Raw genomic sequence first — 144179 nt, forward strand, 5'->3', positions numbered from 1 at the left:
GAATAAATTTTCAATGAAGGAAAATATTTCGTACACAACCTTTTAACTTACATTACCAACAAACTGCAGTGAAATCAAAACAAACTAGAGAACTGTCAGACTTAAGTTCACATTGCGTTCCACGTGTACTTTTTCTGAACTTGAAAGTTCAGAAAAAGTTCCGCGTCAGCCTTTTCTGAACTTCCTAGTTCGCATGAGGATCTGAACTGTACTTTATCTGAACTTTCAAGCTGAAAGAGAGACCCGGTATGTTCCTAGCCATGAACGTGTAGGTAACGAAGAGAAATCAGCACATCGAGTAAAATCGATGCTGATCTCATATAGCGGAAACGGAGCAGTGGTATGAATCTAGGCTTCAAAGAGGGAGGTTTCGAGTTCGAAGCTTGGTGTAGTAAGTTGCAAAAAAAATGAAATTTAATAATAATAAATGGAGCCAGGCAATTATTCTTCTGATCTAGATTTCTTCAGTAAATGATTAACATGGGATTATACCAACACGAATATAATGAGTGAAGGAATTGAAAAATTGCAAATTGATTTTTATTTTAAGTTTTTTGAAGTTTTCTTTTCAAGCTGAATAGCGCTCTGTTCAGTGACCTATCCGAACTTGACGTGAACTTTCTAGTTCGGTTTAGAAGCTGCTTTGCATGCTACTCGTAGTTTATTCAACAAATGCGAACTTGAAAGTACGGTTAATTACTTAAAAATTGAGCTGAATAGAATTCTATTCATGATCGTTGGATTGGCTGATTAGTCTATGAATTCTACTTTTATCCGAACTTTTGGTTACTTGGGGTTATAACTTAATTTATTCTACGCGTTTACATTTTTGGTTTTACTTGCGGTTTGTGGGTTGTGGGTGGGTGCTTCGTAGCAGCAGCACGATAGCCGATTAGCGCGATGGCGGTCGGTTGATCCAATCACAGACCAACATGAAGACTGACAAGGACAATGGCCGATCCTGTGCGTCGCCAACAATATCGGCGTCTATTGGCAGCCCATGATTAGCCGCTCACGGGAGACTGCACGCATGAACCAGCGGTCTTCACTGGTAGCGTACGGTTAGCTGGAAGCTGGATGCCGTAGATCCACCCTTGGTTACGTGTAAGCAGCTTGGCGGTACTATCTAAGCCTTTTCGGGCACTTATCAACTTCCCAAGAACTGCTTGGCAGTGCATACTGCTTCAAAAATGCTCGTAATATAAACTTCAAAATGATGAGCGGGGGGCATCAAATCAGTTTGTGCCTGCAATTTAAATCACGTTTCGCCCGCCTCGTTTCGTGTAAGTAAAGTTCTAACGTTCCAAGTACCGAGTTTCCAATCATAGTCTCTTTCCGTTCGCCTGGGTCGATATCGATTGTTACGATTCGTATTAATTTCTAGATTGGTTGTTGTAGGGTACTTTCGGCATGCTGCTTTACTAGAGTCGCGATGCCTAGTTTTGCGTTGGGCCACCGTCTCGGGATTTAACTGGTGAGGCACCGCATTTCATAGTTTAGCCGCCCGCTTTAGCTCAGACGATATTATGCACCGCCCAATATGGGAGAACAGATGGGTACGAAAACCTTTCTCAGTTAACGTACGACTAAAGCTCGCACCGGCGTCCGATCATCACTAAGGTAACTTGTATCCCAGTTAGCATCACGGGAAGGTTGGGATAGGGACGTTCTCTGTATAAGTGATGAGTCGGACGTTGAATTGCACTTACCAAAATTTGATAACCTTCTTACTAGTTTATAAATTTTATTAATTGGTTCGCTCATACACTTTACATGAACCGATAAGCTGTAGCATGTGAAAAACGGTAAGAATTGATTATTTGCCTATATTCAGTATTTTCGGCTAAAAAAACTCCGGGCAGTAACTGTTTTGTCTGGTCAACCCCCAGTCTTATGGTACCAGGTTATAGTTACAGCTCTCCAGTTTAAAACAAATCTTGGTCAACCAGGGATGTTACGGATGTGATTTTTAGATATCTGCAGATGCGGATGTGGATTATTTTCGCTATATGCGGTCGCTTCGCCTTGATTTAAATATATAATCAACATAGATACAATAATATTATTTATTGATTGTTTACGTGTTTAAGGTTCTAGTTGATCTCGAGGTTGGTCTAACGAGACAGTTGTCGTCAGTTTTAAACACTCGGCTGAAAGAGACTGTCAAAGTTCGTAGCCTCGCAATTGTCTTGTTCACTGACGGTTGGCTGCAGAGTCTGTGTCGGATAAACGGTCAAGTTCCAAAGGAATGTAGCATCTGAGCTTTGCTTATCATGTTCAAGGTAGACGATGAATATTATGCCTTGTGAATCCCAAAATATTCTGCCCAAGATTTTACCGACTGATTTTTGAGTTTTTCGGCAGTTGTACTCTTACCACGCGAAAGCCAGATAGGACTTACGAGTATAATGGTGGATCCTTGTTTTATCCTTTGTCAGCGTCACAAATAGCCCCAAAAATTCCCTCCTGTTGCGCGAGACTCTTCAATTCTTGGAATTTGAAGGGACACTGAATCACCAATTCAAAAGCCACAGGTATTTGGACCATTTTTACTCATGCATCATTTTTCTATAAGGATACTCATAATTGTAAATTAAATTTGCAAAGAAACTTTTTGGTTTTTTTTTGTCATAAATCATTTGTGATAGGTTACGTTCGAGATGCTCTTCAAAATACAAAATACATAAGCTTCAAAAATCCTGAATTTTCTTAAGTAGTCCGATATTCAAGCTGTTTTCACGACTTAGAACTGGTTTGTCTGTACACTGGAGAGCTTGTTATCAAATTCAGATATTTTTCGGGTGAAACTGTTTTTGATGAGCTTGGAAAACCAATCCGTTATATTTCGCCAGTTGGTTACATAGTATGTTTTCATATAAAATTTTACTTAGATAAATCGCCTAGCTACAAATCGATGTATGGGTATGAGGTGAGACCATCATCATCATCGTAGCACGCATTAGCGCTTGGCTAGAAACAAGTTCGTTTCAAAACAGCAAACAAAGAAAGTTTAATCATCTTAAGCACAACATCGGGTGCGAAATCCCATTGCTCGTTTTTACTTCGTGTCAACCAGGGTTGATATTTGTTGACACTCTTGAGTGAAAGTGAAAAAAAGCATCCATAAACGTTATTTTTTTACAATCCTTTCAGAGTTCTCCCTTCCCGCTTTTTGCATGGAAGTGAACTGTCAAAACACCTCATTATATTTCATGCGATGAAAGCAAGACAACAAAATCAGTTTATCAGTTAACGAAGATTGTCAAGGCATCGGTCAGTGTCAGTGAAAAAGTGTTTCGGTGAGGTTCACTTTGGTTGAGTGGTCTGTTTGTTTTTCTTTTTCGCTTTGAAGTGAAGATCATTTGGTTGGATTTGTCGTCAAATTTTATTTCTTAACCGTAAACGATGCGCGCGATCTATTTCATCTGAGTATAACTGCACTTTTTTAGGACGAAAATCTAGTGTATCTGAAAGACTGCTGCGATCATTGGAAGTGAAAATTGAAAATGACTGGCTGTAATTTTCAAAGAATTTTGCTGGGGAAAATGACTTTTATCAGCACTGGTGTCGACACGAACAAATGGAGACGCGATATATTTTTCATCCCGTGTCAAGATAATCTCACGCACGGCACTACACGATTAGCTTTTCGTCATAAAGTCTCAAGCAAAATCGGAGCGCCACAAAATCGCTCTGACCATAACATAACGGTTCCGATCTTCAAAGTCATTCGTTCTGTTTTTTTTTCTCTTGTTTCGTTTCGTTTCGTTTCCTCTCACGTGCAGCTTTCAATGATGATCGCCAAAACAAGCTTTTCGGTCATCCGGCGTTCGCGCATACACCGGTCACAGCCCTCTCTCCGACCGACGACGGGCCTCCAACCGAATTGTTGGCTTTGTTCGACGTAAACACAAACGGCTTTATCCCAGTTTTTCACTCTCTCTCCCTCTTAGTTAGAGGTTCGTCGGTTGCATGCCATTCCTGTGCAGCGATCGCCGTTCGAAGGTATTTTCATGATCGAGCGGAGCACCCTCAGCATGACCCCACCTTTCTTACCGGACAATACAAATCGACAAACCGTCAGAAGTGGCGCACTGCAGTGCGCACTGTTGCGTTTAAGCCGTCGTTGACCGTCCGTTGGTTCGAGGCGCGAGTTTCTTCCAGGGCTTCCAGCACTTAGTTGCGAAAAAACAGAAATCAATACGAGGCGAGAATAAATCCAGCAAACCGCCATCTCGCCTCCGCAGCCGGATCGATCGATTGTTGTTGTCACAGCCAGCAGCCGCAGCCAAAAAACCAGTTTTGCGCCCCAAACACATCCCAAACGGCCAGGGCTTGCTGCGCAACAACGAACGGCATGCTGCTGCTGCCTTGCATGTTAGAAGAGGTGAGAGACCGTAACAACACAAGAAGCACTGCGGCCTACTGCGAGAGAATTGACGGGTTTTTTCTTTTATATTTTCTGTCGGTTTGGACCAAGCTTTCCAGCCGAAGAGGGCAAGGTGTGTTAGAAGAGTGTAGAATACCTACGGAACTGGTGGTCAGCGACATCTGGCTCCGTCAAAGTGGCTTACTTTTGGGTGGTTTCCGGAGTGCAAAGTGCGTAAAGTGTATCCCAGGGGTGTGTGCGGCTGTTAGAGGTAAAATTGGCCCCGTCGGAAGTGGAAATTGCAGGAAATTTGGTGATAGAATTTCGACTTTTTTTGGCCCCAACATTCTTCGTTTGGCCTGCCAGAGAGAGCGTACAACTTTCGGGGAGCTCAGCCGAGAGATGAGAAAAATCTTTGCACATATTTTTGCGCAACGGTGTGTTAGTGGGTGCTGCTGCCTGAAGAACATCTATCTTGCTCGGTTCGGTGTGTTGTTTGCGGGCTCTGGCCTAGCCTGTAAAGCAGCGTGTGGGCTTTCGCGCTCTCGCCGTTCTGTGTTGCTGTGTGATGCTATGCTGTGCCTGCGGGTCGTGGTTCGTGAGCTTTTGGCGACGGTGTGAAGAGCGGCGTTCTCTTCTGCCCATCGCTGTGTGGGCTTTAAATTGGATATATGTTGAGGAATGAGAGAGAGGGAGAGGAAAATCGATAGCCCAGCACTCCAGTCCAGTAGCGTGAGCAGAGAGTGCCGTGTGTGATGGATGGATGCGACGCAGTGCTGCCAGCAGCGGTCGACCAGTCGACTAGAGGCTAGAGAGGAAGGGATGATAAGAAATGCATCGGTGTGCGGTAAACATAAACATGAATTCTTTATGCGGTGGCGAAAAGCTTTGACGAATTTTCGGTTTTATCGGAAGAAAGTAGTGCAGGCAAAAATGTTCTCGGTTTGAGTTATTTCTGTGAAGCATAGAGTAATTGAAATGGAACGCTGACTATCAGTTGAAATATATTTGTTCATGTATGAGTGTCGTGTAAAGTGGATTGTTTGTCAGGAGAACTGCAGCTAGTGAATAATCAGAATTTAGAATATTCCTGAGTCAGTATGGAAATTTAAAAAGTGGATAAAATTGCATCATGAATTACAGGCGGTTGCACAGTTGCCTGGTTTTATCAATAGTCGTTTGAGTGAAAAATTAACAGTATGCAGACTACACTGATTCAAATGTTGTTCATAAATTTATTTAATATAAAGTTCAAACTCACCGAAAATACCACTAACTTTGAAATCGGAAGATGTTCTTTTTTATCAATAATTTTGAGGGTTCGGTGCAACCGAAAAGGATATTTTGCAAACCCGAGCTAAGATATTATTGAATCACTGGTCGACAAAATGAAAAAAAAAAATCCATTCCAAAAGCTCAAACCGAAAAAAATGAAAGATTATAGCTATTCAACCGTTCCTATGACTTTTGGTGCCCCTAGCCACTACTAAAACGCGTCAACTTACGTGAGATTGTCGTTTAGAAATTGCTCGCTGGGTTCGTCGCTTTAACGTTATGTTTACGAGGAAACTCATTTAAGTCTCTGGAAAAAAAAAACGGTAATGGTTATAGGTACGCCGAAAATTCACAGGATAGGTTGAATAACTACAATCTTCCTTTTTTCCGGTTTGAGCTTTCAGAGTGCACCTGTGTTGACCAGTGCTTAAGCAATCACGATAGAAAAAGAAATTTTGCTTTTTTTTTTGGTTAAGGAATTACATGAAAAAAATTGAAAACAACCATTGTTCGCTTAGAATTACTCACTTTTAAGAATATTTGAGCCGAATTCGACAGTCCATTAATTCAATAATAGTTTCGTTTAATTTTCGAAATGTTGACGAGTACTTTTTATCAGGAAAGGGTTGAGTCAGGCCAGTTGAACTCCCCATTGAAAGTATTGTTTTTCCTCAAAAAACATTCATTTTTGGATTTTCTAAATCGCAATTAAAATTATCCCGAATACGTAGGCTACCAGAAAGTTGATTCATATGAGTTTAATGATTTGAAATGCCTACTAGAGTCATATAACATTTCTTAAACACGATTATTCTTGGAAAAGTTGAAATTGAAAATATGCCTCAAAATTTAATCTTCAAGATAGTTTTTGGTATCCCATTATCGTAATACGATTATTCTTATAATTTGAAATAATATTGGGTAGTTTTTATTCATTTTTACTATGAACGTTTATGTACTATGAGCTAATTTTGGTAATGACGAAAGTGACGCTTATAAAATAATTCAATTTGTATACGTTAGCTGTTTTCTATAGATAGTTGTTCCCACAATTGATAATATTCCGTCTGTATGTTTCATCTGTGGCTGCAAGATGCTTTCAAAGACCAAAAACAAAAGATGCTTCTAAAGTCAAAAATAGGCCAAGAATGATCCCAAGTTGAGATCATAATAGCGAAGAAACGTTCCTAAAGGCCAGAAAAAACTTAAACAAAGAATTTCCCCAAATTAAGCTCAGAATGGCGGAATCAGAATAATCCCAAACTAAGATCAGAACAGTCAAAATTAAATGATCTAAAATTTTGGTTAGATTGACGTAAACGCGCTTGTGAAAGCCAGCAAAGGCCAAAACAGAAGATGTTTTTGAATCAAGCTAATGACGAGACTAAAGAAGTTATTCCAAATAAAGTTTAGAATGCAATAGTTTTTTCTTTGATTCCGAATTGGGGTCGAAAGATGAAATATGCTTTCCTTTTTTTATGGGAGAAGATGTTTTGTGATGAAGTAATTATTCACTAATATTTATTTAGAATTTATGTTGTTTTTTCTGCCACAAACGGTGACATATCAACACTAGTACATATATTTTAATTTTTCATTTCATTAATAAATTGTAATTGCTTCCGCAGTTAAGTGAATATAATTGTAGCAGAATTGTAAACCTACTTGTCAAGAAAAAAAAAACGAATTGAAAATTAAACTTTAGCCTAATCTTACACCCATCTTACTGACTATAAAGTGAGCTAATCGTTGTAATTGAGAAACTTATTGATAATTTGGTTTGACATATTTTCCTATGTTTCCACATTAGTGAGCCTGTGTAGTTCATTCGTGCTAAACTAGCGAGGACGCTTCAATATCATTTTCAGAAGTTTGTTCTGAATCCGTTGAAGCATCTTCTTTCTGGTTGTACAATAACTTGTCCAGATGGGGACTGCATATAACATTGCTGGTCTAAATATTTGTTTGTAAATTAACAGTTTATTCTTGAGACAAAGTCTACGATGTCTGTTGATAAGAGGATACAAACATTTTATATATTTATTGCACTTTGTTTGGATATTCTCAGTGTGCTCCTTGAAGGTAAGATTTTTATCATAATTTTTTTTCCCTTGTAGAAGACTGAACCACTGCGACCATTGTTTGATCTATTGTGGTATGCTTCACCTTACTCTAAGTGCGTACGAGCAGGTACATTACTATTTGGCGATTGATGTCCTTGCTACATTGCACATTTATCCCAGTTGAGCAACGCACTTGTATGAAGTTTATTACCTCACCAGAACTTTCTCTCCAAATTTCGGTAGGTTCTATGTGTCCCTTACCGAGGATACGCAATCTGCGTTGTATTAATACTCGGCATTCGCAGAGTAGATGTTCTGAAGTTTCGCTTTCGATGCCACACAGGCGACATTTATCATCATCAAGTTTGCCTATCTTCATGAGATGATACTTACTCGGACAGTGCCCTGTAATAGGACCTGTGAATGTCCTCAAGTCTTTCTTATTTAATCTGAGCAGCACGAGGCTCTTTTCGCGATTTGGCTCTATGAATCTTTTCGATTCTCGTAATCCACTTATGACATCCCAGTTTGCTTTGATGGTCGCTTTTTCCCATTCACCGAGTTCAGCTTTTAGAGCGCTCGGGGAGATTCCACAGAAAGGTTCTGGGCCAACAAAGTTAGTAGATGACCCTTGTCTGGCTAGTAAGTCGGCCTTCTCGTTTCCTTCGATTCCACAATGACCAAGAACCCAGTATAAGTTCACTTGGTTTTTCATAGCTAACTTTCGGAGCGACAGGATGCATTCCCACACTAGTTTAGAGTGGCAGAAAAGAGAATTCAGGGCTTTAAGAGCTGCCTGACTATCACAGATAATGCGAATATATTGGGTGTCGATAATTTCTTTCCAGACACGTATTCGTGCATTCTATTATCGCGTATATTTCCGCCTGGAATACTGTTGGCCAGTGTCCCATGGGAAAAAAATTATTAATGCTAATCTTCTCTGTATCGTTCCAATTTTAGTATATGTCCAGCCGAAGCTAGGACAAGATTTTTATCATAAATTAGCCCTAAATATTTAACTTGGTCCGACCAAGTTAAGATTGCACCGTTCATCTTAACAACATGCTTATTGGTGGGTTCGAGAAAAGAAACTCTTGGTTTATGAGGAAAAATAATCAATTGTGTTTTTGATGCATTAGGAGAAATCTTCCATTTCTGCAAATATGAAGAAAATATATCTACACATTTTTGCAGCCTACTGCATATGACACGAAGGCTTTTTCCCTGTTACTGAAATGCTTGTGTAGCCACAAAACAGATATTTTTCACATCCTGGTGGTATATCAGGAAGATCAGAAGTAAAAATATTATATAAGACTGGGCCCAACATACTTCCTTGAGGTACACCAGCTCTAACAGGAAAAAAAACAGGCTTTCCTTTTACCTACTACCATTCTACTGTCGGAATTTGACTTCATCAAATTTGCCTAGCTTCTCGAAATGAAACCTACTCGGACCCTATGCGTAGACCTGGGAATGTCTTTAGGTCTTTCTTATTGATTGGCTCTATGAATCTTTTCGGTTGTCGCAATCCACTTATAACATCCCAGTTAGCATGAACGACGCCTTTTCACATTCACTGAGTTCAGCTTTTACAGCGCTTGGTGGTACTTCACAAAATGGTCTTGGATCAACAAAATTAGTGGATGATCCTCGCCTAACTAGTGAGCAAGTCCACGCTATTTCGCAAATCGATTCTGATCGACCATTTCCGCTTTTCGCTGAAACTTTGCACAGTTGTTTCCAGTTGATAAGAGGTCATTCTTTGCTGTCACTTCTTCATGTAGACTCACGACTGCTGTTTCAAAAGGGCCTATCCAAAAATGTGACTGATGAATGAAATATTTTGTATCAGAAAAACGACTTGTTTGATTGAAATGGTGTCTTTAGCAAAGTTGTAGGTAATAAAATTGCAATTCTAAAAAAATATATATACACCGTAAATTTTTTTTTAAATTGTCACAAAATCTACAATATCTCAAAAAGTACCTTTTTTAAAAATCTAATTTTTTTCACATTGAAAACGGTAATATTTATTACTATCTGACAAAATTTGATGATGGTAAAATAAAAAACAAAAAGTTATGGACGTTTAAATATTTTGTCATTTTCACTCAGAATTTTTTTTTTGGGTGTTTTTTCTGTTACTGTTATGAATTATCGCTAAGAGCATATTTGGTCTAGAAAAAAAAATTTTACGGTGTATATATTTTTTTAGAATTGCAATTTTATTACCTACAACTTTGCCGAAGACACCATTTCAATCAAACAAGTCGTTTTTCTGAAAGTCGTGAAGAAAGCATCCATGAGCGTTATTTTTTACAATCCTTTCAGAGTTCTCCTATCCCGCTTTTTGCATGGAAGTGAACTGTCAAAACACCTCATTATATTTCATGCGATGGAAGCAAGACAACAAAATCAGTTTATAAGTTAACGAAGATTGTCAAGGCATCGGTCAGTGTCAGTGAAAAAGTGTTTCGGTAAGGTTCATTTTGGTTGAGAGGACTGTTTGTTTTTTTTTCGCTTTGAAGTGAAGATCATTTGGTTAGATTTGTCGTCAAATTTTATTCCGTAACCGTGAAAAATGCGCGCGATCTATTTCATCTGAGCATAACAGCACGTTACTAGGACGAAAATCTAGTGTATCTGAAAGAGTGCTGCGATCATTGGAAGTGAAAATTGAAAATGATTGGCTGTAATTTTCGAAGAATTTTGCTGGGGAAAATGACTTTTATCAGCACTGGTCGTGAGTCTACATGAAGAACTCATTATCAACTGGGAACAACTGTGCAAAGTTTCAGCGAAATAGGAAAGGACATCCTAAAAAAAATATGTATTTTTATTTATTTTTTATGGAATGCCTCTAGTGTTTTAGTATTCTCATTTCCTTCGATTCCATAGAGACTAGGAACTCAGTATAAATAGGTTTCAGGGCGATAGGACGCATTTCCACATTAGATTGCCGAGCATGTACTCAGTAGTTTATGTTTCCAATTGGCTTAAACGACATTCTGTTGAGTGACCGGTCAATAGACCGGAAGTGAGATCCGGAATTTTCCTCCACTCGGTTTGGTAAATCTTTTGGCTTGTCTTAATGTACCCATGGCGTTCCAGCTTTATTCTACCATGACCGTTTCCCAAATTCTAAATTCAGTCCTCCAGAGCACATTCAGAGTCTCCATAAAATGGTTCCGGGCCAAATCGATTTTATGCTGATACTTCTCTTGCTGTAACTTCGTTCCTACTTGCATTGGCATTAAAGAAAGAACGCATTCCTACACTAGTCTTGATTTACATGTAAATGTTTGAAGTGCACTAAGAGCTGTTTAACTGTTAGATATGCAGATTTTTTCAAATCTTCTTTTCCTTGTTACAAATATTCAAACATCCAATAATGACAAATATTCACACATCCAATAATGACACGAACTTCTACTTGAAAAACCATTTTTTTATTCCTGAGAAACGTTGATCTTTTGTGATATCACCCGGGTGTTTGCTGTATTCCGCTATGATGATGATATGATTTTTCACCTGTCCTTTTTACGTTTCGACTCCGAGCCTCGCTGTCTTCAACCAATGTTAGCGCTAACCATGCTTGTCTTTTCTCCTCAGAAAACCTCTAGAGTGCAGGAGAACACCTTGCACTGCGGAAACAACTGCCGTCACACTAAAGAGCAAATCAACGCTCATGCTAGAAGAGAGCGACAAACGATTTTCATCTGTTGAGCTACCTGAACGCACTGCGGTGAAATCTGAAATCTCTCTCTTGCGAGACAATGAACTATGGTGTACTTTCTCACACGTGTGGACATCACGCACAATAATTACACTGCAGAGCTATCTGCAGTGCGTTTCACAGTGAGCATGGCAGAAGAGGAAAAGAGATTGGCAGAAAAAAAATAGTTTGCGTTGCTCGTGCCGGTCAAATTTACTCTGGTGGAATTCGTTTTCGCAGTGTAGCTACACGAGGACTATATTTTTGCCCGGTAGGTTTTTTTTCACCTTCCGGACTACTCGTCAGTGGACACTGTTGTGTACTTCTGCGTTTTCTCTGTATAGTGATTCACCCCTCTTGTTTCTAGCAGATGTGGGGTGAGCTGGAAGTGTGTTTGTCTCTCTGTAAGCTGGTTAAGACACTTTGGAGTGGAGAAAGAAACAGTGTGGTGAAAGCATTTGCTACACGCAGGCACATACTGGAAGGGAAGTGCGCGGTGAATTTTTTCTCCGCTCTTTCCACATACTCAGGAGAATGACAAGCATGCCCCTAAACCATGTCCGATTGAGCTGAAATTTGGCACAGATGATTTTTTGGACTAATAAACAAAATGTACATGGTCGGTTTAAGAAATTTGACATGACCCTTTTTGCTGCCACCCTACTGCATACCCATAGAACGTCTGTAGCTTGAGTATTTCAGTTTAGTTTCTGGTCAAGTATGATTTCGAAATATTCGGCTTCAGTGGATAGCTTTTTTTAAAAAAAAAAAACAAAAAAGCTGGATGTTCCCATACGGGATGTAGCACCAAGACATTGCTTTTGCAATGTAGTATTGGCAGTAGCAGAGTGAGCAGATTTTAGGTATTATCCAAACAAATTGAATTGCTTGCAGACTGTGAACCTGAAAGTGGACTTGTGTCCACTTGTGGACTTGGCTTTTCCAGGAGAAGGTCACAGAAGATCCGTGCCTTTTTTTCGAGGAAATTTGTTGGACGTAAGTCCTTTTAAGTTCTCGTTTTTTCTTGTAGTTTCGGATGTCATGACGCGTTTTAGTATTTCACACGGTTTCGATATTTATTTTCAAAGTTTTGTCTGCGCATAGGATGCGAAGCATTCGAATTTATTTCGATCTTCCGGCGTCGGGCTTTTGTTAAGTCCTCTAGAGAACTTGTTTGTCAAAATTTCTTCACGGTTATGAATACTGCAGACTTTGAACACTTCATGATTTTTACCAATACGTGCAATGATAACTAATCAGAGTACTATTTGGGTAGAATTACACTGGTAAACACAGGTTTTGCCCTAGAGCTCAAACTGAAAAGATGAAAGATTATAGTTTTTAACCATTTAGAATTTTAGTTTAGTATAGTATTGTCATTTCAATCATTTTTGTTAGTTTCGATAAATTCTTCTTCGATTCAAGCACACAATTTAAAATGCCCAGCCACGCAAATTGCATCTAACCGTTATCGCATGGTCGCAATTCTTTCGTCCATCGGTGTTTTGTCGGTTGGTGAAGCCAAACAACCATTGCAATTCTCTCACCTTTGACTGCGAACCGATACTACAAGGTGCAAACCTACATACTGCAATAACATCACATCACAACTTGCGAACGCTTTATCCAATCTTACGCTCAACATTTTCTCTCTCTCTCTCTGATTCTCTCATACACTCACACATCCCAAAATTATGTTGTGCTGCTTAACATAGACGGCCCGCTTGGTTGAAAGCATAAAGCATCACATCACCCAACGGCAACCCCCTGAGAACTCTGAGTTCAGTACTTACACACACACACAAACTCTCACGTACGCACAAGCATACCGCATACGATTGCAAACCGTCGGTCGGTCGAAGCAGCCTTTGAGCGGCCCTGCGGATGTTCTCTCGCCACAGTCGCTCGCCTACTTTTCCACTGGATTCTCGGTTTTTCGGTTCTGCTCCGTGGCTCACTTTGGCTGTGTTCCCCACATCAAAACGGGTGTGTTAGCATATTAACTGCTGACTTTGGTTCCTCTGCAGCAGCGAATGAAAATAGTGAAGAAAAAAGGTGTTATATTAGTAGCCAACGGGTGCCGCACACACCTTCTGGAGCAGCAGCAGTAGTGATAGCAGCAGTCCTCCACGGTGGGGCCCAATCTGGATCGATCCTGGAACGGGCGTGTGTTCTCTGGAGGGTTTTCGTGGTGCTGCTTCGCGAACTAGCAGGCTGAAACACTTCGGGGTGGTTTCCGTTTTTGACAATGCTAGAAAGAGGAGAGGAAAATCTAGATTTCAACTTTCTTTTCGTGTCCTTTGCAGCAGGTTCCAACGAATGAAATCCGCAGGATTGCAGCAGTGAAGAAGTTACATGTGGTGAAGATTGATTAGTTTGATCGTTAGTTTATCGGTGCACAGAAGTGGGGTGGAAAATTCAGACGTGAAAAATCGAAAATCAAGCGAATAAAAAAGAACATTATTGAGTTGGAAAAAAGTCTGAAGTGAAAATACACACATTCACACACACGTATACACGTACATACGGGAGTCCTGGCAGCAGTAGCAGCAATCGCTAGTGTGGAAGAGAAAAGGCCAACACACAGCACAGCACAGCGAGAGACGCAATCCGAGAAGTGCAGAAAAGGATTACACGTTTTTTTGTGCTCATTTTCATTCTCCCTTCTCACTCACTCACTCAATCTCTCTCTCGGTGGTCGGCCGCGGTTCGTCCCTATTTTCCATTGCGATATTGGCAATTTGTGGCAGCATCAGAGCAGGCAGTGTGGTAGTGTGTAGTGTGGTATAGTAGGCTGGTTTCAAGCAGCAGCAGCAGGATTACTCAACATAATACAAAAACCGCCTGGCGAAGAATCTCGTGGAGTGTGTCAAGTGCGAGCATCCTCCTGTCGGTTTCTCGGTAGCTCTCGTGTGCTCGCGTATTCTCTGTGGTTCCGTAGGGAGTGAAGAAACGAAAAACAGAAACGCAAGGATTTAAAATTCACACGGCAATCTCACGAGCACCAAATAGGCAACAAAATCGGTTCGGGCGTTACTACTGCAAAGGTAAGTGTGGAAGCATAATTTGAATTGACTTATTTTTCTGCCAGCAACTTGCAACCAACCTGGCGGCAGCCTGATCCAATCGGTGACGACAACGATGATGATGATGATGACGATGACTATTTGCGGAACCGTTTAGGGGTACACGCAAAATGGTCCCTGTTTTTTTTTGGGGGGCGGGGTGGGTGGTTGCGAGAGTGCCGCGGTTTCGAAGAACTCCGTTTACGTATTAAGTATTGATTGTTACGTAAAAATGGTAATTGGTTGTTAGAACTGTCAATAGTGAGGTACTAACGGGCGCGGGAGCAGCTCGGGTCGGATCGATTGCAGCAGAGCTCGCAGGTGTAATTGTAAATGCAGACCCCCTGAGAACTCTGGTCGCACCGTCATCGATTGCTGCCCGTATTATTCTTTGCAGTTGTGTAAAATGTGTCGAGTTGAATATTTAATGATGCTCTTTTATTTACTTTCTCATTCAAAACTGCGGCTCATTTTCGAGCATCTCGTGGGAACGGAAATTTAGCGCTTGATTGTTTCGATGGCGTAATGCGTTAATTGGATAGTATTCAAGCTCATTTTAGCGGTTGGTTGGGTTACAGTTTTCGCTAGGAATCACGTCATTTTTGGGATTAAATTACCGTTTTTTTCGTAACACTTATAAGCGGTTCAGTTCGTGACGGAATGACAATGATGTTAGGCTTATTTGTATTAATTTAATGCTTACTAGAAAACTATCGACTGAGCTTTTCTGTAATCACCAAAAAGACAATGGAAAAGATAAACCAGTTTTGAATGTTTAATCAACACTGTTTTGCTGCTTCTGCACTCCATCGCACTAATAAATTTCTCACATATCTCACTTTGACCAGTTACTGACATCAAGGTTGAAATCAAATCCTTTAAAAAAATTATTTCTTTTTTGTAGTCACTGAAACTATTGAATTTTCTTGCTGTGTACATTCTAAATGCTAGTTGGTTCAAAAGCCGTATAAAAAATAGTATACTTTAATGATTTAAAACAGATAAGACGACTAAAAAAACTCGACAAAATAATAATAAAGGTTTGCAATCAAAACCACATTTTAAATCGCTCAAATCTGATGAAAATATTTCAAAAATTTGTGCGCTTAAAATAACCTAATTTGTCAATGAAATATGACTTTTAATTGGCGCTAAATATATGAAAGATTTCAAGGATTTAAATCAAATTAGGCTCATGATGTATGATTGAAATTAAAAAATATCTGCAATTAATAATTGATCACTAATATTGAAATCAACAAATCACACTAAAGGCATGAAAAGAGTAAAAGGTAAAGTAATTTAAAATACAAAAATTTTTGCTAAAAGCCAGAAAATACCAAGCAATCATCCTAAATTCAGCTCGAGGACAGAAAAAATGACTCCACTTTGAGCTAGAAATAACGAATAAATGCCAAAAAGACCTAAAAATAAAATGGAACCAAATAACCTCAAATCGTGCTTAAAAACGAACGTTTCAAATAGAGTGAAAATATCCCCGTTAGTGCTTTTTTAGAATCCAGAAAGGAATGTAATATTATACAGTTCGAAATTGACCTCAGAATAGCAACTAAAACAAAGCCAGAAAAGACCAAAACAAAACAAAAGACCAAAGATTCCAAATTTAGTCTAGAGTGGGAAATCAGGCTTTTATATTCCAAATTAGGCTTAGAATGGCAATGAAATGACTTTGAAGACCAAAAAAAAATCATTCCCAATCTACCTCAAAATGGCGAACAAATGCTTCTGAAGGCCAGACACTTATCAAAAATATAAATGCAAATTGAGCTTTAAATAGCAAAAAAAGCTTCTAAATTGTGAGCTTCAAAAAGCTACAGAAGCTCTTCTAAAGGCCAAAAAATTCATTTCAAATTAAGCTTAAAATTGAAAAAAAAAATTACTCCTCAAGAGTGGGAAATATATGCCTTACAGAAAAGGTGAAACAAATTCCAAATTGTGCTCGGAATTGTGATAAAACGCTTTCTGCGGTCCAAGAAAATCGCAAAAATCATCCCAAATTTATCTTAGAATGGGGGAAAACATCTCTAAGCGCCAGAAAAATGACAAAAATATAATTCCAAAAAACGCTTATAAATTTTGAGCTCAAAAAGCAACAAAAACTCTCCTAAAGGCCAGAAAAGGCCAAATAATCATCCTGAATTCAGCGCAAAATGACAAAAAACACTCCTCATGACCAGAAAGGGTTGAAAAAGATCCCAAATTGAGTTCAGAATTGCGATAAAATACCTCAAATTGAGTCTAGAGTGGGATACAAATGCCTCTACAGAAAAGGTGAGAAAAATCCCAAATTGAGCACAAAATGGCGATAAAACGCCTTCAAAGGCTGAGGAAAACGGCAAAAAATTATACTAAATTAACCCCATTATGAGGGAAAACACTTTTGAACGCCAAATCATTATATTATATCGAAAATATAATTCCAAATTGAGCTTTAAAAAATGCAAAACGCTTCTAAATTCTAAGCTAGAAAAAGCAACGCAAAAATAAGGTCAAAAATATCAACCTTAATCAGAATGGCAAGAAACACTTTTCAAGACCAGAAAGGGTTGAAAAATCCCAAATTGAGTTTAGAATAGGGATGTTACGGATATTCGCATCCGCATTCGTAAATGCGGAGTATCCGCATTCGCAACCGCATCTGCATGTGGAGAAAAACCGCATCTGCATGTGGAGAAAAAATTAAGGCTTAAAAATATAATTCTAGGTTGAGTTCAGAATGGTGGAAATACATTGAAAATATCCAGAATTGAAAATATCCAGAGAACCAGGGAAAATCATCCAAAAATATCAAAATATAAATTCCAAGCTCGCAAAAGCAACAAGAACCCTCCTGATGGCCAAAAATATCATCTAAAATGTAGCTTAGAATGGCATAAAATATTCCTACGATTAAAAAAGATCCCGACTTAAGTTTAGAATGGCGAAAAATATACCAAATTGGATCTAGGATGAGAAATAAATGCCCCTACAGAAAAGCTGAAAAAATCCTAATTGAGCTTGAAATAAAACGCTTCTTAATTCTGAGCTCAAAAAAGCAGTAAGAACTTAACTAAAGTCCGGATAAGGCCAGATATAGCATCCCAAATTCAGCTCAGAATAACGAAAACACACCCCAAGACCACCCTTACTAACACGCAGAGAATCCTGAGTAAGAATCCCCAGGATACCTTTAACTCGGTGACGGAATCGTGAAAGGAATCGCAAACACGATCCGGAGGATTCCCACTCAGGATTCTTATTCAAGAATTCTAGAGCCATATACAGGGCATTCCTGAGGACTCTTTTTTCAGGAATCGTTTTCAAGGACGCTCACGAATCCAATGTGAGGAATCCTAGAGAATCTATGCGAATCGTATGTGTTCGTCCGGGTGGGAAATAAATGCCCCTACAGAAAAGCTGAAAAAAATCCTAATTGAGCTTGAAATAAAACGCTTGTTAATTCTGAGCTCAAAAAAGCAGTAAGAACTCTTCTAAAGTACGGATAAGGCTAGATATATCATCCCAAATTCAGCTCAGAATAGCGAAAACACACCCCAAGACCAGAAGAGGGCTGAAAAAGATCCAAATTGAGTCCAGAGTGGAAACAAATGCATCTACAGGAAGGGTAAAAAACATTCCAAAGTAAGCTCGAAATGGTGATCAAATTGAATTCAAAATGGTGATGAAAAACGCCACCAAGAAACAAGAAAAAGCTCCCACAATGGTGAAACAACGATTTAAAAGTATAGGAAAAATTACCCCAAATTGCGCTCAATTAGCTAAAAAAATACCGTGCTTCGCTTTTTTAAGACCTGATGAGTGCACAAAAAAGAAATGTAGTCCTAAACTGATTTCAGGATTGCAAAAAAGACGCTTTTAAAGGCTGACAATCTACACAAAACAAATTAACCCCAATTTAACTCACAATGGTTAAATCAAGTTTCTTAGTGGCCAGAGAAAAATGTTTCGAATATAGGTTCCAAATAGTAAAAACACTTATAATGGAAATAATTTAAGAAGTTCAAAATTTAAAAAAAAATTAATATTGCACAAAAGTTAAACGATTAATGGTCTGTTAAATGTTGAAAATCTTCTAAATTTGTAGAAGTTTGAAGCCATGTCAAAAACAGTTCTTCAACCGTGCTTAGAATTATTGTATTAAAAATCTGTAAATTCCCAATTAGGTCGTTACAAATTTTATTTTCATTTTATGTCACCCCCCCCCCCCCTTCAAAAATCTTGAATATTGGAAGGGGAAGGAAAAAAAAGCTCAAACTGTTTTGTTCAATTCATTGGTTTTCCGACATCATAAATGCTTAATTTAGCAACAAACGTGTCAGGTAACAGCGAGAGTGTCGCCGAAAGGCAAGCGGAATTAATAATAATAATAATAAAGTGTTATTTTTCAACATTTATTTAAGTGCAAGTTACAAACGTCATAACTTGCACACAATCTTTGATCAAAGATATTCTTTTTTTTTCGTCTCGGTGTTATTTATTTTTTGTCACCTCCTCTGCTAACTTTGATAACCTTGGACATAAAAAGAATTCGAAATTTGTATCAGCCTTATTAAAGAGAAAAAAAAGTCAGCAATAAGAAAAAAAAATATAAAAAAAAAATAAATAAAATAAAATAAAAATAAACAAGGAAAGAAAACAAGGACAGGAGAAGACAAGAAAAATAGCATAAAAAAGTAGACTTCTTTTTCTTGTAAATGAGAAAAATAAACAAGGAGATATTCTTGTAAAAAAAGAGAAATGAAGAAAAGAAGAGCAATAGAAATAAGGCGAACACGAGAGACAAACCAGAAAAGAAGCGACAAAGGGTAAAATGAGCAGAAATGATGTAAGAAGACATGAAAAAAAATGACATGGAAAAAGGAGCAGAAGACATAAAGTAGAGGAGACATGAAGAAAAGAATAAAAAACATGAAGAATAGAGGAAAAAGGACACGAAGAAAAAAAATAACAAAAAAACATGAAAAAAAGAAGAAACAAAGAAGAAACAAAGATATGAAGAAACGACGAAAAACAGACACGAAGAAGAGAAAAAAAAAACGAAAAAATATGAAGCATAAAAGAGAAAAAACTTGGAGAAAAGAAGAAGAAGAGAAGAGAAGAAAACATGAAGCAAAGAAGAGAAACAGACCTTAAGAAAAGAAGAGAAAACACATTAAGAAAAGAAGAGAAAAAGACATGAAAAAAAAAAGAAAAAAACATGGAAAAACTAAAAAAAGACACGAAACGAAGAAGAAAACGACATGAAGAAAAGAAAAGGAGAGCACAGAGAAAGACAAAAGAAGAGAAAAGGACATAAAGAAAGACGAGAAAAAAAGAGCAAAATTCATGTCTTTTGCTCTTTTTCTTCGTATTTTTTTCTCGTCTTTCTTTATGAAAAGAATAGAAAAATACATGAACAAAAGAGGAGAAAGACATGAAAAAACGAAGAAAAGAATAGAAAAGACATGAAGAAAACATTAGAAAAACACATGAAGGAGAGACGAGGAAAAGACATGAATAAAATAAGAGAGGAAGACATTAAGAAAAAAAGAGAAACAGACATAAAGAAAACAAGAGAAAAAGACAATAAAAAAGGAAAAAGACATTAAAAAAAGACATGAAGCAAAAAAAAAAAAAATGAAGAAAAAGAGACAAAGATATGAAGGAGAGTCGAAAAAAATACATGAAGAAAAGGAGATTAAAAGACATGAAAGAAGAAGCGATAAAGACATGAAAAAACAGTCATGAAGAAATGACAAGAGACAGACAAGAAGAAAAGAAGTGAAAAAGATATGAAGAAAAGAAGAGAAAAGACATGAAGAAGAGAAGAAGAAAAGAAGAAAAGAAGAAAAGAAGAGAAGAAGAAGAGAAGAGAAAAAGAGAAGAAGAGAAGAAGTGAAGAAGAGAAGAAGGGATGAGAAGCAGAAAAGAAGAAAAGAAGAGAAAAAGAGATGAAGAGAAGAAGAGAAGAAGAGAAGAAGAGAAGAAGAGAAGAAGAGAAGAAGAGAAGAACAGAAGAAGAGAAGAAGAGAAGAAGAGAAGAAGAGAAGAAGAGAAGAAGAGAAGAAGAGAAGAAGAGAAGAAGAGAAGAAGAGAAGAAGAGAAGAAGAGAAGAAGAGAAGAAGAGAAGAAGAGAAGAAGAGAAGAAGAGAAGAAGAGAAGAAGAGAAGAAGAGAAGAAGAGAAGAAGAGAAGAAGAGAAGAGGATAGAAAAAAAGAGAAGAAGAGAAGAAGAAAAGAAGAAAAGAAGAGAAGAAGAGAAGAAGAGAAGAAGAGAAGAAGAGAAGAAGAGAAGAAGAGAAGAAGAGAAAAGAGAAGAAGAGAAGAAGAGAAGAAGAGAAGAAGAGAAGAAGAGAAGAAGAGAAGAAGAGAAGAAGAGAAGAAGAGAAGAAGAGAAGAAGAGAAGAAGAGAAGAAGAGAAGAAGAGAAGAAGAGAAGAAGAGAAGAAGAGAAGAGGATAGAAAAAAAGAGAAGAAGAGAAGAAGAAAAGAAGAAAAGAAGAGAAGAAGAGAAGAAGAGAAGAAGAGAAGAAGAGAAGAAGAGGAGAAGAGAAAAATAGAAGAAGACAAGAAGAGAAGAGGAGAAGAAGTGAATAAGAGGACAAGAGAAGAAGGGAAGAGAAGAAGAAAAAAAGAGAAAAAGAGATGAAGAGAGGAAAAGAAGAAGAGGAGAAGAAAAGATGAGAAGAAGAGGAGAAGAGAAAAAGAGAAGAAGAGAAGAATCGAAGAAACGAAGAAAAGATGAAGAGAAGAAGAGAAGAAAAGGAGAAGAGAAGAAGAGAAGAAGAGAAGAAGAAGAAGAGAAGAAGAAGAAAAGAGAAGAAGAAGAGAAGAGGAAGAGAAGAACCGAAGAAAAGAAGAAGAAGTAAAAGAGAAGAAGGAAAAAAGATAATCAAAAGAAATAAGATATTTAAGACATCCAAAATATTCAAATAATTCAAAATAATAAAAAAAACAAAATAATCGAGGTAAAAAATTAAATTAACGAAATCCAGATGAACAAAATCATTAAGATAATAATCAAAATAGTCATCATATTCGAGATTATCAAGACAACCAATATAGTTAAAATAGTTAATACAGTGCTTTTTCGCTTTTACCAACAGTCGTTTTTATCATTACTCAAATATATCAAATAAATTGAGTTCATAAAACTATGTGTATAGTTTTATGAACTCAATTTATTTGATTAATTTTCTGTGGCAACCAAGTGTTATACCTGTTACAAATAATTTGTGTCATAATTCTGAGAAAAATGAACAGTGAAACATGTATTTCATTGACTTTAAAGCAAAAATTACGTATTATTCGAGCAGTTGAGAAAGAAGATCTGTTATCAACTCAAATAGCCCTACAGTTTGGTCTTCATAGAGCGTGGATTTAAAAATTATAAAATCTAGCGGCTCCACAATTTCACATAAATGAGCTTTAGACTCTGCTAGCTATGCTAAAGTATGAGCAGTACAAATCATATTGATATTGCATGTATAATAGCCGTGAGAAAGTCCGCGAAAATTCAATGGAGAAATATCATTTACTAACCTTTTCTTGTTTATTCATTTGTATCTTGAACTCATATTCCATTCAACTATAAAAGTGCATCATTTTACTCAAAATATCATGAATTTTAATTAAAACCAGTCAAACATTTCAAACATTTCTCCAAAAGGCAGTCAATGGGTAAACTTGATTTACCTATAAATGGGTATATTAAACAAACGTCAAAGAATGGGCACAATTCAATTCATTTTTAGAAACGAGCTTTCTCAAAAAATGGGCAAAATTCTAACCGTTTTCATATGAAACCTGCATCCATGCAAAATACAGTTTTTGTGATGATCATATTTTGCAAATAAATGGAATAGGATTCTCCGGCTCGTTTTCAATCTGTGATGATTTTCCCCGCGATGTTTTACTTAATCTAAAGACCTACGATGAATTTATTTCATTTCATCTTGAAATCTACGAAAATAAAACGTGTCGTAAAAGCAGCGCGTGCGAACTAGTCGACGGAGCAAACTAAAATGGCATCTGAAGTTATTATTTCATCCGTTAATGGGTAGAAAAAATACCCATTTTTATTTCTGGGTACAATTTTACCCATTTTTCATATCATCATTTTCTTATTTTTTAGACAGCCGTATATGATTATAAAAAATAAGTAAAAATTAAAAGCTATAATCTTTCTTTTTTATTTAGTTTCAGCTCAAAGCAATTTTTTTTTCACTTTGACTACCGTTTTTCAACAAAAGTTTAACCTAGTATTCAAGCTGCAAAAAATGAAAAGATTATAGCTTTCACCAGTTCCTGTGAATTTTGGTGCCTCTCGCCAAGTCGGATATGCGTGAAGTTTTCAGAGACCTCAGAGGAGGTTTTTCCGTTTTGGTGCTCGCTAGGAGCGCTAGGAGTTGTGACATTCCCGGGTCCGGTTGTAAGCCGGACTGAAGATATAATTTACCACAATCTTTCATATTTTTCTAGTTTGAGCTCTAGAGTAAAGCCTGTGTTGAGCAGTGTTATCTTATTTATAGATAAACAAAAAACCGAGATAATCAAAATAAAAAAATCAATAACAAAATTTTATTCTCGAAGAACTTTTCCGTAGCCACTCTAAAGCAAATCACTTCGGTTTGTAAGCCTGATTTTTTATTAATTCCAAAATTAATTTGACACCAAAATCTGCTCGGAACAAGCATAAATCACAGCACAAATCCCAAAATAGCGCGCTCTGCTGCAGAATCATTGAGACAGCAAATTCCGCCTTATTGAACTCACATTCTGGTCAGCATCAATTGCTACCGAAGCGGGGGAAGTGTGTAGTAGGTAGGTACCTACTATAAATAGGCCTTGCGCGTTGCGGCGTGTTGCGTCTGGTAAAATTTTGCGACGGCGATCTACGCTGACGCGCCCGGCCGTTAATTTGGTGGTCAATTCGCTATTGAAACTGCGGCGCTTCACTGCGTCGCGTAGCCATTTAATAACTTGCTACACCGGCTTGCTTCACCTTGCTTGCCACGCGTTTCTCGCTTTTACCTCGGACTGCAGTCCACGTTTCTTCTTTACACTCTTACGTGTACGCGTGGGAATCGAATAAATAGTCTAATTTGTGGGGCCGTTTTTTCTTCTGTCTGTTTTGGGGGGCGCCCGGGTGGTTTGCTGTTTGGGAGAAGTATAATTTCATCAAGGTGGCCATGTAATGGTAATAAAAAAAATCAGCCAATGTCGCAGTAGGCGCACTGTCGCGAAGTAGACACTGGAACAAATTTTGAAGAGGTTTGAGAATGCAGTGCCATTCTGTGCAATGCTGAGAAAGTCACTTTCCAAACTGCGCAGAGCTAATTTGCATTGTTCATTCATTCATCGATTTCGGTTTGCGAAACCGGTAGTTATTAAGTTTTCGCTGCAGTTTTTTCCCTCCATATTAATTACGGACGTTGCAGGCGCATAGTACGCGGATGTTTCCGAAACCTGTCAGAAAGGACAACGCGGCGCTCGGTTCAGAGCGTTCAGCAGAGGGCAGTCGAAGCATGAGAAACTTTATAATTGACCCCCCTTTTTTGCTTGCCTGCGAAAGCGTAATACAAAGCGTAAGCATACGCGCGCACTGCCGGAGGATGAGGTGCCGGGGCGACGGATGGAGGAAAGAATGAATGACCGAAAAACAACGGAAAACTGCAGACGAACGACCGTTTATTAGCATGTTGAAATTATGCAAGTCAACTTGCAACAATGAGAGCTGCTACTAGGGCTTTGGCTGTGTTGCCTTGCGACAACGGTTCGGTTACTGCGATGGGTTGGTGTCGGAATGGAATGGGATGCGATGGGATGAGAGTTGTTTGCTAGGATCTTAAATTTGTGAAACAATCTGTTTATCGCCGTAATAAATGTTTTCGATATTTTTTTTGTAGATATTTGATCCTCGAAGTCACATGAAACTAGAATTACAGCAATGACCCAAATCACCTTACATAACTTTTGTGAAGAACAGTCAGTTCCTGTGTAACGCCAGTGACACGTCACTGTATGTGTTTCCAAGTGAACCTCCAACTGACGGTTTATTTTTTCCATCTTTCATCGCTTACGACCCACCAGAACGAGAGTAAAAGAGAGCATGGAAGGGTGAGAGTGAGTGAGCGAGCGCGCGCAAGTGCTTTAGTTTAGTGCTTTTTCCCTTGCTCACCTGATTCGGCTCTTCTCCAGGTCGGGAGACTGACGATATTGCGGACGAACGGATGGACGAACACACCGTGGACAATTTACCTACTTTACACTGCTGTCATCGGGTTTTCATTTCATTCTTTGGGTCGTATTTCTTATGCTGCTGGCTGGTGCTGGGAGCCGAGAGGTTCGCATCTTGCAGGAGATGTGGGTAGTACTAGGAAAGAAAAAAAAACTTTTACAGGTTTGCCGTGGCGAAAGGGAAAAAAGCAGCAAAATAAACTTCTTCCAAGATGGGGTAACAAATTTGAGCGGAAGCAACGCTCAATGGATTTATAACAGGATTATCGGAACGAGAGAAAAATAAGAAAAATTAAATTAACGGCTACGCGGACTGTAGTTGAATGACAAGATTTATAAGGTTAAAACAATGGCTTGCGTTATGAATCCTGAATTTCAAGATGGCTGCTTTCGTGTGAAGAAGAAGTGTACATTTATAATATGTGAAAGATTATATTGAAAATAGATATTGACATATTGTCACGGTCGCCATGTGGAGTTATGATGTTTTGATACTTGCATTGTTTTTCTCGCTGAGATAAGTGACGTTTAGCTGTTATAATATCGTTGAAAAAAATGCGGAGTGCGGGACAGTAAATTTAGTGTACCAAATCTCAATTTAATGGTATGAATACTGAACCAAATTTACTCTAATAAAGTTTTTCTCAGTAACGAACTGGCAGTTTAACAAAATTAATTTAATTATTTTTTTTTACCAGAATCTTGAAGTTACAACACTTTTGGAAAAAAAATGAAAAATTTAACAAATAAATTCCTTTTCCGAAGCACGTAGAGTTTGAAACTGGATTGTTTTGTCACGGTCGCCATGTAAATTGATGGGTTAGTTTTATGCGCACCAATTTTGTTCAAAGAAATCTGTCATTTAGTCGTTGCCAAAAACATTTCCATAAACGTCTTTTATTTAACGTCTTCTCACGTAAAATTCTGCAATCTTTGCGAGGAATTCTTTTTTAGGTTTTCAAGTTTGCAATTAATTAAATTGTTATTCATTTAAGACTTTCTCAATGTTCCTTAGGATTTTGAGGATTTCCAGACTCTTAAAATGTTGAGTCCAATTGAGATTTCAATTCTCGTATATAAAACTCAATTCACCACCGACCGGTTCAGGTCATGACCCCAGCAACGTGCAATAAGCAGAGTAGTGCAGCATACTTCGGGAAGATAATTACCCCCAAAACGAGGTTCAAAACCCCTTAAATCTGAACCGCCTGAACTCGGAAAGGCAAACACTCTGGCTCTGGCTGCAAGTGAATAAATTTCCATAATCTGTGCAATTCGTTCTACCTCTCGGGGGCCCGCGGTCGAACTTGGAATCTAATAATAACATCTGGGTGCTCGAAAAATTGATTCTTTCCGCTCCCGATCGGTCGATGCTTTTCAATGATCGCCACTGGAATTTGCCCATTTCCTTCGCTCGAGGCGTTGCAATCGGGGGCCAATTATCGTACAGAAGCGAAAATGTTGCTGGATATCGCACACACAGTGGCGTGCTGTGCAAGTCAAGTGTGGATTTCTGATAGTGAAATTTAGGGAATCATTTCTAACGGCACTCTAGGGGGAGAGAGCGAACGAAAAGGAAACGAAATTGCCGGAAGATCAAGTGCCTCCCGAAAACGACGACAAGCGAGTGAAGAGCCAATAAACGTCAGAAAGATGATCGGTTGCGCACTATTTGCAGTGACAGCAGGGGCCAACGACAGCCAGGGCGACCTTCACCAAAAGCAAATTTTCCCATCATCCCTGCTGCGGCCCGAACCAGGCAGAATAAACAACCTTCGAGGAAATTAGTTCATCGCATCTCATCCGTAGTTCGTCAAGCAGCTTGAGAAAGATTATGGCTTGAGAGTTTGCACCGAAAGCAAGAGGAAAGTAAGAGCCGATCAATGAATAGATTCGTTCCGAAGAGGCAAGACTCTAATAAGCGAGATTCCCTCCTTCTTCCTCCTAAATTATATGCCAACCTGCAAGACGTCGATGGCGATGGCCAGTTAGAAGGGGCCACGGAGTAAAGAACCCTCGTATCTACCGATAGGACTATAAATTTCTATAAAACTTTCCTTCCGTGCTTCGTCCGCAGTCAGCTTAGGTCAGGTCGGAGCGGCGGCGGTGGTTTTCCTTTGAGAGTTGAAGAACAGAAAAAGTTCTGAACCGACTATTCTTTCCCCTCTCCACACTGAAGTGAGCCCATCTTATATAGAGAAAAGCGCAGCAGGGCAGAGGTAGAAAATAAAAAATCCCACAGCTCGTGAACTAGAGGCACTATGATTGTGTAAATGTATATTAATGTGTAAGCGAAAAAGTCAGCCGAATCGACTGACTTCCTGGCTGCTGCTGGTTGTTTTTGGGGGTAGGCAGGGAATCGAAAGACGATCAACGAAATTCATTCACCCAACTTTCGCTGCTATGGACAGGTTTTAGCATGGTGGAAGGTGGAAATCAACACCGGGCAGAGCAAGGTGCACACCGCGAACAGAAACAATGAATGATAAGCGAGAAGTGGAAAATCTACGGGTAAAGGGAGAGAACAAAAATAAGCCATCGTAATCCACCTACGAGAGATTGTTACCACTCTAACGTTTGCTCACATTCTTTTTTTGCAGAATATTGATGAAACAAATATAATGTTTACTTTCTCTAGGAGAATGAATTTGTAGATCCGTTGGTTATTGATTGGTGCGGAAATCTAAGAATAATATCCTTTTTCAAAGATTGTAATCTATTTTTCTGCAAATTCAAATCACCGCGAAACTTTATTCGGCAATAATTAGATGTTTGTTCGTCTAACAGAGTGGAAAGAGATGAATTCCGGTAAATTTCAAAAATATTACAGCCCACAAAAGGTTTTAGGTCTTAAAAGTCTCTCAATAATCCCAAAAATAAAAAGAGATTTTCATCATTTATTACTCAAACGAATATCAAAAGCTCAAAAGATTAAATTAAATCTTTTTAGAAGCTTTCTAAATCATGAAACGCTTTGAAATATATATGCAGGAGTCCCAAACAAAATCGCTTTAAATACTTAAGCAAGCCTAAAAAGTAAAAAAAAATCTAAATCCTAACCCTAAAGGGTAAATAATCCTGGAATAATCTCGAAAGCCTCAAGATCGCTTGAAAGCATTGAAAACCTGAGAAGTTCTCAAGAGTCTCAATAGTTTTAGACTGAGCTGGTAAAAGATTTAATATGATAAAATATGTCAGATATAATATTCAGCACCTCGCCATTCTGAGATTGTTGAAACATCACAAAAGTGTTGGAAACAGTTAAAAGTATCGTATGTCTTTGAATAACTACAAGGCTTGAAAACTGAAAATGTTCTTGTGACTTCGAAAAGCTTAACAGTCGATCATCATACGAGCTCCGTCTCCCAATCTGAATATTGAATTTTCATCCTAAATTTCTCAAGATCGAAAAAAGGAATCTGAAGGAGTCGGAATAATTTTTAAGACTTGATAGTTTCTAGAAAAGTTACCCAAAAACTCAGATAAATAAAAAAAGATTGAAAATTTCAGAAGCTCTGGAACGACATGAAATCTTGACATTTTTCCAAACGATTTTGTGATTGAGAGAAGTATCAAAAACCAGAAATCCTTCAATCGTTTAAAAAAAAAACTTTAAAATGTTAAAGCTTATCAATAGCTATGCTATAAAGTCTTACAAATAGACAAGAAAGCTCAATTTTAAAGAAACTCACAAAAAATGTAAGTCTATAACCTTCAAAAAATCACTGAAGTTTCACCCGCTCGGATACGTTAAGTCTTTTTGGTCCGAACCGAACATCTCGCATTGTCGCAAAATCTGAAAATAGCATGAAATTCTTACACTTTAAAAGACTCAAATATCTTCATTATCTTGAATTCTGTTTTAAAACTTACATACTCCACAAAGCTCAATGACCTTCTCAAACGATCTTTAACGCTGTGAAAAGACTGAAAACGTGTAAAATCTTGTATTAAAATCAATTCGAATGCGACAGCTAATTTTTTTTTTGAGAAAGGCCACCCAAAACGGCCGAAACGTCGGACAACTTGACCACATTGTCTTGTATTTCTCTTTAAAAAGATTGAGAAAGCCAAAAGAAAGCTAAATTCTAAGCAAGCTTCTTTTTTTCAATAGTCCTATGAATGATAGATGTTAAGATTATAATAAAATGCCTTGTTGTCATATGTTTATGTCAATAACTTTTATCCAACATTAATAACACCGGTCAACACAGGTTGTTCTCTAGGGGTTAAACTGAAAGAAATGGCAATTTTGGTGAACACGTTTCGTTGTTTTTGAATAAATAAAAAGAATTTTGTTTTCGATTAAGGGGTTATATCTACCAAATGCTCAAAAAAACAAGGCTTTTTTCATGAATTTTTTTACAGGACATTTGAGATGTAAGGTATATGAGTAATATATCAGTGGGTTGAGCAACTCTTGCAGAATTGAAAAAATATTTTTATTGCTATTTTTGTTTCAAAATGGCGGCTGTGCAGCGATTGCCGTGAACCTCTTTTTTTAAAAGTTGTTCCGCGGCGAGCAGTAGAAGTCGTGCCCATCTCCACCTATAACCAAAACAATTTTTTTTTCATTATCTACATTAGTGTCGCTAGTGAATTATATATGATTATATTTTTAGAATTTTTCTTCGCAAAATGACAACGGTTTGAAAAAAAAAAGTTCTGTTTCGACAAAAAAATCGACTATGATTGTTTATAACTTTAGTTGTTGTTACCTCTGTGCCGTAAAGTTGTCCTTTCTGGGCTTTATCTTCCTCTTCTTCCCTTTATTTTATCTGATCTAAGGCTGCGCCTACGCTCTTTCGTGGTATTAGACATGCGACGCTCAGTGACTTTGACGCAGTTGGCGTCCGATCCCACGCAAAACTCAAACTTGTCACTCATATTTGAGTACTTTTGAGTATAACTCACAGTTAAAAAGTAACAAAAACTCAAACAAAGAACGTACATAACGAAAACGGCTGATCTACTAAACAAATGGAAATTGTGAGTAAACACGTGCTGTAGAGACTTTGTAACGGTCGAAACTTGATGCAGCGACCTCTATACTACAAATTTGAAACACGATATCGATCATAGGTAACTTTTACTAGTTTACAAAACCTCGAAATTAAAAACAAAAACGAGCATCGCCAAAATAAACGAAAAATGTTTTTTTGGAGCATGAAAGTTGTTCGGTAAAAATAGATTAAAACGAATTTTGAGTTGAGATCAGTATTTGAGCGATGTAGATATTGATTCTAGGATAGATATAACCCGTTAATCCCATTTCTTATAGTTTTTAATCTATTTGGAGGATTAATCCTTCTTCTCAAGCGTTACGTATTTTATGTATATTATCCTATGACATTTCAGCTTAAGATAAATCATATTTGAAACATAAAAAACCCTTTAAATAATTATGTCTAAATTTATATAAAATCGAATCATATACAATCGAGTCCGACCTATATAGCTGTTTAGAAACAACGTAGTGGCCCTAAAACATGAAAATTACATTTAGGGTAAATCAACGGCCTCTGGACATCATTCCGGCTACAAAGTACCGACTGGATAGAATTTCGATCACTTCAGGTATGATGTAACTTCTTGCACTAAAAAATCAACGAAAAATGAATTCTATCGTCGATCTTGAACGTTTAACATGTTGATTATTCTATTTTTATTGCAATTAAGTGTTATTTATATAGATTCAAACATGTTTTGTTTATGAAATTAACGACAATTCAGAACTCGGCTTTGATTCGAGCTCCAAACTTTTCAATGTACTAAGAGAAAATAGGCAAACCGTCTCAACACTGACTGTCACTTTTTTTCGACGCCTGTTGGTTCCCTGGAAGTGGTCCTACGACAAAGAGCTATACATCACTGGGTAAAAGACATTTCAAGGAACGAAATGGTAGGGGTAAGCGGGGTAAGCTTGCCCCCTTAAGCAATTCTGTTTATAGAAAAAAAAAGTTGCGGCTGCAATTACATTTTTACTTCGCTAAGAGGTTCTTCTATTCAATACTCGCATTTAAAAAATAAGAACTGAAATATTTTTGTTTATTTTCCAGCGTTTTTTCAATTATAAAAATTCATTGAAAATGCGCATACTTTTTCATGCGGGGTAAGCCCGCCCACCAGCGGGGTAAGTTCCTGGTAATCCTGGAATAATCTCGAAAGCCTCAAGATCGCTTGAAAGCATTGAAAACCTGAGAAGTTCTCAAGAGTCTCAATAGTTTTAGACTGAGCTGGTAAAAGATTTAATATGATAAAATATGTCAGATATAATATTCAGCACCTCGCCATTCTGAGATTGTTGAAACATCACAAAAGTGTTGGAAACAGTTAAAAGTATCGTATGTCTTTGAATAACTACAAGGCTTGAAAACTGAAAATGTTCTTGTGACTTCGAAAAGCTTAACAGTCGATCATCATACGAGCTCCGTCTCCCAATCTGAATATTGAATTTTCATCCTAAATTTCTCAAGATCGAAAAAAGGAATCTGAAGGGGTCGGAATAATTTTTAAGACTTGATAGTTTCTAGAAAAGTTACCCAAAAACTCAGATAAATAAAAAAAGATTGAAAATTTCAGAAGCTCTGGAACGACATGAAATCTTGACATTTTTCCAAACGATTTTGTGATTGAGAGAAGTATCAAAAACCAGAAATCCTTCAATCGTTTAAAAAAAAAACTTTAAAATGTTAAAGCTTATCAATAGCTATGCTATAAAGTCTTACAAATAGACAAGAAAGCTCAATTTTAAAGAAACTCACAAAAAATGTAAGTCTATAACCTTCAAAAAATCACTGAAGTTTCACCCGCTCGGATACGTTAAGTCTTTTTGGTCCGAACCGAACATCTCGCATTGTCGCAAAATCTGAAAATAGCATGAAATTTTTAACTTCCTCGAAAACCTTCAAATTCTTACACTTTAAAAGACTCAAATATCTTCATTATCTTGAATTCTGTTTTAAAACTTACATACTCCACAAAGCTCAATGACCTTCTCAAACGATCTTTAACGCTGTGAAAAGACTGAAAACGTGTAAAATCTTGTATTAAAATCAATTCGAATGCGACAGCTAATTTTTTTTTTGAGAAAGGCCACCCAAAACGGCCGAAACGTCGGACAACTTGACCACATTGTCTTGTATTTCTCTTTAAAAAGATTGAGAAAGCCAAAAGAAAGCTAAATTCTAAGCAAGCTTCTTCTTTTCAATAGTCCTATGAATGATAGACGTTAAGATTATAATAAAATGCCTTGTTGTCATATGTTTATGTCAATAACTTTTATCCAACATTAATAACACCGGTCAACACAGGTTGTTCTCTAGGGGTTAAACTGAAAGAAATGGCAATTTTGGTGAACACGTTTCGTTGTTTTTGAATAAATAAAAAGAATTTTGTTTTCGATTAAGGGGTTATATCTACCAAATGCTCAAAAAAACAAGGCTTTTTTCATGAATTTTTTTACAGGACATTTGAGATGTAAGGTATATGAGTAATATATCAGTGGGTTGAGCAACTCTTGCAGAATTGAAAAAATATTTTTATTGCTATTTTTGTTTCAAAATGGCGGCTGTGCAGCGATTGCCGTGAACCTCTTTTTTTAAAAGTTGTTCCGCGGCGAGCAGTAGAAGTCGTGCCCATCTCCACCTATAACCAAAACAATTTTTTTTTCATTATCTACATTAGTGTCGCTAGTGAATTATATATGATTATATTTTTAGAATTTTTCTTCGCAAAATGACAACGGTTTGAAAAAAAAAAGTTCTGTTTCGACAAAAAAATCGACTATGATTGTTTATAACTTTAGTTGTTGTTACCTCTGTGCCGTAAAGTTGTCCTTTCTGGGCTTTATCTTCCTCTTCTTCCCTTTATTTTATCTGATCTAAGGCTGCGCCTACGCTCTTTCGTGGTATTAGACATGCGACGCTCAGTGACTTTGACGCAGTTGGCGTCCGATCCCACGCAAAACTCAAACTTGTCACTCATATTTGAGTACTTTTGAGTATAACTCACAGTTAAAAAGTAACAAAAACTCAAACAAAGAACGTACATAACGAAAACGGCTGATCTACTAAACAAATGGAAATTGTGAGTAAACACGTGCTGTAGAGACTTTGTAACGGTCGAAACTTGATGCAGCGACCTCTATACTACAAATTTGAAACACGATATCGATCATAGGTAACTTTTACTAGTTTACAAAACCTCGAAATTAAAAACAAAAACGAGCATCGCCAAAATAAACGAAAAATGTTTTTTTGGAGCATGAAAGTTGTTCGGTAAAAATAGATTAAAACGAATTTTGAGTTGAGATCAGTATTTGAGCGATGTAGATATTGATTCTAGGATAGATATAACCCGTTAATCCCATTTCTTATAGTTTTTAATCTATTTGGAGGATTAATCCTTCTTCTCAAGCGTTACGTATTTTATGTATATTATCCTATGACATTTCAGCTTAAGATAAATCATATTTGAAACATAAAAAACCCTTTAAATAATTATGTCTAAATTTATATAAAATCGAATCATATACAATCGAGTCCGACCTATATAGCTGTTTAGAAACAACGTAGTGGCCCTAAAACATGAAAATTACATTTAGGGTAAATCAACGGCCTCTGGACATCATTCCGGCTACAAAGTACCGACTGGATAGAATTTCGATCACTTCAGGTATGATGTAACTTCTTGCACTAAAAAATCAACGAAAAATGAATTCTATCGTCGATCTTGAACGTTTAACATGTTGATTATTCTATTTTTATTGCAATTAAGTGTTATTTATATAGATTCAAACATGTTTCGTTTATGTAATTAACGACAATTCAGAACTCGGCTTTGATTCGAGCTCCAAACTCTTCAATGTACTAAGAGAAAATAGGCAAACCGTCTCAACACTGACTGTCACTTTTTTTCGACGCCTGTTGGTTCCCTGGAAGTGGTCCTACGGCAAAGAGCTATACATCACTGGGTAAAAGACATTTCAAGGAACGAAATGGTAGGGGTAAGCGGGGTAAGCTTGCCCCTTTAAGCAATTCTGTTTATAGAAAAAAAAGTTGCGGCTGCAATTACATTTTTACTTCGCTAAGAGGTTCTTCTATTCAATACTCGTATTTAAAAAATAAGAACTGAAATATTTTTGTTCATTTTCCAGCGTTTTTTCAATTTTAAAAATTCATTGAAAATGCGCATATCTTTTTCATGCGGGGTAAGCCCGCCCACCAGCGGGGTAAGTTCGCCCACCATTTTTTGAGGATAACAAATATTTTTAGGGCCAAAACGGTTGATTTTATCGGTACAGTGTCTTTGACAAAGTTGTAATGTTTTTTTTTCTTTTTTTTTAATAATATATACGCTGTTAAAAATCTAAAAAAAATAATTATAAGTTTTAACTTTTTTTGTTTTTTGATTATCAAAGTTTAAATCAATGTTTAGGTAACTTTTTGTGGTTTTCAAAATAAATAGGTTTTTCAAAATTAGGGTTTTTCAAGATATTCAATTTATAATATACCTGTCTTTAAGCTAAAAATAAAAACTCATTAAACCTGTCTGTATGATTTTTTTAGAAGACTTATTATGTATAGAGTAATAATAATAATTATTAATTCTTCATTCATATTTTTAATTTTTTTATGTTTTTTTTAGAACAAAATTACCAACGACTCTATACATCAAACAAACCGCACAAAAAAATTCTTTACAAAATTTGAGCTATTAATATTTCTAATACTCCATGATCCAACAACCATCAAATTTGAGCTTACCTTTTGTAGATTTTTCAGGCAAAAACGTGATTTTTTTAAATAAATAAAAAAAAATCTATTTTTATATCTTTTCTTTAATTTTTTTTACAGTGTATACTTTTTTCGGAAGTGAAAAACTACTTTTTTCAACTCTGCCGGAGACGTCATATCGATCAAACAAACCGTACTGGCTCTAAAATTATGTTTGTTTATTAATACCATTTTTACAAATTTTTTTTTTTTCAAAAATTAGTTGCGTTAAAAAAATATTACTAGAAAAGCTTCAACCAAATCGAAAATGGTCGATTAACATCGATGTCTTATGTGGCTTGAAGTTGCTTTACTGATCCTGTAAAAATTCCCTTTGTAGTGTCGAGGCATTTGGGTCTTGAAGTAAAACAACAAGCAGTTGGATTCGTGGCGGTTTTACCCCTTGTATAGTGGGCGACTTTACCCCCAGTAGAACATTTTCATATTCCACCGAAAAAGTAATTTAAAATTAAAAGATTACTCACGGCCTTCGATATTTCCGAAAGAAGACAGATTCAGGCAAGCGGTTAAACGTATATTCACGAATAAAACAATAAATTTTCAGACAGGAGAATCTCAAGTCCCGTTGCCACAAAACAATAGCGCATTGACTAGTTGCCAGCTGAAAGGTTGTTTTTGATTATTTCTGTGACCGTTCGCGCACTATCAAAAAAGAAAGGGATGCAGATTGTTATGTAATTTTACTGCAATAGACATGTTAAAGAAATTTTTCATTTATTATATAACTTGGTAGTAAAACTACGGTAGGCGGTCTTACCCTGTTTACCCCTTTATAATAATCATACCTTCGATTACTCTAGCTATAATAGTGTGATTTTTGTTCGGAAGTGTTCAAAGCTTAAATCAAAACGGTACTCATAATAAGTGCTATTTGCTCTTTTGCGGCTGGTTTCCGGAAACCGGAAGTCACCATTTTAGATTTTAAACTGATGTCTGCCGCCGATTTTCGGCATTTGTGCATCATCTCGATTCATAAATAGGTATTCGGTAATTTGATATTAATTTCCAGAAACCGAACGTTACAACCATGGATTTCAATATTCTGTCTGGGGCTATTTCTGAGCATCATCTTTATGACGGAAAAACCCATATCGTCAGTTGAATTCAATACTGGCACAACTCAAAATTCACAGATTCGAGAAAAATGCTGTTGAAAATTTGCGTCAATAATTTCTTTTTTCATTTTCGTGATTCCAATTTTAGGACTTCCATTTTTATTGAGCTTGTTTGGGTCTATCATGTGCATGTAATAAGCCAATTATAAGAATTGTAACCTCATTTTTCTGCCTTTTTAGGGATATTCTAGATTTGGGCAATGAAGGCACATCTACTTATATTTCTGGAAATATTGTGAATTTTTGAAACGGGTCCTTGTGAGATGAAAGTTTATAGTTTTTTGCATCGTTTGCCATCAATAACTCAAAACTGCAAAATTTTGAGTTGTGCCAGTATTGAATTCAACTGACGATATAAGGTGCTATCCGGTCACTTTGGGGTGTATCCCGGCAACCGGAGGTCACCATGTTGAACTGAAAAATAGCTTCTGTAGTTGATTTCCGGTTCTAGGCAACATATTTATTTCGAAAATACTTACATTAGGTGATATTCGGTCATTATAAAATATTTCCCAGACACCGGAAATCATCATTTGGAATTCTAAAATGGCTTCTGGAGTCGATACCCGGACTTTGAGCATCATTCTGATTCTGGTAATAATCATATTGTAACACTGCCTTTTAGGAACTAGAATATGTAACCGTGGGTTTCAAAATTGCGATTGGGCTCGATTCAAGTCTCTAGGCATCATCCCCATTCAGAAAGTACTCATATTGGATGGTTTTTGGGCAATTCTGGTTATTTTCCAGTAACTGATGTTGCTTATAGTCACTAAATATAAAGTCCGGCGTGCTCAAAATTTTAAAGACGTGAGTAGAGTTCGATTCAAACCTAACTAGAGATGGCATGAATGCACAAAATAGTGTGAAGATCATACATATAAAGGAAATAAGTTCAATAAATGAGAAAACGAATAGAGAGCTTGAAGAAACTGGAAAAATTTATAAAAAACTGGAGAAATTGAACCTTGTACTGTTTTGCTGGCGTGTCCAGAAAAAAAACTGGGAAGATCCAAGAAAAACTGTAGGGTTGGCCACGTTGAGATCAACATGAGCAATTATTTTTCACAAATTCTCTATTTAAAGTAAGCCAGCAAGCAGTCGAAGGCAAGCGAAGCCAGCTTTTTGGTTGAATGTACACAATTTTCAACTCAGTTTTAACAAATTTAGTATTGTGAAGATATTCCAAATATTACAGCCATGTCTTGGGTAGCGTATTAGCCACGGATCAGAATATTGGTGTTTAAAATCCTGTTAGTGGTGGAGAGATTGGAAGCATTTGAAAATGATATCACAACCTGTGTTACCGCTACTGTGTGCGACGCCAAAGCAAAATGAGTGATTGATTTCCGTTCTACCTCTATTTATAGTGAGCTAGCAAGTAGCAGGAAACATGCGAAAGGGAAGCGAGCTTGTAATTGGTGGAAAGCTGCAAAACTGAACTGAAATTAATGATTTTCAATTCAGTTTCTCACTAATTTACCATCTCCAAAATGTGCTAATTATTTTACCAAAGCATCATCGCGGGGAAGAAAGCCGAGAATCTCAGTCAGCAAATCGAATCATTTGCTGCTACCATGCTGCTGCTGAGATAAGTGACCAGACGGCACGTGATTTGCTTAAGCCGAAAGCAAATTCGGAAAGCCAGCTGATACCGGCTTCCCGCTGCTGCTGCAGCCGCAATCCGCTACGCTACGGCTAACTAGGTATATTATTCTGTCAGCCTTTTAGGGAAAGCCAGGCCTAACAATTTTTGTTCGCATAATCGAACAACATTTTTCTGCATTCGGGCGGATGCGTGTATTATTTTCTAACAGATTGCTGTAAGAACGATAGAATCGGTTGCAAAAAAATTGATTTTGAAGCATTCAAAAAGGGACAAATTTTCGTTAATAGATTTCCAATTTACGCCTCTATGTGGTGAGCTAAAGGAAAACGTAGTTCTACGTCAAAAAACGTGTTACTTCGAGGAACCGTGTAAAATAAAAATATGTTATTTTGAGAAACCCTGCAAAAACGTGTTATTTCGGGAAACCGTGCAATAAATCCTAGGGAAAAGCAAAACAATCCTACCTACACAGAACTCGAAAACATCAAATATTCTTCTTGCCATCGACCAAAAAAAAAAAACACTATTGATCAACGCAATTTTTTTTTGAATGTTGTTAATCGTAACGGCAGTAGAATAAATATTTCTTCAACCGTAGAGTAAAAAAAACTTCACAGTGATGCTATTTTACCATTCCTTAAACGCAGTTATCTAAAAGTTTTGGGTTGTCTTTTCACCACTCAGTTAAAAATAGAATTTCGGTAGTGAAACGTAGCCTTTTCTGGTATCATCTGTGTAATCTGTTTTGGACGCAATTCCTCTATTTGTTCTCAATTGTTGTGTAGATGCCACTTAGTCAAGGTCTCAAGGTCGCAAGGTCTATAGACTTTTGTAAGTTTGCGCCTTTTCCCCTTTTGTGTTACTATCGAAGGCATCAACTGAACTTATACCATATAACGATGGAAAAATCGCCAGCCTAGTTTAATTTACATATTTTCAATTTTATTTTTTTTTTAATATCGTTCTCAACAACAATTCAAAACAATAGATTGTTGGAAGTTCCTGAGATTGTCACAAAATCTCTCACGAATCTTAACCGGACTACCTAGAACAGGAGAATGAATGAATTTTTATTGTTTTTTTTACCCATAGAGAACGACCATTCTACTGGCCATTTCTTGAAAGCCGATAAAGCTCTGCATAAAACTTGATTCACAAAAATCATCTAATTTTAATCTTTTTTTGTACTTTAAATCTTTGTAAGCCTTCAGGTTGAACAATTTCTTTTGTTTCGAAAATCTTAAGAGCTAGGAAATTTTATAGATTTCCAAAACTTCTCAAAAAATTCCACCAAAACAGAAATCCTCAGACACTGACATAGCATTAATTGTTTCAAAATGTCGCAACAGGTTCTTAAAAGCTTGTGATATAATAAAGTGTTCCATTCCTTTAATCTCATTAAAGTTTAAAATAACTTGCGAGAATGTTATATAATTTAAAACGCTAGCCAATCCAGAGCAAAAATACAATCGAAAGATTTTTTCAAGATGTGTGAGCATTCCGTAAGAATATATCTAAAATATCCCAATGTACTCCGAAAATTTGTGGATTCCAAGTTTCGACAGCTTGAAAAATCATCAATCTTATCCAAAAGCCTAATCGTTATAAATTCTCGCTGTCTTCCCTGAAGATGTCACTGATCAGTGACGAAACGTTAGACAGTATATGACAAATTTGTTCAACTTTTTTGAGCCTGCTCCGCCTAAATAGGGTAACGGATCCATAAATCGTCCACTTTATTCAAGGCAAAAAGTTGAATAATATGCATTGTGTTAATCGTGATACTCACCAATTTTTCCTCGTAGTATTCTATAAATATAATTTTTAAATGGTTGTCGAACTTCTTGGCTTGCCCTATGGAATATTTTACCCATGCGTTTAATGTAACGTCACTTTAAAATCCTCATTCTGCTTACATTTTAAAACACATTGAAAGCACAAATTCTCTAATCAACAAATTAAAAGATAAATAATTTTTCATTGTTACTGAAATTTGTCTTCAAATTTGATTTATTATTATAGCTCATATTTAAAAAATACAAGAAACAGTCAATTTCCTTGATTTTGTGTATTCATAGCGTTTTGTGTAGTTTCCATTGGAAAATGCCCAACTAGTGAAAACAAAGAAAGACCATCCACAAATTTTCATCGCTGTTTTAGAATTTTTATTATTCGAAAGGTTTTCCACCTCTTCTCGAAATTTGGTTAATATTGCTTAAAATTCATAAGTCAAGAGGTCAAATCTATAAAAATTTCCAAATGTTTATTGGCAAACTCAATACGGTGCCGTGGTAATTAGTCTGAGGTGCCTCCACGAAACAGCATCGTAATTTTCCAGCAGCTCATCACACTTTTTAACTAAATAACCTGTTATTTCCTCTATCAAACAAGTCCGTCTTCATTGGACGTTTCTAGACATCATCATCGTTACTGAATGAGGTAACTAAATGCAAGATAAACCAACGCTAAAGAGTGCCGAAAAAATAACAAGCATCATGTGTTTACAGCAAATGATCCACTTTTCACCTCCTTACCCTTCCCCCTCAGCGCAGCTGCATGTAACGGACGACGGGCGCAAACAATGTTTCACTTCACACTTAAACCGACGTAAACAGTAAAAATGTGAGAAGTTGTAGTTTTTTTCGCTTCCCAATCATTTAGATACGCCTTGAAAATCACCGCCGCTGCTGCCGTCGAAAAAAATTGGGGTAGAAAAATTTCCACGCAGCTTAGCTAGCAGCGAAGCAACGATTAACATCTGTTTTTTTGCTTTTTTTTATTTTTTGTTTTTCGGAATCTCTCACATTGTTTGTGGCTGCTCAAAACACGGAAGGTCTAATGGCAGCGATTTTCATTTCACATGATACTGTTGTTAATGCCTCGCAAACAACCGACTGATACATGATCGTCATTAGAAAAACTGGTGTTTTCTCGTTCGGAGCACCCTTTGTATTTTCCCGATGTCAGTTTTGTTTTCTGCTCTCCGCTGTGTAATAAATTTCGCGCTCGATGGGAAAAATAGCAGCGGAAAAGCGCTGTAATGCTTCGCACGGCTCGTCTGCGGCGGATGCCAGCACCAAAAAACCTGCATGCGTGTGCAGTCATTGCTGCACATTCCCCCCGGATCTTATTTCATCCCGCGCTTCATTGAACCTTTTGATGGTTAATTGAGTGCGACCTGAAGTATTGCAGTTTCGTGAAACATTACTAGAACTATTTCCCGTGGGATTGAATTTGTTCGGACTTTTTTTTCGTTGTAGTTCGCTTTAGTCACTATCATTTCAAAGCCGTAAACTGGAAAATAAAAAAAATCTGAGAATGAACTGGAGCTTCAAAATATGATATGCCTTTGCTCGAATACTCATTCTACAGTTTACCGCTATGCTGTATACAGCTGAGGAATCAATTCCAACCCCAAAGTTGTCTACGAGGCATAGCCGTGTGCAAGGTTTTCATCTGGAGGGGGAGGAGATTTACAAAATGAATTTGTTTTTGTGTCAAATTTTGGTCAAAATTGCCATAAATGATTGTCGTTTTCGTCACTTCTATCTTGTGGAATCGGGAGGGTACATTGACTTCTCGGCCCACCCTTGCGCACAGCTTCGCAACGCTCGACGAAGACAAAAGTGCCGATTTTGCGTTGTTTTACGAGGAAAATAAACCACATCACAAATGTCAGACTCAGACATCAATCGCGTGTTTACGACACTCCACCGCGCACCGCATCAAGGCGGAATCAAATTTCCTCCAGCGAACCGGCCAGGTGTTTGTTGAGATTCTTTGTTTGTTTTGTTTTCCTCCTTTTTTTGAAAATAACGTCACAACTATCACAACTAACACAGTTCCGCAAATCGACGGAACAGAATTCGTTTTTTTTATGCTCACATGCTGACATATTTAAATGTTTGTTTAACTGAGAACAACAAGGAGAGAGAGAGAGAGAGAAAGAGGGAGCCTCCAAAATTCCAGGGCGTTATTTCGATCAACCCACGCAAAATTCTCACGCATCATAATTTGGCAGCTCTGTCGTCGCCCGTCGTCGGGGTGACGCACGACGCGGCATTTGCGTGGGTGCGAGAGATTCTCATTCACCGGATGGCTTAGATTTGTAGACAGAACATCGACAAGGAAGTTTTACTTTTTTTTCTCTTCCGGCTTATGTCTCACACCCTGTCACGGAGTCCTTGGATGGCTGGTTTTAGAGATGTGTACAATATGTGGTAGGCAGCTGTCAACGCAGACATCGTAGGCGGCCGCGCTCCGCCGCCGTCAGTCCGTACTTGCTCTACAATAATTCATATTTAAGACACTTGACAAGGTCTTCTGCGCCTGCTGCTGCTGCTGTTGCTCACTTGGCACAGCTTGAGGTGACAATTGATTGAACCTGTTCTCATGTAGACTGTTAGCCTGCCTGCCGCTGACGATGATTTTGGAAGGAGGCGTGCTAAATGGGCGTTTGTTGAAAATTAATGTCTTGCGACAGATTTGTGCTTGCGAAATGCGGCGCGCTTTTAGCTGCTTTTGGCTCGCTGCCAGCAGCGTAGCAAATTTTGGGAGAAAAATGGATTCTGCCTTTAATTCAATGCGATGATCTGTGTTTAATGCGAAAGGCTTTTCGGAATTTATGGCGTTTTAGCGGGTGTGATGCAATTATTAAGAGTTATGTAGCTGTCGCAAGGATGCTGAGCTTTTCGACCCCCGCTGAATCTGATACAATTGACTGAATGAAAATTACTTGGCTGATCTGGTGGGTTGAATAATAGTGCTGACCTGGCTTCTCTCTATTGTTTTGAAATAGATTTTCATGCAAAATGAAAAACGAAAGCATCATAAATCAGGTGATAAATGACAGTTAAGTAGCGGAGGGCATTCTGCTTATTTGGTAAATCGTTAATCAGTGAAACTATTTTTCAACTTGATGTCACTGAAATACGTCCTTTGAAGCTCTAATCATCAGTTTTATATATTTGTTATAAGCAATTCTCGCTGACAATTGGCCACTGGTGACAAGAAATCATTCAAAAGGGATATTTAGGTATTTAAATGATTGAAAGTAGTGAAACAACGAGAAAACCACCATGTTTAGTTCAAATAGATAGACCTCAGGGGCACTAAGATGTCGAACGGTTTTTGAAAAAGTAGTATCATGAGTAGTTTTTTACAAACAGCATTTTGTTTTAAAGAGGAATGATGAAGCTTTAAGTTCAAGTAGGACAAATTTGCCGCCATATTGGATTTTATCAGAAAGGCGTGTTTTTGAGCAAGTGCGTAACCACTGATTTTTTAAAATACGAAAGTTGAAAAAAAATTCTCAAGATAGTGTTGGTTGAGCAACGAGTATACCTTGCCTCATATTCACGATTTGAAAAGATTGAAGCTCCTGAATTTACGTGTAGAACATTAGAACCATGAACATAAACTTACAGAGAAAAAAACCTCTCAAAATAAAAAAGTAGTATTTTACAGCATGCAACAGCAGATAAGAGACCAAAAGAATTAAAAATGGTGAAAATTTCTGACAATATTAATCAAAATAATTTTCCTAGTACTAAAGCCCTATCTTCGTGAGTATTTTTCAGTGCTCTAATATTTTTTTGTTTCTGGCGTTTTGTACCCAAATGAGTCAAGCCGGGTTGTTTTCAGTTACCTTAACTGACAAAACTGTCGAAAAAAGAAGCAGAAAATCCTTAGTAAATAACGAAACAAATGTGTAAGAATGTTGAATGAATGTGAGGATGCATAAATAAAACTTGGTGTACAAAAACTTGTCTAAATGGGTTGTTGTCTCCGAATCCATTCTTTTTCGGTTAATGTGTTGAGATTTTTTGAGAGCAGATAATGTCGGAATTTAATGAATCATAATCAGACCAGTCATTTTATTTCATATCCATTCAAATTTGAGTTTTAGACAATTTAATTGTGAAAAATTCTTCTAAATGTTTCGAAATGGGAACTCTTAAAGAAAAAAGTTTTTCTAGCAAAAATCATCAAATCATCAAATAAGTGGTCCAATCGTGATACAAAATATGTATTATACTAATAATCTCAAATTTAAAGCAAATATTTCGCACAAGAAGTGTTTTTACATGGAACTCAAATATTATAGAAGTATTTAACTGAAAAATATATTGCAACCTTTGAATATTTGATTCTATTACCACTATTTAAAATCATGGCATGGTTTTTCAAAACTTTTCCACTAAAAGTATTACTGAAAAAAACCTAATAAAGCTTTCTGAATAACATCAGGAGAATTTGTTAGATGATACTGGTAAATCTCGCAAATAATAAATTGGATCGATCATAGTACAAAACCCCAATACTTTTCCGGGCAGGGTTGCCACATTTATTTCTGTATTTTCGCTCGAAAATATCTGTATATCTGTTTCACAGGCTAAAAAATCTGTATAAGAAATCTGTATCGAGCAAACTGAGACCGTTGGATGAAAAACTTCTTCCTAAAAAAATATATTGAAACAAATCACAGTTTTTTGCTTTAGCTTAATTTTTTATTGGTTTCAAACTTATAATCAAGCGATAATCAAATGTAGTAACTGAGCACGATATTGCTTATTTTTCTTTATGTGATGTTCATGCAAGTTTTTGTAAATTTCATGTTAGTAGCTTCTGCTTGGTTAGCAACGTAGGTTTTAGCTTTTGAAATTGAGCTCATAAGCTTAGGGGCCATGAGATTTCTGGCTCTGGACGTGTTGCAATCATATATTGAAAATAATATAATTATAATTGTTATAATTATTGATTATTATTATTATTGAATTATAATTATTATAATTAATGAAAAAATTCGCACAAATGATCTCAGTAACGGAAACATGAATTTACCATTCGACAATATGGCGTCCAACTACTCAGACCAAGTTAAGTCATCTTTTTCAACAAATCGGTCAAAAAGTTTGTTCTTGGCGAGTAAAGTTCGTTATCCAAGTCGATCAGTTACTGTTACGAATTTGGGAAATCAAATCATTTAAATTTTCAATTTCACGGATGTTTTGAGATTAAATAAATTTACTCTTTTTACAACAGGATCGATGAAATCAAACAGCTTTGCAATTTGTTTCATGAATCTTAAATAGAAATCCCGTCAAATATTTCGAAACGTCATTTTTCGCCTTCGTCGTAGCCTCATCCCTCTTCTTCTGCAACGATACCAACCAGGGGAATGGCAACATGCTATCACTTTCTATGTTGAATGAGTGAAGAGTCTTCCCGACTAAAGTGAAAAGTATATGGAATTTTTGCAGGGCGACTGCCTCGGGGCTTTATTTTCAAATAAAGCCTCGATATGTTGCCTACTGTCAATCTTGTAGGGTTTAGATAGGGCTGCCATCCCCTTGATACCAACATGAACATCATCAGGTTTTTTCACAAAAGTTTGAAAGTCGTTGAATCGAATTTAACATTTCAAGAAAATTGATTTTTGTTCGAATAGCAAAAAATTCTGTAAAATCTGTATTTTCGACAATATTCTGTAATTCTGTAATACAGATTCTGTATTCCTTTTTTAGTTCAAAAATCTGTAAAATACAGAAAAGTCTGTATAAGTGGCATCCCTGTTCCCGGGAGTTTTTTTTAACGTATAGTTGTGTCTTATGGCAACATTCTGGGATAGCGGGCAAATTGAAATATCGACAACATCGTGAGCGTCACGAAAATCGTCCAATTTCAAATGCTCATAACTCAGTCAGTTTTCAAAGGATTTCCTTCATGCTTGCAGTAATCAATTAGAAATCTAGCTACGCGTCCACTAAAATGCTGGAAATTGTAGTTATTGTACTGTTAAAAAATGTAGAGCATCATTTTGGACATAGATTTTGATTAACCAGGGTTGAAAACAATTCATCATAGATATTTTTAGATCCGGGATGATAACCAGAGGCCGTAAATCGACTCCAGATACCGTAATCGAGACGATGCCCAGATACCGAAAATCAACTCCAGACTGAAGTTCAAGTAATGACTTCCGGTTTCCAGAAAACAACCAAGCAAGCTCAAATGCCACCCAATATAGATACTTTAGAAACCAGTTTGATATACATAGGTCGGACCACAAAATATCAATTTGAATCACCACATTGTTTCAAAGAGTAAAGAGAGTCACCAAAGCTTGCTTACTTCCATCTTATAGAGTTGACCTCGTACGTCTCTGCTGGCATTTTCAACTGTTCCTAGTGTTATCGCCCCGCTGTCACCATATGTAGCTGAGCTGGGCACTGGCTTTCATGATGTCTGCCTAAACGTTTGTGAAATTCCACTTTTCGGTTCACTAAAAGTTTACCCTTTTCTGATTCAGCACTTTATATAAAAAACAATATCGCACGCTTAGCCTTGGGGCTAATAGCGGTCTCGATCAACTAGATTAGTTGAGAGAATTCGTTATCGATATTGTTTTTGGCACATTTTGCATGTTGTAGGATAAGTACAACGATACACCGTGCCCCAGTGCTGAGTCGAGAAAAGATCCTCGACTCGATCGGGAATCGAACCCGATATCACAACCGTGTGGGAGAGCTAGTCGACCGACATCGCTAACCACAGAGCCACGGGGACCACGGGGAGCACACTCACAGGAGATTTCAGCACTTATAAGTTTTTCTTCGAGCTAGAGTTTGTGTCTTGAGCGATGTTTTGTTTCTACGCGAATTTAACGCAAACAGTTAGGTGCCACACCGGGCCAGGGTAGATTTCTGTTTACCTAGCGTATTACTTTTGGAATTTTGGAGCCTTTTTGGTTTGTTCAGCTTATGTAAGCGGGAGGTTTAGCTATCTACATAGTCGTACTGGGCACAATCAAAACAGTGCGCGCAAAATCTTTGGTAAATTGCATTGGAGATGATGGCAAGAAACTGAAAATTACTTCTAGACGTCATTTTGAAATTCAAGATGGTAACTGACTGCACGTATCAATGGTTGTTATGGTTGATAAAAATCAATAAAATTGTATAGTGAATCAACTAAATGAGGCCGGAAGTGACCCACAATTCTCATTCTACGAGTTTTAGAGACTCATCCCCTGCAGAATCAATGATAGCGCCGTGTACGTCCTTGCAAACAGGTGCGAAAAGAGATGTCAGCGTGACCTTCACATTTTAAAGACCGTGTCAACCTTTGCATCTCCAGAAAGGTCACAGAAAGGAGATTTTTGTTAGTGTGGAAGGATACGCTGGATCAAGATTCATCTTAGTAGATGAAGCTATCATACATTTATTTTCTACCCGTCTTTATTTTCCTTTTTTCGATTTATACTCTGTTCAGCCGGATTAGAGAAGGGAATACCGAGCGTCACGAAAATTGTATAATTTCAAATACTCATAACTCAGTCAACTTTCAACGTATTTCATTCATTCTTGTAGCAATCGATTGCAAAATAACTACCGCTTCCACCAAAATTCTTAAAATGGTGATATCTTTATATAAACCTTTTGTACTCTTGAATAATCTAGAGCTATATTTTGAACGCAGATTATAACCAATCAGAACTGAAAACAAGGCCAACTATAACCCAATATGAATACTTTCGGAGCTGGAATGATATCTAGAGGCCGCGAATTGACCCCACACGTCATTTCTAGGTTCAAGATGGTGACTTCCGGTTTCTGGGATACGGCCTAAAATGGTATTCCAGGATTCGAATTTACTGGAATCGAGATGATGGCAAGAAACTGAAAATTACTTCCAGACGTCATTTTGAAATTCAAAATGGTAACTTCCGGATCTTGGAAACTAGATGCAAATGACCAAAAGCCACCTAATATGAGTACTTCCGCAATCGGGATGATGCCCAGGGACCAGAAATCGACCGTAGTTGCAGTTTTGAAATCCATGGTTGCAGTTTGCGGTTTCCGCTGAAAAACATGAAATGACAAATATCACTCGATATGGGTATGCAATGGGGCCATAAATTGTCCATAGATACCATTTAAAATCCAAGATGGTGACTTCTAGTTCTAGCAAAAAAAAACAGCCTTGAATGGCCAAATACCACCTAATATGGGTATTTTTGGAAGTTAGATGATGTCCAGCGGCTGTGAATTAACCCTAGATATCAGGTTGTCCGATTAACATGTCGGTTATTAGAATGCTAGTGGGGCCACGCACAAATGTGTCAAAAGTGTACTAAATTCTGCGATGTGCAACCGGTTAAAACCAACAGTAAATATGCTGTTAGGACCAGGAACACATGTGCGTAGCTTGTATCATAAAATTTACAAAGTTCTATATAAATATTTGCCTGTTGAGGTAATTTACATTTAAGGGAACAAAGCAAAAAATAATCATTGGACGAATCGAAAATCAAATACCAAAAACTTATAGTGGTCATTATTAAGTCGCATAGAATTTAGCAACTAGCAATTTAGTAACGCAAGCAACTGTCCGCAGCTAGATAACGCTTGAAACGCTCTTCGGCGCAATCTGAAGATATATTTTTGCGGCTTCAAAGCAAACAAAAGATTTTTAATATTAAACACTACTAACTTACTTTGAACGATCTGCAGAATTTTTTTACCGCTAGAAATTTTACCTATCACACCAATATTTTTCGCAAGAAAACGGCTTTTTCACTAAACATTATGTAAAACTCAAACGTGCCTAATACCCAACGTTTGCGGCAAAAAAATGGACAGAAATTTACGATTTTTCATGGGTTAACCTCTAATCGCACTAACGAAACTACTCGTGTATCATCAATCATAGTAACCCAAGAGTTAGCAAAAAAACTTACAGCTCTATCTTACTTACTTACTTACTTACTTTTAAGGCGACAGACCGATTATCGATCCAGTGCCGAATCCAGAATACGTCGCCATGTCCCTCGGTCTTGGGCTGCTATCCTCCAATCGCCCCTAACACCTATTTCGCGTGCATCCTCGTCGACAGCACACATCCAACGAGTGCGGGGTCTACCTCGAAGTCGACGACCTCTATCGGGATTCCTGCTAAATATAGCCTTCGCTTGACGCTCATCCGGCATTCTCGCTACATGCCCAGCCCACTGAAGCCTGCCGTGTTTTATCCGCTTGACTATATCCGCCGATTTGTATGCCTGGTACACTTCATGGTTCATGCGTCTGCGCCAAACACCATTTTCTAGTTTGCCGTCAAGGATTGAACGCAAAATCCTACGCTCAAAAACACCAAGAGCTCGCCGATCAGCCTCTTTCAGCGTCCATGATTCATGGCCGTAGAGAGCCACCGGAAGAATCAGTGTTTTATAGAGTGCAAGTTTAGTACGGATTTGCAGACTGCGGGACCTTATCTGGTTACGTAGTCCGTAAAAGGCCCTGTTTGCGGCTGCTATCCGTCTCTTTATCTCCCGACTAACCTCGTTGTCACATGTCACTAATGTTCCCAGGTAAATAAATTCGTCGACTACTTCAAATGTTTCCCCATCTAGCACCACCGCAGCACCAACCTCCGACGGACTACCACGCACTCTGCCAGCCACCATGTATTTCGTTTTGGCAGAGTTTATGACGAGCCCTAATCTCGCAGCTTCCCTCCTGAGAGGTCCGAAGGCCTCTTCCACAGCTCTACGGTTGATACCAATGATGTCGATATCACCCGCAAAACCGAGAAGCATGTGCGACTATCATTACGAAGTCGCTTCGCTGCACACCAGCCCTCCGTATAGCACCTTCCAATGCGATGTTGAACAATAAGTTCGACTGCCCGTCACCCTGCTTCAAACCATCTAACGTCACGAACGAGTCCGACATCTCACCGGCTATCCTGACGCTTGATGTAGAACCTTCAAGGGTGGCACGAATCATCTGATCAGCTTTGGGAAGCCTTGTTCAATCATAATCTGCCATAACTCATTTCTCTTGACTGAATCGTACGCTGCCCTGAAGTCTATGAACAGATGGTGCGTCTGTTGTATTCTCGGAATTTATCGAGGATTTGTCGCAAGGTAAACATTTGGTCCGTCGTGGAGCGTCCCCCTCGAAAACCGCATTGGTACTCGCCAACAAAGGTCTCCTGCAACGGCCTCAGTCTGTGGAACAGGATGCGGGAGAGAATTTTGTACACGGTATTGAGAAGAGTGTTGCCCCGATAATTGCTACAGTCCAGGCGATGGCCTTTTTTTGTAGATCGGACATATGAGACCCTCCAACCAGTCCGAGGGCAATTCTTCATCAGACCACACTCTCAGCATGATCCGATGGATGGCACGATACAGCTGTTCGCTCCCGACTTTGAAGAGTTCGGCGGGAATGCCGTCCTTTCCGGCTGCCTTGCAGTTTCTCAGCTCTTTCACTGCTTTCTTCACCTCATCCATGGATGGTGGATCCACAGCTTGACCATCATTCTCAATAGTCATCCTGCTCCTTTCGACTCCACTGTTTCCCTCACCGTTCAACAGCACACTGAAGTGTTCCTTCCAACGCCTGGCCACCTTTGTTTTATCGGTTATCAGGTTCCCCTCCCTATCGTTGCACATGACAGGAGCTGACACGTTTCGATTCCTGATTCCGTTGACCTTCTTGTAGAAGCTCCTCGCATCGTGCCTGGAGAGGCAACCTTCCGCCTCCGCAAGAATACGCTCCCAATGCTGTCGTTTCTTCCGGCGATGGAGTCTCTTTTCAGCGGCTCTTGCATCTCGATATCTACCCATGCTCTGAAGAGTCACAGCCGTGGCCAACATGTGACCCCTGGCGCGGTTCTTCTCTTCCGTCACTCGCTGGCACTCAGCGTCAAACCACTCATTGGGCGCAGCTGCCGCAGTTGTACCCAACACTTCTCGCGCTGTAGTGCTGATCGAACTGTGGATGTGCCTCCACTGTTCATTCAGGTTCCCTTCAACTCTTTCCTCAATCCGTTCATCAACTTTCTGCGAGTACTCTGCAGCCACTCCTTCAGTTGATAGCCGCTGGATGTTCAACTGCATCCTCCTCGTTGCCTTGGTTTCCAGCACGTTGGACAGCCGGGCACGGATTTTGGCTACTACGAGATAGTGATCCGAGTCAACGTTCGGTCCTCTGAACGATTTCACGTCTGTAACGTCTGAAAAGTGCCGTCCATCAATCAGAACGAGGTCAATTTGAGAGCAAAGCTCTCCATTCGGGTGCATCCAGGTGTGCTTACGTATGTTCCGGCGTGCAAAATAAGTGCTACAGATAGCCATCCCCCTAGCTGCAGCGAAATTAACAAGCCTCAGGCCATTGTCGTTCGTAGTAGAGTGGAAGCTTTCCCTACCAGTTACGGGGCGAAAGAAGTCTTTCTGCCCGACCTGTGCATTTGCATCTCCGATGACAATCTTTATATCGTGTCCTGGGCACTCTTTGTATGTCTTTTCCAGGAGCTCATAGAACTCCTCCTTTTCGTCATCGGGTTTCTCGTTGGTCGGTGCGTACACATTTATTAGGCTGTAGTTGAAGAATTTGCCCTTAATTTCACGTTTCATCTGTTTTCCAATTAGCACGAAACCGACTCCTCTTTCTGCTTTCACGCCGCCGCTATAGTAGAAGTGGTACCTAAATGAAGTGTCCGCAATAGGATCTACTGCTCGGAATTCGCGTTCTCCCGATTTCGGCCACCGCACCTCTTGGATAGCTGCAACCTCCACATTCACCTTCCGCAGCTCTCTAGCCAGGATACTTGCGCGTGCCGGTTCGAGTAGAGTCCTTACATTCCAAGTACCAAGTTTCCAATAATCGTTGTTCGCCTAGGTCCATGCCGATTATTCCGTTCCGTATTTATATCTGGATTGTTCGTAGTATTTAATATTCGGTATGCTGCCTTACTAGGGCTGCGATACCTAGTCTCGCGACGGGGCTGCCGTCTTTGATATAGCTGGCGAGACACCGCGTTTCATGATTCAGCCGCCCGCTCCGGATCAGACGCTACGCTACGTTCCCCCTTCCCAGTCAGCATACGACCAAAGTTTCCACCGGGGTTGGTTACCCGATCTCCGCTAAGGTTACTCGTATCCCGGTTGGCACCACGTGGAGGTTGGGATAGGAGTTGCTGGACAGAGGTGAATGACCACAATAGGATCTCAAGTGACACGTGTCCAACCATTCGCCAACCTCTACAGCTCTATCAGTCAAACTCAAACTGTGATGGCGAAAAAAGTGAAGCTACTCCGTTCAGAAGTGTGCGCGTTCAAAGAACGGTACCCCGCCGCGTCAAAAACGGACATCGTGCGGTACTTTGTGGACGCCGGGTATGCCCGTTCCGGCATCTACAACATCTTGACACTATTGGACAACGATCAGAGCATCGAAAGAAAGTCCGGTTCCGGACAGCCAACGACCCTGAGCGACAAGAAGCTTCAAAGGATGCTGAAGAGGAAGACCGAGGGAAAAGTGGCTAAATCGCTGCGTGCACTTGGCCGGGAGATTGGTGCATGCGGTAAAACAGTGAAAACAGTATCTGAAGAACATGGACATACATGTCCGGAAGCGGCAGTCCCGTCCACTGGTCTTGGAGCTGCAGGCAATGACGCAGCAACGGCGGTTGAATTAGAGGATCAAGCCTATTTTCCGGATTTTTCGCGATGTGGCAGTGGTGATGGACGACGAGACCTTTCTCACCCTGGATGGCAACGACTGGCAGGGAACTTCATATTTCGCTTCTCCCACGAAGGAAGTGAGCTCCGAGGTGAAATTTATTTCACATACCAAGTTCCCCAAGAAGGTGCTGCTGTGGCTGACAATCAGCGAGAAAGGGATGTCAAAGTTGCTGGTCGTGTACGAGGAAATTTATAGTACGAAGTGCCTGCCAGAAGTTGCGTCGTTCATCAAGAAATACCATAAGGGCGAAGACACGGTGTTCTGGCCAGATTTGGCGTCGGCCCACTGCTCGAAGCGATCGTTGGAGGAGATGGAGTGGCTAAATATCGATGTGGTACCGAAGCCGGCGAATCCGCCCAACGCCCCCCAGCTGCGTCGTATCGAGAATTTCTGGGCAAACTTGAAGCGCAAGTCTATTCCAACAATTTTGTCGCGAAAACGGAGGAGGAATTAGTAAAAAAACGAAGAAAGGACTTAAAAACATGCCTACACACATGTTTTTATCCGCTATGGCGAATGTCCCGGTTAACTGCCGGAAGGCCGCTCGCATCATTATCATTATTGGGAAATTTATCCAACTCAATTATCTGTCTTAGTTTTTATTTCATCACCATCTGAAAAAAGTCAATTTTTTTCACCGCAAACGTTGATTGGCTTTGTTATTTCACGAATTTTAATTTAATTTTTGTCACCCACCCCTTCAAAAATGTTGAAAATTGAGAGGGGAAGAAAGAAAAGTTCAAGCCGTTTTGTTAATATTATTGACTTTTCGTATATGCGCAATTTAGCAACAAACAAGTCCAGTGACAGTGAAAGTGTCATCAAAAAGTCAGCAAAATGATTAGTAGTGATAATAATCTGATATTTCTTATAAAATGAAAGTAAAATTTGTAACGGCCTGTAATATCAATAAGTTTCGATATTTGTAACGGCCTAATTTCATGAAAAAATTCCAGGAGCAATGAACAGTAAATTAAAAATTGTCAGAATTGTAAGAGGAACTTCGATAACCTTGGACCTAAAAAGAATTCGGAATTTGTATCAGCCTTATTGGAACGATCAACATAACAATTTTAGCTTAAAATGTAGGAAGCACCATATTTAACATGGGGTTTTAAGAAGTCAAAATAACAAATAAAACACCTGCAAATTTCTTTTGTGATTTTTCTAGTTTCCGGAGAGAACAATAAAACTTACCAAAAATTCTAACGGAAAGTATATCATGACTGTCTAAATGGTCGAATAACAGATGTTTTGAGGTTTTTTCCTTCCACTCTTAACAATCGATTGAAATATGTTACTCCAATTCGCATCACAGTAAAATGAGAATTATCGGAAGTGGAGAACTCTTTCGACATTGAATTGAGAACACTGAAATTCAAAGATGTCTCAAGTCGAATTATTTGTTCTTTCTAGAGCGATATGGATATCACAAAAATGGTTTTGTAAAAGAATCATTCGAAATAAAAAAATATATCATAGTTTATTTCGATTCGACACAACATTGTAACAGTCGACATGGTGAAATTACGTTCCAACTAGTCAAACAAACATACATATTGTCTCTCCCTCCGGCGGCATGAAATGGAACATAATCGGCCCAAAGTACCAAACTATTCTAATGGGCAGTACGACCTATCAAAATTCCTCCACATGCTACACTCGGGCCACAAACTGCCGACAAAGTACAGTGCTGAGTTGACATTCCATTAAAACTATAACGTTTCATCCTAACTTTATGCGTATACCCATACAGGGCCACTCGAGAGCCCAACAAGAGCTTGGCGTAGAAAATTTTCCACCCTTCCGAGCAGCTCGAGTCAGGCTTGAACCAAAAACCAACGCCGTCATCAGTTCACCAGTCATAAATATTTTAAACTCATTCATTAAACTCAGTTGGTGGTCTAAAAGTTTCCCCTGGTCTCGCACGTACGCCACTAACCTGCCCTCTCTGTGTCGTACAGATATAAATTGACAGCTTTCCAGCAGATGGAAAATGGGTTCACAACTACCCATAAACAGGCCCAACTGGAGGAACTTTTATCTCAACTCCGGTCGAAACATGCGCATTATCATCCTCTCCCAGCGCCCAGTACCAGTAGGTACCAGTGACAGGACGAAGCGCACTACAGCACTGGACTTCCCACAGCACAATATATTACTGGTTAACCACCAGCAAACTACGCTGCCCTGTATTCCGTCCGAGAAAGAAAATCATACACGAGCAAGTGACACTATAAACCTACTTAATCTCCTCTGTCTCTGCTTCGTCAGCCCTGCTGCTGCAACCGCCATCATCGCCATTCCCCCTTCTTCCATTCGTTATCAAGAGTCATAAAGCATCATGGCACAAGATTTTTGTTTACAAGACAATGCTTTCACAGAAAACAACCCCCTTGTTGAGCATTCATCCATCCATCCATTCGTATAGATTGGACCGCGGCATACCACACGTGGTCCAGAATCCGGAGTAAGAGCACTAATAATAACCGCACCTCTTGGCGAAGGAAGAGCGATTATACCTATATGCGGCCTGCATATGCATCCAAAAAGGGGTTGATGCCTCTAGCAAAGTCAGCCTCCTCCTCTTCCGAACCTCACATACACACACACACACACATTCCCATTGGTTGCACCTCGAGAGGATGCCACTTGAATAATATATGAATGGCCGGCATGTGAAGGATGCGATTCCGCGAAATGTGCCTCACACGCTTCATTACCACAACGACAACGACGACGACGGTGATGATGATGATGATGATGATACTCTGAGCTCCTGAGAATGATGATGATGACGATAGCAAAAACTTCTCATAGATAGTAGCGATGATGATGATGAGTACACTGTACACTTGTAGAGAACACACTCGAGCTGATATGCAGCACTCCTCAACGAGGACAACGACGACGACAGTGATGATGAGGAGGACATTCATAAGGTAAAATCGATATTTTCCGTCCCATGTTTCGCCACTTGACGGGCGGGCAATTCAAGCGAATGTGTGCAATAATGGCTTGTTTATCGGAGTGAGCGGTGCGACAGGAACTGCACAGAAAGGTTGGTCGCATTTTTTGTCGGTGGATTGTTGTAACCTTATCTATAATAGTAGAGTGGAGTTTCTGACGATTCAATTTAATGCAATATTTTTTCATTTTTTAAAATTCTTATAATTTTGCTTTTACTCGAAAAATATTGAACTCCAATGTTGTACTCATTCGATGAAGTTTATTCTAACCAAATTTATTTCGTGCTGGCATACCGACGCAGAAAACAGAGAACCAGAGAACGAGGAGGTTGCAATGATGCTACTGTCAAGCCGACAAACGTCTTTATCAAGACGATTGAATAAGGTTTAATGATTTCTCTCAAGTGAATTCTGCATTCTAAGCAGAATACAGCAACCTCGATCTTGTGAAAGAACGTATATTACTCCACTGTCCAAATCACAGTTTCTATTTCAACGATTTTGACCCCCCCCCTCTCCCCCCTTCGTGGGCAACTGCCCATATAAATTTTGAAAAAATTGTATGGACCGTGGACATTAGCCAACCCACCCCCCCCCAAACTGTCCACGTGGTATGTGGATGGCCCCTTTGTTAATTTAAATTTACTATTTGATGGGTAACAGTTTGCAGAGTTCTATTTAATAATGCGGTCGTGTCTCAGATACAACCTTTTTTCTATTTCAAAAGTAGATATGAAACGAGCGTACCGTAAATTATTTTTTACACAGGGGAAACCCCCGGAAAACCTTGTGAGAAATGACAAAAATGACAAAAATGACAAAAATGACAAAAATGACAAAAATGACAAAAATGACAAAAATGACAAAAATGACAAAAATTACAAAAATGACAAAAATGACAAAAATGACAAAAATGACAAAAATGACAAAAATGACAAAAATGACAAAAAATTACAAAAATGACAAAAATGACAAAAATGACAAAAATGTCAAAAATGACAAAAATTACAAAAATTTAAAAAAGGAAAAAAAAAATTAAAAAATGGCAAACATGGAAAATCACAAAAATGACAAAAATGACAAAAAATCCAAAAATTACAAAAATGTCTAAAAAAAACAAAAATTACAAAAAAGACAAATATAACAAAAATGGCAAAAATGTACAAAATATCAAAAATACAAGAATTATCAAAAAAAAAAAAATCTAAAATGTCACAAACATTACAATTGTCAAATGAATGTCAAAAATGTCACGAAACCACAAGAACTGGCAGATATTAAAACCTAAACCCCTTCCGTTTTGTTTTGCATTCCGCCAGCTGAAAAACATTCTCAGTGGAGACGCACGGTACAACTCGTACCGCGTATTAAAACGCGGCGCTGTGTACGCGTAACAGATGCTACTGGCAGCCAAGGCACCGGAAATGTCTAATTCCAAGAACGATTTGAACTTGCTCTGCTTTGGGTGCTTGCGGATAGATATTTTCCCAGTAAAAACCAGTTAAACGAAACTAAAAAAAAAAAAAAAACAGGACCGACGGGTTGGTGGTTGGAGGGGAGAACACTAGCGAAAAACATGACAACCAGCGCAAAGATGGTGAGTGACATCAAGTGGGGAGAGCAAGCGTGCTTGTTTTTGTGCCGAGCTTGTCAGAGAGCAAGAGAGTTTTCGCCGGCGAGATTTTCGCCCCATGTACGCCCCAGCTGCAGCATTCAGTAGCAGAACGGCAGCCTCCGCACGGGAAGATTTTCCAGAACCGCTACCCGACCCAGCAAGACGGCGGTGCGTGCGTTTCTTCGGAACTTTTACGCCTAGTGGTGCTACGCCAAGGGAACCACAGCAAAATCGGAATAGTAGGTATTTTCCGCTGTGCCGCAGGATCACTTGCCGAGACGCGAAATTTATCCGGCTTGTGCCGAAAGAGCGAACTTTTCAAGTGCTATTAGTGTGCAGAATGGTTCTACTTGACGTGAAGAAGTGAAAGTTTGCCCCGAACAGTTTTGGGGTAGGAAAAATCTTTATGAATAATTTAAAGCTTTACCAGGCCGGGAAGGGCTTGGCGAATTTTCCGACTGTGGATGTCGTTGGAGTCAAACGTCGACCGTGGAAGGGCTGGAATTACAGTGAAAATCGGAGCTCATTTGAATGAAAATTTTTTCCTCTTAGGACTTCACTCAAAGCGAAGTGAGATCAAGTGTGGTGTTTTAATTTTTGCTATTATCCTATGAATTCGCTCTTCCGTTATGATTGGCTATCGAGTTGCCGCTATCGTCACACTTTGAAACAATTGCTTTTGGGCGCGTGCGATGGAAACGAATGCTCTGTTTATCGATTGAGCTGTAGGTTGGTACGGTGCAAAAGTGATGCTGGACTTGATTGGAGAATACAAACCATCCATGAGCGGTGATCCGTTCGAGTGAAAAGAACAAAAAAAACCATGTGATTGCAGTTGGGAAAAGTGAACCGAGCCAATGTCCAATGTGTTTGTGCGACTGAGTGTATAATAATATAGCACGGGACAGCCAGCAGTTAGACCACACCCGCCTTTGCTTGTTGGGCGTTTGAAGAACAGCGAAAGTGAGTAGAATGGTGGCTTTTTTCGTCGGTTCATCATACGTAGGTGCGAAACCGAGACGATGTGGCAGAGTGCTCCGAGGGAACCGAATGCTGCGGCAAATCTCGACGACAGCCAGGTTGTGGGTGGAATCTTTTCGCCCCGTTCGAAGATTCCACACCACACAGTACGGCGGCAGAAGCTGCCGTACTGAATTATTCCGAGTGTATTTTTTTACGAAGAATTCTAAACACAATGAGCCCGACTGCGGTCTCGTAATTAAAATACCATTCATTGTGCGTTCCGATCGTCTTTGTTCTTTCGGGTGGAATTCCGGGCCTTTTTCAGGCAGTACATTTCGACAGAAAATGGCACTCAGCGGGACACAAAGCCACAAAGCGACTTTCGGCTAACTTACCGGCTATACTGCTATGTTGTTTTAATTTGAATTTGGCGTCATAAACTCGCAATTCTTTGACTGAAAACCGTTTTTTCCTAGTTAGTGTAATCAATTTGGTTCATCTACAGTTTGACAGGCGAAAGCGACATGCCGTCCTAACGTTTAATTCGGTAGCAAAACTAATCGCATGTGAGCCAGATAGAAAGAATATGACCCTTTGATTTGTGATTGATTGACGTTACAGATATAGTCTCATCAAAACTTCGCGATCAAAAGGGTAATAAATCCAACAATTACAGTCGAATCCCTTCACAGCGACATCGCAAGAAACATTTGTTATAGCGAAATGTCGCAATAATACGAAGCATTTTTGTATATGTAGAACAGAAGGTACCTTTGAGGATGTCGTTATAGAGAGATTCGACTGTACTATTGTTGCAATAAAGAATGACAAGTACGAGTTTTGGTATACCGTTATAGAGGAAGGTCGTAACAGCAAAATGTCGAAATAAAATGATGGATTTTAGTATAAAACTGAAGGGCCTTTGAGAATGTCGCTATAGCGAGATTTGTCGTTATAAAAATGTCGTTTTAGAGGGATTCAACTGTATATTTCATTTATATTCAATCAGGAGTGGACAATAAACCGTATTCAATACAATTTTTTAATTCATGTCGAGGTACTGGAAAGTGAGCAGTTTCACTGTAAGTGGCCATCAGGCGATTTAATGATACGCATCTTTCATAATTCATGTGGTGCTGAAATATGATGTAATAGGAGATGATACCCTGCCTAATTTACGCAGGACATGCCATATTAAATAGTTTTGAATTGATTTGACTCTTTCTTCGTGTGGGATTGTAAAGGGTGACCATATGATACTGCAGTATTCCAGCGATAGCCTGTATGTAGTGTTTTGTTAGTATGCGGCTCCTGAAAGTTGTAACGAAAGCGCTTAAAAAAGCTTAGCATGTTATTAGCCTTGTAGATTACTGTGTTGTAAAGGTAAATGAAAATTAGTTTGGAGTCTAAGATAATTCTTAAGTCCCTAACTCTTTCTTATTTTTTTTTTGCAATTGTCCTGTACACTGAATGGTCGGCTGTGAAGTTTATGTATAAATAAACAGAAGGTCGAGTTCCGAATCGGAATGTAGCGCCAGGGCTTTGCTTTGTTTTCACTTTTTATATTTAGCACTCGTATGCTTTTTGTACACCATATAAGTCATTCCATATGAAGTGACCACGAAAAAGCACAAACATGGCATCGACTATCATGGATTTGTCTCAAAGTTGGGAGAATTATTCATCTAGGTTCACTTTAAAAAAAAAAACCGCAATTGTGGAGTCGATTGAAGAACCCCCGCTCCTCTGTGGGACCCCTCTTTGTTGCATCACATTTTTTGTTTTAAATCTTTTTATTCTTTTCTGACAATTTACAGACGTGAGATGTTGAAAAATACTGATAGATGATTTTTAAAGACAAAAAACCCGAATAAATATAATCCCGCAAAAATATGATTTTTGACCGGAAGTGTTGCGAGATAGGTTATTTTCGTATTTTGCAATTAAATTTACATTTTTCGGCGAATGTAGCCATAATCAAGGAATCAAAAACAATCTTTTTATTTGCAGCGGTGTTGTCAGATAACCCACCTGCCCCGTTCAATTAATTCAATCAATGTTTTTAAGCCTTACGAAAACATTAAAAACTCGCAAACGGATGCGGATGCGGATGCGGTTGCGGAGATGTGATTGTGATTATCAGTAGCATCTCTTGTGTTTTATTTTGCTTATTTCACATGACTATGTCCCTCTCCAGTGCAAAAGTTATTTAAGCGAGCAGTAAATACACCGAGCAAATTTTTTCTACAAAATTTTATGGAGTAATATTTTTTTGCCAATATCCGCATGGTATGGTGCGGATGGTAATTTTCATGCGGTTGTTTCGGATTTACGGATGCGAATATCCGTAACATCCCAAATTATGACTAGCAAATTGAAATAAAATTATTTTCTATTTGACACTGCGGTAGAATAAAACAACATAAAACAAAATAGCGAAGAAAGTGCAAAAAGCAGAGAAAAAAAAACAAAGGAAAAATGATAAACTCATAGTTTTTTACATAAATTAACAGTGTTTTCGTAATTTAGAAATTCTTCGGACAGGACTTTTCAAGTTTAGTTTTGGCATTATATTTATCAAACGTGTTACTAATGGCAAGATTTAGTTGATCGCATGTATCCAAATAGATTGTTTAATTCTCACTTAGTGTTCATTGTGTCTTTTATAAGCTTCATGTACTTTTTGTTTACGTTTTGCCTTTCTCCTAGAAAGGTATAGCAATCACTGGAAAACCGAAGGTATAAAAGTGGTCCCAATGGCCGAATGTCATATACCACTCGACTTCTTTCGGCGAACTGAGCATTTTCTGTATGTATGTATGTATATGTGTATGTGTGTGTGTATGTGTGTGTATGTGTGTGTGTATGTGTGTGTGTGTGTGTGTGTGTGTGTGTGTGTGTGTTTGTGTGTGTGTGTGTGTATGTGCAACTTTTTTTTCTCACTCACTTTTCTCAGAGATGGCTGGACCGATTTTCATAAAATTAATTGCAAATGAAAGGTCTAGTTGCGCCATAGGTTGCTATTGAATTTCATTGTAATCGGATTTTTAGTTTAGAGGTTATGTATCGAAATGTAAAAATGACGAAACATCAATATCTCAGAAACCACACAACCGATTTCAATAAAACTGGTTTCAAATGATTGGGCTGTCCCCAGAACCCTTAACTTTTGTATTTCGTTATGATTGAACATATGGTTCAAAAGTTATGTTAAGAAAAGTTATCCTGAGGTTGTTTAAACTCACTCATTTTTCTCAGTGATGGCTGAACCGGTTTTCACAAAATTAGTGTCAAATGAAAGGTCTAGTTGCCCCATAGGTTGCTATTGAATTTCATTGCAATCGGATTGTAACTGTGTCCGTTGTTCATACAAATGTGAAATCACATAATGAAAGTAAACATATTGACTTTCTCCTACCGATCACTGGCTAATCAAAAGGTAGAACAATGATTGAAATGGCCGAATGTCATATACTACTCAACTCAGTTCGACGAATCGAGCATTTTCTGCATATATGCATGTATAGGTGTATATGTTTGTGTGTGGGTGTGTACGTGTGTATGTGCACCTTTCTTTCGCACTCACTTTTCTCAGAGATGGTCTGACCGATTCTTTCTATCTTGGTGTCAAATGAAGGGTCTATTTACCGCTTAGGTTGCTATTGAATTCATTGTAATCAAACTTTTAGTTTTGGCGCTGCGTCAGAATGTGAAAACGCTCTTATATCTCAGAAGCTAAGAAGATAGTTGAATTCAAATAAACCCTTAAACAATGAATTTCATAATGTTTAAATATGTGGTTTGAAAGTTATAGAAAGAAACGAAACCCGCAGACTGTTTAAAACTATAGCTACGATCAAAATATGTGGCCTCAACATCATTTAAATTTAATATTGTACTATTTCAATGTTTGCGGCCTTGCTCGGGATTGAAGTTGAAATTAAAAGTAATTTCTATCATTTCACTTTTTGCCTTTCTTTTAGAAAGGTATAGCAATCACTGCAAAAACTAAAGGTATAAAAGTGCTCGAAAGGGCCGAATGTCGTATACCACTCGACTCAGTTCGACGAGCTGAGCATTTTCTGCATGTGTGTGTGTGTAACGCTCTTCCAATCTCACTCGATTTTCTCAGAGATGGCTGAATCGATTTCAATGAAATCAATTGCAAATGAAAGGTCTAGTTGCTCTATAAGACCCTATTGAATTTTATTGTAATGTGATTTCTAGTTTAGGGGTTATGTATCAAAATGTAAAAATCACGAAACATCAATATCTCAGAAACTACACAACCGATTTGAACAAAATTGGTTTCAAATTAACGGGCTACCTAAAAACCCTTAACTTTTGAATTTTATGAAGATTGAACATATGGTTCAGAAGTTACAGAAAGCAACGTGTTCTGGAGACTGTTTAATCTCACTCATGTTTCTCAGAGATGGCTGGACCGATTTTCATAAAATCAGTGTCATATGGAAGGTCTTGTTGCCACCATAAGACCCTAAGATTTTTTTTTGCGAACGGATTATTACTTTCTCTGTTATGTTTAACCCTTAAATGCGCAATGTTGTTTTAAAACAACACTACTAAAAACGTTTTAAAATATACGTATTTTTGTATTTTTTAGAAATATAATTCATTAGAACAGTTCTCTAGACTCTAACGAAGAAAACATAACAGCTGGAAGTACTGTATTTGAATGTTTTGTTTTTATTTTTGCTGTCAAAATCTCGGAAACGAAAAAAAAACATGGCGAGATTCCCAACTGGTGCTGACTGTCTTTGAAAACAAATTTTAAAATAAGGTTAGTGGTTAGTGAAAATGTCTGAATTATCAGTAATTATACTAAAAAAAGTTACTGTTAACAAAAGTAATTTTTTCCACTTTATTTTGCGATAAAGTCACAGTGTTGTTTAAAAACAACATCGTAATATTTGCACATTACAAAGTAAATCTTCCAATTTTTTTATGCATATTGGTTAGTTTTAGAGCAGTAAACCTGATAAACAAAGATTTTATGTTTTTAGATGATTTTTTAACGTCGTGCGCATTTAAGGGTTAAGAATGTGAAATCCAGCTATGAAAAGAAACATATTCTGATGACTACTTTGGCTCACTCATTTTTCTCAGAGATGGTTGACCCGATTTCCAAAGAATTAGTATCAATTGAAAGGTCTAGCTGCCTCATAACACCCTATTGAATTTTGCTGTAATCGGAATGTCACTTCGTCTGTAATGTATCGAAATGTGAATCTCACAACCGATTTGAACAATATTGATATCGAATGAACGTGATAGTTAAGGGTTAACTGATGAATGATGATTGAACACGTGGTTTCAAAGTTTGGCTCCCCCATACGTTTCCTTTTCATTTGATTGTAATCAAACTTAAGTAACCGTTATGTTTTAATTTGTAAAACAACGAAAGTCTATTATCTCAAGTATTACACGACTTATTTGAACATAACAAGTGTCATACAAACGAGTCATCTTTCAAACTTACAAATAACAAACTTCATTAAAAATTTGATATGCTGTTCAAAAGTTTTGTAAAGAAAAGAAATTTAAAGACTATTCAACACTATAGCTGCTTTGATCAATATATATATATATGGCTCCAACATGGTTTAAATGTGGTATCGTAGTATTTGAACGTTCCCGGTATCGCTCGTGATTAATTTGTTCGAAATAAAGAGTCATTTACGTTACGTTACATTACATTACGTAAAATTTCATATTTTATACTTTAATTACAACATCAATATTTTAGAACCCAAAGAGTAAATATACCTTTTTGGATTTGAGCATTCATGTAAATCTATTTTTACAAATAATAAGTTTGAATGAGAAAGGCTGAGTCTGACCGCTAGGTGTAATAATTTAGGTTTTTTCATATTTATAATATGACTGTTATACCAGAACAAATTTTCGCGTATTTTTTATGGTTATTACGTATTTCGTGATTAATAATTTCAAATAAAATTTCATGTAACATATCCACAACCGCTAGGGATTTCTTCTATTTCTGAAAATTGGGAACATTGTTTAACATATTGTGCATTTTTCCATATTCAAAGACTTCCTCATATTTATAGGCGTTAGGCCTTCGATGCGTATGTATCAATAAAAAATTTTTTTTCCGTGTGAAATGCCTCATTTTTCGTAGTGGATTTAATGATACAGTCACAGAGAAATCACGAGTGAAAAAAAGAATACATTCATTTTCTGACTCTTTAATAAAATTTGCATGGCGTTGATTGATGTCTCCATTGATGTGAATTTTAACCTCAACAGGAAATTGTAACAAACTTTTTACGTCAATTTGGACGAAGGCTTTGCAAGTGGTTTTGTAAGCATGGTCAGGAAAAAAAAGCTGAATCTATGCTATGTGTGATTTCACATTTGTTAACTTTTGTTGACTTGATAATTTTTGAATTGGAGTTAGACGAAGACTGTTTTCTTTCGAGACGCCGCACAGTGGGACGAAATCAAAAATAGTAGGACATTGGTGTTTGTGACGGAACGCATGGTTTTAGCGTTCCGATGTCTTCTAGAAAGTTTCTAAGTTTTATGAGTACTTTATTTTGACGGTATTTTTTTTTGATTAGGGAGGGTGTACACCAAAATAGAAAAAAATAACTTTTTTATTTCTCGATGAACTTGGTAACTTGCTTCTGACACATTGTAGAACTAGCTATTATGAGCAAGTTTGTAGAGCATTGGAAAATTCTATCTCTCAAACTAACAAATTTATAAGGGGTTAAAGTAAAGCACCCCCTTAAAATATGTTTTTGCGTGATAACGCTCTTATCTTAGTTTTGCCATTGTTCAAGTGTTCTACAAACTTTAAACTCGAGAAATAAAAAAGTTATTTTTTTTATTTTGGTGTACACCCCTCTTAATCAAAAAAATTTACCGTCAAAATAAAGTACTCATAAAACTGAGAAATTTTCTAGAAGACATCGGAACGCTAAAACCATGCGTCCCGTCACAAACACCAATGTCCTACTATTTTGATTTCGAACCACTGTGCGCCGGAAAAATTCCTGTCACCTCTGAATACATTATAGCGCGTCCAAAAATGTCTTCATTTTCTACACTGTCATTCAGGATATTATTCGATCATTTCAGTATCTGTTGGCTACTTTGTTTGATCGGTCAACGATTTCGGCCAATTTGTAGAATTCTGATCAATGTTTATTATTTTTTGTGGATTTTGGCAATCTCAAAAGGTTTTTATTAGTTTCCTTTCGATGTGGGCGCTTCTTTTTTGTCAAATTTCGGAATGATTATTTTGACAACCGTTTCCAGCATTTTGATTGACTCTTGTATTTTTTGAATGACTCTGGTAATTATGAATGATATAAACGAGTAATCTTCCGGTCTTTGATTGAGGCAAAAGTAAATAATTTCAGTAATTGTGTGATTCCAGTCAAACTCATTGTTAAAGAGTTAATCCAACTATTTTAAAGTTGTTTTCAAAAATAGTTAAGTTAAACTATTATTCCTGACAGTTTTATCGAACAGTTCGAATGTTTTTTTTTATAATATGTCTTAATTTCAAGAATAATTATCCGTTTGCACAAATCTACTGGAATTCACGTCAACCTGATTTGAAAACAGCATTCGATCGTATTGACTACAAGTTACTTATTCGAAGATACTTATAGTGTTCCCCAGGGCAGCAACTTAGGACCTCTTTCGGTCGTTTTATTTTTCAACGACATCGTCTTACTGCTTAGAGCAAATTAGTGTATGCAGATGATTTTAAATTATATTTAGTAGTTCAATTTGTTGATGGCTGCAAACGTTTGGATACGTTTGTTGATTGGTGTCGACGAAATAGGCTTGTACTTAGTGTTCCTAAATGTCAAGTTATGGCCTTTCACCGAAGGAGTAGTCAAATGGTTTTCAGTTATCGAATCGATGGGCATGTCCTCAAGAGAGTAGATCAAGTCAACGACCTTGGTGTCTTGCTTGAGGCTAAGCTCACCTCTTATTAGCACCGATCGATTGTAATCTCGAAAGTTTCACGATAAGTTGGATTTATAAAAAAAAAAAATTGCTCGAGAGTTAGAAAATTTTCACTGCCCTAAAACGCTTTATGCTCGTTGGTACGGTTTCTGATATAGAATGTTTCCTTAATTTGTTGCTCTCATCAGCTTGTGTGGAATCTACCTTTGTATTTGCACCTTCTTTGTTGTGGACAATTTGTGCGAATTTGGAAAACCATCACTTATGTTTAAACGAACGCTAAATAGTTAGTTAAATCAAAGATGGCGGCTTTCGATTCCTGGGAGCTGTATGAAACTGTCGAAAAAGTTCGCAATACCTGCAATAATAGAACTTATTTCCAGAATCACTATGACTTCCAGAACCAGAAACCAGAGTCTGGTATTATGAAATTTAAGATGGCGACTTCCGGTTTCTATAATGGAATGACGTTCAATATTCAAATCGAGGTTCGATATCATTTTTTAATTAAAGCCAACGACTTCCGGTTTCTGGAAAGTTAGATAAAATTGAAGAGTCGGTGTCCAACGTCATTTTAAAATTTGATCAGTGAACTCATGCTTTCTGAAAACCCACAACAATCCTACATAAACACTGCAATATGGATAATTTTGAATTCATGATGACATCTCAGGACCAGCTATCGATATCTGGCACCATTTTTGAATTCAAGATGGCGACTACCGTTTGCTAGAAAGTTTGATGTGAAACTAAACAAATGCATACTCTCTTATAATGAAAAACTACTCAGAATATGTCCAGAAACTAAAAAGCAATTACTTTATAAATATTCTTTAAGTAATGGTTGAGAATTTTTATAGGTTTAACTGAAGACCGTCTAAAGGCGGCACTGGGCACTAGAGGGTTAATATTAGTATCTCCAGAACTAGGATGAAGAATAGTTGTCCGAAAGTTTAGCCAGGTTATGGTTGCATTTTCACATTGGAAGCAGGTTTGTGTTTTCTCTTCAGAAAATCACTAGCGTATAGCAGATTATCTTTCACTGCGAAAATAACTGCTCTTGCACTTGATAAGCAAATCGACACACTTGCTTGAAAAGAGCAGCGAATCGTGTGTATGTGAGGGGCTTGCGGAAAAACACCAAGTTGAAATCTGAAATATCTCTCCTGAGAGATGATAAACTGAGGTGAGCTTTCTCACACAAAAAGGGCAAAGAGCTCACTCCAGTGCTTTTAAAGTGGATCTCTTGAGCATATATCAAATGAGGAGAGCATCTGGGTGAAAAAGTAAATTGCTCTTTTGTCGAATTTGCTCTGCATCTCGAAACTAAAAAAAATAAATTGAGGCGCCACTCCGCATCATTTTCATCTATGAGAAAACTTAAGTTATCTCTGTTGTGTTTTCTCAGCAGCGCGCACTGCGGTGTACTTCTGTGTGTTCTAACTAAAGGGATTCACCATTCTTGTTTCGCTCTGTTGTAGTGTAAGCAGCAAATGAGCTACTTTTTTCTGCGAGCGGTTCAAAGTAAAAGAAAGAAGTTTGGTGTAAAAAAAGCTAACGGCAGTGCTGCTGCCCAAGAAGAAATGCGTGGAGAGTTTTAGCTTCACTCTTTTCACATATTGGGGAAAATAACTGAATTGTTGGTTAATGCATCTTAACCTTATGTCCGGATGTACAATGGTTATGAAAATTTTGAGGTTAGAGAGGGGGTACTAATTGATAAGTGGATCAAGATTTTTCGTCCATTATGAGAACTTTTCGAATGAAATCTATGATTTTCAGGTCCTCTGTCATGTGTGGAGACCGAAACATGCCCTTCGACGCTATGTTTAAATTAAGGATGGTGAAAACTGAGTAAAATCTTTCAATATACTTCAATACTGAGTAAAATCTTTCAATACAGGAATCGATGTTCGATGACATTTAAAATTTAATGTTGCTACTTTTTGTTTCAGGAAAGCTGTGAAAACCGATCATACACTCCCAAATATCGACTTTTTGAAACGAAATAAAATCCAGATACCGATTTTTGAATTCTAGGTAAAGAATTTCGTTTTCTAGATTGCAGGGTAAGGTTGTGGAAAAATATTAAATACTCTTCAATAGTGGCGTAGCTAGGAGGGGAGGGGGATGGTAAAAGTTTCAACCTCTTCCCTTTGAATTTTAAATTTATTATTCCATATTTGGCTTATGTGAACTTCGTTATGTGAAGCGATCAATGCGGTCGAAGTTTCCCTTTTTTGACAGACGAAAAAATGCACAGGTTGGTGGTTCATGAGATTGTCGAAATTAAACATTTTTGAAGCCTGTTTCAACGAGTCATTTATAGAAATGCGTGAAATTTTCGAAAATTTTCTTAGTGCCAGAAAAACAATTTTTGGAAGAAATTTTTCTTTAAGAATACCTTTGCTAGGCACTTCATAATATATAAGTCTCCGTACGTGCGGAGAGAATAACGACTGATCGGAAGCCTGTAACCTACTGAAACACCGGAAAGAAACATTTCTCTCTACCGACTTTTCTCCCTGTACTCTAGCTTTTCTATTCATGGCTTTGTCTCTCTCACAGAAAAGAAAACCTTATCAGTAATCTTTTTTTTTGACAGATATTTATTTCGCTGCCATTCGGCCGTCGTTTTTTCCCATGGGAAACAAGGTGTCTAGTATCAGCACTTTAATCCGGCAAACTATCTCAGATTAGTCGACGGAAGGTTGCATAGAATGTCTGTCTGTTTGTGAGAATAGATTTATGTGTGTATACCTGGTTATGGGAAAGAGACTGCTACACGATTGAACATGGAGTTTTGCGATGGGATTTTTTTCGATAAAACTAAACCTTTGCAGCTTACCGCAGATTAAATTCTAAAAGTCGATTTCTGCTGGCACCCTACTATTTCTGACATGCGTTGAACAACAATTCGATGTTTTTCTTGAACTGACCATTGACTAAACTACGCAACTGTTTATTTAAACAGCTTGTGCGTTGCACGGTGAATGGTTCGTTAATGATAGCAGGAAAACACTTCATCAGTTCAAAATTCTCCCACACTCATATCCCTACTACGTAACCCGTCCCTTCATTGTATCTTACAAGCTAAGTGTTATACATTCAGAGTTTTTTTTGTTATCGAATTAGACTACTGCGTCCATTATTTAGAACTTTTGCAGTACACATTTGGTGCTAGAGCCTCTTTAAGAAAGAAGTATCTAAGAAAATTAAAAGTAGATTAACGTTAGGGCATATGAGTAGAAGAGTTTTCTTTTATCAGGTGTGGTCCTTTACCAGCCCCTGAATTATTCCAAAGTACCTAGTACCCTGTATATCCATACAAAAAGATGAGAGGGCTTTTATGCTTGTTTGAGGAGAAACAACTGTAGAATTTACTCAAGCTGGCTTTTGTCTACTCCAACAGAAATTTTGGCCTCGTCTTGCTTTCTGTGGGCACTTCAAAAATAAGTGTTTAAACTTGCCTCACTTCAATAAAACAAAACAGCAATTGGGGCAAAAACTATAAAATAATTATTCAAAGAAAAAGGTAATGTATCATGCTCGGAACAATTTAAACTATTTTAATGGTACATTAATTTAAATGTGACATTTTCACTATTAAAATCGCATTAAATCATAAACAAATTACGTTAATCGAAACAATCAATCTGTTTAGTTTACAGAAACAATAATTTATAGCTTATCCGACGAAAATTCATTCAAATATATCATTCTTTCAAATCAAAGAATCATAGAAACAAAGAATGGCTGGAACAAAATATGTATCATAATCGGAACAGCCGTTTCATTTCAGATTCATTTGAATTCAAGTATTTATAGGTAGATAATTTAACTGTCTAAAACTATTCTCAACATTCCAAAATGGGCTTTTCCGTGAATTCCCAAAATCCATCTTTACATCAAGCACATACAGAGTGAAGCGGTGAAGTCTCAGAAGTAAGCTGTTTCGACCATGATACAAAACAGGTCTTCGCATTTCATCAATAATTCCAACTTCGAAGCAAATATTTTGCACAAAAAGTGTTTCTATATAAAATTTAAATGTTATAGAAGCATTTCACGGAAAAATATACTGGAATCCTTGAATATTTGATTCCATTATCTGCTTAACTGCTTGTAAATAAGACATGATAGCAATAGTGTTCGATAATGCAATGCAAACTTTTTTAATCTTAGTAATACTTAAACAAGCTTAATGAAACTTACTGAACAGCATCTGGAGAAGTTGCTTGATGTTTTCGGTGAATGTTTGAAATTTTTTCATTACATAGTTGAGAAATTGTGCATATAAAAAATTGTTCTGATCATGGTTCAATTTCGAACTGTCCGATCATTTTTTAAAAAACTGTAAATCAGATGTTATTGGCGTAAATAATGTTTCTTCTCTCTTCCCATGGAGAATGATTAGATTAGTTACCACTTGATTTATTGATGCAAACTGTGGAATAAAATGACAACACAGAAAAAAGGATGCAAGTTTTCTCCAGACTTGCTTTGCTGCTGGTAAATTCCACTCCTAAGCAGTGGGTAAAAACTATTCTTCGAAATGGAAACCTCAGTAACAGTAGTAGGCGGAGGTGTCAAATGGTTGCACAGAACGATAAAATATTATACGACCGCATGCTATTCAAGCAAAAATATGCTTTCTCATATTGTCCCAAGCTCCAGGTGTTGCACTAATGTGCACAATGCTGTTTGCATCCGTTTTTTTCTTCTAACTGACCCCTCGTGATACCAGGGGGCACACGAGGTTTCGTTTTTTCGCTCTATTTCGCTCTCGTTTGCTGTCTCACCATGCATCCGCTGGAATATGGGTTCGCTGCAGGTTGGCTTTTACCTCGCACTTTGCACCCGCGGTGATTCAGGCTCGAAAGTGTCGGCTGGTTAGAAACAGGATGAAAAAAACTCGAACAACCGAAAAACCGCATAATATCGTTCCATGAAAAACTTGTAACGAAAACAGGATGTCGAAGGGAAAATTGTTTTTTTTTCTGCGTCGTACCGACGAAGTTACTGTGTCACATGAGCCCGTAAAATTACTTCCACCTCGTACTGGTTATCTGTATCAAATTAACCAGTGCTTTAAATATTTACCTAAAAGATCAAATATTTAATTTTCACTCGTTTTCGTTGTTGCCAGTGGCGGCACACTGCAGGGCCTTGGGGTTTACTTACACATTACACGATGTTGTTAACAAAGTGGTTGTTTTTTTTCAGCAATTTAAATTGCTAGTGTGCACGCCATGCAGTGCACGAATCGCAGCAAACCATTTCGCTATTGCGAAACGATAGGTTTTGTTTGAAATCCTTCCACGGTGGGGCAGCGCCAGTGACGTCAGCGCCAGCTCCTTCTGCGATTCGGAACGGAACCCGAACGAAGAATAGTGAACAGTTTGACGTGCGCTCACGTGATGAATGGGGTAGGTGAAGTGTGTGTGTGTGTATGTGTGCGGAGGCTATTGTTCAGCTCTGGATTCGATATTTACCATGCTGGCGTTCATGGCAAACAAATAACGGTGCCATGATTAATTACTGTCAAGGTGCTCCTTCTCACTGTATGGGAAAAGGAAGCGGTCAAGGACTGCTTTGGTTGGCGTAGAGCTGCGGGCAGCAACTACTGTCTCTGACGGATTGTTCCGTGACAATTCGAGCAAGATTTATTTCTTCAGGTTATCGGTGATATCGAACTTTGACCCAAATAACATATTTTTTTCTGGGTGAGCATGGAAGGGGAATTGAGCCCCAACCCGAAAAGTTAGGGTATTTATGCATATGTAGGATTTCTGCAAATGATGTTGAGCAGCCTTATAGGCATTTTATTAGAACCATGGTATAATAATAATCAGAGCTAAAAAAATGCAACAAAAAATCGGAAATCCATAATTCCAGGACTAAAAACAAAACAAATGGAAGTAAACTATAAGGACAAAAAAGTAACCCCATATTTATGCTTTATATAATGCTATAGAAAAATGTCTGCAGACGACTTTCTCCAGCTTTTCTTAGTAAAACACTGAACATTCATGATTCTATTATAGTACAAACAACAGTACAGAAATTAATAAAACAATAAAGCATCAGAAATTAATCTATTTTCAATTGCATTTATCAGTTTATTGTAAGAACCAAAAAAAAGGAAAACTCAACCGTACGATCTTTAATTATAATTTATCGCTTAGTTTCACTTCTAATAATATCTGGTTCGATAGCCAGGCAATAACATTAAATTGTGCACATTAACTGTTGTAGTAAATTATTGTTCGCGGGACGCTTCTGGCTGTGAAAGTTTAGTACGTATGCGCGTTACAGTGGAAAAATCTACTGCTGCTGCTAACTTTACAGCCCAGCTATTACAGTTCAATGATCGTTGAAAAACGCTCATTTTCCGCAATTCTTGATTTTTTTGTTCCACTGCACGTATAATGGTCATTTATCGGGAACATTGTCGGTCCGTTCGGTCTAGAGCGCGCAAAATTAACCTCCCTGCCGCTCGCGTTACCAGGCTGCGGTTGTTTTTCGTCTGCGCTGGGGGGATTTAGTGGCCATAAAAATAAGCTAACTACATCCATTAACCCAATGTTTTATAGAATGCGCTTCTCATCATCCTCATCCTCGTCATCATCGTCATCATCATCATCGTCATCATCATCATCGGCAGCGTCGACGTCGTCGTAGTCGTCGTCATTGGCAGCGTGATGTTAATTGGATTTTCATTTTTTTTTTTCTGAACTCACTCCAAATTTTTCTTCTCTGTCGTTCAACAGGTGATCCGCACACCAATTCAAGTGCCAGGCAGTACTGAACGAGAGCGAGAGAGAGAACGAGAGTAAGCGAGTGAGCAATGAAGACGATAAGGTTAGCATAGTGACTATGGGATCAGAGGCATGGGCGTGTGCGTGGACCCTGGGGCTTTCCGGTGGTGTCAGGCATTGAGCCGGTCGCAATCGTTAACCACAACAACGTCAGCCGCAGCCGAAGTCACTGCCACAGCCACAGCAGCAGCCACAGCCTCAGCCACGGCTTCCGGTGGTGGCACCGTAGCAGCAACCCGGGAAACACCTGTACCCACGGTCAGCAGCAACAGTCAACAGGCCAACTATCGGCACGTGTCCAGCTTCCACCATGCCAAGGTGCGGCGGAGTTTAAACGCAACAATCTTTATCAAGAAGAAACAAGCGGCAGCAACTAAAGCTGCGGCAGCAGCAACAGCGGCAACATCAGCAACAGTAACAACAACAACAACAACAACAACAACAACAGATTCTAAAACGAAACCAGTTAGCAAGCATACTAATAGCAACAGCAACAGCCACTTCTTCAACCACTACAGCAACGGTGGCAGTAGTTGTAGTAGTAGTTATAACAGTAGTCTCAGCGGTAGCAATTACAGTAGTTTTAGCACTAGAGAAGCGAATAGCGGCGGCCACGGCGGCATCAGTTTCGAGAAGGCCCTAGCGGCGCGGCGGCGAAACCTTAGTCTTAGCACCAACAAATTGAGCGAACACTACAGCTGCAGTGCGGCGGCATTAAACTGGCTGATCTCATCGTTCGTGCTGCTCCTCTGCATCACCCTATGCACTAGTTCAATTAGTCCTCCTGGTAAGTACCTGATGATTGTTTCACTTTCTAATTTCACAAATGGAGAAAGCACAACTCTGGAAATGTTGCGCCTCTTTCTTTGAAGAATTTTGTTTCGTTTATTCCAGATTTTGATATCCAGTAGATAACCGTCAGAGTACGATCAGTCAAATATTTTTTTAAATTTTCATTATAGAAATTAGAATTGGAAAATTCCGCTTGAGTTTTTGGAATAGAATTATTTCTATAGGTAGGTTGAATTTCAATTTTGAAATACAGTGATCACCCGATTATATCACCTCCTGATGCTTTTTGGGGTGATAAAATAGAGAAAATGATAAAATCGGGAAATTTTTGATATATCAATTTTTTGACGTGGGACTACGTCTTTGTTTACTAAACTGGGATACATTCTGTAAAATTGGAAATGAAACTGGCAAATGTTGCGTCAGATTTTAAACGTTAATAACAGCATAACCACATGATGGATAACAATAACCAATATGTTGTTGGATAGATGAAATGTATTACAATTTTGTAATATGCTAGTTATCACTCTAATTTCATTGCTAAGCGGTAAAATTGATAAAAAGTTTCAATAGCAAATTTACGCGAATAATGAACCAATTACATGCGAGCATTCCTAGCACAGACAACGTGAATGGACACCATCCGTTCCCTGTGATATTCGCTGTATCAATATCGGAATAAAAATTGACAGAGTCTCCCCGTCCCAATAGGTCAATTTGTTTTTGCTTCCATGAGCTTAGACTAATATGATGTCTCGAAGGTAAAAGTTTTCCAAAAAGTTGGAAACAATCCCCATTCTTGAACAGTTTCTACACCTGATTTCAGAACCTAATAAAAACTGATGTAATAATCGCGAACACAGACGGAACACGACGAGTGATCAGACAAGACACTTATTGCTCTTACAGATATAAAAGGATAATATAATAATTACCTTTCGTCTACCGGTTTCGGGCTACATATTGCCCATCGACAGGACGAGATCCCATGTCCAACTGGTTAATTTGTAAAGTGTAAATCATTGTAAAGTGAAAAACTGATGTCTTGAAAGAAAACATGCCGGTAAAAGCAACAGTACCAGTGGAGTAAAGAACCGCAGGTCTCTCGTCGTCTATGATTGCAACGGTACTCTTCTACGTGTGCAATTGAGGAAAATTGCAATGCTGCTGTTGATGGTGATTGAAAGTTTATCTCATGAATATGGTTTCCATAAATTACTCAACAAGAATTGTAAATTTTTGCAACGGATATTTATTTAATTTTATCTTCGATATTCACTAAATTATCGTGATCGGATAGTATCGAAAGAGTAAATTCTCAAATATACACATTTATAGAAGAGTAAAAGCATGCGAACGCTTGTGAATTTTTGGTTTATTTACTGAGATTCATTCAGAATCTCTTTTTACATTTAAATATTGTTAGATGAAATATTATTACTCTAAGCTTTACCATAATAATAAAACAAAAATGGAATTGTTGATTGCTACGATTTTTTGCTGAACTTATGCCATATATGGGCTTTCATATCATTTTGAAAGTAAAATTCATATTATAGATTTGATCTAATCAGAGTTAAATAAGACAAAACTATTCATTATGATAACGTAAGTATTACTGGATTTGGTTTTTGAGGATATAGAGTTAATTCTGACTTTGACGCATTACGAGAAATTCTTGGTGCTTCTTCAACGAGCACGATGTGCTTGTGCCTTGTCAAATACATGTTGTTTGCAGGAAAAAATACGACAGGCATAATATCGCCAAATATAAACGATATTCTTTCGAGTGTTGTTGAATATATTTCAAAAATTGATTTCCGGGGATGGCTGAAAATTAAAAAATACGTACAGTCGCTGTGCAAATACATTGATTCTGTATGTTTTGTAACAAAAAATCCCCAAATTACAGTGTTTAGTTTCACGTCACCCTTTCATACAACCCTAGAGCTGTATACCTTGTAGTATTTCGATAGGCCTTAAATCCGGTGCGTTGGAGTGGGAAAGTGACCCCGTTGACTTCGTACCACTCCAGGACATAATTTGAATAGTGACACGAAGTTAGATCTCTTCACTTATTGAGGAAGATCTCCCCATTAACACTCCAGGTTGTACATAACGGCTCACTCCTTTTGCCACATGAGCATATCGCTTGCCAAATTAGGCATTTCTTGGCAAACTTTGAAAGTTTCTGCTTCCTTACTTGCTCCGGAACATCACACTTGTGCTGGGCAGTGAAGAATAGAAGCCCCGGAAGCTGCCGGAAGTCCGGCTTGATGTAAGTCTCATTATCCATGATGAGACTATGAGACTTCGTCAGCATCTGGGTGTACAGTTTCCGGACCCGTGACTTTCCCAACGTATTTTTCCGTTTATCATGATTTGGAGCCTTCTGCAGTTTGTATGAATGTAGTCGCTCCTGGTCCTTGGTTCTCTGAACAAAAGACTTGGACATCCCTGACCGAATAATCGGGAGTCTGCTCCAACGCTTTCACAACACGCCTGTGATCCTGATCGCCAATAGAACATCCATTCTGACCGAATTTTCCCATCCGTTCGATGCTCAGAGTTTCTTAGTAACGCATAATCATACGACTCACCGTTGTCTGCTAGATTCCAAGGTGTTTTCCGATGTCCTGATAAGAGCGTTGACTATTTTCCAGGTGCTTGCGCAAAATCAATTCGCGACGTTTCTTTTCGGGTAATGGCATTTTTTCCAATTTTCGAAAAACTGACAATAAAAATTCAGTGCAAACAATACACTCCATACTACTTCTACTCCAATTTTTAAGACAAAATACCCATTGGGTAATTTTCTACAGCGTTTTTCCGCGATGCAAATTGATGTGGGCCAATTTGATAGATGACTTTACCGTCAGGAATAACCGTTGAAAATTCCTTCTTGAAAATCTTAGATTCGTGAGAAATATGTAGTTACAGTAATAGGTGGAAATATCTTCTTTTTGATAGAAATTATTATCAATAACCATTTTACCAGTTTCTTACTCAGACAGTACTTTAAACGAATTTTCGCTGCAAACGCTTGAGTCCGAGAGATAAATCTTCCTCTTTCTTCTTCGCTACGAGCTACATTTCAAGAAATACGATAAAAGTTGAAAACTAGTATAAAATAAATAGGCAGTAGGCCGGCAGTGATTTGTATGAAGAAAATTGACCTGGGAATTTCGCTTAGATTTAGTGTTCAAAAGTTCCGTCAAATTTCAAAAAGGTACTTTTTCGAGAAGACGAAACTTTGAAGGGCAAATGTTTCCCTTATACTCCACGCTCAGAGCCATAGGCAATCAAAAACACGACTGACCTATCAGACAGCTCAACCTCTGAGTCAAGTCTGAGTTCACATGATTCTAGAACAACGTTTTATAAGCTTTCATACGAGTGTGTTCTCGCTTAGTACTTTCATGCATCTACACTATCCGTCATACGTTTGGAGTCGCTTCACCGAGCATTGCAACACTCAATTTGAATATTGGAGCACCCCCCTAAAAATTAAGCCTCAGCACATCTCGTATTTTCGACGATCAAGAAACTTGCGGTCTTCAGCAAACATCTTAAGAAGGTCAAGAGCGACAAGCAGTTTGATGTAGTATTTCACTGTACAATAGCACTAGTGAATTCGAAGTTCGTCGTATTTTGAGCTTAACTTATTTTCCTATTACGACTTCCTAGGCAATTGCGGTCTTCAGAAAAGTTGTTCAGAAGACCAAGGGCTTTTGGATGGACGACAATTCAGTAGGGTGTGTGGTGCTAGTCTGTACGCAATTTTTCATATGGTGACTTTAACCCCAAGCTTCTAAAAAACTGAGGTCTTCATCAAAGATGTTCAAAATGTCAAGGGTTTCTGGTACTAGTGGTACTAGTATGAACGCATTTGTTTGTACCATATTTGTATTACGGATATCCGCAATGGGTGCGTGAATGCAGAACATCCGAATGAATATCTTGCGGATGTTGTAAAATTAATGCGGATATGGAAAAAAGAACGCTTCAACAGTTTTCTAGTAGAATCTTGGCACAGAAGACCATTTTCAAAGTTTTTAACGAGTCAAAATGTGAGTACCAGATAAAGCTTCTAGCAACACATGGTTTCGTATCTCGAGTCGTCGAGTGCCGAAGAAGAAGATTTTCAATTTACGTTGAGCAGAAAATGGAAGATTATTTGGCAATTTACCCGAAAATGAAACGCATCATTTTCACAGAAAATTACCATCTATGATGGAAAGGAAAACTTTTCATCAGCTTCGTGACCTAATCAGACGATATTTACCTCCATCCTTAGCAAGTCTCTCCGGTGAGCAATTGTGCAGCAGTGCTGAATTTTCGATACGCTTCGTAGCCGGCTTATTGACGAGAAATTAACGATACCCTTATGACAACATTCGCAGCCGCATAGGAAGCTATCACATCTGCATCCGCATCTGCAGATGTCCAAAAAATCATATTCGTAAGATCCCTGATTTTTTTTTCTATTTTAGACCATAAGGCATTAGATTTAATTGGCTCCGTAAAACATTAATTTGTTGGCACAATGCCAAGTCAAATAAATGTTGTGTGAACAAAATAAAAAAAAACCTAATTTTGACCTTGATATATCTCACGGCTCAAACTTCCGAGAAAGCTGCGGTCTTGAACAAACTTGTTCAAAAGGTGAACAGCGGTGGACAGTGTAGTGCAGAATTCTACCGCTACGAAGCACTGATAGACACGAAATTTGTAGTATTTTGACCTTAACTTATCTCATGATTCCGATTTCCTAGGTCTTCAGCAAAGTTGTTCAAAAGATCAAGAACTTTTGGCTCGGGAACAGTTTGGTGCCGAATTCTGCCGATACATGGTACTAGTGTGAACGCAATTTTTTTGTAAAGTAAGGTCCTTTTTACGCAGTATTAGTTACGCGGGTTGTTTTCCTCCATTACTCAAAACGGTACAAGATATCGACCTCGTTTGAATCACGATATCCGTTTTAAGTCACGAGTGATCATATATCAGTTCTCAAAAAATTCACAATTTGTAGGACGGTTTTCTTCGCTATATTTGCATTGAAAAATGTCTTTTTTTACGCGGACCAAAACAATTTGGATACGCATCCCCGGCGTAAAAAAGTCCTGAGTGTATTTTGACCTTAATTTATCCCTTTAATTTATCCCGCGATTCTTACTTTCAAAAAGTTGCAGTCTTCAGTAAACTTGTTCAGAAAGTCGTAGTGCATTCAATTCTTTGTATTTTGATCTTAACTTATCTCGCGATTCCGAATTTTTAGAAAGTTTCGGTCCTTCGAACAGCGGTACGAATTGTGGTAATGTCAACTAAGAAATATTTCATCTAAGTGGGTATTGCTGAACAATGGATAATGCCACTTGGAACAATGGATAATGCACATCTATGAGCCACTTCAAATCTGCCTAATCACTAATACAGTCCCATGCTTCATGTTGTATCCTGCTCAAATGAAAGCATTTCTTCATAATGAGTACAAAAAAATGTAAATCAATCATTGAAATCAAATTGAAAACAAAATATCTAAATTGCACTACTTTTTTCTGAGAATTTTTGATGGCTGAGTTGTTGGATTCTCGAGATAAATTGAACTCAAAACTTAACGCACTTCAGCGCCATGTTATTTATTATCTCCAACCAAACTCCTCATAGCCAAAGCCCAGGACTTTCTTAACTAGTTTTCTAGAGACCGCAGCTTTCTCAGTTGTTTGATTCAGAAGATAAATTTAATATAAAATATTCAGAACTATATGCACGCTAGCGCCACCTAACTGATGGATTCCATACCGAACTGTATGACAACCTTGAAACCGTTAACCTTCTGAACAACTTTGCTGAAGACCACAACTCTCTAAATGGTGATATTCTCGAGATAAATTAAGTTGAAAATACGCAAAACTAATTCCACACTAGCACCGCGTTGCGATTAAATTCCGAACCATTCTATTTGCCCATCGAAAGCATTTGATCTTTCATACAACTTTGCTAGTGATCACGACCTTTTAGGTCGAATCACGAGATAGAATTACATAAATCTGTCCATTTTGGGTGATGCTAAACTTTACGGGGCGCTGCAATATTCAAACTGCACTGCTTTTAAATGCTCAAGAAAGCAATTCCAAGCTGATGGCCGATAGTCTACACAGGAGATTAAAAATATAATTGTTCAGAAAATGTTGGGTCTTTAAAAATTTTGTTTGGGAAACATGAAATAAAAAAAGATGAATTTATTGGACAATTTTGGGGTCAAATCCGATGGAAAGTAAGAAAGTAATCCTGCACGCCGATAGAAAGAATAATACTAGGAGTAACCCGTATTGAATGGAAAAACCTAGAATCAATAGTGAATATCAAAGAAATTATTCATTTTGATAGGTCGAAAATAAAAAAACTTGAATGTGGAAAAAGTTATGCGAATCTAAATAAATAACTAAATGTAAATAATGTCATTCGCGGGAAGTATAATTTTTCTCATTTCATTCAAATAGAAAAAAACGGTGTCTGAAGCGCATCGAGAGTTAAAAGAAGGTTTATGGAAATGCTGTTCTAAGTGAAACAACGTGTCGTGATTGGTCCCGTCGATAAAGACGGTAATTTTTGAATGTTGCCGACTGTCCGTGTGAAGGAAGGCCTTCGAAGACGCTGAATTAGTTGAATATCCAAACCCAGGAACAGATTACATCGGTAAAGCAGTTACCCGCCAAATTTTGGGAACTCAAAAACAAGGAACTTGGGTTGTTTATGATTCAAGAACGTTGAGCGTCGAATTTTTGTCTTTGAAAAATTGCTTGAGCGGCAAAAAAGGAAGGGGTTTCATCATCCCACCGTGACGGGCGCAGAAAAAAGGATATATTACAGTAACAAATAGGAAACAACAAATAAGGAATGGAGAGGTGAAACTTTTTAAGTAAGAAACTACCTGAAAAAAATGGTGTTGTTGATGAATGTTTGGAAAACTAATCACAGCCCGTGCGTCTTTGTATACCTTATTTAAGGCATACTAGGTTTATTTGTTCTGCATGGTAGAATGTTTTTCAGTGAATCGACTTACGAGCTGTAAATTTTTAAACGGATTATAGTGGAAGAAATCGTACAGTTTTTTCTATAGTTTTCAAGAAAAATTGACCACATAAGTTTTTGAATTTTACTTCCGTTGATAAATTTGGAAGAAAAATGAACACATAACAGTAAGATTATGATTATTATTTTTTTTTTAATTGTCATTTTTATCGATTAAATTGGTTGCCCGCTTTTGTGGAATTCCATGGTAGTCTAGAGCAGCTGTTTTGTTTTAAATTTGTTATCCTCTTTTAAACCATTAATTTTTATTTAACATTCCTACTATTAATCTTAGTTTTTTCGTTATCTAGTAGTAAATTTTGCCTACCGAGCCCCGTTGTCGTCCAGTCAATTTTTGGTTTCCTCGTCAATGGAAAAGAGGGACAGAAACTCGTTTCATCTACTTTTATTGCAATGAAATAAAACTAAACTAAGTGTTCAGAGGCCTGTGTTATTTGCTATTTCTAGCAAAACAAAATTAGGGTTATTCGTAGGTGTACAATTGTAAATATATTTTCAAAGAAACGAAAATTTTAAATCAAACAAGGAATCATTTCCAAAACGTTGAACCAGATTCAAAATGTTTTTGGGGGTTTAATGTATTCCGAAATGACAGGTGGACATTTTTTCCTATATTTTAGATTTGCTAATTGAGAAAAAGATAATTCTTTTAACTAAAAGCTTTGATTAAATGCAATATCAGAGAGGAAAAGAAAGAAGTTAAAACCGAAAGTGATTTTTTAACACATCATAACTAATCTATTCGGTATCAGCTTTTCTATTTCTTAAAATGAATATAAGTTTGAAATCGTTTGAATAAGATTTATCTGTTCCATTTTTACACAGTCTTTCCTTCATTTCAAACGGAAAGTAGGCTGAATGGTTTATGGAGCAAGGGATTTTCTGAGAATCAGCGGTTTACATTCTGCAGTTTTTTCAGTGCCAAGTTGTGCAGAGTTATATTCTCGTATCGTTTTTGTTATGAAAAGATAGTAAAAGTTTCTACTCTACCCCTCTTATTTTTTGCAGCCCCCCAGGATGCCGTTCACATTACCGCCATCCTTGGCGAGAGTGTCGTGTTCAACTGTCACGTCGAGTTCCCCGGCGATCATCCCGTGCCGTACGTCCTGCAGTGGGAGAAGAAGGTGAGCGAAACGGTACGCTATCAACTCAACTCTCTACTCCTAATCAATTTCTCCAGTTTTTTTTCGCATTCGAAAAACCATACCACAAACACACTCCGCCGCGGGCAGGGCAGGGCAGGGCAGGTCAAAAACAAACCTGCGGTAAAAAGAAGGCTAGCGCAAAAAAAAGAAGAGATAAAAATAGAAAACTAACCCTCCGATCTCGTTAAGTTAGAGTAGCGCGTCGGAGAAAGCGAATGAATCTCTTATTTTTTTTAACAAAAAGCCACAGTGCGCGCAAAAAAAAATTGAGATTCATGCTAGTCAAACTGGGTTACGCAAAAAGCTCATAGCCATGTAGAACCTAAGTATTGTAAAAATGTAAAATTTGCTGATTGCTTGTTCTTCGTTTTTTTCCCTATATTAATCGATATAAGTTATATATTCCGTATTGAACGCAATGAGGAATCGTTCGTCTTTTGTTCCGTACTATACGATATGCATCAGTAAATTTAGTGTAATCAAACAGAATCCAAACAAAAATATCTACCATAACTGTATAAGCAGTAATCAATGTTTCCGATCGATTGCGAATGCGTGTGTTAATTTATGGCTTCACTCGTATCGGTTTCTATTCAGCCCGTATCTCCAATTGCCTCCCGAATGCTTTCCAGTTTGCGGCCATATAAATAAACATTTTGTTAGGTTCATTACGGGGTCTTGTGCAGCATGTTGGCCAGCATTATTGTTTCCCCACAAGCCGACAAAACCGACACTAATCTTAACCTCGGCCGATGGAACCGTTTTTGCTTCTTTACTGCCCTGCTTTTACGCTACTTCCTCCGTGTCTCTAATGTGGTCATTATGCGACGACCAATCGAGCAGTTTTTCGTTGGCCGTTGGATCTCTGGCACGTTAGTGTCAACTGCCTATACCTCCCGTCCTCCTCAACGGTAAGAAAGTAATTATAGTCCAATTAAGCGATTAGTCGTCGTCGGAATCGTCTTGGGGTGCGGATTGTTGTTCGGTTGTGCGTCAAATGTGTGGACGACCACCAATCGAATGAAAGTGATCCGAAGAATTTGAATATACGAATATATGGGTACGAAGCGGAATGAAGCTGTTTTGAATTGCGGATGAGGCAGGACAAGAAGATTTCCGGACCTCGTTGTTGCGAGAGAAGACGAGGTAAGACGGTCGGACATTAATGACGATAAATTGCACGAAAGACCGCAAGAAAACTAGTTCTCTCCCGTCAGTCCCCACTACGTCGTCGTCGACGTCGTCAGCATCAGACAGGAAGTCGGACGTGGTCACTGAGGTTTTGTGGTAGGTTGTGTTGCGCTTCTTCACTGCTGACCGACCGACCGACAGACCGACGGATAAAAGTGGTGCAAAGGTGCATTGTTCGGACACTTGCGTAGGTACTGTCTGCGCTTGGTTGAACGGACTTTTCAATCTGGCTGCTGGCTAAATGTTCGCAGCTGTTCGAATGGGGACAAGCCTACGGAGCTGTGTGACAGCTGCACGCAGAAGTGAATGAATGAATAAATGATTGAATTGTTTCAAAGGTTATGTTTGTTTGTGATGCTGATGAAGTGTGTGTTTTTACGTGATTAGAGTTTCTTGAAACTTTGCAGTTTGACCAACAGTTACTTGAATGAATGAATCTAAGCTCTCATTTAGATAGCAGTTACTCAATGAATATCTGCCATAGAAATAACTCACTTGAAATTATATTTTAAAGACAAAAATAACGCAACAACGATTTCGTCATTTTCAATAGTGTTGTTTTTTTCTATTTTTGTCAATTTTTGGGTTTTTTCAGTAACGTTTTTGTAGTAGCTTTTTGTTTGTAATTTTTATTTTCTGTGGTTTCTGCCATTTATCATATTTCCAACCATTTTCATCAGTTTTGTATATTTTGTTCTTATTATTATCGTTATCATTTTTGTTTATGTAACTTTGGTCATCTTTTACATTTTTGTATTTTTCTCTCCTTTATAGTCATTTGACAAATATTTTTAATCATTTAAATTTCCTTATTTTAGCCATTCTTGTAATTTTTGCCGTTTCGATAATTTTTGTAATTTTTCTCCTCTCCTTCAGAAAATATGAAAATTTATGTAACGTATGTCGTTCATGCCACTTGTGATTTTTTTGTCGATTTTTCTCACTTTATCGTAATTCTTTATGTAATTTATGTTATTTATGTCATTCATGACATTTTTGTCGTTCATGTCGTTCATGTCGCTTTTGTAATTTTTATCATTTATGCCGTTTCTATCATTTTTGTCATTTATGTCATTTATGTTATTTATGTCATTTATGTCATTTATGTCATTTATGTCATTTATGTCATTTATGTCATTTATGTCATTTATGTCATTTATGTCATTTATGTCATTTATGTCATTTATGACATTTATGTCATTTATGTCATTTATGTCATTTATGTCATTTATGTCATTAATGTCATTTATGTTGTCATTTATGTTGTCATTTATGTCATTTATGTCCTTTATATCATTTTTATCATGTATGTCATTTATGTCATTTATGTTATTTATGTTATTTATGTCATTTATGTTATTTATGTCATTTATGTCTTTTATGTCATTTATGTCATTTATGTCATTTATGTCATTTATGTCATTTATGTCATTTATGTTATTTATGTAATTTATGTAATTTATGTAATTTATGTCATATATGTTATTTAAATCATTTATTTCATTCATGTCATTTATATCATTTATGTCATTTATGTCATTCATATCATTTATGTCATTTATGTCATTTATGTCATTTATGTCATTTATGTCATATATGTCATTTATGTCATTTACGTCATTCATGTCATTTATGTCATTTATGTCATTCATGTTATTAATGTCTTTTATGTTGTCATTTATGTCATTTATATCATTTTTATCATTTATGTCATTTATGTCATTTATGTCATTTATGTCGTTTATGTTATTTATGTTATTTATGTCATTTATGTTATATATGTCATTTATGTCATTTATGTCATTTATGTCATTCATGTAATTTATGTAATTTATGTCATTTATGTCATTTATGTTATTTATATCATTTATGTCATTTATGTCATTTATGTCATTTATATCATTTATGTCATTTATATCATTTATGTCATTTATGTTATTTATGTTATTTATGTCATATATGTTATTTATGTCATTTATGTCATTTATGTCATTTATGTCATTTATGTCATTTATGTCATTTATGTCATTTATGTTATTTATGTAATTTATGTAATTTATGTCATTTATGTCATTTATATCATTTATGTCATTTATGTCATTAACATCATTTATGTCATTTATGTCATTTATGTCATTTATGTCATTTATGTCATTTATGTCATCTATGTCATTTATGTCATTTATGTCATCTATGTCATTTATGTCATTTATGTCATTTATGTCATTTATGTCGTTTTTGTCATTTGTGTCATTTATGTCATTTATGTCATTTATGTCATTTATGTCATTTGTGTCATTTATGTCCTCTATGTCATTTATGTCATTTATGTTGCCATTTATGTCATGTATGTCTCTTATATCATTTTTATCTTTTATGTCATTTATGTCATTTTTGTCATTTTTGTCATTCATGTCATTTATGGTATTTATGGTATTTTTGTCATTTATGTCATTCATGTCATTTATGTCATTTCTGTCATTTATGTCATTTATGTCATTCATGTCATGTATGTCATTTAAGTCATTTATGTCATTTATGTCATTCATGTCATTTATGTCATTTATGTCATTAATGTTATTTATGCTATTTATATCATTAATGTCATTTATGTCATTTATGTTATTTATATCATTTATGTCATTTATGTCATTCACGTCATTCATGTCACTTATGTCATTCATGTCATTCATGTCATTCATGTCATTAATGTCATTTATGTTGTCATTTAAGTCATTTATGTCATTTATATCATTTTTATCATTTATGTCATTTATGTCATTTATGTTATTTATGTTATTTATGTCATTTATGTTATTTATGTCATTTATGTCAATTATGTCATTTATGTCATTTATGTCATTTATGTCATTTATGTTATTTATGTAATTTATGTCATTTATGTTATTTATATCATTTATGTCATTTATGTCATTTTTGTCATTCATGTCATTTATATCATTTATGTCATTTATGTCATTTATGTCATTTATGTCATTTACGTCATTCAGATCACTTATGTCATTCATGTCATTCATGTCATTAATGTCATTCATGTCATTAATGTCATTCATGTTGTCATTTATGTCATTTATATCAATTTTATCATTAATGTCATTTATGTCATTTATGTTATTTATGTCATTTATGTTATTTATGTCATTTATGTCATTTATGTCATTTATGTCATTTATGTCATATATGTCATTTATGTTATTTATGTAATTTATGTAATTTATGTCATTTACGTCATTTATGTTATTTATGTCATTTATGTCATTCATGTCATATATATCATTTATGTCATTTATGTCATTTATGTCATTTATGTCATTTATGTCGTTTATGTCATTTATGTCGTTTATGTCATTTATGTCATTTATGTCATTTATGTCATTTATGTCATTTATGTCATTTATGTCATTTATGTCATTTATGTCATATATGTCATTTATGTCATTTGTGTCATTAATGTCATTTATGTCATTTATGTCATTTGTGTCATATATGTCTTCTATGTCATTTATGTCATTTATGTCATTTATGTCATTTATGTCATTTATGTCATTTATGTCATTTATGTCATGTATGTCATTTATGTCATTTATGTTGTCATTTATGTCATTTATGTCATTTATGTCATTTATGTCATCTATGTCATTCATGTCATTTATGTCATTTATGTCATTTATGTCATTTATGTCATGAATGTCATGTATGTCATGTATGTCATTTATGTCATTTATGTCATTTATGTCATTTATGTCATTTATGTCATTTATGTCATTTAAGTCATTTCTGCCATTTATGTCATTTCTCTTTTTTTTATCGTTTGTAGTTTTTGTCATTCATGTTCATGTTATTTTTTGCCTCTTTTGTTCACTATCGTTTTTTTTTGTAAAATTTGTTAAATCTGTAAAATCCAACATAAATGTTGCCAATTTTGGAAATAATAACAATTTTCATAATATTTACGATTTTCACCTTTTCGACAATTTCAACAATTTGGAAAAATCACAAATTTCTTGTAAATTATAAAATTTCGACACATTCTAACATTCTGACAATTTTGACGGTTCTTCATTTTGAATTATAATTTTAATTAAAAGACAAAATTCAAAATTAACATAAATTGAAACTGACTAGGAATATGCTACCGATTCTAAAGTTTTCGAAATGATTTTTTGGAAATAATTTTTAAATAACTAAATTCTAATTTGATTGAAACGAAGTGAAGATGAAAACAAAACTCCTCCCACCAGTGTTCCGAAATAGTTTTCAACTCTTTGATCTGTTTGGTAAAAACAACCATGCGTCTCCATCAACCAATGCTCTCACATCGTATCGCATGGAAATCGCGCGTCTCCATCAACATTAACTGTGAATTACTTTTCGCGTTTCTGGCCTCAACCCGTAACCGTTCAATGCCAGCGATAATTTAAACGAGCTAATGAGCTCCCCCCACCCTCTCCACTGTTCATTCCCTATTCCACCTTCTCTTATAGCATCGTTTGGTGTTTGGATTAATTTTCCTCTTATACATTCGCGCCCCGTTACGTGGAATACAGACTCTGCCTCAACGGTGTTGGGTGGGATGTGGGTGAGCGGCAATCGCTTCGGTTTGGTTTCGGTCACGGCCTGTGTGTGTTTCCTAATACTTCGCGCAGCAGTGGAAATTCGACGGTCGTAGCGTCCTTCCTCCTGTCTGCCACCTGTCCGACACATTGCATGTCGTAATGAATTCGCACGGATTATTAGGAACAACGTTTGGCGTTTCCTGCCTCGGTTGCTTGCTTCGCTTGCCACCAGCGCGTATCTCCTGCAAGTTTCGCAAATGGCTACAACGTTCGAGTGGTTCGAGTACCGAATCGCCATGAACTTTCGTTAAAGGTCTGCGCGTCGTTCAGCACTGTGCCAGTCTGTGCACTGTGGTGTTCATATGGTCGATCCGCCGGAATCCGAAGTGGGGGTGTCTGTTGCGGGCCATGAAACTTCTACATTATTATGATTATAAGCTGCAGGGTCGCTCTATCTGAAGTGTATTGGAAAATGGTAAAAGGAAGCACTCGTGGGGAATTTATTCCATATTGAAGGAGGAGATACTGGTGTGAATAGAGCTACGTCCGAAGCATAAGTACTTGATATTTGGCCGTAAATCGTTTAGAAAGCATGACTGAGTATTATTCTCTTGTTATTTACGCTTACATTGTTGGAAAACAATATTTAGATTTCATTCGTTGTGTGTTCTGAGCCAGACTATAAAAGCTACAAGCTATACAGTTTAGGTTTCTGCATTTCGTACTTCTTTCTCTACTATTCTTCTACTTCTACTATTCTGCAGCATGCTCTTTTCTTTCTGCTATTTCTGTTACCCGTATTTTCTACTGCATATGTACTAATCATTAGCGCGGACTCTATCATACCCGCAACTAAGTAGGAGTCCATCAATTCTATTTCTCACCGGTTCGAGCACCAATGTGGCTACCAATTCTAACAAAAGTCTTTTTTTCCTCCGTTGGTTGTTATTTTTTTCATCCCTTTGACGCAATTCGTCACCGACATCAGGGTCAGGAAATTCCGATCTACATCTGGTACGAGAGCTACCCGACCCACAGCGGCGAGGGATACGAGGGGCGCGTCTCGAGGGCCTCACCCGATTCGAGCTTCGGTGCGGCCTCCCTCAACCTGACCAGCATCCGCGAAACGGACCAGGGCTGGTACGAGTGCAAGGTAGTGTTCCTGAACCGGCCACCGAAGCAGCACAAGAACGGCACCTGGTTCCACCTGGACGTGCACGCTCCACCGCGCTTCAGCGTAACGCCGGAGGATATCATTTACGTTAATTTAGGTGAGTTTCGCCATTTTGTATCGCTTTCACTTCTAGAGTAAGAGTAAATGTGAACGACTGACAATTCAATTTATATTGAATTTTTGTCGATTGTCATATTATATTTGGACTTTGCACACGACTAATAAAAACAGGAGTACCTAATCTGCTAATAACGATAATATGTGATATTTTCTTCATCATAACTACTTTTGATATTTACATGCGCCGAGCGGTTTTGGGGTTCCACAATTATTTTATCGAAACTATTTTTTTGAATAGTTTATAGTAATTATAGTAAATAGTAAAAGTAAAAATTATAAAAACTCACAACTCAAAATCACGAATAAACGCGACTAAAAGCCAAAGAAAGCATAGAAGAAAATGATACCAAATTTTGCTAAGAGTTGTGAAAAACCGCTTCTAACAGGCTGAAACAGGTTAAAAAAGCAAATGATCCCAATTTCATAAAGGCGAAAAATTGCTCGGGAAAATAAGGAAAACAACAAAACACAAATTACTTTCAAAATTGCCGGAAAATGGCAAAAACGCTCCCAAAAACTAAGGAACGCAAAAAAGTGAATCTGATCTCAATTTAGGCTCAGAATGGCGAACAGAAATGTTTCTGAAGAACAGAATTTTCGACAATCTATTCTTGATCTAATTTTGCATGTTATTTCAAATGCTCTTAGACGAACAATTTAAATATTAGAATAAATTGAATTTAAAGATTTTAGGAATTTAATAATTTAAGATTGAATGAATCTGAACTGAAGCGTGATAAATCTGAAATCCAACAATCGAAGAGTGTTAGAATTTGGTAAAACTAGAATCCAGTGTTTTATGTATCCGTAAGCTCACATTGAAATTTGCGTTAGAAAATCAAAGAATGAGAAAATTGATAGTTCCCAGAGATAAAAATAACTAAGAGGCTAGAGAAAAAATAATTCAACAATTAAAGTAACTGAAAATGCAACAATAAATTTATGAAAATTTAAATTTAGCAAGTCAGCACTTAAAGAATTCGAGAAGTTAGCAATCTAATATTACTCCCAGCTAGTCTAGAGGTACGATGCTGGCCCAACAAGCCAGTTATCGTATGTTCGAGTCCCGACCAGTGTGGCGAAATTTCGACACAACAAAATGAAAATGATACAACAGCAATTTCACTCTCACTCTCATCACACTGATATTGAGTGTCACCCGTATCAGCATTGTCACTCTACTGGAACTGTAAGTAATTTTCACTGTCAGCTCGTTCATAGTGAAACTGATACTCATGGTTTCCAGTTTCGACTGAGAAACTATCACTGACAGTGAAAATTTGCAACACTGGTCCCGACTCAAAAGAGACTGTTAGTGTCAGTAACATCGTACACTCAACAGTTGGCTGCGAAGTCTGTGTATAATAAAACAGCAAGTCGAATTCCGATACGAAATGTAGCACCTAGCAATCCAATATTTAAAAAATACGAGAATGAAACAATTTGGAAAGTATCAAATCAAATATCGAGATGATTTAAAATGCTTAGATTCTACAACCCAAAAATCAAAGAAATCAATAATTTATGAGCAGAATTTCCAAACAATTTATATCAAACCAAGAGCCTAAGAATTTAAGATTTGTGGAATATAGCAAACCAAAGAACTCACTAATTCAAGAATTCAAACTATCAAAGAACTCCATAACCCAAAATTACATTTGCAAAATCCGACTGTGCAAAAAATTACGAATTGAACTATCTGGAAGTCTTATAACTCATGAATCATTCAAGTTTCCTAGATTTCAAGAACCCCGTGTAGTAGTCCTCGTGGTTCTGTGGTTAGCGATGTCGGTCGGCTAGCTCTCCCACACGTTTGTGATATCGGGTTCGATTCCCGATCGAGTCGAGGATCTTTTCGAGCTGGAAATTTTCTCGACTCAGCACTGGGGCACGGTGTATTGTTGTACTTATCCTACACATGCAAAATGTGCCAAAAACAATATCGATAACGAATTCTCTCAACTAATCTAGTTGATCGAGACCGCTATTAGCCCCCCAAGGCTAAGCGTGCGGCAAAAAAAAAAAGATTTCAAGAACTCAAAAAATTCCTAAAAAGGATGAATCTAAGAACATCTAAGAATGCAAGAGTTTATGAATCCAATTGCCGAAAAGCTTTAGGGAAAACTTGTCTTGACAACTGGTCGACAAAAGTGAAATAAATTTATCCTAAAGCTCAAACTGAAAATAAAAAAAAAATATTTCTGTTTAACCGTTCCTGTGAATTTTGGTGCTCCATTGGAAATGCCAAATCGAAAATGCGTAAAATCTTCAAAGGCTTAAATGATGTTTCCCCGTATGCAAACGTAGAAGCGATGAAACGACGAGCGTCGACTCTGCGGTCTTTTGACGCATTTCACACTCACAGTAATGGTTAAAAATTGTGAAGCTTCCATTTTTTCTTATTAACTTATTGAGGTAAGACAGATCAATAGCTCTTTCTCAAAATTAAGGGTAATGGTGCATGGCCATTCTTTTTTCGTATAATGATTTGTCTGGTTAAATGCAGCAGACGTTGAATCCGACCTACCGGGAATTGAAGCCTAGGCACCAGCTGAATGGGTCCTTGTCTTTCCTTTGAACTTGCGAATCTGATTTAACGATGGTGGAAAAACTCGCATGATTGTCTTAAATACCTACGGAGAAGACTAATGGTAGGTGATAGAATGAAAGAATTTGAAAATTAGGCGGACTGCGTTGCACATGCGCATTATGCGCAAAGGACATTAGTTTTTCATTCATCATATTGCACGCTAGGCTGGAGGGCTAATAGCGGTCTCCATCAACTAGATTAGTTGAGAGAATTCGTTATCGATATTGTTTTTGGCACATTTTGCATGTTATAGGATAAGTACAACGATACATCGTGCCCCAGTGCACAATGGTCCAGAAACCAAATTTAGGGGGAAATTTGGGTCTAGAGCTCTATAGAAACATTTTAGAGAAAAACTTTCTTCTACAAAGTTGTTACATATGATAAAGCGCTCATTGAAAAATTATCAAAAATTAGAGTGACCAACATTTTCGATGCAATCAAGTATCTAACTTTTTTATCCTTGTAGATAGAAGAAAAAAATGTTCTACAATGTTATAGCTCCATTAATTTTAAGTAACTTTGTAAAAAAACGTTTTTCTCTATCTTTGAAAACAACCGATTTATATACGAGATATTTACGATGGCAGCTCTAAAAGTCGTTCAAAGACAGTTTTGAGATGAAACTTGAAATAAAAAAGTTAGAGCGTTAAATATGTTTATTCAATAAAAATCGGTTGTTTTCAAAGATAGGGAAAAACTTTTTTTACAAAGTTACTTAAAATAAATGGAGCTATAACATTGTAGAACATTTTTTATAACATTGTAGTGCAAATTTTTCTTCTATCTACAAAGATAAAAAAAGTTAGATACTTGATCGCATCGAAAATGTTGGTCACCCTAATTTTTGATAATTTTTCTATGAGCGCTTTATCATATGTAACAACTTTGTAGAAGAAAGTTTTTCTCTAAAATGTGGCTATAGAGCTCTAGACCCAAATTTCCCCCTAAATTTGGTTTCTGGACCATTGTGCAGTGGTGAGTCGAGTGGAAATTACCATCGGTTCTTCTCAGAGCCACAAACACGTTCTTGAAGCAATAGTGAATTTTCTGAAAATTATGAAATATGTAGTTCTACATTTATCCTAAATGAGTAAAAAGTGTCGCTAAAATTCATAAACAGAATCGTTTTTCACATATTCTGATTATTGTGCAAGCTTGAATTGGGTTTGTTTGTTGTTGTCATTGAGTCATTGAGGCTACACAACTCGGGAAAATTGTTTGATAATTAAGTTAAAAGAATGCCTTTGGTGTGTTACAACATAAAGACGAGGAAATGGCGGAGAATGGCAAGTGGTAGAAAAATTGTGTTTCACAATAGTAACAACACCGGCAAGTTTGTTTAATTCATCGTCATTTCGGATTGCCATTTGCTGGTGATTTTATGCTCTCGTTATTTCTATAACGAGATATATATATATATATATATATATATATATATATATATATATATATATATATATATATATATATATATATATATATATATATATATATATATATATATATATATATATATATATATATATATATATATATATATATATATATATATATATATATATATATATATATATATATATATATGCGACCAATCAGAGGTCGAAATCCGAGTTTCAACTAGGCTCGACAAGTTTTAATAGTAAAATAGTTGGAATAAGCAGATTACAATTTTCTACATTAGGCCTGTTACATTGCCCAAATGCAGAAAATTGTAGTCTGCTTGGATGTTTTTCCAATCGATTGCTGTACAAATGGAGAAAATCGGTGGGAATCTGATTAAGGTTCAAACATTTGAAAGAGACAATTTTCGAGACGCTTTCGATGTGTGCAAATTATTAATTTGTACCCCTATCCCAGACTGTTTCCGTAAAACGTAATTCTACGTCAGAAAATGAATTGTTTCAAAAATTACTTTGTTCTGGAGGCTTTCGTGTACCACAGGGGTACGCGTACTTCAGGTTGAGAACCACTGCTTTACCGGTTCATTATTTATTCAAAGATTCCCCGATAATTGAGCTATAAAACACCGAGCTCGTCTTGATGTCCCTTCTTCAGCATTTCAAGCTGAAGATGAAGCGATCGAGATGGGAAAAGAGTGACCAGATTTTATCTCGGTAGCATTTAGTTTGCTGAGCATTTGTTTTCGGCTGCTTCTTTGTAGGTTGATTTCCCTCTATTGCTTTCGCACGCTTGCATGATGATATTGCGGAGCCATTTATTGTGACATAACACAAACTTCGGGCGGTACTGTTGGTGTTGGAGCAGCCGTTCGTCTGGTTGCTGTAACGTATGCATTTAAAAAAAATGGATTTTTTCGGATTGTAAAAAAATTACTGAGACAAAAAATTGAGTTTGATCAATTTCCCATGGAAGAAAATCATGTTAGGTTCATTGCAAAAAAATTTTACGTCCTTGCGTGCGGCCTTCCGGCAGTTAACCGAAACATTCGCCATTGCGGACGAAAACATGCGTGTAGGCATGTTCTTTAATTCTTTCGTGATTTGATTCATCAACTCCTCCTCAGTTTTCGCGACAAAATTGTTGGAGTAGATCTTACGCTTCAGGCTTGGCCAGAAATCCTCGATGGGACGCAACTTGGGGATTTTTAACGAGTGCGCCAACTTGGGTACCACATCGATATTCAGCAGCTCCATCTCCTCCAACGATGGCTTCGAGTAGTGGGCCGACGCCAGATCCACCAAAAGAATGCATTGTCGGCCTTCTGGTATTTCTTGATGAACGACGCAACTTCCGTCAGGCACTTCATACTATAAATTTCCCCGTTCACGGCCAGTCAGGAGCGGAAGAAGACCAACTTTAACATCCTTTCTCGCTGATTGTCAGCCACAATCAACTTCACCTCGGTGCTCACTCACTCGGTGCCAGTCGTTGCCATTCAGGGTGGGACAGGTTTCGTCGTCCATCACCACCGCCACGTCGTGATTTGCCGGGATTGTAGTTTCCAAAGCTTCACCTCCACGAAAGTATGCTATCGTTTCGATACCAAAAACACCCATATAGGATGAAATTTGGCCGTGTTTTCCGCTCTGATTGATCGAAATTTAATTTCGGCATCTTTTTCAATAGTACGATAATTAGCATCATAAAATCAAAATTTTCCTCTTTTCGTTGTAAGCTTGACTAATTTTCAATCGATTACTGCAGGAATGAATGATACCTGTTGAAAACTGGCTGAGTTATAAGCATTTGAAATTGGATAATTGTCGAGACGCTCCCAATGCTTTGATTTTAATTTTACATCCTCACTCAGAATGTTGCCGTAAGACGTAATTCTACGTCGAAAGAAAATGATCCCAAATGAAGTTCAGAATGGTGAAAAATTGTACCTGGAATAATACAAAAATAAAATGGAATTAAATAATTTGATTTAATAATTTAAATTTTAATCAGAATGAAGAAAAAACGCTTCTTAACTAAAACAAAGCAAGAACAAAAGGCAATGATATCAAATTATGCATAGGTAGTTGGAAAAACCATCGGGAACTCAAAAATGATCAGTACAGAAAATGATTGCAAATACGACTCAGAATGAAGAAAGAATAAAATCGTTTCATTCAAAGCTCAGAAATGTAGAAAACGCTTCTGAAATGCCAAAAACAAGAAAATAATTTTAGAACAAGCCAACACTGGCAAAAAAAAATTCTGAGAGCTGAAAAAGGACAAAAATACTTCCAGTTAAAACTTAGAAAAATGGCCCCATTTCAGGCATAAATTGGCAAAAAAACGCATGTGAAATGAAAAAAAAAAACGAAATAATTACAAAAAAAAACACTAACTGAAAAAAGTAAAAAAAGTGACATATAACACTTGTATGGCTTGACAAAGCAAATAAGAAAATGATAATGTTGTGTTACAATGACGAGAAGAGTATAAGGGTTAGCGCCTATGTGCACAAATGCAGGCTCTACGTAGGCATGCAAATTGTTATTTACCGAAGTCTTTGGTTATATAGGGTAGGGAACATATTCTAAGCAGCTTTAGGAACCGCCTGTGTATTCAGACGAAATATTCGAAATGTGTTGGGTGAAATTCAAACAATAGTATATCAATATGTTCTCTATTGTTTTGTCTGTCAGAATTTGTTTTCAGATTGTAAAACTAAGTTAGCAAACTTTAACAATAATCAATTAAAGTGACTAATCGAGGGACACTATTCCAATCACCCCGAACCTATTTTAAGCAGTTTCCATCTGTTTTGCAGGCGTTTTTTTTCAGCACGCCAAGTGGCTCCTGAATGGCTGCAATATTGATCGATTTGTTTCAAATGATCTTTGTTCACAGATTCCTTTGTGATTAACGGTATTTCTTATATTCGTAAGACAGCTAGACAGTCAAAGTTTTCGTTTCCATCATTGAAATTGTCGATATTGATTAAAATGCAGAAGTTTTAGGCCTGTTTTCTTCGACTGATTAAAATAGGCGCTACTGCTGAAGCCGTTACTTACCCTATGTGGAGTTTATGATCGCTTTGATTATTCATGTGGACAAAAATGGTAATGGTTGCTTCCAAAAGCGTTCGTCATTCACTGTACAAAAATGGCGTGTTGTGCTGAGAATGCAAATTCAGGAAATTCATTCATTCAAAGTATAGAACATCTTGAGGTATGCGGTTAGTTTGATTTTACAGTACCATTTCTAATTATATTAATTTCCATTCTCATGTCTGCCATCAGTTAACACGGAAAGAATTTTCTGTCTCCCAGGTGTTGCGTGGCTAAGTGTGTTCTATCGGTATGGTCCCGCTGCGCTGGTTGCCAACACCAAATGAAATATTCATTTTTTATGCATTCTTAATATGAAATAAAATGTCAAAGTATTGGGAACCTGAGAGAATGATACATGAATTTACGATGAAATAAGGTCGGGCCTCTTACATCATTGAAATCAAATAAACATCGTAAAGTGAGGTGATACTGTTTTCATCAATCTAAAAGTGTAATTAAAATCCATTGCAGATGCACTATAGTGAGATGTTCAGCATATCCCTGTAATACTGTGGATAACACCGGTTAATACATGTGTGGCCCTAAGCTGATACTAGACATAAATGAAAGATTATAGGTTTTTAGCCATTCCTGTGAATTTTGGTACCCCTAACATTACTAACATTTTTTCAGAGACTTAAATGAGTTTTTTCATAAACATAACGTTAAAGCGACGAACAGACCGAGCAATTACTATGTGAATTCTCACGTAAGTTGACGCGTTTTGGCAATGGCTAGGGACACCAAAATTACAGAAATGTTTTAAAAGCTACAATCTTTCTAGAGCAGCTGTTTCGAGCTTTAAGGCAGCACTTTTTCGCTTACATATGTCGATTAGTGTAATACAAGACTAGTTTGCAATTGAAAAGATATACCAACTATTATTTGGGAAAAACTTCACCCATCGGTTAAGATATCAGTATTCAAGATTTATTTAGTGGAAGTAATAGTGAATGCATTCGAAACATTCGAAAACGGCACATAGCACAACGATTTTACACTATCGGTTCTCAGCTTTAGAAGCAAGCTCATGATTGGTTGATTGCTGCGAAACTAACAAAAAATCTTGATATTCGACCCAACTTCTCAACCTCCACCTTTAGTGTTCTTCGTAATATAATAAGCATCTAAAGTAGGCACACTTTCGTTATACTTTTCACATCATGCCACCCTATGAAAGTAAGACGTAGTCCTGCGTCAAAAATGCTCCTGTACGCAGAAAAAGGGCAAAAAAGAATCCCAAATTAACTCACAATGCCGATAAAATCGAAACTTAAGAATGCGCGACATAACAAATGATCGCAAATTTAGCTCTAAATGACGAAAAAATTTCATAATAACCTCAGAAGGGCGAAAAGCGAATTTTGAAGGCGAAGATTTTTTTCAAATTAGGCTACTTTCTTGGGGAAAATTATTCTGAAGGCCGAAAGCGGCAAAACCAATTCAAGCTTAGATCAGTGAAAATCGCTTCTGAAGACTAGAAAAAGTGATCCCGTATTGAGCTCCAAGTAACGAGAAAACAAACACTTCTTTATACTAGAACAGGAGGAAAATGAATTTTTTATTAAATTCAAAAATGACGAACAAGGCTTGTAAAATCCAAAAAATCAAATGAGAATTCCCGAACTGTGCTTAAAATAATGAAAAATCGCTTTTAAACGCTTTACAAGAACAATAAAATGATTCTAAATAAAGATAGAATAACAAAAATAATCTTTAAAAACCAGACAAAATAAAGAAGGAAATTATCTCCTATTATCTTCCAAAGACCAAACAACCCAAAAATACTGAAAAACGATTCTGATTGCCGGAAATGGCATACAGAAAATGATACAAAACTAAGCTCAGATTGGCGAAAAATACTCCTTGAAACTCAGAAACCAAAACAAAACAATACCAAACAAAAAATAAGACTATGTGAGACAGTTTAAGTTTAAGCTTGAAATGAAAAAAAAAAAGCAACAGTTTTGAAGGCCAGAAAAAGCAGAAAAAAATTACCTCGAATTGGGTCCAGAATTGCGAAAAAACATGATACAGGTCGGACTCGATTATCCGGAACATCAAAAAATTTTTCATTCCGGATAATCGAGTTTTCCGGATAATCGAATCACACAAAAAATATTGAAATTTTGCGATTAACGAACATAAAATAAATATTTATTTTCTTTATTTCACTTGTATGAGGCAGTGGCGTAACCAGAAGTTGTTTCTGAGGCGAAAAGGGGTAAAATCTCGAAAAGCAAAAAAAAAAAATCGGACACTGATATTTTTCACTTAATTCGAACATGTTCCAAACATGCCGAAAGTGAAGAAGGGATGGTAAAGGCAAAATTTCGGAATAAAAATTGAAAACGGACACCAAAAAAATGAAATTCCGGATAATCGAGTCTAAAATTCCGGATAATCGAGTTTCCGGATAATCGAATCTCCGGATAATCGAGTCCGACCTGTACTCTAATAAAGTTTCATAAAAACATATTGCTTTATTAAGGTTTCATAAAAAGAATGCATTCCAAGAAAACCAAAAAGACAAACCGTGAATCGTTTTTTTTTCTTCTTGAACAATCTCTTCATTGAAAAAGCATTCGACATTTGGAAAAAGTAAACAAGTTTAATAAAACAGAATTTAGTCATCAATTTTAAGCGGAAAAATTGAAAGATGATATCTGATTTCTATAATAACTTTGCATTCCTTTCCCTTCCAGGCGATTCTATAATACTAAACTGCCAGGCAGATGGCACCCCGACACCAGAGATCCTGTGGTACAAGGATGCCAACCCAGTGGATCCGTCTTCTACTGTTGGCATCTTTAACGATGGTACCGAGCTACGGATTAGCACGATTCGACACGAAGACATCGGCGATTACACGTGTATCGCGCGCAATGGTGAGGGACAAGTCTCCCATACTGCCCGTGTTATAATAGCGGGCGGCGCTGTAATCATGGTAAAAATTTTGACTAAGAACAAATCCAAAATCAAACAATCCAAACCAATTACTACTACTACTATGTACTAAAACTCCCAAAACCGTGATCCGTAACTTAAATATCGAGCAGAAATCAATGTCGATCCTTTTCTCTCTTTTCACTGTAAAAAAAATCTGAATCTTTGTTTCCCGTATGATTTCTCCACTTAGTTGTGATGAGTGTTTAGTAAATGTTTGTAGTCCGAAATTTGTTTAATTTGTGTGTAAAAAATTGGTAAAATGTTTTCAGTTTAAATAATCAGCTAAGAGAGAAAAAAGAATTTGAGAATAGATCTGTTTAGGCGCTGACCCGCTGAAACGCGTTTTGTATTAACCAATTTTTAAATGTTTGAATTCACCAGCATCACCCGCATCACATTAGCGGCTACACTTAATGCACTTAACTTTGCACCGTCAACAACATTTCATCACTTCCATAATCATTTTTCACCCGTTGAGCTTCATCAAAATGGGTTTCCGCTTACTGACCGTTCAATCAGAAACGTTTACTGCTGCAACAAGCGAATATTTCCAGAGAGAAGTTTTCTGCCAGCATCGAATTAATTCCATCCTTATCATCATGTGTGAGCTTCTGATTAGAATTGCATGCCTATTTCCTGTCCTTTCTCCATCCTCCAGACCTTAAGTACACACAGTTTCTGACTTCTGCACTTCCCCACATTCCAATTCCCGGCGTCGCTCGTAGACGGTAGACTTTCCTGATTTAATTTTCCCATCCTCGGGGTTGCGGTTGCTCCCGATGTGCAATCGTGTGATCACACTGCCACATTTTATAGCAAACCATTCACCCGCAGCCGCTTTTGTTTGAGTTGCGTTCTTCCTCCTCTGGAGTGTGGTAAAGAAAGTAAAACAGAGTGATCTCGGAATCACGTCACGCCACCACCAGCTCGAGAGGAGCTAGCGGATAGCAGCTAGAAAGAAAGAGTCATAAGTGATATTCGAGCTAAGTACATAGTCCCACATGTGCTAGCAGCCCCCTCTCCGCCCCCACTACACTTTTCCAAAGCTGGAGGACGGACGGCACTAACCGCAATGAAAGGAAATTTGAGCAAACATCTGTGACTTCCCTTCGGTTCGCCGTTGGTCGTCAAACTCTTGGGCGGAGAAGTGGGACTGAACTTTTTTTTTTTTGCGCTTCGATTCCGTTTTTTTTTCTTCTTCTGTTGGCTTAGGTGGATAATTCTATGGTGAATTATTCATCTCAAGTCTGGTGGCGGGAAAGGAAAGACAAACGCATTTGCAAAAACGCAGAGTTAAGTTTTTTTATTGGAATTATTGAAGCACAAAAACTGTGCTTAGAGTTGACTTCTAGATCTAGTTCTACTGTTTTATTAGCAAAAAACGGCTTGTGGGAGCAAATATGCATAGCAAATCATCCAATTATAAATTATTTTGGAAATAAATTATTGTGGAACGATATTTTGTTACCCGTTAATACGGACATAACAATTAAGTTAGACATATACAGCAAATATTTATTTTGGACCTAAATTTAATCTAGCACATCGATAAATATTGGACTCATGAATGTTCGGTAGAAGACGGTACTCATTTGGTTTTTATATATGTACTACGACATTAAGTTTGAGTATTTGCCAAAAGCCCGTTCTGTACTGTATTATTAACACGGATCGTTTCTATGCCAAGTAGCAAAACGGTTGAACTGTCAAAATCTGGTCAAAATAAATTTTTAGGGAAATGCTGGTTTATAAAGATGCCTCTTTCATAAACACAGACTTTTCCTCCAGAGTAACTTATTAAGGGGTATGCAAAAGTTGACTGATTTATTGTTAAAATATCTTTAATTGCGTACAGTTTGAGAGTTGGGCAAGCATACCATTTTTTAATACTTCTTGTTCAACGTTTTTATTAAAACACAAGGAAAACCTTCTTCTTTTTTCTTATTTCTATTTGAACAATTTTGTATTTTATATTTTTTTCAATTACTTACCCAGCATTTAATTTTTTCAATTATTCTTTTGGGAAATTGATTTTCTTAAAACATGTTTCATTTTTTACATTTTTTTCTTAAAAAGTCATTGAATTGAATGTAAATGTCCATCATGAATTCCGTGATTTTTTTGAGGAAGAAAAAACTACTTAAGTATTTCAAATGAGCTTATCTATAACTTTACCGAAAACCTTATTTAGCTTACTTCAATTTCTCTCAGATGGTCTTAGATGGTACCTCGAGTACGATGCTGGCCTAACAAGCCAGTCGTCGTAGCTTCGAGTCTCTGTTCGGGAAAGATTGTTAGTGTCAGTAGGATCGTAGCGCTAGCCCCGCAATTGTTCTGTACACTAAACAGTCGACTGCGAAGTCTGTGTATAAAAAAAAACAGAAGGTCAAGTTCCGAATCGGAATGTAGCACCAAGGCTTTGCTTTTTTTAATGACGAAAAATTAGCAGATAAAAACTAATTTTATTCAATTGTGAAAAAACCTTTCCAAAGATTTTTCCATATGATAAGGTAAATGAGTTGCTCTTAAAAAATGGAACCAGAATACTATTTTTTCATCCATCCTATTCACAGATATAAACATTTTAAAATGGCGCCTATTATACCTTAATATATATTATACCTTAATAACCTCCCAACTGAAATTTACAAAAAGAAAAAAATGATTCCAAATTAAGCTCAGAATGGCCGAAAACCCCTTCTTGAGGCTAAATTAGAACATAATCCCAAATTAAGCTCAGAATGGCCGAAAATTCCTTCTAAAGGCCAGAAAAAGGCAAAACAGAAAATGATCCCAAATCAAACTCGGAGTCGCCAGAAAAAGCCAGAATAGAAATTGATCCCACATTGAGCTAAAAATGGCTGAAAACCCCTTCTAAAGACCAAAAAAGGCAAAAAATGATCTTAAATTAAGCTTAGAATGGCTAAAAACCCTTCTGAAGGCCAAAAAAATTAAACAATACCAAAATAAACCCAAATGATCCCAAATTAAGCTCAGAATCGTCGAAAAACCTCCTTAAAGGCCAGAAAAGGCCTAAATAGAAAATAATCCCAAATTAAGCTCAGAATGGCCTAAAACCCCTTCTAGAGGTCAGAAAAAGGCAAAAAAAAAAGGAAATGATTCCGAATTAAGCGCAGAATGACTGAAAACCCCTTCTAAAGGCCAGAAAAGTTCTAAATAGAATAAATCCCAAATCAAGCTAAGATTGACCGAAAACCCCCTTCTAAAAGCCAGAAAAAGCCAACTTCATTTTCACATATTTGTCAGATTCGAAAACAGTCATGTTTAACTAATTTTCCAGTCGATTTCTAGAATGAGAAAAAATCAGTTCAAAATAAACCGAGTGATGAGCATTCGAACAAGGCAAATGTCGTTCACTGTTCCGTTCGGAATTCTAAATTTCCACTTTACACTTCTCTAGAAGAACTCCCTTAGAGACATAATTCTACTTCAAAATGAACTGAAAATTATTTGGAAAAACAGCGGCTAATCAATTATGTGCTCGCTTTTTGTTCGCAATGTTGTAAGAGCTCCACCTTTTTTTTCAAGTTGTATCTTTTTCCCAGTTTCGCAAGATGCAGAGATTTCAATACCTCTCGTGTCGCATAGAATTAGATAGCAACAGCCACGTCACGCAACCACGCAACAGTATATCACGCTGCGGCTGTCGAACTATAGTCTTTTAGATGTTGACGCAGTTGATGTAGGATTACGTAATTTATTGTTATTCAAACTCTACAAATATACACGCGGTGGTTCTGATAAGTACGGTTTGGATTGTTATTGTGGGTAAAAATGACATTGCTTGATGGTAACTCACTGTAAAAAACCTGGCTTCGTTTGGAAAAACTAGTTACACTTCATACGAGATACGTATTACATACGGAATATACGAAAAATGTCTTGCGGATATGAGTAAATGACATAATTTGAAAAAAGGTGGGCAACTTACAAAACAGATCTGCAACAAATACCACGAACAGAAATTGTCGTGTTTGGTTAGCCGCTAGATTTCCAATAGAAACGATGAACTAATTATATTATACCAGGGGCTAGGAGAAAATTTCCCAGTTTTGCTTCCAGGAACTTAGACTAATTTGATGTCTTGAAGGTAAAGGTTTTTCGAAAAGTTGTAAACAACCCTTTTTCTTGAACAATTTCCAAATCTGCTGTTGGAACGTAATAGAAACTGATGTCTTGAAATAAATTATGCTGGTGAAAGCAACAGTACCGTACAGTATATGTGTAGCAGAGACCCGCAGGTCTCTCGTCGTCTATGATTGCAGCGGTACACTTCTATTCGTACATTTCAGCGGTACACTTTTATTCGTACGGCAGCTGTACTATTGATATTGCAGCGGTACACTTCTATTCGTACATTTCGATACGTGTGCAATCGTGGGAATACTTTTAAAATTAATCAATTTTTTAAACATTGTAAGATGATATTTTTTCATTCATAACTTGACTAATAATATACGTGTATTAGCTGTCCTCGTGATACAGGGAATGTATAGAATAAAAACTTGGCGAGCAAAAGAACGAAAATGAATCTATTTGAACTTTAACTTTGTTGTAAAAAAAATCCCTCTAATTATAGTGTTTAGTCCCACGTTACCATTTCATACAACCCTAGGACTGTAAACCTTGTAGTATTTAAGTTAAAAAAAAAACACCATGTCTGTTCGTTGGAAAGTTCCACGTTTGATATCAATTTGTTGAAAAATGTTTAGTTTGGTTATAATTTAAACACTTGATGAACCTAAAGTTTCTAAAAGTTTTTCTATGCAATGTTATTGAATGATATGAGCAATCTCATAGAAGTGTCCAAGTTTTTATACTTTAAATTGACATTCCAGACTTGGCTGAAACTTTGCACAGATGGGCTAAAAACGCCATTTTGTGCTATTAGTATTTCCTTTTAATCATGACTAATTTGTTATAAGAGCTTATGTTAAAAGGTTATTGATAATTACAAAAATATACACCGGGAAAAATTTTTAATTTTAACAAAATTATCTGGTGAGGGAAATGGGAAGGAAAAAATTGAAATTTAAAAAAAACACAATTTTAAAGCCATTGCTGCAAAATAATTGCATTTTCCATCTCCCGTCACGAGGAGATGGAGGAAACCCTTCCTTTTTGTTCACAGGAGAAAAAACAAAAATTCTATTTCCCTGGGATTCTGTTTATAGGAACCTAAGTTTCTTGTTTTTAATCATTTCAAAAGCATGCAATCGCTTGGAATTGGCTAGGAGGGTAACTTCCTAGCTGTTCCTACATTTGAAATGGATTCTAAACAAACAGTTCAATTCAGCGTTTTTGTTCTTCCCTCCTTCACGAGAACAGCGGTCAATATTAAAATAACCGTCTTTGGAACGACAGAATCAATCACGGCAAGTTGTTTCACTTAGAGCATTATTCAAAGATCCAAGACAATAAAACAAAACTCTACATAAAAGTGTTTTCGTCAGAACGCATCATAAGTATTAGTTTTTTTAAAATATGTACAGGAAATGACTGCTAAAAAGTATGTTCTTTGACTATGGTTTGAAATAATTAAAAATAAACCAGTAAAATAAATTGGGTAACGATTTTTGGAATATGTTTTTATAATTTAATCTTTACAACTGATTTTAGCAGAAAAATCTTTTTGTCTCGGCGTTTGAAAATAAACGGTAAAAAATTAATCGTTTTTTGTTACATATTTTCCTCCAAAGCAACATCTTTTTAACGAAAGGAAATGAAATGTTTGATTGGAATACCGAAAATAGAATCAACAAAATTTCAAAACTGAATGTTGGGTCCAATTAGTCTTATTATCCGGCAAATATATAATGCTTGTGCCAGTGTATTTTTTCTGAAATTCCTTTTTTTTCATGTTGCGTTTAACGTCGTACCTAAATATCGCGACTATCATTTGAGATATGCGAAAAATGTTATTAAAAATTAAAAAAAACATTTAGAGCATACATTTATAGTAACTTGAGAACGGTTGAAGCAGAAGAAAAATATAAAGATGCAAAGAGCTTGGTTATTCAAAATAAAATGTCCGTGACTTAAAAGTTGAACTTTCAATACACATTCTTCTTGAACGTCGACGCTATTGAATTTTCCATTTATTGAGGATACAAATTCTAAGCATTCTATGAATTCTACGAATTCTATGAATTCTATGTATTCCATTAGAGAGGATTCTCTGAATGTTGTGGGTTTTATAAATTCTATTTATTTCGATGTCACAATTTACTCTAACTTCCTTTCCGTCCACTGTTAGTTCATGTGTGTGTCTGCAATTGAATTCGCCTCATTAGCTTTCCCATCCAACTGACTATCATCCACAATTTACTAAAAATACTAATCACCGTGTTAAACCCTACAAAATTCATCGTTTTATTATTCTATGTTTTCATGTTCACTTTCACTCTTTTCACACAGGTGCCGCCTACTAATCAAACGAAACTGGAGGGAGAGAAGGTGCAGTTCACCTGCGAAGCGAAAGCGATGCCCGGCAACGTCACAGTGCGGTGGTTCCGCGAGGGTTCCCCAGTGCGGGAGGTAGCCGCACTCGAGACGCGCGTCACGATCAGAAAGGATGGGTCACTCATCATCAATCCGGTCAGTGCCGACGATTCCGGCATGTACACGTGTGAGGTGTCAAACGGCATCGGAGAACCACAAAGTGCTTCGGCTTTTTTAAATATAGAGTGTAAGAACTTCGCTAGTTTACACATTTACTCTGGCTAAACATTTTCTATTTGTAGATCCTGCCAAAGTGACCTTCACCCCAACAATACAATACTTACCGTTTCGTTTAGCTGGTGTTGTACAATGCTATATAAAAGCAAATCCTCCTCTACAATATGTAACATGGACCAAAGATAAAAGATTACTGGAACCTTATCAAACAAAAGACATAGTTATAATGAACAACGGTTCGCTGCTGTTCACTAGGGTCAACCAGAACCATCAGGGAAGGTACACGTGTACGCCGTACAATGCGCAGGGCACGCAGGGTTCCTCCGGCCACATGGAGGTGCTTGTACGGAAACCCCCGGCTTTTACGATCGAACCGGATCCACTGTACCAACGGAAGGTTGGTGAATCGGTCGAGATGCACTGCGACGCCCAGGAAGCGGAAGGCACGTCCAAACCGACGATCATCTGGCAGCGTCGCGATGGACAACCATTGCAGAAGAATCGGGTTCGGATCCTGAATGGTAACATTACGATCGAAAACCTCCGACGGTCCGACTTTGGTTACTATCAGTGTGTCGCTTCGAACGAGGTGGCCACGATCGTATCAGCCACGCAGTTAGTAATCGAAGGAACTCAGCCACACGCTCCGTACAACCTCAGCGGATCGGCAACCGAATTCTCGGTGACGCTGTCCTGGATGCCGGGCTACAGTGGCGGACCGGATTATAAACAGGACTACACCATCTGGTACCGGGAGGCAGGAGTGTCGGATTGGTCTACGATTCCGGTCACTCCGTCCGGCAGCACACAGGTGACCATCAACCGGCTCTCACCCGGAACGACTTACGAGTTTCAGGTGATCGGCAAAAATGCTCTCGGCGATGGCATGATGAGCAAGGTGATCACGATACGCACGTTAGGTGAGTAACCACTGAATAACTGCTTTACTTGCGATTGAACTTAATTATAATCATAACCTTTGAAACATGAACATTTCTCTGTGATTATTTGAATGCTTTAACTCAATAAGATGTCCAAAAACCGAAGAAAACATCCACTACGACCGCAGCACCTAACGAAAAAGAATTTAAGCACGCTTCGGATGACTTGGGTAAGAAGTCATTAGGCAATGGAGTTTGTTCAAATATACTACAAAAAACCCTTAGGTGGCTTCTAGCATACGCTTAGTTACGCACTAAAACACAACACAAAAAAAAATCGCTCATCAACTATTTACATGCACGTTTTCATAGTCGTAGAGTCAATAAAAATTGCAAATATTGGTTTTAGATATTACACACCCAACATAACAAACCATTCACCAAAAACCACATTCACCATCGGCCTGTTCGTTTTTCTTCTTCTTTTCGATTTGTTTGCAGACGTTCTAAGTTATCACAATATTTTGTTTCCAACCGATTCGTCTGGCTCAACATTTTTCCCTCCTGTTTTCCGTCCGACAGGTATTTAATTTCATTTCTAGAAAGCAACAAAACCCTACACTATCATCAGCATCAAAATAATTCATACCGATCGCGCATAACCCGCTTTTGCTGTTTAGGGTTTACTGATTCCGAATCCGCGAAATTCTTTTCTCATATACTGATACGGTTTCTGTTCTGTTTTCGCTAGGTCCGAAACCCGGTCAACCGCGCAACGTGACCGTGGTGGAGATCCCGAACGGCTTTCTCATCTCGTGGCAGGTTCCACTCGAGCGAGCCCATCTGGTGCAGTTCTACACGATCAAGTACCGCACGGACGCCCAGTGGAAGACACTGAACCGGGGCCAGATCCGCCCGGAGGAGACGTCCTACCTGGTGAAGAATCTGGTCGGTGGCCGGACCTACTACTTCCGGGTGCTGGCCAACTCGCTCAAGAGCTACGAATCGAGCGAGGAGATCAAGTTCCCGGTGCCGGCCCGCGTCAAGCACAAGGCCATCACGGCCGGCGTCGTCGGCGGAATACTGTTCTTCATCGTGGCCATCATCCTGTCGATCTGCGCCGTCAAGATCTGCAACAAGCGCAAGCGCAGAAAACAGGAAAAAGGTGAGTGCGTTGGTTACCCGAGCCCGCAGTCCGGGGCCGTAGTCAGGGTGTATACTTTCGCTATCCGGTGGCAGGCGCAGCAGCAGTGCGGCGGTGCTAACACGATCGGCTTGTTTCTTCCACTAACATGTTTAGTTTTTTTTTACGCTCGGTGTTCTTAGTCTAATCCATCTAATCCCATTATCGTATGAGGCGCTAGTGAAAACGAGACCAATCAGAAACTATTTTGTTGCTGTTTCAAGAGTAATGAATTTTATTCAGTCATAGCTAATTTAAATATAAGTAGTAATTTATGCAGTTCGAAACAGTCGGTTTAAATGAAAGTTATGAGATTCATCGTCATCCTTCATCTTCCATTAATATCAATGTCATCATTCTGTTTAATATAAATACGGCGCCCATTGATTAGAACTTTTGTAGAATATCCCCATTGATATACGTGCCCTACAGTATAATCAGTTGATTGAGTGATTGGCCGGTTACCTCGACGCGCTCCCAGTTAGGTACCTAGAATATGTTTCATAAAGTCAATTACCATTCAAGGATTAGCAGACCAAATTTCACTAGATTTTAAGCAAGCCTTGTTGAGAAGTTGGATTCTGCTCTGGTACAATGCATTACAGGTTCACAGCCGATGTTCCTAGCTTTCGCATGCCATACTACAAAAGTGACAAGTATCATTCTGAACTCGACAAATGTTCCTTTAACGATACTTATTTGGACAGTGCCAAGTTATTAGTGCTGTGTAGGTAATATGAGCTAATTCATCAAACTCTAAGAGCTTTTTGTTGACTGTCACTTGTTATTATTCCCAGTATTTAGGTTGAATTTTTACTGTACAAATGCTTTCAATACCGCAGAGCCCAGCATAAATTGACAGATTGTCGCCAGACAGTCATATTGTTAGCCAATTACCCATTGCCACTGATAACTGTACTCCAAAGCAAGGTTGCATATTCAATTTGGGGGTGTCAACTCCATTCAATTGGCCGCGTGCCGATAATTCGTTCCACAAGTACACTTTTGAAACATGATGTACGACAAACTTGCAGTCTTTAAGTAATGTTACCAGTTTGTCAAAAAAAGCAGTACTCTAATTCTTATACCTCAAGTGTGTGTCACTTCACGGGGAAATATATTTTACTCTCACGCTCACTTCACTTTTTGAGACCTATCCCCGATTCCACCTCCGTGAAGTGAGATTGTGACAGTGAAGTGAAATTAAGAATAGAACAAGTGAAATGAGATTGTTTCCCAGCTCAAATTTCAAAGACCCAGAAAGTCGTTTTTTCCTGGTTTTTAGATAACACCAGATCTTGACGTTTTCTGTATCTCCTATCTGACATTTGGCATAAAAAATGTTTTGAATGAACTTCATGAGCTAGTGTGCATTTTTTTCATCGGGCAAGAAGCTGAAACTTTGACCGCTTTGAGGCACGGATCAAATTCGTTCTGTTACTGAAGAATCAATCCAATATTTACCATTAGATCACAAATCAATCAATTTCAAAACTCAAGTAATCTACGTGGAATCATTTCACCGTTCAAAATGGTCGTGAAATAATTCCACGCGAAACGTTGCTTTTTCCATTTTCACTTCACTGATATGACACTCATAATAACCCAGATTTCACGCAAAAGTCACTTTGCGACGTTTTTTTCACTTTTGTGAGTCCCGTAATAGGGCTTTATTCACTTCACTCTGATTTCACCATGAAGTGACTCTCGTAACAAGTAATAGTGTTTAGGTACTACTAGTTTGTCATATATCGTTTCACAAAATTGTGCTTGTGGAACGAGCTATCGACATTCGGCGAAAAAGCAACCTAAAATTGAATTTGTAACCTTGCTCCAAAGATTCTCTTGAAGTATTGCAGACTACGCAGCTGATCAACATGATCACCCAGTGAGACATTCATAAGACGTTTTCGCAGCCAACTGTTTCATGTGTAGGACAATCGCGGGGCTAGCGCTACGATCCTAGTGACACTAACAGTCTCTTCCGAGCCGAGACTCGAACCTACGACGACTGGTTTGTTAGGCCAGCGTCGTTCCTCGATATCAACTGGAAACTTGCAACACATATAACATAAATCATAGCGATTTTGAAGCGTAATCGGAGCAAACAAATTTTAGGATATGACTTTTTTGTATGGATTTGTGGACATAATTTTCGGTTTTTAATGTTGCAACCAGGGCTCTACATTTTCGAAACAAAACAATGAAACTGATATACTCGCGCTGTCATTTCGATTCGAACAGTTTCATTTTTACTTGATTCCTTTCGGCTACTGTCAACGAATCACTTCTTTCTCTTTTTCCCGTCTGTTGTTCATCGGATCGTTTCAAATGAAACTAATGACTATTTCAATCTTCAGAGTGGCGGAAATGAGTTTGTCAGGCTCTGGTTGCAATCACTTGGAAATCCTTCGGCAGATTTTAGTACACATTTTCAGCTTTCTATCGAAAAATATTTTATTTTCAATATAATTTTCTAAAAATTATTTTTGCAATACGTTCGACAAAACTTTGTGTGATATTCTAAGTACAGAAGAATAAATTATTTGAAGAAAACATCCATTACAAAATTGTTAACGTTATTGTTAGCGTGATTATAGTTGATCAAAAAGTTGCTGTTATTGCCCAATTCTACTTTTTGGCGGGTTTTGATTGTTAATGAAAATTACTGAAATTTGGTACAGAGATGTAAAATGGAAATCTAAAAAGGAGAGAAAGGATGAAATTTGTACCTTTTTAGATGCTTTTAGAACGGTCAGTTTTAATTTCTTTCGTTCTTGTAGCATCGATTGGAAAATCATCTACGCATCTAGCCAAATGCTGATACTTGTAATTTGATTATACGAACTATTGTGCTATTGAAAATTGTTAATGCAGATTTCCAAGAATCAGAGCTGAGCCTAATGCTTGCTTTCCCTAACACGGTCGATAGAATACCTAGTTAACCGGGAATGCTTTCTTCAGGCACTCTCTTCGTAACTACTCCCTAAGTTTAAGTATCTCAGTGCAACTGAAGAAGACAATGTATTGAAAATTTAACTTCATTCTTGTTCTGTACACGGCAAAGAAAGAAGCCACATAGCTGCACACTGACTTTTGCTGTGCACACTGACTTGTCTGGAGCAGAGCATTTGACTCTCATTCTGGAAACAGCAGCGGGAGGTGCCATTGAATGCCGGATAGCAGTACACAGAGTAAAAAACGTATTTCTAATCATGTGCGACAGAAAAATACAATGCTACCGATGGCGACCATCAGTGTTTTGCAGCATGTATTTTCAGTTTAAAATATGAATCATTGAGCAAGACTTATAACAATTTTTACAACGGGCGAGGGTGTTTATTTTTCATGTGTTTTTTAATGTCCGGGCAACCAGCAAGGTGTTCCAATAAATTCCTGAGAAATAAATTGTGCTATTATTGGCAATTTTCAGAATGTCATTTAAATGAATTTTCGGTTTTCTAGTTTTTTAGTGCCTATTCCAAAATCTTGGTTGGCACTATATCAAAAATGTTGTGGCGATCTTGATTGGTAACCCTTCCAACTCGCCTCGTTGTAATCACCGACCAGGTAACTCATTCTCGACATCACAACGTAACTCATTCTCAACCTCACACGATCTCTCGATCTTCGAAAATCGATCGACAGATACACGTACACTCAAACCATCTCATGTATATATAATGTGAAATTTAATTAGTATTAAACTACCTACTAACGAGAGCACACGTGTTATATCATTCGTACGCAGCAACCGAAAAATTCCCAAATTGGTGACCCCGACGGAACAGTATTCGTGTTCCGTATCGAATTCCGTATTTTTACACCACGTTTCGTGAACCGCGATAATCCGCGCTAAAGAAATTTTCGGTTAAGTAAAAACCACCCCAAAAAGTGAAACACGACTTTGTGACAGCCTGTCGTGAAGATCGAGACCAGTGAACCGACGGCTATCGCGAACCACATGCGAAGTTTTTTCATTCCGCCATCGCGAATAAAAGCCGCTGTCGTTGCACATTTTCGGCCATCTGGAACACAACGTTTAACCAGTCTGCTCTCTGGGATGACGCTTGGTGACCAGAAGCCAACTGTTCTATTGTCTGAAATGAAACGTTTGGGTGGTGACGGTTGGACGGACACAGTGCTTTCGAATTTGTTGTTACGCGCGTTGCCCAGTACCGTCCGCTCGATCATCGCTCCGATTCCAACCGCCACACTCGAAAAACAAGCGGAAGTCGCTAATAAAATAATGGAGGCACCGCGCAATGAAATTGCGGCGATTCAGTCCCCTGAAAAATTGTCGATTTCAAGCTTGGAGCAACGTATTGAAGCATTCACCCGCCGTTTCGACGAAGTTCTTTCGCAAAATTCCCGACGACGAGGAGGTTCTGCAAGTCGTCAAAAATCCCGTTCGCCTGGACGACGCGATGCGACCCCATCGCGTTCAAATGGAACTCGCCGTTGGATTTGCTGGTTCCACTAGCGCCATGGGGTCCAGGCCCGTAAGGGTGAAAAGCAAAAAGGTGAGAACTCTAACGTACCATGCATTTTTTACGACGGAAAGATGCCCGTCTACTCTCGTCCCGATAAAAACTCAATGTCGGGTTTCTGCCCGAACCCAAAATAAATCAACATGATACACCGTACCCCGACTCCAACCCACCCGTGAATATCCGAAGAATCCACGTTCAGGACCAACAGACATCACAGAAGTTTCTCATCGACACGGGTACTGACCTTCCAGTTGTACCCCCTTCTCCGCACGAGCTTCTCCACCCTGAAAAATCCCACCAACTCTTCGCTGCCAATGGAAGCCCAATCCAGACGTACGGGACGAAACGCCTCTCTATCGATATAGGCCTTCGTCGTTCTTTTTTTGAGTTTTCACCGTCGCTGATGTCAAATCACCCATTATCGGTACGGATTTCTTGAAGCATTACGATCTGTTGGTGGACCTGAAGCGTAATAAATTGATTGACAATCAAACTCGCTTGGAAATCAGAAACATTAATGCCGTCTCCGAACCCACCATAACCACTTTCCGTTTGCTGACATCCTGGAGGAGTACCAAGACATCACCATTCTAAACATGAACCACCGTCCCACGAAAGCGAAAACCGTCCATCAAATCATTACCACTGGTCAGCCTGTATTTTCTCGCCCTCGACGTTTGCCGATCGATAAGCTGAATGAAGCGAGAGCGGAGTTCAGGTTTTTGATGGAGCAAAGTATCTGCCAACCTTCCAAAAGTTCTTGGGCCAGCCCTCTACACATGGTCAAGAAGTCTAACGGCACGATCCCCGATTGGTATCCCATTCCGCACATTCAGGATTTTTCCAACATCTCCCACAACAGAAAATTTTTTTCGTGCACCGATCTGCAGCGGGCCTACCACCAAATACCCGTGGCACCAGAAGATATCCCGAAAATTGCCATTACCACGCCATTTGGCTTGTTCGAATTTAGGCACATGACATTCGGACTCCGGAATGCAGGGCAAACGCTGCAGATGCATCTCCACGACATTTTAGGCGATTTTGACTTCGTTTTCCCATACGTTGATGATCTTTGTATTGCGTCCGATGACATCGAACAACACAAAAAGATCTTCGCCTGGTGTTCAATCGGCTGAGATAGAACGGACCCACCGTAAATGCCGGCAAGTGCCAAATTGGCAAATCGGAAATTACATTTCTTGGTCACCTGATCACTCAAGATGGCATAAAACCTACACCCAGCAAGGTTGAAGCCATCATTAATTTTCCATGGCCAGTGGTAGCGAAGCAGCTGAAGCGGTTCCTGGGGACAATCAATTTCTACCGCCGTTTCATTCCGCGCGCCGAAAGGCAACGTTCGAAATGACAAAACACCTTTAACGTGGGACGACATAACAATAGCCGCCTTCAAGCAAAGCAAACAGGACCTGACAAACGTAGCTCTTCTCACGCATCCGTGTTGTGATGCCAAGTTAGCACTGGCAGTCGACGCATCCGGCACCGCTATTGGAGCGGTGTTGCACCAAATAACCGAAAAAGGCTGTCAACCTCTCGCGTACTTCTCTCGTAAGCTGAGCGATAGCAAGCAAAAAGCCAGCACCTACGATCGAGAGTTGTTTGCGATATACGAGGCCGTGAAATATTTCAAGGACTCACTCACTGCTCGCGAGTTCTGCATATACACGGACCATAAGCCTCTCACCACAGCTTTCCAACAGCGACCAGAACGAGCCAGCCCAACACAGCAACGGCATCTCAGTTTCATTAGCGAGTACACAACGGATATTCGCCATATACCTGGCGAAGAAAACCGAGTTGCCGACATGCTGAGCCGCATCGAAGCCATCTCTAACACCAACGAAGCCATCGATTTCGAGCTGATGGCCAAACAGCAGCGAGACGATACCGAGCTCCAGTCGTTCCTCAACGATCCACCCACCAATACTACGTTGGCACTTAAGGCACTCCAGTCTCCATTGTCAACGCTCCCGATGTATTACGACATCTCTACTCCTGCGATCCGACCGTTCGTGCCCAAGAATTTTCGGAGGCAGGTCATCCTGAAGCTCCATAGCACATCTCATCCTGGTGTTCGTGCGACCACTCGTCTCGTGACGGACCGTTACGTGTGGCCTTCGGTGCGATTGTAAAAACTTTGTCAATCGTTGCATCTCTGCCAGAAATCAAAAGTCATTCGTCACAACAGAGCACCAATTATCCCGATCGCCACACCGGATGATAGGTTCTCACACATTCATATGGATTTGATCGGACCCCTACCACCATCGGATAGAAACGCGTATTGTCTAACGATGATCGACAAGTTTACGCGTTGGCCCGAAGTAATCCCGATTCCCAACATGACCGCAGTCACAGTCGCGCGAGCTTCCTTCAATGGATGGGTTGCGTGATTTGGAGTTCCAAAAAATGTCACTACGAACCTTGGAAGGCAGTTCGAGTCTGAATGTTATAATGTTGAACAGCTGGTACGAAACACCATCACCTTGTCGAAGTCCCCTGCGGGATCCGAATGGACCGGATAGACCACTCGACATCCTCACACAACACTGCACATCCTCCATCGTAGCCTTTATCAGTCTGGTAAGTTTACCGGAGAAGCCGTTTTCGTCAAGTATTCTCCATAGCTCTTTACAATTAATCGTGTCATAAGCGGCTTTGAAGTCGATGAAGATATGATGCATATGGACTCTGTATTCGCGGCATTTTTGAGGATCCGCCACAGAGTAAAAATCTGGTCCGCTGTTGACCGACCCTCCATGAAGCTGGCCTGGTAACTTCCTGCAAATCTGTTGGTTAGTGATGACAGTCGCTGCAAAACTATTCGGGTAGGCGGCATTCTGGATAGTGATCGCCCGGTAGTTTTCACAATCTAGCTTGTTGCCTTTCTTGTAGATGGGAGAGATAACCCCATACTTCCACTTCTTTGGTAGGCACTCCGTTACTCAAATCTTGACAATTAGCCGATGCAGACAACTGGCCAACTTACCCGGACCCATCTTGACAAGCGCGCTCCGACACAGTCCTTTTCAGATGCATTGTTGTTTTAATGATGCCGGATAGCATCATTAACCTCGCTTGTCGATTGGGGTAGCAAATCTCCGTCGCTTGTCGCACCGACAGTCTCCAGCGTCGCTTTTCCGGTCTTCTACCTGTACGCCATTCAGATGTTCGAAGTGCTATCTCGACCTTTCGATCATCTCGATCATCTGTCAAGATACTTCTATCCTTATCCTTGCACATTTCGGCTCGCGGAACAAAGCCTTTGCGGGATGCGTTGAATTTCTGATAGAACTCTCATGTTTCATTAGAGCGGTACAGCTGTTCAGCGTTCTTAAAAAAAAAAAACAAAACAAAACGCAAAGATAAAGGTTATTTTTTAAAAAAATCTTTCGGTTCTATTTTCATTGGTTTCACAGGTTTCCCACGACATATCGTTCTTTATGACGCATGAAAAATTTGTCAAAAAATCACAGTACAACTTTCGAGCACGTGGTTTTGCCGTCAAATTCTAATTATCGTTGCCGTGGGGGGCTTATTTGACTTTCTAGGACTTCAAACCAGAACACTTCTTTGATTTCTGAATATTCTTATTTTTCGAGTTGCAGTACGGACAGAGAGGTTCAGATACCTTTCAAAAATTTTCGTCTTTCTGTCCATAGAACTATCTGCCTTAACAACACATATTTTTGTTACTTCTTGGTTTTCTTTCGACACTCAAATGTTTAGAAAAACTTTTTCAACACATCGTGGACTGTGGTTTCGGGAAAATTAGGTTTTTTCCAGTTAACGTATCGTATTGCTCATTATTGGAAAAATTTTCACTAGCGCCCAATTTTCATTCATATTATATTATTTCACATATTCATAATTCGTATACCCAGTCAGGTAAGTCCATTCACGCACAGACAAGAAAAAAAATTGGTTCAATACCATGTGCATTAAAAAAACGAAAAAATGGGTATACGCCTTGATGAGTGCCGTCTAACCGATTCCACTTTTGTGCCACGAGCAGATATCTTTCTTGTCCCGCCCCGTGGGCTTGCTCTGTCCCCAAGGGGGAGAAAGTCACCAACCGCCGGCGGCGGGAAAGAATGGCTCGATATTACCGCCCCCGTTAACGTGTAGAAATTATCCGATTACAGAACTCAACATGGTAACAGCACGGATCACGGATCGGAACGCCCTGAGCCAGCCGGTGCCTTTGAGAAGGTAGGAGCGAAATTCGCTAATTTTTTTTAAATAAATGTTTTCTTCTACTAACAATTGCTTTTTCCCAAACTCATGCCTTCCCGCTTTGAATTACTTGAAAAGTTAGAGCTAAAGGTAATTCGACTCCTTTTCGTAACTTCAAAAAAATGTGCTGGAATTGATTAACTGAGATTCGAATTTAATCCGCAGATATCTACAAAAAGGAAGTAAAGCCAGCCGATTGCCTGGCCTGAGCATCCTGGTCGCCATAATGCACTGGATTTGGCCCCCGGGGAGGTGTCAGAACTGCGACAGCATCTATTCGAATAAGTTCACCGGTGACCACTCCGCCAATCTTGGTCAGATTCACCGTTCAGCAGACGGGCGGTTCGTTTTGCCGCAGGATGCCGTCGATGGAATCGTATCTATTCGAAACAGTATTGTTTCGTACTACAGCAGCAGTGATGACGGAGGATTCCTGCCGAAGCGGTTGTCAATGACGCGAGCCTCCTGGAGACGCCCGTTGGTGGCTTGCCCCAGTCAGCTGAGCTTACGTTCGGAGGATGGATTTGTTATGGCGGAACCGCAGCAACCGGCACATTCCCTGTATACCAACACGATGCCGGAGAGTCTCCATCTTACGACAATAAGTTCCACTGTACCTGCTCCGATGGTGAATCAGTCTTTGTACACGACACCTTCGCGGATTTCCAAGGTAGTCGCCAGCTCCCCTGCAACATCTAGCCCGCAAGTCGTCAATTCACCCTGGTCACCGTTGTACTTTAGTGATCTCAGTTCGGTTCACCATCTAAGCTCAGCGGATCGGTCCTATCCGACACCGCAGAGCGCTGCATCTGCCCATCGGTACAACTATGCGGGCTACCAGCACGAGCTTCCATTGTTAGGCAGCTTGCATAACACCTCGCGGCAGTTTTCGAATGGTTTCGTGCCGGTGCAAGTGCCCAGTTCCAGGTATTACCATCACAACCTGTATCAGAATTTGCCCTTCCATAGCCATACGTATAGTAACAGGCCGAAGTTCTCGCGATATCATCCCCGGCTTATGCCGAGGAGCTTAACCAGGGCGATACCGGAGCTCCGGTCTCCGATGTTGAATCTGAACCTTAGTACAACACCGCTGAGCGCAACGCTGGAAGCCTCCCCTCAGAGTTATTCCAGCTCCAGTGGCTTCGGCAGTAAGAATACCTCCAACAACACACAGCAGACGAACAGTTTTCAAGTTTCTAACAATCTGCTGCGCGAGTGGCGATACCTTCCACCCTATCGACCGCCTCCTCCGCCTCCGAGTTTGCACCACTCGGCTCCGCTGTCCTTCGGTGGCGGCCGCTTCGACCATCCGCCCTACTCGATGTCGCACTGGCTGGAACTGATCACAAGACTGAATATGGCCTCCGAGAAGGCCAACATCAACAATGCGGCAGACGTGGGCAGCGTGGACGGTCATTACGAGTTCGATCCATCAACGCCCACGCCAACGGCTTCGACTCCGACCGGAATCATGCGCGATGATTTCCACCATCTGATGACGCTTCCGTCGACTTCCAGCGATCTGCTGTGGAACGCCGCTGGTTTGTCACTGGGCGGCACTGGTGGAACCACGACCGCAGGAATCACCGTCGGTACTCGCAAGCGAGGTCAATCTCGCTACGACAACATCGACGCTCGGGTCGAAGCCATGAAGGAGGAGTTCTACGAGTGGCGAAAGCGACAGCAGCAGCAGAACGAAGGAATCGGCGGTCTCGATGCCAGTCGGGTGATCGAGCTGGAAAGTTCCTGTTGAAGACCCGGCAAGCGATTGTAGTAACTGTAATGTAGACCTTAGGGAGCTTCCGAAACGATCGAACGTGCTATTGAAATACGTGCTTAATTATAAGACTCGACTTATCCAATAACTATAGCAATATCTAATTAATTAAAAAAAATTGTGAATGGATCTACCACATAGGAAGCGCACGCTAATCGTATGGATCGATCCGCGAAGACGTTTAGGAAACACACTCACACACAGAAACACACACACGCAGAAAAAAAGAAGGAAAGTAAAACAAGGACAACAAAAAGATAACACATGTTAAAGACTTTTATAATAGTTATGTAAAAACAAAAAAAAAAGGGATGATTGTGGTTCAGAATGAGGCTTTGGTGTCCCTGAAATAGGGGAAAAGACGGTTGGAAGGGATTTGATGAGTTTTCCGTAGTTTACTTCTGCATGAACGAACGCATCAATCGTGAAGCAAGCGGCTGCTTCAGAACTTTTTGGAAGTAATTATTAGTGAAGCAAAATAAAAGGCAGGAAAGCTCATCACGTTAGCACAGTTGCGTACGTACAGTGCTGAACTCGTATCGGGGAAGTGACAGTTGCGTGAAGGGACTTCAGTAGGTTGTGCTGATAGTTACTTCAGTTCTTCAGGAAACGGAAGTCTTCCAACGGAAAGCGCACTGGATGAGTCCAGCAGGCTTTAACAAGTTATTCACATTTTTAACATTTACATAACCTAAATCATTGGGAAGAATAAGAAATACTAAAAGTGTTCATGAATCCGAAGATGACTTCACACAAAACAGTCTTAGCAGGCTTTGCTCATTAAATGGTAATTTTCTTCATTTTTGGTGATAACTTTCTACACCGAAAGAGTTTTGTCTGCAAAATCTTCTAATTATTAAATTAAAAGTATAGTTGCAATTCACTGAAAAGGTTCGATACTGAATCCCGGCACATTAACAAGTCCCTTTCGTAACTGCAACCTTCCGTTGCGAGTTCGGCATCCTCTTCGCGAGCACTATTGACAGCACCAACACAAAGCACACACACACACACACAAACACGCGCAAACACGCCAGCATACGAAAAACAATTAACACCCATATTTGCAAGAAAAAAAAAATAGGAAGATTATAACCTCTTTTCATTAGATTTCACAAATGCTCACATATTCTCACGATTGCACTTCGGTAGGCTACAAGCAACGCGAAGAGTGTTAGTGAAAACACTACTGTACTGATGCAGCCAATCACACATACACGAATAAACACACACTCGAAACAGAAAAAAAAAACAGTCAGCAACACGAATCGGTTGTACGTGTTTTACGAAAATATGCCGAGAGCGCGAAAGAAAGAAAAAAAAGTAGACATAATATCAATATTTAATGTTCTTGAAACTAACAATATTCACAAATATATACAGCAGAAAAGGAAGAAAAAAGAAAAAACACATAATTATGAATAAAGAAACTAAGTAAGATAAATTACGATAAAGTAAAAAAAAAAAACATCGACTGGCACCGAAAGCTGCCGGAATTCGAACCGTGCCGCGGTACGCGTCATTTCTTTCGTTCAAGCAAAGTCCGACAGCCATGCCGCCCGATTCGGACCCCGGGCTGCTCCGGCTGCTAGCCGGGAGAACATTCATTCTAAACTAGCAAAAGCAAACAAAAACACATACACAACATACGCGCACTCACCGTACAGACACACAAGACGAGAGGTACGAAATCGAAACCTTTTCGGACGGGTGAGCAGTAACTTAAAATTCGATTTAATAACAAATTATTAGTGAGTACTTACTGATATTAGTAATAAAATTCTGTACTACGAAAGTAAAAAAAACAAATCCGATGAAAACGCAGCGGTTGGAAGGTTATAAGAAGATGATGAAGAAGAAAAAATTGAAAATACAAACTGAACAACATTAGTTTAAACATTATTTTACTTAAGATCTGATATTATTTTAAGCGCAGTAGTTTGTAAGTAATAAAAAGCAGTACACTCTAGTAGAGAATAGTCGACCTATGAAAGGAATCGGTGAGATTAGCCATTGTTCTTTCCGTACCGTTGTGTAATCGAGTAGATTACGTTATTACGTGCTCCACCTGTCAAGTTTTAATCATTCTTCTGGAATGCTGCTTATGATATTGTTAATTTTTGTTTAACAGCAAACTCTGCATTTCTCTTGCTGCCGGTAATTTTATGTTTAGGCGGTTTTTTTTCTCCGCGCAGACTTCTACGATTATTAGTTGAGACTTTCAGTGCAAATGCACGCTCCAAAGATTGTTTAGTTTTACGGTTTTTAGTGTGTATAAAGCGATATTCTGCGTTTGCGTTCGACAAGTTTCGCAAGGCGCAAAACTAGAACAATTTTTCGAGAAAAAAAAACAAACATAAGTATATAAATCCTGTTGATAGTTCTTATTGATCTTATAATTCTTAACGAAGCAAACATCTTAATGAGACGAAAGTTGCGAAACAGTATGCAACATTTGTGTGATGAGGAAACAATTGAACAAAGTAAAAAAAATGAAAATGGTAGTGAAACTTAGAATTGAAGACGTAAGCCGTAAGTTATTCATGTTGTCTTTTTTCCCAGTGCGCTCTTTCGGTTGGCAATCCTAGTATCGTTGCCATGTTTTAAGTTGTTTTCCAGTTTCCCTGCGCCTACTACGTCCAGTGACATTCACCTTTCAGTTACTGCTCGAGCGACATATTGTTTCGAGCAGAACACACGACAAATAGATAATATACACACGATCTCTTGCTCCCCTCTCCCCTTTAAAAAGAAACCAAACACACACACACACACACACACACAAGACAAGTTTAATACAAATTATTGCTCTTCGAATAAGTGCAAACTGGTTTCAGTAATGAAGGAAATAGACGAAAATACGAAAAATTCTTCTTATTCGTTTTCAAATAGGTACCAGAACTAAAGGCAAATAGCAAATGGAAGAATTACTGTTTAAGATATGTAACGTAGCGAAAAAGTAAAAAGAAAAAAAAAACAAACAAACAATTGTTTAGCACTCAAGCTAGACATCTCTGAATCACGCCAACAGACACTATCTCTCTCACACCCACTAAACACACCTTTAAAAAAAATAGATGAACGCAATTCTTTACCCTTTTCCTAGAGGGTTGTAAATAGTCCCTGTTACTTTTTGTTTCATCATTTTTCCAACCGAAAAAGTAAAAAAAATGATCACCATGTTCCCACTCAACAAAAATTAGACACTGATGAAAGAAAAAACAGAGGTAAACAAAAATGGAACAAAAAAAAAGAAGAAGAACAGCAACTACCACACTGAGACAAAACATTCCATTAGCTTCTAGTTTGTATCAAATAAGAATAATTAGAAAACCAACCAACAACCAGCAAACAAAAAAAAACAAATCCTAACAAAACTGAATTAAATCTTGCCAGATCTAGTAGGACCGAGAACGCAGAAAGCGAAGAGCCAGACAGAGGTGTACGGAAGCAAAGAACCGGCTCGGACTTCTCTTCTTTTCTTCTTTCTCTTCCGAATCCGTTAACCTATTCTTGTTGTTGTTGTTGCTGTTGCGGCAGGTCGACATGCATCGGTTGTCTTCTTTTTCTTTTCGTTTTCTCTCCACGGTTTTGGTGCCACCCGAGTCGGAGTGATGTCAGAGTAAAATTCAGCCGTGGCCGATAAAACGAAACCGGAGACGCCGATTACTTTATGTATTCTGATTATTTTTTTCCGATTATCGTAGTATACTTAGCTTTTTGTTTTTGAAACACTTTTACGAGAGACCCGGTAGGACTAGCACAGAGAGATTAGTTATTTATTAAAGCGGAGTTTTTTTTATTTATTTTACGAGTTTTGAATATTTTTTTTTCAAACGCAATTTTTTATCGTTATTTAAGTTGAAATGTAAAATGTAAAAAGGATATAATTTTTACAAAAGTAAATAAAATAAGAAAACTTATGGTTGTGCAGTTGATTGTTCCGAAAATTCTAGGATTTGGTTCCTAATGATGGTTTTGGAATTGCCGTAATGCGTTTTGAAACGGATGTTAGAAGAGTGATCAAAACAAGCTGTGCCTACAAGTGAACGGGAAACTATCACTTTTTTTACTATTTTTTAAGACGTTTCTGATGATTGTATCTCTAGAGAAGTTTGAGTGTCATTAAAGGTTCAGGTCATTTTGAGTATCGCACCGAAATGCATGGTGCTTTTCTAAGGGAAATATTATTATTTTTATGAAAAATCCTGCTGTTTTTAAAAAGCTCAACTAAATATGTTGGAAACAACCACGTTTGCAACGATCATAGCAACCCATATGTTCACGCCCGAACTTAAAGTATGACAGCGTGTCATTAGGTGTTGAATGATTTGCGATATGAAGCACTATAAGTTGATTTCGTAGAAGATTTCAACGATAAATTTAAGACAAACTTGCATTACTCTTCTGGAACTTATTTGTATTTTTGTAATACTCATTGATTATCGATGAACATTCCCAAAACTTGTTTTTTTAACAAACTTAGTTGGTTGACCCTCCCAGCTGTTCTCGAGGTACTATGCTGGCCTCATAAGCCAGTCGTCGTAGGTTCGAGCCTCGGCTCGGGAAAGACTGTTAGTGTTAGTAGGATCGTAGCGCTGGCCTCGCAATTGTCCTGTAGGGTAAGTGACCCATAATTCGCTCTGACCCCATAATTCGCCCACCCACTAACCAACAAATTGTTTACGGGGTTTGTTATTGATTTATGCCAAATAATAATTTATTTTTAATCTCAGCTGTTTCTTTTTTATGTTTAAATACGGTTCTAAAAGTTGATACTGTATTGCAACCTATAAAAAAAACCTAAATTAATCCACCTAGCGGTCAGACTCAGCCTTTCTCATGAATGCTTAAATCCAATAAATGTTTATCCACTCTTTGGGTTCTAAAATATTGATGTTGTAATTAAAGTATAAAATATGAAATTTGACGTCATGTTAGTACTTAAGAAATAGCGAAATAAAAGCAATGACTCTTAATTTCGAACAATTTAATCACGAGCGATGCCGGAAACGTTCAGATAGTACGATACCACATTTAAATCATGTTGAGGCCATATATATTGATCGAAGCAGGTAAAGTGTTGAATAGTCTTTGAATTTATTTTCTTTCTTAACTTTTAAACAGCATATCACATTGTTATGAAGTTTGTTATTTGTAAGTTTGAGAGATGACTCATTTGTATGACACTAGTTATATTCAAATAAGTCGTGTAATACTTGAGATAATAGACTTTCGTTGTTTTACAAATTAAAACATAACGCTTGCTTAAGTTTGATTACAATCAAATGAAAAAGTAACGTATGGGGCAGCCAAACTTTGAAACTACGTGTTCAATCATAATTCATCAGTTAACCCTTAACTAGCCCGTTCATCTGATATCAATATTGTTCAAATCGGTTGTGTAGTTTCTAAGATAATGAAGTTTCGTGATTTTCACATTTCGATACATTACAGACGAAGTTACAATCCGATTACTGCAAAATTCTATAGGGTGTTATGAGGTAGGTAGACCTTTTATTTGATACTAATTCTGTGGAAATCGGGTCAACCATCTCTGAGAAATATGAGTGAGTCCAAGTAAGTTGTCTTGGAATATGTTTCTTTTCATAGCTGGATTTCACATTTTTAAACATAACAGGCAAAGTAATAATCCGTTTGTAAAAAAAATCATTAGGGTCTTATGGGGCAACAAGACCTTTCATATGACACTAATTTTATAAAAATCGGGCCAGCCATCTCTGAGAAACATGAGTGAGATTAAATAGTCTCCAGAACACGTAACTTTCCATAACTTCTGAACCACATGTTCAATCTTCATAAAATTCAAAAATTAAGGGTTTTTAAGGTAGCCCGTTCATTTGAAACTAATTTTAATCAAATCAGATGTGTGGTTTCTGAGATATTGATGTTTCGTGATTTTTACACTTTGATACATAACCTCTAAACTAGAAATCAGATTACAATAAAATTCAATAGAGTCTTATAGAGCAACTAGACCTTTCATTTGCAATTAATTTCATTGAAATCTGTTCGGTCAGACCATCTCTGAGAATAGTGAGTGCGAAAAAAGGTGCACATACACACGTACACACCCACACACAAACATATACACCTATACATGCTTATTTGCAGAAAATGCTCGATTCGTCTAACTGAGTCGAGTAGTATATGACATTCGGCCATTTGGATCACTTTTCTACCTTTTAATTAGCCAGTGAGCGTTAGGAGGAAGTCAATATGTTTACTTTCATTATGTGATTTCACATTTTCATGAACAACGGACAAAGTTACAATCCGATTGCAATGAAATTCAATAGCAACCTATGGGGCAACTAGACCTTTCATTTGACACTAATTTTGTGAAAATCGGTTCAGCCATCTCTGAGAAAAATGAGTGAGTTTAAACAACCTCAGGATAACTTTTCTTTACAGAATTTTTGAACCATATGTTCAATCATTACAAAATTCAAAAGTTAAGGGTTCTGGGGACAGCCCGATCATTTGAAACCAATTTTATTAAAATCGGTTGTGTGGTTTCTGAGATATTGATGTTTCGTGATTTTTACATTTTGATACATAACCTCTAAACTAAAAATCCGATTACAATGAAATTCAATAGCAACCTATGGCGCAAATAGACCTTTCATTTGCAATTAATTTTATGAAAATCGGTCCAGCCATCTCTAAGAAAAGAGAGTGAGAAAAAAAAGTTGCACATACATACACACACACACACACACACATACACACATACATACATACATACAGAAAATGCTCAGTTCGTCGAAAGGGGTCGAGTGGTGTATGACATTCGGCCATTGGGACCACTTTTATACCTTTGGTTTTTCCAGTGATTGCTATACCCCTCTAGGAGAAAGGCAAAAAACAGGTGGACGAATTTTGGGTACTTGAATAAAGTGGGCGAATTATGGGGTCCTTCCAGTTGGTCTCGAGGTACGATGCTGGCCTAACAAGCCAGTCGTCGTAGGTTCGAGTCTCGGCTTGGGAGAGACTGTTAGTGTCAGTAGGATCGTAGCGCTAGCCCCGCAATTGTCCTGTATATCAAACAGTTGGCTGCGAAGTCTGTGTATAATAAACAGAAGGTCAAGTACCGAATCGGAATGTAGCACCAAGGCTTTGCTTTTACCCTACACAAAAACAGTCGGCTGAGAAGTCTGTGTATAATAAACAGAAGGTCGAGTTCTGAATCGAAATGTAGCACTAATGCTTTGCTTATTTTTAGTTGGTTGGAATTCACAAGCAAAAATTGTTTCCAATCTGGAACAATGCAGATAAAGTAGAAGAAAGCGATTAGAGAGTCGAAAAGGTTATGCTTTCGATTTGCAAATACTTGTAAAGCTGTAATTTTATTGCTAGAAGAATTCTCAGGAAAAGCAATCCTGCTGGATATCCAGATATTGAAGCTAAAAAGTGATGCCCACTTAATCAAGTCGCAATACTGACAAACTCAAGGAGAAGCAAATAGCAGATCTCTATTCAACTTATAATAAAATGCCTGCTAAACTCCCACAGTATTCCAAAAGTTTTACTGGAAATGTCTCTCCTACTTTTTTGATATCTGCGTTTGGGAAGCAAGATAATCGTGTGAAAAATGTATGGCAAAATTGATTCTTAAATCTTTCACTCATTTCTACTGCTGAAGAAAAATGGGTTCTCAAAAAAAAAAAAAAAAAAACAATTCCATATTCCGTATAATTTGAGATCATTATCAAATAAGGTTTTTTGTTGGCCTATCTACGGGGTTATCTTAATAAATTTACATAAAAACTTATTCTATATCAGCTCTTATATTTTGTTTTTGCTTCACTTTTGTTTATAAGCTTTTGTTATAGACGAATTCGATTCGCTTCCATTTTGTCTATTAAGGGTGAAATTGGCACAGTATACAAATCTTTAGGTTATTAAAATTAGCTTTAAGATCACAAATCTAAGCCATGGTAATTTTGTTTCGGTTTTTCATAAATTTGTTCGTAGTTTTGAAGCAATACTTAAGAGTAATCAGTTTTTACTGTGTACTTTGTAGCATCTGCATTTATAGTTGAGCTTGCTTGCAAGTATTATTTTCTTGTACAAAATGTTGCATACTACAATGCGCTGTGATGTTATCTGTTCGATATGCATAATTAAACTTGACTTTTGATTAATTTCTGATGAATATTTACTTAATTTACAGTTCAAATGTAATATAATGGGAATAGCATGAAAAGCGTTTGCTGGGACCAAAATATTACAAATAGACGGGGTACCAAATTTATGCATGTACACTAGTTTCAAAACCGGCTGCGTGCTATAATTTCTTCTGTCAAAACAATTTACAGCTGATAAGCATGGATGCTTTCGAATGTTTTAAACAGTGTTCTTCAAGGGAGTTCACAGTTCAACTATTGTTGAGGAATAACAAGTATTTTACCAAAAATTATTTTGAAAGTTATTTGTTTAAAATTCAACATTTCTAGAAGAAAACATGGTGAACGACCAGATTCAGCACGGTAGCTATCGGCAGTACTACGACAAATTCCGCCCGCAAGACAGCAGACCGCGACAGCTAGAGAACTGTCTGCTTCCGTGGATCGCGCAGCGTCTTACAACGGGACAGCCTGTCCGCATGCTGGACATTGGCTGCAACAGTGGCAAGTTAACCGAAGCCGTGCTAACGACTGTGCGTAACGCACTGCCGGAAAAATGCTGCTCGATGCTCGGAGTGGACATCGACGATCGGCTGATCGAACAGGCCAACCAAGAGTATCAATCCGTTGGATTGAGCTTCGCCCAAGCAGATATGTTCGCCGTTGCGAAAGGAGAGGCTCCAGGAAATCCTGTTGATGCTGCTCTCCTACAGGAGGGAGCAAAGCAATTTGAGATCATTTTTTGCTTCTCAATTTTGATGTATGTCCACTTGAATCACGGCGAGGAAGGGCTGAAAAGCGTGCTGGATTATGTTTGCCGCAGGGCAAAATTGTTGGTCCTAGAGCTGCAAAGTTGGTCTAAATATAGGGATCACGTTAGGCGAATGCGCCGGGAGGGTGGTGGTGATTATCCCCTATATCCCACACTCATCTGGAAAGGTAATAATGGCCAATTAGAGAGGTTTATTTGTGATTATGTGATTCGGAAAGGTTTTGAAGTTTTGGATAATAGTTTAGATAAGAATGAGTTTTGCAGGAGTGTTATCGTTTTTGCTAGTAATAGTTGAGGTTATGTGAAACAATTTTTTTTGAGTTCTTGTATGAATAAGTGAAAGGATTTTTTACTCAGTGTTTTTATTTGACACTGGATTATTGTAATGAAGCTTAAGATAAAAGTAGAAATGATTATGATTAAGTTCAATTTATCAAGAACGTCAAAATATTTAGTATTAAGTACCTTTTTTTGTAAAGTGCTCGAAGTACTCGAAAAAGTAAAGAGCTCGATAGACGACATATTAATTCACGTTCGATCATTGAAAGAACTAGACAAAATTACAACGAAGGTACCTATACGTTAACGTAGTTGCTAGTTTTAATAAATGTTTTAAGGTAGTTTTTTGTGACCACTTTCTTCTTTAGTGCACATGCATCTCTTTTTTGTAGGCGATACTGTTGTCTCACGCTCAACAAGAAGACTTTCGATAACCTTAAAACATTTACCGGTTTTGTAAATAGACTCTGTGAAGATTTCGGCGTATCTACGTGCAATGTGAACAAGTTTAAGTGCCTAATCTTCGTTTGTGGTCTACATGCACCCTAGGACGCTGAAATCCGAACTGCTCTGCTTGCTAATCTGGAGAGTAATGAATCAAATATGCTGGATATTTTTTTTAAAGATTTGGACTACTGCGACCATTATTTTGATCTTTTGTGATATACCTCTTCTTTAGTCTAGGTACTCGTGGCAGGCGCAGCATAATCTCACTACAGAGTGTCATCGAATCAGCAATCTTCGGAAAGACACATCACTCGTAGGATGTCACAGCGAGAAGGAAAGGACGTCTCCTGCTTCCCGAGGAGATTTTCGCAAGGTTTCTGGCAGCAAATTTTTTTTACGTCGACTTGTCGGATGCCTATTTGCAAGTTCCGGTTGAAAAAGATTCCAGACAGTACCTTATGAAGCTAATCGTCTACCCTCACGTGTCAAGTCTGCCCCCGGCACTCTTTCAAAAATCGTCGATGCCATGGTAGCTGGTCTGGAAGGAGTCGAAACGTACCTTGGCGTCGTATCAGTTGACAAGGAACATCGATATCGTTTACTGAAGCTTCTGGAGCGCATTCACTTTGCCGCAGAAATAGGATGGCTATAACTTGTAGTTTTTGAGATATCAAAAAAACGAAAATTTCGATGATTTTTCAAATGTAATAACTCTATTAGCGCACAAAAGCGTAACTTGAAACTCTCAGAGCTGAAATAATATTAAACTAGGTGTATGTGGACAAAATTTCAGGGTGTGAGTAATTTTGTAAAATTCTTCAAAATTATATTGTTTCCAACATTTTGCCAAATGTTTTTGGAGATGTTAAATAGAATTAAATATGAACTTTTTTGGTCTAAAAATATTAAGTTCAATATTTAAAATGAACTATTTAAGTCTTATGAAATGATTTTCAATTCAAATAGGATACTTTTGAGGATACTAATCAACACTATGAACACTAAAGGGATCATTGTTCGAAACTGATTTGTTCATTTCTCCATACATTTAAGAAAAAACATCTTCAAAATCCAAGCATTAGTTTTTACATTAAAACTTTATTTTCAAACTTAATGTTCCATCTACTGTAACATTTTGAACTTCGCTTGGAAGATCATCAAATAAATTTTCTTTTGTTCTGTGGTACACTAGTTCACTAGGCGGTTGAATTTTCTTGATTGAAATTCTCGATAATTCCTCACGGATTTAGTCCGTGTCTCTTGAACTTCTTCTGACATCACACCAATAGGCAGAATACAATGCTGGACGATAGTTGGACCGTGCATTGATGGTCTGTGAATTGTCGGTGATAACGGGTGAAAAAAAATACAACTCAATTATGCGTTAAGGCCCGAATACACACACGGCGTGACAACGTCTTCCTGACGAAAATTGTCAGTACCTTCTTGAAACCTTCTCTTGTGCCTTCTAGCATCTGCCACCTTCCCCTCGTCTACACGGAAGACACAATCACGCCGTCTCGAACTCCGCCGTGTGCTAACCTTTTTGTTGTCATGTCACCCTATTCATGTTTGTTTATGTTTTTTGGAAGAAAAAATAAGGCAACACACTTCTAGAATCACCAGCAGGCGAAAAATGATACAACACGGCGTTGCCAGCGCCTTCGCCAAAAGAAGGCGACACAAGACCGTGTGGAAGGCACGATGCGTCCACACGGAAGGCAGTCAAGTACGCAGCCGAAGGCAAAGCTCGAGGGTTCTGGTTAAAAGGCGTCCATGCGGGAGGCGAGATTACGCCTTCTTATTTGTATGGAGAAGGCGTCATTACGCCGTGTGCGTATTCGGGCCTTTATTGATTAGTATCTTAACCTACTAGTGCCCAGTGCCGCCTCTAGACGGTCTTCAGTTGAAGCTCTAAAAAGCTTCAATCAATACTTAAAAAATGATTATAAAGATTCATAGTGATTTTTTCGAAATCCGCCCGAAAATTAACTTGGGCACTAGAGGGTTAAAAAACATCCTATTTGAAAAAAAAAATTCAGAGGCCTTAAATAGTTCATTGTATATATTGAACTAAAAATTTTTAGACCAAAAGAGTTCATATTTAATTCTATTTAACATCTCCGTAGACATTTGGCATAATATTGGATAAAAAGCACGTTTTTTCCTAATTTTGTAGAATTTTACAAAATAACTCACAGGGTAAAAGCTCCAAAGAGTTCCGGTCTAAAATATTGTCTACATACACCTAGTTTAATATTCTTTCAGCCCTGAGAGTTTCAAATTGCGCTTATGTGCGCTGATGGAGATATGACATTTAAAAAAAAATGGTTTTTTCAAAAACTACAGGCCATAGCCATCCTATTTCTGCAGCAAAGTTCAAAGTTTAAAAGATTTATAAATAGAAACTCATAGAGTTTGTTAGTACAGTACAGTATTATATAATTGGATAATAAACAACTTTGTAAAAGAAACCATGCTTCTGAATTGAAATAATGAAGACAAAAAATTAGTGCTTTTTTAGTACACGTTTAGTACGAATGTTTTCATACAAAAAAATTCCTTGATGATTCTCATGAACATTGTCGAAAACATTCTCTCAAAAAGCCAACACAATCGGGAGCTATTGATTTTGTTTCGCTAGAATACATTCCTGGACCACTGTGCACTGGCATACACAGCATTTGTCCTTTAACTGGAAAAAGGTGAGGGTTTATAACTTTTTAACCATTCCTGTGAATTTTTGATGCCCCTAGCGATAACATTTTTTTCAGAAACTTAAGTGAGTTTTCTCCTAAGCGACATAAAAGTGACGAACCCGGCGAGCAATTTTTCTGCGGCCACTTCTGCATTTACAAGGGGCACTAAAATTTACAGGAATGGTCAAAAAGTTATAATTTTTCATTTTTACCAATTTGAGTGGTAGAGTAACTTTTTTTTCGTTGTCAATCAGTGTTATTCATGGAAACTGGAGTGATTTTATTTTTTACCCGTTTATCCCAGCTTGTTTCAGTTGCAAAAAAAATAAAAAAAATAAAAAAAAAATGGGCTGAATAACTTTTTTTAAATTACCTTCATTTTTTGCTTGCATTAAGAATTAAAATTTCAGTGGCCTGCCTTATGACAGGGATTCCAAGACCTTGCGTTCGACGAAGCACTTTTTGAAGCCACAATATTTAGCGGAACACCTGCATTTTTCAATCGATGAAAATCTAGATTGGTTAGCAAATTTTGATAACTGTGAATCAAGGTCTCGCTATCAGCTCTAGCGAGAACGTCCCTACCACAATCTTCTGGGGTTGCTAACTAGGATACAAGTAACCTTAGTGAGGATTCGGTCCCAGCACCGGTAGAAATCTTGGCCGTGTGCTAACTGGCAACTCTGTTCGTTTATTGTTTGTTCAATTTACTGGCTCTGTTAAATTTAATCATTTTGTGGTTTATTTCCGTTTGAATTGAACTTGCGTATTCAACAATATTTCTCGAACTCGGAGTGATCACGAAAAGAGTGGAGTGCAAGCTCTAGTTTGTGAAATTTCGTATTATTCGCTTTCGTTGGTAAAGTGGTTTGTGCATTGTGTGCTGACTTTGTTATTATTGGCTTTAGTTTTTGCCGCGCAAATAGATCACGTTTACTCAGCCTACCCAAAGGCGTTTCATTCTTGTGCATTCAGACCGCATTAGAACATACTGTTTGTTTTGACTTTCTACCGATACTGATACCGATACCGTTATGGAGAAGAAACTGTGTGGTGAATGCAAACTCGAAATCAACGACATCGAGCCGGTTCGGTGTGGCCTTTGTGAGGCTTGCTTTCACATAAACCAGCAATGCTGCGGTTTTAACAACAGGATTTGCAAAGAACTGTTTGCACAGGGCAAAATATTGTTTATTTGTTCTCCCTGCAGAGAAAAATTAAACGGCCGATCGATTAACGCCTATGTAGCCGACGCACAAAACAGCCAATCTGCTCAGTCACTTCAGCTGATCGATCTACCTTCCCAAGTACAAAAATTATGTGAAATGGTAGATGGATTGAACAGAAAAGTCGAAAATATGTCGCAGAAGTCGCTAAATTGTGATGGGTACGCTGGAACTCCCACTACTTTGGCAAGCACCGCTGCTTTGTCCACCACACCGATATGGCCCACTAGAAATTCAAAACGGCGCCGTGCGGACCGTATGCCGGTTGAAATCGCTACCGATCGTGGCACTAATACTGTCGAGCTAAGTGATCTTTCTGTGCCAACGGTTGCTTCTATAGTAGCAATAAAATGCTTTTGGCTCTACCTATCTGGTTATGGTGATGAATGGTACTGAGAATACTCTCGATGCTTCACGGTACGATTTACCCTCACGTATCATAGCCACAGCTTGTCCTAAATCTTTCGACCTATTCTTGGTAGTACCTTCCATATTCAACTGCAAACACGTCAAAGAAAGTTCAATTTACAAGGCATTACCTACATGTACGGATTCAAACCATTCCACAAATGAGACTCCAAATTCGTACAGCATAAGCTATGCTGAATATACACCATTTATATGATATATTTCTCATTACCAGCGTGTAGAACACTGAATACTTACCTCTCAGATCGATTAGTAACTATCAAATTATTGCAATCACAGTAAATGCACTTTTAAAATAGTTTTTCTTCGGAACTGGTTTCTTAGCGAATTTCTAACACTAAACACAAATAATAAGTTTGACAAACACGCGATTGGATTTTTATTTTCAGTATTTCCATTTCCAAGCCTACTGATTTATTTTCGACGCAGATATCACGGCGATATTCAATTCTATTGCCGTACCAGTAATTGAATAAATCCTACGGGGTGTGCGGATTTCGGTCCCGGTGCGATGATTTACAGTTTGAGGAAAACAAAAACGAACTTTACACTGCTGTACGTTTGGTAGTGTGCGAATGTCACGAATGTCACTTATCTCTATAGACCTTACGACGGGCGAATGGGCTGGTGCAGAGCATTGAGAAAAAAAAAGAATGAACCACTTTTTGTTTACTCTTACATCTTGTACAAAATTGGCTTGGATCCTGAAGTGAAATCTATTGCTTTAGACCCTGCTTCTTGGCTTTCTGAAGTTTTATTTAGAGAATTCATCGAACGTCCAAAAAACTAGGGGCCCACGCCCACGACCAGACTACTACTTCATGTGCTGTTTTTAAAAAATTCATCTCAATTGCGATCATTTCTTGACGGTGGGAGCCCACGGGTTCCCACAAAAGGCGAGTATTTTAAAGATTCTTTGGTGTCTCCTGTGCTGTACCACTCATCTTTTCAGCGTGATGATCGTGACAGGACCGGCGTTTGGGTGTATCAACAGAACAACAGGACTTAGGACTAAAATTGACGAGATTTACCTGGCTACAAATGACTGCAACTACGATATCATTATGTTAACCGAAACCGGACTAGACAACAGCATTCTTTCTCTCCAGTTATTTCAACGGCACTTCATTCAACGTCTTTCGATGCGATCGGAGTCCACTGAACAGTCAGAAACGCTCCTTCGGTGGTGTTTTAATCGCCGTCGCACAACAACATGCAAGCACGATTTTCGAGACCGCTCATGGAAGGAATTTGGAGCAGGTATGCGTTAAAGTCACGATCAATGGTTTAAAGCTGCTGTTGTGTGCTATATATATTCCTCCTGACAAGAGCAATGATGTTGCTATTATAGATGCTCATATCGCTTCCATCCGTGATTTTTGTAATGGCAGCTCTGCTGATAGCACGGTTTTGGTTTGCGGTGATTATAATCAGCCTCGGATAGTTTGGGTTAGTAGTAACGGCATTACTCAACATGATAACACTATTTAACTCTCTACTGCAAGTGCCACACTCGTCGCAACTATCTCGGTCGAGTGTAAGATTTAGTGTTTCACTCTTCGGGCACTATGTTGTCTGTTGACCGATGTGTTGCCCCGATACTGCCAGTTGATTCGCATCATCCGCCTTTGACGATTTGTATTTCCGCTAGTCAGGAGGCAGTTTGTTCCTGTGATGATTTGGGATCCGCGATGCGGGAATTGAATTACCGAAAAATTGATTTCGCAGCATTCTCAGCTCATGTATCCAGTATTGATTGGGCGACTTATTTGGAAATGTCTGATGTGGATCTGATGGCCGAAAGGTTTTGTTCAGTAATCCGTTCTTGGCTTACCGAAAATTTACCGTTTTCTAAACGACCTTCTTACCCTGCATGGACTTCTCGCCAATTAAGTGATCTGAAACGGAAACGAAACGCTTGCCTACGTAAACTGCGTCGCAGGCGATCAGCTGACACGATACATAATTTCAAACGTGCTAGCGATGCATATCGAAAGTTGAACTCAAGCCTCTATAAATCATACGTTATGAAGGTTCAAACTGACTTGCTGAGAAATCCAAAAAAGGTTTGGCGTTTCGTAAATTCAAAACGAAAGGGGACCTCAATACCTTCGAAGACCTGCCTTGATGATGTTGAATCCAACTCAATGACAGAGTCTTGCGAGCTATTCGCAAAGTTTTTCTCATCGGTATTTGCTTCAGATTCTCTTTCCAATGAACAAGCATGTCGCGCCGCTAACAACGTTCCTGCTGATCTCATTGATCTCGACATTTTCGAAATTACACCGCAAATGATTTACACTGCTGCAAAAAAAAACTTAAATCCTCATTCTCCGCTGGTCCCGATGGAGTTCCGGCTGTACTTTTATGTCGTTGTGCAGAGATTCTAGCTACACCACTCTGCTGCATATTTAATCGATCGTTGGTGCAAGGAAAATTTCCCAAGGTTTGGAAGCACTCTTATATGTTTCCAGTATTCAAGAGTGGCGAACGTCGAAACATACGGAACTATCGTGGAATAACCAATTTGTGTGCGTCATCCAATTTGTTCAAAATTATTGTTAGCACTGTGGTTCTGAACTGCACGAAAAATTACATTTCCTCTGATCAGCATGGATTTGTACCTGGTCGTTCCGTAGCAACGAATCTCATGGACTTCGCTTCAAATTGTATCGCTGACATTGAGCGTAAAGCGCAAGTTGATGTTATTTATACTGATCTGAAAGCCGCCTTTGATCGTATCGAACATCGTATTCTTCTAAAGAAAATATCTCGATTAAGAGCTTCACCACGTTTCGTCACGTGGTTAAAATCTTTTTTGTGTGATAGAACGTTGCAAGTTAAGCTGGGTTCTGCTTTGTGACGTGGTGTAAACTAAATGCCTTAACACTGAGCACAGCAAAATGTGAAGTGATCACATCTCACCGGACTCAATCACCGATAATTTTTACGTACGCCATTGACGGGCATCAACTGAAAAGAGTCGATCACGTAAACGATCTTGGCGTTATCTTGGACCAAAGACTGACTTTTGAGAGTCACCGTACGGCGATAGTTTCTAAAGCCACTAGACAACTCGGTTTTATCGCAAAAATTGGACGTGATTTCAAGGACCCCCATTGCTTGAAAGCGTTATATTGCTCGTTAGTACGTCCCATACTAGAAAATGCAAGCGTGGTTTGGACCCCGTATCAGCTGTTTAGGAATTTAAGATTGGAGCGTGTGCAGAGAAGATTTATCCGTTTGGCCTTAAGAGATTTACCCTGGCGTGATCCAGCTAATCTTCCTCCTTATCCGGATCGCTGTCGTTTGCTTGGACTTGATACGCTTGCACGTCGCCGCAAGATACAACAGGCATTATTCGTTGCTAAAATTTTAAATGGCGAAACAGATTCTCCGAAATTGCTGTCTACAATTAATTTTCGAGCTTCACAACGCATGCTGAGGTCTACTTCAATGCTACAAAATCCGTTCCACCGTACGAATTACGGTTACTTCGAGCCTGCTGCGTACATGATCAGAACTTTCACAAGTGTTGAACAAGTTTTAACTTCGGCGAACCGGCGCACATTTTTAAGCAGAAAATTGCTAGGCTAATTTTTTTTAACTTTCAATTCATTAAGACAACTGTCAGATGATGTAAATTATTAAATAAATAAATAAAAATAAATAAACTATGGGTGGCGTATAACTGCGTCTGATTCGGATCCGTCGGCTGAACTATAGAGTACGGTATCTCGCCAGTTATATCCAAGGCGAATGCCCTGTCGCTAGACTAGGCATCATGGGTCGAAACTATCCTACTGTGAACAATAAAGAAATAAATACGACAATAGATATCGAAACAGGAGAATGGTACAGTTTGCTCTTAGACCGCTAGTAGAGGGACGGCATCGATGTGCTGTCCTTCCGAGACACAAACGAAGGTGCCTAATAACAAGACTGATGACCATGCGTTAGAAACATCATTTCAAGGGCTAACGGAGAAATAAAAGTGTTGTCGACAAAAACGGAACAAATATTGAGAAATGTCCACTCGTGGACCGTCAGGAAAATTTTAAACTATTTCAGCACTCATTGTATAGTATAGCTTTCCCTGCTCTCCATACGTTCGGTACTTTATATCTACAGACGTGTATGGAAATAGTTCGTACACAGACAGACGTCCAAGCAAGAACAACATTGATCAAAATTTCCGTGTAAATTTTCAAAGTAAATTGCGTTATAAATCACTAGTACACCAGCGGGACCTTATCGCTACAATACATTTTTTTTCGATGGTGTACGAGGCTGGCGGTACTGGTAGCGCTATCTGGTTACGGATTGCTACTACAAAAAACTTTACACAAGTTTGGAACTCAGCTTGGACGTCTGTCTGCGGTATTTTCAGAGCAAAAATAGTGGGTTTGAGGAGAACAACCTTTTGCTGTGAATTTTTGTAAATTTTAGGCATCTAAAAATGAAATGATTTGGCTAACTGCGGTTTGACAGGCATTCTCATCCAATTTCATATTGTTAAATGTGATAAATTAAGAAATAATTGTGATATCTTGCTTGGCAGTCAATAAAAACAAACGTATTTCCATCCTTTTATAAGGAGCCACATTGTATGTATATTTTTCCTATGTTTATTCTCTTCTTACACTCAAGGAAATACTCAGCCCAATACCACATCCTCCCCTGGTTTAATCTTCAAAACACTTATATATCTCTTAGGTCGACGAATCTCCCTCTTTGTCTTACAATCACCAGTTGGTGGTTCGTCAGGCATCTTACGCTTATTAGCTGTGCGAACACGGTCTGATTCAGAAGCCGAAACTCTTTCCGCCTCTTTGTTTTGATAACCTGAATCTGCTTAATCAATGACCCGTTCACCGGAACGTTCATTATTCCGTTCTTCTAACTTTTTGAGGAATTTAACGTTCGAAGCGCTCGAATACTTTATTTGTTGCCACATCAATAATTGTTGTACGTCCTGCACCCTCAATGTCAATTACTTTGTACAGTGCGTTCTTGTAAAACGGATCTGACTTATCACGTTTTTGCTAAGCGACCAGTACGGTATCACCAACTCGAATATCCGAATCGCAAGCGTGTCGTCGGGTGTCTTCCCTTATGTTTCTTTAAAATTTGGCAGCTGTATCACGATCTCGTAATTCTTCATCGTTCTTCTGCTGTTCATCAGTGCGGAGGTTTGGCAACAAACCTCTAACTGCTCTACCAAACATAAGTTCAGCTGGCGGTGTTTTAGTCACGTGGTGTGGCCATGAGTTGTATGCGGCTACATAATCGGCTAGTGCATCTTTCCAGTTCTGCTTGCCTAGTTTGGCGATAGCAGTAATCCTATTGATTCCTTGCATGTTCCTCTCCACTAGCCCATTTTCCGTAGGGCTCAACGGTGTGCTGTGGATCAGTTTTACTCCCCAAACGTTTTTAAGCCACGACTCGAGTTTTTTACCATTAAATGGTGGACCGTTATCGGCCTTTAGTGTTTTCGGTATATAGTATGTGTTGAAGATCCTTCTCAGAACCCTTTTTACTGCGTTAGTGTCCGTTTTCTCCATTGGCACTGCCAACGAAAACCTCGAATAACTATCTGTTAGAACAAGAGCTTTTCAACCTTGTGTGTCCGACGCTGATGCAAAATCCATAGACACATAGTCCCAAGGATTTTTTGGAAGTTCCGTTAGCGTAAATGGAAGTGGTCTGCTGTTGGCAGTCACCAATTGGCATTAAGGGCAAGCCCTAACATATACCTCCACTTCACGACCAATGCTTGGCTACCACAAACCCTGTCGCAAGAAATTTTTCATCGTTGACATCCCTGGATGACTTTTGTGAGCCAACTGCAATGCTCGCTGACGTAGCCCTAACGGTAAAACAGTTTTCTCTCGTTTCATCAGAAATTGTCCTTGAACAAAAAGATCTCCTCGGAATGCTTGGTATTTAAGAATCTCCTGTGGCCATTTTTCATTCTTATCAATCCATTTCATTACCATTTGTATCTCTGCATCTTTTGCTGACTCTTCCACTACCTGTGAATTTTAATGCCAACAAATGGTCATTTCAACCTCAGGGTTGGCTATTACAGAGCACAATTCATGAGGCTCTTTATCGTCGTCAGATGGTGGATCATTACGCTTCTTACAAATTCTAGACACAGAATCGGCTCTGTTTTCTTTTCCTGCAACATGTTGGAACTCGTAGAAAAAGTGGTCAGTCCTTAATAGCCATCCTTCAGCCCTGGACATGATTCTTTTTCCAACGTCCTTCCGCTCCTTGGCCTTACTCATAAACATTAACGCTTCACTATCGGACCTAAATATGAACCGCCGACCAAGCAGATAATAGACAAATCTCTCCATGGCCCACACTATCGCCAATGCCTCGCGATGCAACTGAGGGTACCGAGACTCAGCTACAGTTAGGCTTTTCGATGCACATGCTATAATGCGGCGTCTATGAAAATTATCTTCTTGTATGAGGACTGCTCCAAGGCCCCATGGAGACGCGTCCGTATATAGAATGGTCCTATCTTCCTCACAAAAATATCCTCGCTTGATTATTTGATCCTCGGTAGCCTCCTTTAACTCTTTAAATGCTTCATCATGAATTTGTTCCCACTTGAATTTAGATTTTTCGTTCACCAGATCTCTAAGTGGTTTTGTTTTATGGGAAAAGTTTTTGATAAATGGGCTGATAAATGTCATTAGACCGAGAAAGCTTCTTAGTTGGGGGACGTCAACCGGTCGCTCAAAATGCTTGATATCAGAAAGTTTCTTCCTGGCCGGCAGTATACCCGATCCGTCAATAGTGAATCCAAGAAAATCCACCGTTGTTTTACCATAAACTGATTTCTCCTCGTTGATCGTCAAGCAGTTTTCATGTAACACCTTCTTGACATCTTCAACGTTTTTGTTAAGCTCCTCAAGTGTTCGTGCAAACAGCAAAATGTCATCAAGATATACAATAAGATTTTTACATTTTATCAGCAGCCTTTCCATCACCCTCTGGAATAATTCCGGTGCGCATGATAGGCCAAACGGTAACCTTCTGAAGCGCATAAGGCCATTCGCTGTCATAAAAGTAGTAGTATGACTAACTTCTTCATGAAGCTCAATATGATAATATGCATCCTTCAGATCGAGCATTGTGAAAAACAAGTTACCGTTGCCGCTAGGAATGTCTGTTCAAATTTTCTCCAAAGAGGGCATGGGATATGGTTCTCGGATAATCGCTTTGTTGACGGCTCTGTAATCGACTACGATTCTGAAATCATTTGCTCCTTTCGATACTAACACGAGCGGAGACACGAAAGAACTTATGTCCTCTTCTTTATCAGCCCTCTCAATAATGCCTTTAGACTCCATTGCCTTCAATCTTTCAGTAGTAGCGTTTTCAAACGCTTTTGGAATGTTATACCTTATGATCTGCTTTGGAGCTACTGTTTCGTCCACTCTAAATCGAATCGGGTCAATAGGAACTTTAGGAAATACTTGGCTCATGCTTGACCATAATCAGCATAGTTGATGGTGTGTTTATCTCTCGTTTGAATCCCTACACGAATAAGGTTTAGTTTGCATGATGTATCGTATCCCAGTAAAGACAACCTTGCTCCTTTCACTACAAAAAGTTTTGCCAGCTGTGTTGGCTGTTCCTTGCCCTTGACTCCTATGTAGGCCTTGAAGGAGCAAACAACATCAAGGTTGTTGGGACTAGCATATGCGCTCAATACCTCCTCAGGATGAATCTCCAGCTATTGAATTACTGTTCGACAATTTCGGTTAATCAACTCCCACTCATTTCTTGTGATAGTGTTCACTGTAGCTCCGGAATCTATCAGAAAGCTCAGAATTTGAGACCCAATTTGGCAAGCAATAAATCTTGGATCGCTCTGAGTGTTGAGCACATCAGCACTTCTAGTAATTAACTGATTTATCCTTGTAGCTTCGTTCTTAACTTCGTCCTTGATTTTTTATCGCGACGACCGGTTTTTTCTCGAGATTTGTATCTTACGTTTCCAACACGTACATATGAACGGCAATAATCAGCATAATGTCCAACTTTCCCACAGTTGAAACATTTTACCCGAAATGCTTTACATTCCCTCGGACCATGGTATCTCCCACAATTCTCACATTTTGATCCAGATGCCGTATTTCGTTCTTTCCATCCTCTAGAAAACCGCGAACTGTCACCAAACGATGATGTACGTGAACCACGGTAAGGCTCGTTGCGCGCAGATTCGGAGTTTTTCTTCCTTATATTCAACGCGTTTACCGGCCGTACTAGATTTCCATCGGATTTTCCTTCCTCAGCTTATTTTCCTGAGTGTCCTTTGACAGATCCTCGTCTTCTGTTCTGATGTAATCAAGATGTTTTCCATGGCGAATAATCCGTTCCAAATTGTTTCCAAATATGTCAGACATCTCGTAGAGTTTTCTTGCGATTTTAGATACTGACCGTCTCAACAGAGCTTGTATGAACTCTTCGTCTCGTTGTTGTGTTCCAAAATCACAAAACTTCGCCTGCATTTCTAGTCGCAGCACCCAATCAGAGAATGGCTCGGAAACTTTCATGCGCATTTCGCGAAATTTAATTCTTTCTTTCGTCACATCACAAGTTTGCTCGAAAAACTTGTTAATTACACCGACTGTCACCTTATACACGTCGGCATCGTCCTCAGAAACCAATTTCTCCTGCATTTCTATGACGTTCAATAAATAATCCCCCGCGAAGATTTTCATGCCAGTCAGTTTCGTGCGCTGGTTGATCGGTGCTTTGCACGATGCGATACGCTCAAATTGATCGCGGAAGCGAATCCACTCTTTCCGGGCACTTGGAGGCAACAATCCGTCAAATGGCTTGAGTGGCCAGGATCCGGAGAGCCAATCTGCTTTTATTCTCTCCTGACGGGGATCATAACTGGAAACATTTTCGATTCTCGGAAATTTGCGGCAATATTTGGAAATTTCCTTTGGCGCTCTTACGAAACGTCCGCCATGATATTCATCTATCATCTGATGAGATTGCATTCACTTTGCTCATATTCTGTAGTATTGATGATTAAATTATTGTTTCATACAGCCCGGTCAACAATTACGGCATATTTGTAAACGCACTTTTCGATAAATACATTCCGAATTCACTTTTTACATATTTTTTTAACTCTTCAAATCCAAACAGATTCGCTAGCTCGTGTTACTAATGCACTTGCAAAGAAAATTCTAGATTCGAGACCAGAGTGTAACAGCAATATCTTCACTCTTCACAAAGCGTGAAGAACAAAGCAAAGTAAAACACCATCACCAACACAATCTCGCCCGTCGCAAAAAAAAAAACTCCGCTACTGACTCCGTCACACTGATGCGCAATCAACCGACGCAACCAATATTGCTGTAAGAAACGAAGAACTGCGTTTTTCCTTTCCAGACCAGGGTGATCAGATGTTTTGGTTATGAGCTAAACTCAACGCAATCGATTGTGAATATTATTGCTTGCTGACCATGAGCCAAACTCAGTGCAACACTTTTGTTTATATACATGACCTAAACCCATCGTATGTTGGCCATGGGCTGAACCCGGCGCAATTTTTACTTGGCTATGAGCAATACTCAGCGCAAGTTGATAATTTCACTCCAACTGGCAACACTTGCTATGACTATGAGCTCGACTCAGTGCATGCGATGTTTTTCTGACTCAAACCTAGAACCTGAACGAAAAAACCTCCGAAAAACAGAACAACAACAGGACTCACCAATCTGCGCAATGACCCTTCAACAAAACACATACCTGGTAGGATCGCCAATGTCAGTCAATAAAAACAAACGTATTTCCATCCTTTTATAAGGAGCCACATTGTATGTATATTTTTCCTATGTTTATTCTCTTCTTACACTCAAGGAAATACTCAGCCCAATACCACAGTAATTACCTGTAAATTGTCACAAGCTGCTTCTTTGTTCACGTGCAACGGCCGAACGGTAATCAAAGAGATGTCAAAACTTGGCATGGCCAAAATATGTTTGCTTCAGAAAGAGGCAAACATATTTCGGCCATGCGTTTAACTATATTTTTCAACTCTTTCCAACATGTTAGAGTATACAATTCTGTTTCTGTTTGATTGATGTTACTACAACAACGAATTGTTTCAAAAGCATACATATTTGTTACAATAGCTTCCGGACGATGACTTGTATATTACCACTTCCTCATGACTTTGCGTTGACTCAGCCATGACTTTGAATATGTATGAACTAATTCCAAAATAACACTACCTAGAGCCAGTTTTTCGCTGAAAATTATAGTGTAGTATAATTCTTAGGTGTGTTATTCAATGTTGCATGCACAGTTTTCTAATATTCATTGAATTTATCAGATAAAATGCGTAAAATGTTACCGGGTGGGCCAAAATACGATGCTGGCCTAACAAGCCAGTTGTCGTAGGATCGAGTCTCGGCTCGGGAGAGACTGTTAGTAGGCATCAGTAGGTCAGTAGGATCGTAGCGCTAGCCCCGCAATTGTCCTGTACACTAAACAGTTGGCTGCGAAGTCTGTGTATAACAAACAGAAGGTCAAGTTCCGAATCGGAATGTAGCTCCAAGGTGTGGGTAAAATGAACATATGAAGGTGGTTATATGAACACCTTGGGCATGAACAGCAATTATCCCTTCACATATACAGTCGCCGTTCGATAACTGCAAGACTTTTAACTGCAACGCTTTTTAACTGCAAGACCGATAACTGCAACAACTTTGCAGTTATCGGACCGCAATCCGTCAAATCTGATGTCAAAGTCATATTTCACATTGAAGTGACAGATTTCGCGGGGGTCTGAATGCGTTCGAAAATGAAAATTGTTGAATCTCTAGAAACATTTCAAAAGGACTATATTACTGACTAAATACTGAAAAGACTATACATGTAAGGGGAATGAGTTCAAAAAATGTGGTGACGAACAGAAAACTGGATAAAACTGGAACAATTTTTGAAAATTGGAAATATTCAACCTTCAGCTGTTTCGCTGGTGATCCTCATAAAAACTGGAGATATCAAGCAAAAACTCGAGGGTTGGCAACGCTGCTTCTGCATGTGCTCGACCTTGCCAGAACCATGGCCCTTGCCGGTAATCTTTTACTGCTACTTCAGCCTAGCTCGGACAAGATCATCAAATTCAACGGAATGAGCTCGCTTAGAGTCCTTCCTTCTTCCGTAATCATGCCAACTGCTTCCTCAGAAACGTTTGGCTTGAAACGGAATTTTCACAAAGGTTTCGTTCAGAGATTCCCACATTTCAGCTGTCGTTTGCTTTTACCGATCAAATACAATGACTTCATCCGTTGTGAATCTAATGAGAATTGACTTGACTTTGCTGTCGGTTTGAAATCACTTCGTGAGAGCATCGTCTACCGCCGAAGCCAGTTCTGTCAGCACAGATGAAACTTCAACTGCATTCAAGTGAAGTTTGCCGCTTGACTAGGAAACACCAATTTTCGAGATTCGGTTCGGTCAACCGCGGGATGCGTTCCTTTGAATTACCCATAACCTCTAGAATAACTTCGGACGTTGACTCGGACAGACAAAGACAAACTGAGACAAATGTTAACTAGCAAAGAATATTTTATTAAAAAAAGGCTTGAACGCCTTCTCCATGAGCACTTAGCCACTTCTCAAGGACTATCGACTTTTTTGAAAATGCTCATAATATAATACCATAATCCACCTTAACCCTCTAGTGCCCAAATTGATTTTTGAACGGACTTCGAAAAAATCACTATGAAGTTTTATAAACATTTTTAACGTTCTTATTGAAGCATTTTAGAGGTTCAACTAAAGACCGTCTACAGGCGGCACTGGGCACTAGAGGGTTCATTCATTTCTCTTAACTGAGTCGTACGCTGCCCTAGAAGTTCGCATAGTAATTGCTCGCCGGGTTCGTCGCTTCAACGTTATTTCATCTTCATCGTCGCTTCAACGTTATGTTTAGGAGAAAACTCATTTAAGTCTCTGGGATAAAGTTAGTGGCTAAGGACACCGAAATTAACAGGAATGGTTGAATAGCTAAAATTTTCCATTTTTTCCGGTTTGAGCTTCTGGAGTGCACCTGTGTTGACCAGTGTAATTCAAACTAGCTAGATAAAATATGATCACAATTAGTGAAAAACAATTTTAGCGCTACTTTTTAATCGCTTGAAATAAATGTAGAACTGCACATTTCAGAATCCAAGAAAAATCAGCATTGCTTCGAAAACGTGTTTGTGATCGTGAGAAAGGCCAATTGTAATTTGTACTTGACAAGAGGAACGGAACAATTCTCTTTGAGTATATTTTGTAAAAGCTTTAGCTTTCATAACAATAGTACGAGAGATTAAACTTGGCTGTCCTGCCACCTCACAGTGGCAGGTCTCTATACAAAAGTCGGAAAAAACCTAAAAGTCTTTTTATATGATTGGAAATTACATATTATTACAATTTTGGAGTGGTGAACTCATTTCTGATGTCAAAAAATGTCGAAAATAGCAATTTATGCACCTAAAGTGCCGTTAGACCTTTCTCATGATTAGGTTTTTGTTTTTGCTTCAATATTGCTTAAAATTTTGATAGGAGAACTGCTCTT

General features: G+C 38.2%; 2 protein-coding genes and 1 pseudogene across 15 annotated transcripts; 2 read left to right on the forward strand and 1 right to left on the reverse strand.

Moving 5' to 3' along the window:
* Positions 1-4487: 4487 nt before the first annotated feature.
* Positions 4488-121484, forward strand: LOC129731256 (protein turtle). 13 transcript variants are annotated; one of them, XM_055691103.1, is made up of 12 exons: positions 4488-4599; positions 13735-14475; positions 72077-72911; positions 81023-81150; positions 87916-88198; positions 98025-98266; positions 104707-104977; positions 105033-105887; positions 105998-106078; positions 106600-107013; positions 115691-115757; positions 115947-121484. In XM_055691103.1, the coding sequence occupies exons 3-12, from the start codon at positions 72197-72199 to the stop codon at positions 117535-117537; spliced, it is 4647 nt and encodes a 1548-aa protein (XP_055547078.1). In that variant the 5' UTR covers positions 4488-4599; positions 13735-14475; positions 72077-72196; the 3' UTR covers positions 117538-121484. The 13 variants fall into 13 exon arrangements, 11 of the variants coding, with proteins under 11 accessions (XP_055547078.1, XP_055547079.1, XP_055547081.1 ...); XM_055691104.1 differs by having other exon boundaries at positions 4502-4640; XM_055691106.1 differs by having other exon boundaries at positions 4516-4599; positions 13738-14475.
* Positions 8638-8694, reverse strand: LOC129733506 (U6 spliceosomal RNA; annotated as a pseudogene).
* A 4406-nt stretch (positions 121485-125890) lies between the features above and the next one.
* Positions 125891-128400, forward strand: LOC129731259 (probable RNA methyltransferase CG11342). 2 transcript variants are annotated; one of them, XM_055691116.1, is made up of 3 exons: positions 125891-125986; positions 126042-126650; positions 127155-128400. In XM_055691116.1, exons 2-3 carry the CDS (start codon positions 126050-126052, stop codon positions 127220-127222), a joined length of 669 nt encoding a protein of 222 aa, XP_055547091.1. In that variant the 5' UTR covers positions 125891-125986; positions 126042-126049; the 3' UTR covers positions 127223-128400. The 2 variants fall into 2 exon arrangements, with proteins under 2 accessions (XP_055547091.1, XP_055547090.1); XM_055691115.1 differs by having other exon boundaries at positions 126042-128400.
* Positions 128401-144179: the final 15779 nt, after the last annotated feature.

This window comes from Wyeomyia smithii, chromosome 3, assembly GCF_029784165.1.
Source record: "Wyeomyia smithii strain HCP4-BCI-WySm-NY-G18 chromosome 3, ASM2978416v1, whole genome shotgun sequence".
NCBI lineage: Eukaryota > Metazoa > Arthropoda > Insecta > Diptera > Culicidae > Wyeomyia > Wyeomyia smithii.

What these genes read in the sequence shown, in the direction of transcription:
- LOC129731256 (XM_055691103.1), top strand. Translation starts at nt 72,197, where the DNA reads ATGGGCGTGTGCGTGGACCCTGGGGCTTTCCGGTGGTGTCAGGCATTG. An exon ending in TAGTTCAATTAGTCCTCCTG is followed by an intron (nt 72,912 to 81,022) that starts GTAAGTACCTGA and finishes TATTTTTTGCAG; the next exon opens with CCCCCCAGGATGCCGTTCAC. An exon ending in GGCTTTTTTAAATATAGAGT is followed by an intron (nt 104,978 to 105,032) that starts GTAAGAACTTCG and finishes TTCTATTTGTAG; the next exon opens with ATCCTGCCAAAGTGACCTTC.
- LOC129731259 (XM_055691115.1), top strand. Translation starts at nt 126,050, where the DNA reads ATGGTGAACGACCAGATTCAGCACGGTAGCTATCGGCAGTACTACGAC.